This window comes from Agelaius phoeniceus, chromosome 11 (assembly GCF_051311805.1).
Source record: "Agelaius phoeniceus isolate bAgePho1 chromosome 11, bAgePho1.hap1, whole genome shotgun sequence".
Lineage (NCBI taxonomy): Eukaryota > Metazoa > Chordata > Aves > Passeriformes > Icteridae > Agelaius > Agelaius phoeniceus.
Genome location: NC_135275.1, coordinates 3,890,998 through 4,011,165, shown reverse-complemented (window position 1 = coordinate 4,011,165; position 120,168 = coordinate 3,890,998). Strand labels below are relative to the sequence as shown.

Here is a 120,168-nt window from a genome sequence, read left to right as displayed (position 1 = left end):
ACCTCTGGGCCTGAGGTCAGCACTGAGCACTGTTCCCACCAGGAAATGTGGGGAATTGGCTCATTCAGCTCCAGGTGTGGAGCCCAGGGGTGGAATTGCACTGAGATGAAGTCACTGCCAGGCTGCAGGGAGCAGCTCTGATCCTGCCAGGCTTGCAGTGAGGTCACCTCAGGTGCCTCAGGAAGGATGGCCCTGGAGCACACAGAGCACTGCAGCTCATGCAGCTCATGCAGCTCATGCAGCTCATGCTGTTCATTGCAGCTCATTGCAATTCATTGCAGCTCATGCAGTTCATGCAGCTCATGCAGTCATTGCAGTTCATGCAGTTCATTGCAGCTCATGCAGCTCATGCAGCTCATGCAGTCCATGCAGCTCATGCAGTTCATTGCAGCTCATGCAGCTCATGCAGCTCATGCAGCTCATTGCAGTTCATGCAGCTCATGCAGCTCATTGCTGTTCATGCAGTTCATTGCAGCTATTGCAGCTCATGCAGTTCATTGCAGCTCATTGCAGCTCATGCAGTTCATGCAGCTCATTGCAGTTCATTGCAGTTCATTACAGCTCATGCAGTTCATTGCAGCTCATGCAGTTCATTGCAGCTCATGCAGCTCATTGCAGCTCATGCAGCTCATGCAGTTCATTGCAGCTCATGCAGTTCATTGCAGCTCATTGCAGTTCATTGCAGCTCATGCAGCTCATGCAGTTCATTGCAGCTCATGCAGCTCATTGCAGCTCATGCAGCTCATGCAGTTCATTGCAGCTCATGCAGCTCATGCAGCTCATTGCAGCTCATGCAGCTCATGCAGTTCATTGCAGTTCATGCTGTTCATTGCAGCTCATTGCAGCTCATGCAGCTCATGCAGTTCATTGCAGCTCATGCAGTTCATGCAGTTCATTGCAGCTCATGCAGTTCATTGCAGCTCATGCTTTTCATGCAGTTCATTGCAGTTCATTGCAGTTCATTGCAGTTCATTGCAGCTCATGCTTTTCATGCAGTTCATTGCAGCTCATGCAGTTCATTGCAGCTCATGCAGCTCATGCTGTTCATTGCAGTTCATTGCAGCTCATGCAGTTCATGCAGTTCATTGCAGCTCATGCAGTTCATTGCAGCTCATGCAGCTCATTGCAGCTCATGCAGCTCATGCTCAGCCCTGCGGCCTTGCTGCACATCTCAGGTGGTTCCAGCTGAGCGTGGCCCTGCAGGAATTGCATCCACACTTCCATGGCGGTTGCAGTGCACAGGGAATGTTCTCTCTCTGGAATGTTCTCTCTCTGGAATGTTCTCCCTCTGGCTGAAGTCGTCTGTTCCCCGCTGTTCATTTGAAGTGTGGCCTTCCCTCCCTCGGTGGGAGAATTCCCAGAGCTGCCCCTCCCGTGGAGGGCTCAGAGAGGGGCTGGCACTGGGATGGAGCCCAGCTCCAGCTCTGAATTTCTGTCACAGCAGCACCCAGCAAGAGCCATGACTGTGAGCCTGCATGTCTTAAACAACCCCATTTCCCACTGGCTTCCCTTGAAATGGAAGTCCAGAAGTAGCTTCAAACAAAAAGGAATTTTAGGGCATGTCCTTACAGAAGTAATATTCAAAATGATTGGAAAATCAGTGGCAGAGATGCTCTGGCAGGGAAATTGAGTTCAGTACTTTGTTAAAGCACTGAAAAAAAATCTGTGTAACCCAGCAGCACATTAACCAAAGAGCTTCATCCCACTCCTGCAGGGGGTGATATTTCTGAAACTGCCCATTCAGCAGAGACAGTGCCTAAGCCACTCAGTCCAAAAATCCCCACATTCTGAGAGTGGTGATGGAGTCAGAATCAGAAGAGTTTTGCAGGAATGGGCGTTATCCTTTATGAGGATGAAGGCACTGAGTGCCCAAAAGCCTCAACTTTTCTTTCAACTGTATCAGCTGCTCTAATAAAATCTGTTGTTCTCCCCACACCCTGTCTGCTCTCACATATTGATATTATTCCCCATGTTTTCCTCAAGCCATGCAAAGTGTTAATATTTTCTGTGAGTTACTAATCACTGACATGTTCTGATTCTGAGTGGTTACATCATGGTTAAGAAGTTTTTGCCTGAAATACTTTTCTACAAGAATAGGTCTTAAGGGAAAAATGTTCATTTAATGGACAATTGCTATGTACTAATTTAGAACAAATGACTGTTATGAGGATATGAAAACATCTTCTCAAAAAATAGCATTTTCTCTTGTGAATTATATTCAGAATTTTGATCTAATTGTAAATACTTTCTGTTTCTATGGGACTTTATTTATTAAAAACACAAACTTGCTAATGGGAGTTCAGCAGTAGGTTGTAATACTTTCAGACTCTCTGGAGTTTTGGGTAGAATGGGCTACACCATAAATGAACAATTTGGTTTTTGATCTTCAGTGCTACTAAAAACATTTAACAACTCAAAAATAGAAGCAGTCAGCTGGTACAGGCTGCCTTTGAAGAGCTTCATTTTGCTGGTGTTGTGCTGTCCCCCAGTCCTCTGTGCTCAGGGATGGTGTGGGACCATTCCCACAGGCTGGGAGACTGCTGGGCTGTCATTCTGCCTTGTAGTTCACCCTGATCTGCTTTTTCTGTGGAAAACCTGCAGGTAAATGGAGCCCAGGGAAAGTCCTTGGGTGTCCCTGTCACATCCAGCCCCTTCCCCTGGCCCTGTCAGGCAGCAGAACATTCCCTGCACGAGCTCAAAGGTCCCTGTTCAACAGGCAAAGTTTCCTTCTTCAGGCAACATTGGTGACCATTTCTCCAGCAAATGTTGCTGTGAGGGCCTGGAATGGAAATTGAGAGGACAAAAAGCATTTCCAGCATCCCCATTGCTGCAGCCCAGACCATTTCAGTCACAGTTTCCATAAAAGCATAGAAAACCTTTCTGTGCCCCTGGTGCAGCTGTCTCCCCTCCCTTTGGTCCTCCCTGGCAGAACCTTCTCCCAGCACTCCAAAACATGGGAAAATAGGAAATGGGAAATGGAAAAATGGGAAATGGGCTTGCCAAGAGCTGCTGAGCCCCCTCCCTCAGCTAACACAGCTCAGGTCCAGCCACTGTGGGCACAGACAAGCCCTGAGGGATCAGCATTTAGTGTTTGATTTGCAGCTGCAAACTCTGTCTTGATGTTGAATGCATTTCAATGGGACTTTTTTCCTTTTAAATAAGAGGTGATATCCCTTAAATGAATATAACACCAACTTTGCAAACACAAGCAATACAAAGCCGCAGCTAGAAATTTCTAGAAGAAGGGAAATCTGAGGGGGAACAAGCCCAGCAAACCCCCCCTGGCTCAGCAGCTCAGTCCCACCCCTGTCAGACAGCTCAGGTTCTCATTCAAGCACTGGATAAATCATGGGTCTCGTCATAAATCCCATTCCAAGTGGCTGGTCTGAAAACCAGGGGTTAAAAATCAGCTGCACAGGGCTGTATCCAACCCCATGGACACCAGGAATGTGGCTCCACTCTTCTCTGCCCTGGAAATGGTGGGCGCAGGAAAAACAATTCCTGAACTTCTGGATTTTCCTTTGGACACACAGGGGATGCAGAGGAAATTAGGCAGCACATCTTCAGTGGCCTGAGGTAAACACTCAGCAGGCAAAGACTGACCCAGCAAAGGAAGAAAGGAGGAAATGATTCCACAGCTTTGGATGCAATGGAGCGGGGTGAGATGTGTGTGTGTGCAGGATTTTACCTTTATTTTTTCCTAGGAGCCAAATGCCCCATGGACTTGGTGTCTGCAAGAAGTTTCAGTGCACCAAAGCCAGTAAACAGCACCTCTAAATTCACATGCTCCCAAAACAGGAAAGCTTTGCTCAATGCAGGCTCTTTCTCTGCATCTCTTTATTGCTTAATGTGGTGAATATTGAAGTATTGCAAGTCTGCAGCTTGGCTGGATCCTGTAGCAGGAATTCTCTGGGCAAGTCTTGCTCTGGGCAAGCATTAGTCAAGGCAGCAACTCTCAGATTTTGGGGGTTAAATGCTTCAGGACTCCTTTGAAATGTGCAATTAATTTGCTTTGAGAGCTCTTTGCGAGTGGCTGAGATCAGCTCCCAGCTCTCAAGCAGGACAAGTTTCCAGTTGGGATTTTGCAAACTGAACGTGGCTCTCAGCCCTGCTTCAGAAAAGGGTAAAGCCAAAAAAAGAGCTTTAGCTGCCAGTGCAAATAGCCCTTCTATTGGGACACAAACTGGTTAAGGGCTTTCTTTTTAATTATTAAACTCCCTCGTTGTGCTGGAAATGGGGAGCACTTTCAGCAGAGCGTTGGCCAGGAGGAATATCCATTGCTCATCCTGTTGTGTGCTGTTACCCAAGGAGGCTTTTTCAGCTCAGTGGAGCCAGGAGGGAGAGCTGGAGTCCCCAGAGGCAGGGAGGGAAGGAGGAGCACGCAGCACCATTGGTTCTCACACTGGGAAGAGCTGGCAGTGCAGGAGAGGATCCTGTCCTGCTGCTGCAGTGGTGATTAAAGCATTCTGTTGTGTCAGCATATCCTCAGCCTGTTAGTGCTAACTCTCAGCTGGCCATATCCTGCCAGATTTGCAAGCAAAGCCTGCCAAGCCATCTCAACAAAAATGTAGCTTTAAATATTATAAATGATGCTGCATTTTGCTGTGGAAATGTTTCCTGAAAAGGCTGTTCCAAAACATCCTTTATTGTTGGGGGAGGGGAGTAAAAGGGGCCTGGGAGAGGGAGGAGGGAGGAAAAAGAGCTACTTTTAATAGACTTTTTTTTTTTTCCTTTTGAGGCCACAGATTCATTTCACATCATTCTGTAAGACCAAATGGATTTTTTTTTTTTTTTCCCAGTGACTATAAAACATTACAGTAATAATTTTGTATGTAAGTTTTGGCAACTAAGCTGGAGTGGGAGGAAGGACAGAGGGCATCTGATTTTCTAAAGGATTGCAGTGAGGGATTTTGCAATTGATCCATTAGCAAAACCTTCTTGGTGAACATCTGCTTGCTGGCAAGGGAGATCTGTCTTCTGCTGCAAGAAATGAAAAATCTCAGCAGAGGGGAGGAGGTGGCTCCTGTAACAAGGGCAAGCTTTGGGCTCTAGACCCTAAAAAATGGATTTGGGTCTCCATTGGTAAGAGGATAATATCAGGGACTGATATTATCAATGATATCAATGAGATCCCCTTGAATCAGCTGCTCCTGGTGGATTTTGGCTGCTGGGTTTCCCTCCATGGCACAGAACCCAACCCTGAGCACAGAGCCACCAGCAGAACCCCGAAGGTTTGTGCAGGGACACAAATCCAAAGCTGTTCATGGTCACAGCTCCAGCTGGCTCCTTGTGTTCAGCGAGGTCTTTTTGGGAACAATGCAGACTCCCAGAAGTCCCTCCCAGCTCAGCCTCAAAGCAGAGTAAACGACAGGAGAGGAATGATCAGAGTCCTGCAGTCAGAAGCAAATTAAGATGTACAATCCAAAGGAATGGCTTTGTTGCTGTGTGCTGGAATCCAGATTATGTTAAACTTGCTGTCTCTTTGCTGAACTTTAATCAAAAGGTCCAGGAGCTCTTTAGCTGAATATTTCCCCAGCTGGATATTTCTTCTTTTATACTCCTTTTCTCTTCAGTTTTCACATTTTAATGTGGATTAATGTGATTCATTCTAGACTGGTAGGAAAGGCCCAGGGATGTGCAGGTTCCTCTGCATCTGGACTCTGCCTGAACAGCTTGAGTAAAATATTTGATATTTTCAGTCTATGGATGTTTACAGTAAAATACAAACAGGGGTAATGAAGCCAAATTCAAAGATGGGACTTCAACAGTGCTTTGACTTTGCAAGATCAATTTATGGAATAAAATTCCGTGAGTTCTCCTATTAAGCTTGGACTTGCAGTTCTGTGGGAAAAGACAATGAAAAATGACTACCAGAGACAGGTTTGTTCTAAATATTAAAAATAAAAATGATTAAATTCTTAGAAAATTAATGGCCAGGTTTTACTTTGCAGTTGCTATTGACAAAAATAAAAATAAATGAAGGTGGTGGAAATTTAACTGGGAGTTCTTCACCTTCTTTTCTGGGAGGACTCTGCACTAAGGACTCTGCATTTCCCATGCAATTCCAAGGTGCAGAGTCTGCTGCAAGTGTCCTTCTAGTGCTCAAATGGCCCTGGAGACAGTGGCATCACACCAAGGTGAGGTGACAGGGATGAAGTTGTGCTAAGAAATGGATTTTGCAAACATGACAGGGTTGCAAAGGTGTTTTGTAGGAGTTACCTGGGGAGCTGGGTGCTGAGGAGGGCACTGGCAGCACACAGCAGTGAAAGTTCTGTGTCACAAAGAGGGGAATTTCTGATGGCAGCTATTGCTGTTCCCAAAGGCCTCACTCTTCATTTGCTCCTTGGATTGTGAGGGGCTCATGAGAGGTACCACAAGAAATTGTCAGGAGTGGAAATGATGCAACTTAACCCAGATATTGTCACAGGAAGGGCTGGGTTGGGTGGGAAGGGACCTTTGGGAACATCTAACTGCCATGGGCAGGGATGCATTGTGAGGGAGGAACCAGTGAGCTGTAAAGCACCCAGCTATGAATTTTATATCTAATGTCTCCTCCCTGTTTGCTCTGCACTTCCTTTGGTACACAATGAAGCTGTGCTGAACCTGCACCAAGGCTGGCACGCAGAGTTTCACTGGAAACTGCCCAGTGCAGGGCAGAGCCTCAAACCTGGCATCCATCAAGAATATTGATTGACAAAAAATAAATATATTGAGGGGAGCTGCTCTCATTTGGAGAAAAATCCCATTTGTGCTCCAAGTGGCACCACTCAGGGGTTTGTGGTCTGTCCACTCTCATCCAGGAGAGAAGGTTCCCAGGAGAAGTCCTTGAGCCAGGATTTGTAGGATTGGCCCCCATGGGTTGATGAACAAGGAGGGGTTTGGGTGCTAAAGGCAGCAGGATTTGATCCTGAATGGAACACTGGGCATACCTACCCCAAAACCACAGAAGGGATGTGTGAAGAACAGTAAAGGCAAAGTGATTTGAAGAATAAATCAGGCATTAAAACAGTGAAAAGGGATTGCCATGAGCACAGTGTGAATCCTGCACTGGTCCTGGGCTGGGCTCGAGCCTCACTCAGTTCCAGTGGCTGAGAAATTTCATTCTGTAGAGGCAGAACCCTCAGAGCTCCCCTTGCAGGGCACTGTCCTCAGCTGTGGGCACTGCTAAACAAGAGGGGACAGGAGCTGCTGTGGCCCCAGGGCGTGTCTGCCTGCTTGGTGGCTCAGGTCACTGCCCAAGGAGCAGGGCCAGGCCCCTCTGCAGCCCAGACTGTCCCCAGCTCCTGTCCCTGTGTCCTGCTGTCCCTTGCTGGCTGTCACTGCCTGTGCTGCTCACAGCTCTGTGTGCAGCCAGGGGCTGAGGGCACAAATGAGAGCAGATTTCCTTCCCAGCCCATGGTGCCAGGCCAGGAGCTGCTCCTGCCCTCCCCAGGCAGCCTGGGCAGCTCCAGCAGGGCAGAACCTTCTCCAGAGCTCTGGGTGGGAGGGAGGGAGGGAGCTGAGAGCCCCCAGGCTCCTTCCCTGCCAAGGGTGGAACAGCAGAACCCTCCTGCACAGGGGATCCCAACACAGCACAGGGAGGCTTCAGGCTGCACTGGGGCACAAAGGAGGCTCCAAACTCCCAAGGCTGCTCCTGGTGGAGCTCAGGCAGGCTCTGATTTTGAGCCCCAGCACTGAAGCTATTTCCTCTTCTATCCAAGAACCTCAAGAACACCCCCAATACAATTCCAAACACAAAACTTCCTTCCTAATCAGCCTAATCCCAATAGCAATCTCCATCCACTCTGGAACACAAAGCCTCACCTCCTTCTGAGAATGAAAATTCATGATAAACTTCCAAATCCCCATCAGCCTAAAATCAGACTCCTACTCCCTCACCTCCTTCCCCATTGCACTGCTCATATCATGATCTATCCAACAATTTCCAACATGAGATATGGCCTCAGACCCCTGCACTACAGCACTGCTCACCCTGTTGTGCTCATTGCAGGCAATTCCTGCTCCTGTCTCTCCTGAGGGAGTTCTGGCACAGAGGAGCAGCCACAAGAGGTGCCAGGGCAGGGATGGAGCCCTGTGCCCATCCCTGTCCCCATCCCTGGCCCTGTCCCTTCACTCCCTGCCTCTCTGGCTGTGCCATGCCCCAGCTCTGGCTCCAGAAGGGCTCCCAAAGAGCAGCAGGGCTGGGCTGTGCAGCCTGAAATGCACATTTCAGGCCCTGCCATGGTGGGGATGCTGTTGAAACCCTTGTGCAATGGTGACAGCAGGCAGTGCAGGGACAGCAGTGTCCAGGAGACACAACAAACATTCTCCTGCACACCCAGAGCAGCCTTCCAGGAGCAGGGCATGGAGCTCTTACCCAATCTGTCATGTTGTTTGTTGCTTGGGTTTGGGTTTTTTTTTTTAAATTTTTTTTAAAAGACATTCCAAAGTGCCCTCCAGAATTTTGGAGAAACTTCTTGTGCACTTTTTTTTTTTTTCCCTTTTCATTAAAAAATGACAACAACCAAACAAACGAGTCCCATGCTGCAGATCAGACAATGTTTCTTAACAGGGTTTGAAAGCTGTTTGTTACACAAACACAATTCCTGCTGCCAGCAGTGAGCTGACACATCCTTGGCATGCCTGGGGAGCCTTAAATCAGTGGGTACATCCTGCCTGACAGCAGAGGAGAAATATCTCCTTGCATGGGTGCAGGGGAGAGCTTTTTGTGGAAAATCTCCTTGCATGGGTGCAGGGGAAGAGGTTGTTTTAAATCTCCTTTGGATAGGTGCAAGGGAAGAGGTTTTTGTTGAAAATCTCCTTGGATAGGTGCAGGGCAAGAGTTTTTTGTTGAAAAAGATTTTTTTGTGGAAAATCTCCCCTGGATAAGTGCAGGGAAGAGCTTTTTGTGGAAAATTTCCCTAGATAGGTGCAGGGGAAGAGGTTGTTTTAAATCTCCTTTGGATAGGTGCAAGGGAAGAGATTTTTGTTGAAAATCTCCTTGGATAGGTGCAGGGAAGAGCTTTTTGTGGAAAATCTCCCTTAGAAAGGTGCAGGGGAAGAGTTTTTTGGTGAATTCTCCCTTGGATAGGTGCAGGGGAAGAGCTTTTTGTGGAAAAGGATTTTTTGTTGAAAATCTCCTTTGGATAAGGGCAGGGAAGAGCTTTCTGTGGAAAATCTCCCTTAGAAAGGTGCAGGGGAAGAGGTTGTTTTAAATCTCCTTTGGATAGGTGCAAGGGAAGAGATTTTTGTTGAATTCTCCATTGGATACGTACAGGGTAGAGCTTTTTATGAAAAATTTCCCTTGGATAGGTGCAGGAGAAGATCTTTATTGAAAATCTCCCTTAGAAAGGTGCAGGGGAAGAATTTTTTTTTTTTAAATCTCCATTGGATAGGTGCAGGGGAAGAGCTTTTTGTGGAAAAGGATTTTTTTGTTGAAAATCTCCTTTGGATAAGTGCAGGGAAGAGCTTTTTGTGGAAAATCTCCCTAGATAGGTGCAGGGGAAGAGGTTGTTTTAAATCTCCTTTGGATAGGTGCAAGGGAAGAGATTTTTGTTGAAAATCTCCTTGGATAGGTGCAGGGAAGAGTTTTTTGTGGAAAATCTCCCTTAGAAAGGTGCAGGGGAAGAGGTTTTTTTTAAATCTCCCTTGGATAGGGACAGGGAAGAGCCTTTTATGAAAAATTTCCCTTGGATAGGTGCAGGAGAAGAGCTTTGTTGAAAATCTCCCTTGGAAAGGTGCAGGGGAAGAGTTTGTGTGGAAATTTTCCCTTGGACAGGTGCAGGACAAGAGTTTTTTGTTAAATTCTCCCTTGGATAAGTGCAGGGAAGAGTTTTTTGTGGAAAATCTCCCTTAGAAAGGTGCAGGGGAAGAGCTTTTTGTGGCAAAAGGGTTTTTGTTGAAAATCTCCTTGGATAGGTGCAGGGAGGAGCTTTTTGTGGAAAATCTCCCTTAGAAAGGTGCAGGGGAAGAGTTTGTGTGGAAATTTTCCCTTGGACAGGTGCAGGGCAAGAGTTTTTTGGTGAATTCTCCCTTGGATAGGTGCAGGGAAGAGCTTTTTGTGGAAAAGGATTTTTTGTTGAAAATCTCCTTTGGATAAGGGCAGGGAAGAGCTTTCTGTGGAAAATCTCCCTTAGAAAGGTGCAGGGGAAGAGGTTGTTTTAAATCTCCTTTGGATAGGTGCAAGGGAAGAGCTTTTTGTGGAAAATCTCCTTGGATGGGTGCAGGGAAGAGCTTTTTGTGGAAAATCTCCCTAGATAGGTGCAGGGGAAGAGGTTGTTTTAAATCTCCTTTGGATAGGTGCAAGGGAAGAGCTTTTTGTGGAAAATCTCCTTGGATGGGTGCAGGGAAGAGCTTTTTGTGGAAAATCTCCCTTAGAAAGGTGCAAGGGAAGAGGTTTTCTTTAAATCTCCCTTGGATAGGGACAGGGAAGAGCTTTTTATGAAAAATTTCCCTTGGATAGGTGCAGGGGAAGAGTTTGTGTGGAAATTTTCCCTTGGACAGGTGCACGGCAAGAGTTTTTTGTTAAATTCTCCCTTGGACAGGTGCAGGGAAGAGCTTTTTGTGGAAAATCTCCTTGGACAGGTGCAGGGGAAGAGCTTTTTCTTGAAAAAGATTTTTTTGTGGAAAATCTCCCTAGATAGGTGCAGGGCAAGAGGTTGTTTTAAATCTCCTTTGGATAGGTGCAAGGGAAGAGATTTTTGTTGAAAATCTCCTTGGATGGGTGCAGGGAAGAGTTTTTTGTTGAAAATCTCCCTTAGAAAGGTGCAGGAGAAGAGCTTTGTTGAAAATCTCCCTTGGAAACGTGCAGGGGAAGAGTTTGTGTGGAAATTTTCCCTTGAATAGGTGCAGGGGAAGAGCTTTTTGTTAAATTTTCCCTTGGACAGGTGCAGGGAAGAGATTTTTGTTGAATTCTCCCTTGGATGGGTGCAGGGAAGAGCTTTTTGTGGAAAATCTCCCTTAGAAAGGTGCAGGGGAAGAGGTTTTGTTTCTTTAAATCTCCCTTTGATAGGGACAGGGAAGAGCTTTTTATGAAAAATTTCCCTTTAAGGGATCACCTCAGGTCATCCAAAGATTGCAAACCAAACCCCATCCTCAGTTCCCTTACAGGATCTTCTCCAGGACACCAGAAAATTCCCCTTTTTCTCCAAGGAAAAATCCATTATAAAGCACCACTAGAAATAATTTTATTTACAAACAAGACAGCAAAACTGGGATTTTTCCTTTAAAATTTTATTTCCCCAGCTGTGTGTTCACTTGGAGGTGAGCAACTCTTTGGGGTTCGAGGTTTTGGGATTTTTTCCTCTTTTTTTTTCCCCTCCTGGTGGTTTTGGTGACACTTTCTCAGGTCCTGAGTGTTATCCAGGGTGCCTAAATCAGGTACCCTACCTCACCTCAGGTCCTTGGAGCTGTTAATAATTAAAATTAATCTCTCTGTAAATTAAATTTAACTCAATTTAAATTAATCTCTCTGGTGATATGCCCTGTAAGCAATGCCATGCCCCTGTTTCTGGGCTGGGGAGCATCACTGCAGTTTTGTGGGGCAGCTTTTCCCACCCTGGCTCTCAAATGGAACATTTCCCTTCTGCTTGTGCAAGCCCAGGGTGGGAAATGTCCAGGGGTGTTCCAACATTAAAGCAGAAAATGACAGCTTGGAGGAGGCCTTAAAGGAGAGGAGAGAAGATTCTGTGCTTTGAGACAAAGAAAAAGATAAAAATCCCAGCACTGCCAAGGGAAGACCAGGAAATAACAGAAGAATAAAGATTAATTGTTCAACAGTTTCTTTGCTTAAGCCCCCACAGCAGGAGGTTAACTCCCACCAGATGCTGAGAATAATTCAAATCAGCAATGAGTGCAGGGAGAGGAAGGGAAGAGGTTAAATGTGTTCAGCTGGCTTGGATTCACTCAAGTGAGGGAAATTCACCCCGGAGTCCTGGAGGAAATGCTGAACCAGTCTGAGCCATTCCATGGTTATCTCAGCATCACGGAGAAGGGAGCCCTCAGAGGACCCAGGAAGGAAAATTTCTTCCATTTTTGTCGTTCTTAAGAAAGGACCAAGAGAGTTACAGGTTATTCCAGCTTCAAAGAGCTGATTAATCACTGATTTAACTGTGCATCTTAGGGGGTCCAGCCAATAGCAACAGAACAAGTATTTCTTGTCAGGACTGAAACTGTGCCATGTAAATTTAATTTAATTTCCTTTTTTGACAGAATCATTGACCTTGTGAGTGCAGGGGAAGCTGTGCAATGTAACATTCCTATGAACAAGCTGAAGCACTGAAAGCTGAAACTATTGCAGGTGTGAAAATGGATTTAAAATTATTTTGGAATAGATTTTTTTGAATAGTTTGCTGTCAAACCGGGAGATCATCCCAGCTGGGGTGCATGAGGGGTTTTCTGGGTGCCATTTGCTTCATGATAACAAAATACACAGTGCACCTAGAAATTCCAAATCCCATCAGAGACCTGAGCATTGTGGTTTTCAATCCCTGAGCTGCTGGGATCAGTAAATGCCTGGCCCCACCTGCAAGGCCCAGCAGGCAGAATGTGAATGTGAAAATGTCAATTGTGACCTGTGCAAGGCAGCCCTGCCCCAGCCACCCCAGCCATGGATTAAAGGCAGAGACAGGAGGGGTGCAGGGAGCACATCCAGGGCTGCTGGGGCTAAAGGGGGTGCCCTGGTGGCCAAAAGCTCGGATTGGTGGCCAAAACATCGGATTGGTGGCCAAAACATTGGCTTGGTGGCCAAAACATCTGTTTGGTGGCCAAAACGTCTGATTGGTGGCCAAAATATCTGATTGGTGGCCAAAATATCTGATTGGTGCCAAAATATCTGCTGGGTGGCCAAAACATCTTCTTGGTGGCCAAAATATCTGATTGGTGGCCAAAAGGTCTATTTGGTGGCCAAACATTGGTTTGGTGGCCAAAATATCTTATTGGTGGCAAAAATATCTTACTGGTGGCCAAAACACCTGCTTGGTGGTCAAAACATTGGCTTCGTGGCCAAAGCATCTTCTTGGTGGCCAAAAGCTCTGCTAGGTGGCCAAAACCTGAGCTTGGTGGCCAAAATATCTTCTTGGTGGCCATAATATCTGCTTGGTGGCCAAAACATTGGCTTGGTAGCCAAAACACCTGCTTGCTGGTCAAAACATTGGCTTCGTGGCCGAAGCATCTCATTGGTGGCCAAAATATCTGCTTGGTGGCCAAAAGCTCTGCTTGGTGGCCAAAACATCTTCTTGGTGGCCATAATAACTGCTGGGTGGCCAAAAGCACTGCTTGGTGGCCAGAGCCTTGCTTGGCTAGCAGCAGCCCTGCCCATGCTGGTTCGTGCTGGTTCAGGGCACTGCCTGAGAAGGAGAATTGGGAATCCCCCAAGCCCAGCCCTGGTGCCTCAGCCAGGATGGGAATTCCTGAGGGAAGCCTCCCACCCCCCCAACCCTGCCAGGAACCAGCCCCTGCCCCATCCAGCCTGGCTTTTCCTGCTGCCATTCCCAATCCCTGGCTGCCAGGGCTGCCCAAAATCCAGGCTGTTCCTTTTGGAGCCCTTTTGGAGGCCAGGGATGGCCCAGATCTGGCTGTGCCTCTCCAGGGCTGAGCCACTGTTCCCACGAATTGCTGCACAGGGAGGACTTGATGTTCCCCAGCTCAAGAAAAAGCCTCAGGAAATTGCAAAAAGTCCTAAAAAGCCACAGTTTGTTTTCATAACATTCTTTTCCTTTTAGAGAAGTCTTCTTTTTTTTTTTTTTTTTTTTCCTTAATATTGTCTCTGATATTTCAGGAGTTAATGGACATCAGTGATCTAAAAACTGCAAAAAAAAAAGATGGGACAAGTCACTGGAAAGGGGTCCTGGCTAATTAGCAGGGCTTCATTTTTGAAGGAAAAAAGGATGTTTAAGTTACACCAAAGAGACTCAGCTTGATTTTTTTTCTGCCATCATCTGGTTCTGAATGAATGTCTAGGCTCCCTCCAGATCCTCTCCTCTCTTTCACTATTTACAAAGCAAAAATGTGCATTTGTGTCATGCCCTGAGCTCCTAATCCTTAATTTAAGTCTGTCCAAAAGCCAAGCATCCAATCAGACTCATTCTGGGATGGGGGAGCTCAGCCTGGCATTGATCTCCTGCAGGGATTGATGGCTCAGGCTGGGCTTTGCCTCATTCTCTGGAGGTGCTGCTCCTTCTGCAGGCTCTGGATGGAAATTTTACATGACTGAATAAAGATGAGACAAATCCCAGCCTCCACAGCCTTGTGCCACCCCAAATCTGCTTTCCAGTCATGTGCAGAAGCTTCTTTCTCTCATTTAATGGATGACATTTTAAAGAAACCTGCTACTATAACTAAATGATATAATTTATGCATGAAACCTAGCAAAGCTCATGTCATTATTTCATTCTTCTCTCCTTTCCTTCTCACCTTTTGTAAAATAACCTTGTGTTAGGCAAAAAAAAAAAAAACCCAAACCTGAGGCATGAGAAATTTTGGGTCTGGCTGAAAAAAATCTCAAATTTGACTCTAATTTCCAAAACCTCCACTTGATGTGGCTGTATTTGCTTCTCCCCTGCTGCAATGGGGTTGCCAAGGCTGCTCCTGAGCCTTCAGGGTGCCTGAGAGCTGCAAAGACTTGGTGGCACTGCAGGCATCTGTCACTGGCTTTTCCTGAGAGCTGGACCAAGCCTTGCTGGAAAAGCTGAGATTTGCTCAGCCCCAGGCAGCAGGAGATCCTCGGGGGGGATCTTTGCCATCCCTGGCTCTGGGCTCACGGGAAGATGGCAAAAGAGCTTCCAGAATTGTCAGGAAACAAAAGAAATCCTAAGATCAGGATTCAGGGCTCTGGGTGTGGATCCCTCACAGATCACAGGGAGTTTGTGGCACAGGTGGGATCTGTGGCAATATTTATAATTACAATCAATAAAAACTGTTCAAATCTGCCCTCCCAAAAGCCTGAGCACGTTCCTGGCCCTGTCCCAGAGCCCTGGGTGCTGGAACTGCCTGTTCCAGGTGACAGTTCCCCTCTTGTCCCCAGCTCTTGCATTTGTTATCAGAGCACAAGCAACAATACATTAAATTCTTTCTTAATGTTTGTTTCTCTTAGGCAACGGCAGCTGCCATGGGGATACCATGCAATCAGGGCTGGAAGGAGCAGCAGAGTTTGCAAATCAGGGGTGGCTGAGCTGGAAATCTTCCCTGGGGGCAGCCAGGAGCAGAAGGGGAAGGGTCTGCAAGGCAGAATTGGCACCCACGTGTGGGGGAATATTCAGTGTGGGGAGCTGCTCCTTTAGCAGGACATGCACAAAGCCATTCACAGGTGGAACTGGGCAGCACATGCCACACCTTCAGCTGCTGCTGCTCCCCAGGAGTGAGCTGGAGTTTTATTGCTTTCAAAGAGAGAAATCTTTGTTTATATATGTGTATATTTATTATATGATATGTTTCTTTATTATAGATTTATTATATATTCATATCTATTTTATATGTAAATATTTATATATTCTATTTATATTTATGTAATATAATTATATTTCTTTTCTATTTATATATTTATATTTAAAATATTTTAATATATATTAATATATTATTATTTTCTATTTCTATATTTCTATATTCTATTTATATTTATGTAATATATCTATATTTATTTATAATATATATTTTGTATATGTTTCTATATTTTATTTAATGTATATGTCTATAATTATTATTATTATATAATAATAATATAGTAATTGTAATATTATTTTACAATTATTGTATATTATATATTTATATAATATACTTTTATATTTATATGTGGGGTTTTATATAATTGTTTATTATACTTAAAATAAAATATAATTTTATATATTTTTATTATTTATTATATATTATATACAATAAATTATATATAATATATAATAATATTTTTTATTATTTATTATACTTAAAAATGTTTATGTTATAATAATATAATAATTTTGTAATTATTATTATATAATTATTATGATGATTATATTTAATAATAATTGAATTAAATATTTAATTATATTAAATTGTATTTAATAATTAATAAATAATTATATTTGATCGTTGTTATTATTATACTTATAATGTATTCTAATTATTATATTTCTAATGTTATAGTTCTGCAATTATTTCTAGTATTTATTTAATATATACTTCCATATTTTATTTAATAGAATGTTGATATATTTATATGTGTTTTTATATGTATTTATGTCCATACTGGTCTCACTAGCAAAGGTCCAAGCACTGAAACAAACAGTTCCAGCATAAATGTCCTCCCTTGATAGCAGGAGCTGCAGACCAGGGGGTTTAATCCAGATGTGCCCTTAATTTACCTTCAGTGTCTTGGGTTTTTTCCATCTCCCAGGTACCACCATGTCCAGCCCCAGAGCTGCAGAGCAATCCCCACCTGTGAGAGAGCAAAAGGTGAATTTCTGTGCAGCTGTGTGGGCAGGTGCAGCTCCCAGCGCTGCTCATGAGGAGCAGGACAAGGTGCAGCAGCAGAGGCTCCACCTGGCCCTGCCAGGGTGGCACTCACAGCTTTGTGCCTGTGCCCCCAGGGAAGGGGGAAACTGCACAAAATGCTCTTCTCCTTCAGATTCTCTGCCCCAGCTTCTGCTTTTCCCTCTCAGCCCACCAGGAACAGCTCAAGACTCTCAGCTGCTTGGGGCAGGAGAATGGATCACATCTCTGGTCCCTTTCTGGCACTTTGCTCCTCATTCTCTGCTCTAAGTGTGGGATGGGGGTCCTTCACCATCCTGCTTTTCTCAAATCCCTCCTGACACCCCAAGTGTTCTCTGACACTTCTGGATTCTCCACTGGACCTGGAGTAACAGTGGGCACCTTCTTAAATTCAGCCTTGCTTCAAATCCTGGATTTTACTGACTTTTCCACATCGTTTCTCTCTTCAAGTAACAGAAAATAAAAACCCACACAGGACTGGGTCAGCAGAGGCTGAGGGCTGCAGCCTAATAATCACCACAGATTTCCTTTGATTTAGTAATTGATTTCAACAAAAGAAAATAGAAGCATAAGAAATAAATCATTCTCCTGACTCAGTGCTCCTGGAAATCTGTTCCTGAAGTGAACCAAGGAAATCAGTGTTTATCTCCTTTTCAGCACAGCTCTTTTCCCTGGAACCAGCTGCCTGAAAAATGTGTGCAATAACCTACAGCTAAAGGGAGCCTACAACCTCCCAGAAAATCAAATGTCATTTCATTATTGCTCCCACACTGCCTGGGCTCTGTTCTGGAATGCTCTGAGCCTCACACACCACTGGCCACAGTGTAAGAGAGGCAAGCAGGTGGAAAAGTAAAATATGATTTTAGTTTCCTGCCATCCACTGGCCTCTTACTACACGCAGAGAAGCAGAGAGGGATTATAAATAAGATCTTGCTTTTTGTTTGTCACTTGATTGATGAGGTGTTTAAGAAACCCTTACAGAATGTATTTAAAGCATATTTCTCCCTGCCATGGCATGCTCTGGGGCTTCTTCTCTGGGAGTTTGTGTTTACAGAGCTCTGCAAAGCTTCAAGAGCTGGAGCTGAGTGAGCAGAATCCCTTGGCTGGATGGGGCAGGACAAGGCACAGAGACAAAATAGAGGAGAGACAATCTGTGAGAGACAATCTGTGAGAGACAATGTGTGAGCAGGGTGCCCCTGCCACACTGATAGCAGCTCTCCCTGCCTGCTGATAACGAGGGCAGAGCTCCCAGCCAGGGAATTTTGTGCCCTGCAGGCTCTGCTGGCCCTGCTGTGCCTGGGGAGCCCAGGGTGGGAATGTGTGACCACAGCAGAGAAAACCCAGCCCAGAGGGGGAGACTGATTAACTGGGGTAAGAGCCTAAATGAGGGATGTGGGACTCCAGGGGCCCTCCAAAATGCAGTTTATTGTATCCAAAATGCAGTTTATTGTATCCAAAATGCAGTTTATTGTACCCAAAATGCAGTTTATGGTATCCAAAATGCAGTTTATTCCATCCAAGAGGTTCCAGCAGCCCAGGGTGGTGGGTGACAGAGCTGTGCCCACAGCTGTCAGCTCCAGCTGCAGGCAGGCCTGGAGTCCCTTTGGTTTTGGTTCCAGTGCATTATAGACTTTTCTTTGCTGAGCATCTTCATACAGTAGAACCAATCCATACCTTAACTGTTATCTATAGCCCATCATAACTACTATAATTACCATATTCATGTCACTGTTCTCCAGTCACTAACAGTCAGTACATTACAGTTTAAGCTGGAAGTTGTTTTTCAGTTTTCTTGCAGTGGAAAATTCTGAGACCTTTTTCTACTTGCCACATTGGCAGGCTTGTTTGCCTGTGCTCTCTTCCTGCTTGGTACAAACATCTTCTTGTTTGAGGTGGGTTTGAGCCATACAAACCCCTTCTAACTCACTCACCCTTTGCCTCCTTGGTTATCCAGTCAGACTGGCTCAGCAATTCTTTTCTTCAATATCAAAACTTGCTTCCATCTCTATTCCTTCATCAGACTCTACATGCAAAAATCTTTCTGCCAAGCACACAGATCTGTGAGACTTTCTTGTCAAACTTTCCTCCTTCCCAACAAACTGGGGAGCAGAAGCTCTGCTGGAGCAGGATGAGAGGCTCAGGCTCCATGAGCAGCTCTGTGCTTGCTCAGCTCCTGCTCCTGTTCTGAGAAAGGCAGTGCAGAAAATGGGCACCATCAAAAACCAAAAGAAAATCAACAAAAAACTCCAGCAAATCCCCAAAACTCAAAAGCACCCTTCAGTCTGGTGTTTGTTAGCAGTGTGTTGTCCCTCTCCTGTGTGACATGGCACACAGCCCTGGTCCCTCAGGGTTCCTGTGGAGAGCAGGGTGAGCACCCAGAGCAGAGCCCAGCCTGCACCTTGTGTCCCCACAAGAGCTTTCCATCCCTGCCTGGCTGACAATCAGCCCCAAGGAGATGATCTCCCTACCAAACCCAGCTTGGGCACTCCCAGACTTTAATTCCAGACAGCAAACATGGAAACTTTGCTCCTTGTTCTGGCCCTGTTTGGCAGGAGAGTCTCTGTCCCAAATGCACAGAAAATCCAAATTCCTTTTTCACTCTGCTCAGAAGTGCAAGGTGCAGGCAGCTTCTCACAGGCAGGACATTCCCTCTTCCCAGGCTGAGAAAAAACATACATTGTGTTGCTTCACTAAGCCAAAAACTCACGAGGGAGAATTGCTCTTAGGGTCAGAAAAAATGGAGTGAAACAGAAGCACTTTTAATAAAAATAAATGCTGTTTTGATTCCCCACTAGAAAATTTCCCTCTCCTTGAAGGACAGAGTATTCTGTGACAAATGTTCTCATTCCTCTTTTATTTTTAATCCAAATTCCCAGCTGTGATTGGCCTGGGGTCACATGCCATTTGTTCTGCCTGAACATCCTCAGATGGTGGCAGGAGTGTTGTGAGTCATGTTCTGGAGAGGCTCTGCCCAAACCAGAGCAGAATCCAGGGAGCTCCTGAGTGTGCACAGAGGGGATTTGGGCTCATTGTCCCCCCCAGACAGCAGCCAGGGCAGGGGATGGAGCCCTGGCCCTGCCTTCTTGCAGACACATTTTATGGAAAATCCTTTCCTTAGGATTTTTCTCCTGAGAAGCTGAGAGGCCTCAGGAACAAAAAGTAACCAATGGTTATCTGCTGCTGTGGAATGCAACAGGTGCATCTGGGATTGGGCTCATGGGGTTGTTTCTAATTAATGGCCAATCACAGCCCAGCTGGCTCAGACTCTCTGAGACACAAACCTTTGTTGTCATTCTTTCTGTTGCTATTCTTAGCCAGCCTTCTGATGAAATCCTTTCTTCTATTCTTTTAGTATAGTTTTAATGTAATATATATCATAAAATAATAAATCAGCCTTCTGAAACATGGAGTCAGATCCTCATCCTCAGACCCCTGTGAACACGGTCACACTGCCTGGCTGCTCACAGGGCAGAAAATCTGTCCTGGCACAGAGGGGACAGCAGAGGGGACGTGCCAGCTCTCAGGGACCCCTCCTGCCCAGGTGCTGCTCTGTAAACACAGAGTCCCCCTGGATGAATTCCTGCCCCCCTCTGAAACCTCAGCAGGACTGGGACAAACAGCTGGGGAAATGCTGAGCAGAGGAGCTGGGATCCCTGCCCCCAGCAGCTCCTGCAGCTCCTCTCCTGCCTCCTGACTGTGCATTTCCAGCAGCTGCTGACATCTAAACATCCTCAGTGGCCTAAGCTGCTCTGATCCCTGCGTTTCTCCTCTGCTTCCTCAGCCTGTGAATTTTTGGGGGCTGATCACTCCGTGTCACTTTGTTTTATGGACAGGAAAAGCCTCTCCAGACACTGAGCACCACTGAATTTATGGCTGGATGCCACACTCTGCTCGTGCAGATGAGAACTGCAGCATTTGCTCCATGAAATATTTGCTATTTTTTTTTTCCTAATTCAACGAAAGGACAACTCATTTTAAACTTCTGGTGCCATCCCCATGGCCTCTGAGGCATTTTCTGCAATCAGGGCTCTGATGCAGGAGAGCACAGGGTGCCTCATAAGAAAGGATTTCTTGGGACCATGGTGTGGCCAGCAGGGTTTCCAAAGGGTCCCAGGAGTTATGGGGAATCTTTTCAGCCTGGTCTAGGATGTGGTTCCACATGGGCCACCCCAGCAGGACACAGAGCTCTCCTGGGGGTTTTGGGGACATCCTTACAGGGACATTCTAGATATCCAGTCCTTCAGATTTAATAGCCTGGCTCCACCTCACAACCACCCAGGAGCTGGGGAGACTTGGTAGGAAGAATTTTTATTGTATTTTCCCAAGGAGCAGCTCTAAGAAATGCCATCAGTGGGGCCAGCAGATTATTTCAGCTGCTTCTGCCACATTCCTCCAAGGATTTGAGGAGAATGGCTGAAGAGTTTTGAGGAGATTCCATAAATCCTACTCAGGTTATATCTAACCCATTTGTATCCTCCTCTTTTTATACAGGTGAGATGGATTCAATCCCTGGAGAATGAAGCCTGCAGAACAGTGGGATCCAGCAGCAAGGCTGGATCAGAGAAGTCCCTCTCTGCAGAAACCAGCCTGGAAAGTCACTTTTAGGGCCCAGGTTAATCCAGAATTTGTAACCATTCCCTCCTGGCCCTGCTGAGCCTACTGACAACACTGCTCACTAATTTTCTGGTCCTTTGCTGTAAGAACAGGGCTACAACCAGGCTGTTTTCTGTAAATTTGGCTATGCCCATATTTCATCCCCTGGGCAATAATCAGTAATTTTGCTGCTGTGGAAGATCTCTTGGTTCATGTCCAATACGTGGGGTTTTTTTCAAGGAACATTTGTAAGAATTTTTTTCACATATTTTTCCCCTTTTTTGTAGCATTTGTATGAAGCAGAACTAACAGCTGCCTCCTGAAGCAAGGCCAGCATCAGCCTATTTTCCAGGTCTGGAATCATTGTAGTTGAACTCAGAGCAGTTTCTGAAATCCTTTTGCAATGAGCACAGCCCCTGCTGCATCTCCCAGCTCAGGCTCCCGTGGCAGCCACAGACCCTTGCACTGAACTGGGACCCTGAAGTTTTGTGTACCAGAAGCTGCAGATAACAGCAGAGCTGAGCTGCTGCTGATTGGAGAGAATTACAGATGGGCCAGCTGATTCCAGAGCTGTTTTTAAGCTGTCACAGAAGGAGGAATGGAATAATTGGAATCATTTCTTGTCTCAGCAAATGGCAGCTGTTTGTTTGCAATGGTGTTAAGGAGAGCTTTGCATCCAAAGTGGTGACTGGAACAGAGCCAGAACTCAGAGGCAATCAGTGGGGATGGCAGGATGCTGGCTGAGGGCACAAGTGACAAATTTCTCCTCTTCCCATTTCACCCAGCAGTTTAAATACAGAAAATTGAAGCTGCCTTGCTCTTCCAAGGCCCAGAAATTGCTGTGCCCTGACTCAGCAGAGGAGGGAAATTGCCTTTTGCAACTGCCCCACGCCAAGCACTGAGCCTGGAGAGCAAAACTAATCTTATACAGGCAGTTCTGGAAGTGAAACCTGTTGACCAAGAGGGTGCAGGGCCTTGTCACAACAGGGGTGACTCAGCAGGGGACAGAGTGGCAGAAAGGAAGTGATGGAGCAGCAGTGACAGCACTGTCAGGTGACACTTGTGCTGGTCACACGACATTGATGGCACAAGGGGCTCCTGGGGGCTGATTTTAGTGGCCTGGTTTATTCTGGAATTGGATACAGAGCCCTTGTTAATGAAGAATCATCATGGGAGAAGCTAAAGGGTTCACACAGAAAAATGTTTAATGATCCAATATTGCTTTAAAAGATGTTTAAGTTCTAAAAGAGGCTGTGCATGAAATAATAACCAGGTTATACTTTATCTGCTTGTGCCAAAGTGGAAAATAAGTTGTGGCAGGATGGTCCATGCCTTGCTTTTGGTGCTTCTTTGGGACAAGGGGACAAACCCTTCCTGTGGGGAGGAGAGAGGTGGGCAGGGCATCCTCTGCCCCTGCTCCCTCCATTGTCAGACCTGGGAGCCTCAGTATAGCAAGCTGAGATGTGGTGGTGCTCACAGGGGTCTCAGGATGAGGGGAGAGATGAGGATCTGACTCCATGTTCAGAAGGCTGATTTATTATTTTATGATATATATTACATTAAAACTATACTAAAAGAATAGGAGAAAGGATTTCATCAGAAGGCTGGCTAAGAATAGCAAAAGAAAGAATGATAACAAAGGCTTGTGGCTCAGAGAGTCTGAGCCAGCTGACTGTGATTGGCCATTAATTAGAAACAACCACATGAGCCCAATCCCAGATGCACCTGTGAGAGGGTCTGCTCCTCTCCATCCTCCTGTGATCCCATGGAGAGGATCTGCTCCTCCTTACCAACCTCCTGTGATGCCATGGAGAGGATCTGCTCCTCCTTACCAACCTCCTGTGATGCCATGGAGAGGATCTGCTCCTCCTTACCAACCTCCTGTGATGCCATGGAGAGGATCTGCTCCTCTCCTCCCTTCTGTGAGGCCAAGGAGAGGATCTGCTCCTCCTTACCACCCTCCTGTGAGGCCATGGAGAGGGCCTGCTCCTCTCCATCCTCCTCTCCACCCTCCTGTGAGGCCAAGGAGAGGATCTGCTCCTCTCCACCCTCCTGTGATGCCAAGGAGAGGATCTGCTCCTCTCCACCCTCCTGTGAGGCCATGGAGAAGGCCTGGTCCTCTCCACCCTCCTGTGATGCCAAGGAGAGGATCTGCTCCTCTCCACCCTCCTGTGATGCCAAGGAGAGGATCTGCTCCTCTCCATCCTCCCGTGAGGCCATGGAGAGGGCCTGCTCCTCTCCATCCTCCTCTCCACCCTCCCATGAGGCCAAGGAGAGGATCTGCTCCTCTCCACCCTCCTGTGATGCCATGAAGAGGATCTGCTCCTCTCCACCCTCCTCTCCACCCTCATTTGAGGCCAAGGAGAGGATCTGCTCCTCTCCATCCTCCTGTGAGGCCATGGAGAGGATCTGCTCCTCTCCACCCTCCTCTCCACCCTCCTGTGATGCCAAGGAGAGGATCTGCTCCTCTCCACCCTCCTGTGATGCCGAGGATCTGCTCCTCTCCACCCTCCTGTGAGGCCATGGAGAGGGCCTGCTCAGGCCTTACTCCTGGGGAAGGAGAAAGAAAGCTACAACAGCAATGAGAAATAACCAAAACAAAACCAAGCAAGAAAAAAAAGAGTCATTGGGACCATAGGACATAAATAGAGACAGAAATAAAATCCATTGTAACTTCTGGCCTTTGAATCATGGTAACCATAATACAGGCAATGCAGCAGGAAGTTCTTGTGGATATCAATGAGTTCTTCTCAACTGAACAGCACCAAATCCCAGTCCTTTTACTTTCTGTCAAATATTCAGCCTGTTGTTTAACTATTTTTGATGTTATTATTTATTTTTGTTGTTATCATTTGTTTTTTCCCCTGCTCCTTACAAAAAAATCTGATAACTGTTTTCAAAACCTACTTCAAACCTACTTAAAGTCCTTGGCTGCCCCTGGATCCCTGGCAGTGCCCAAGGCCAGGTTGGACATTGGGGCTGGGAGCACCTGGGACAGTGGGAGGTGTCCCTGCCATGGCTGGGGTGGCACTGGATGGGCTTTGAGGTCCCTTTCAACCCAGACCTGTGGGAATTCTGTGATTCCCATCACTCTGCAGCCCTGGAAGGCCACCAAGGGCAGTGTACCACCAGCAGGTCCTCCCAGCTTGGATTTGCACCAAAGCCCTGCTGTTGACAGAAGCAATGAGGTTTTTGTCTACTCCTGAGGTGAAACTTTCACTGCCTGTTTCAAGCAGCCCTATTGCAAGGCCCTGTTGCATCAATGTGAGGTTTCAAAATAGAGTAAAAACCAACTTGGCTTTGGATTATTTATTTATTTGGGACTAATGTCTAAAAGAGCAGCAGCATTCCTGACAGCCAGAGGACTCCAGGCATCTGTCCTTAGCTTCCCAGTGACCCTGGGGAAGCAACCCATAATCCACATATTTGAATTGCCACAGGGCTTTGTGGGCTGTGCAGGGGTGGGAATGTGGGCAGGAATATTTCTGGCTCTGTAATTAATCCTATTTGCTGTACAAGTGTGATTTATGGGGCAGCCTGGGTGCTGGGGGAAGGAAGGAAGGAGCTGCTCCATGGACATGGACAGGGCTGGGATTTGGAGGAAGGAGAATCCAGAGCAGTTTCTCTGTTTAATAAAGCAGAAGTGTTGGAAGGGCTCTCATTAAGTACAGTCCTGCCAAGAATTATCCCTTGGTTTTCTGCAGCACCAGGATTATTCCAAAAGTGTCCCCAGAGGGTTTTTTTTGGCTATGGAGTTCAGGATTCACCAAGAATTTCAATTCAAGACTGAAGCAGGAGTCTCAGTGTCACAGACATCTTTTGTGGAAAATCCTTTCCTTAGGATTTTTCCTCCTGAGAAGCTGAGAGGCCTCAGGAACAAAATGTAACCCATGGTTATCTGCTGCTGTGGAATGCAACAGGTGCATCTGGGATTGGGCTCATGTGGTTGTTTCTAATTAATGGCCAATCACAGTCAGCTGGCTCGGACTCTCTGAGCCACAAGCCATTGTTATCATTCATTCTTTTTCTATCCTTAGCCAGCCTTCTGATGAAATCCTTTCTTCTATTCTTTGAGTATAGATTTAATGTCATATATATCATAAAATAATAAATCAGCCTTCTGAACCATGGAGTCAGATCCTCATCTCTTCCTCATCCTGGGACCCCTGTGAACACCACCACTCCTCTCCATCTCTCCTGGAGCCCCTTCAGGCTCTGACCTCTCCCTGGAGCCTCCTCCTCCCCAGGTGAACATTCCCAGCTCTCCCAGGCTGTGGGTGAAGCTCAGTGACCAAATGTTCCCTGCTGAGAGGTCAGGGGACATTCCCATGGGGAATGACACCAGGGGCTGGGTTTGCAAACACAACTGGAAATAATGGAACACAGTGAAGACAAAAAACCTGGGTCAAAAAATCAGGGAACTCTGCAAGACCATAAATCAGAGGATATTTTTTCCATGAACTTCTGTTTCTTGGGATCTTAAAAGCAAATGTACCCTGGATTTTAGGGGACATTAAAGTTCCTGAGGTGCCTCTTTCTTACACAGGAGTTCCTCACAACTGGAGAAGGCCCTAAAGAGGAGTCAGGGGTTTGTCCATTGCATGGAATTCCTGACATTTCTCTCCCTGTTTTCTCTCCAGTCATTTCTCTTCCCTCAGATTATTCCCTCCTCCCTGGCAGCCATGTGAGGAGCACATCAATGGTTCAGAGCCAGGAAGGGTAAAGGGCCCAAGGGTGGGATTGTGCTGGCACTGCCTGTGTCACACTGCCTCAGGGAACAAGGGGACAAACTCTAGAAAGCTTCAGAAACACTGATTTTTTTCCTTCTGGCAAGGAGCACTTCTAGGATTTATCATTCTATTTATGTTCAGGTCGAAGAAATACACAGTGGCAGATTTTGGAGCCTTGAAAGAAGCTTAAAAACATTTCATAAAGGCAGAGCAGGAGATGATCCAGGTCAGGTTTGCTTTTAAAATCCTCTGTGATTTTCTCAATTTTAGCAGAAGGGAGGAATTCACTTCAGCACCAACAGAAAATTTATTTTGAGGACATATTGATATTAATTATCAGTAGAGACCTAAAGAGACCCAGCAATTTTACTGTAGAAAACTGCCCTGTGTGGGCTAAAAATCCTTTTTATCCCTTTCACCTCTTTTCTGCTTGTAAACATTGCAGCACTAGTTCCATAAAATGAACATTCTGGCCCCTTGTCTGGAAAAACATCTCCTAGAATTAATGCCATTAACGTTGTTCCTGTGTTTTAAAGCATTCATTTGCTGTGACTCTTTGGATTTTTGAGAGCAGCTGATGCACCAGCATTCCCCTGAGGACTGGCTTTACTCCAGTTTCCAGAGCTGACTGGAAACCCTGCCAGCAGGTAGGAAATCCCAGGTCCTGGCAATGCCAGCAGGGATTTTGCTGTCCCTGTGTGTCCATGGCACTGCCCAGGTCAGCCCTGGCTGTGTCTGAGGGAGCTCCTGCTCTGGCACCTCCTCTTTGTTTTGGCTGTGCAAGGATAAGATCCAGCACACTCCTGGTTTGCTTGGCATAACTGGGCACCCACTGCCTGCTGTCTTCACTGATAATTAGAATTTAACTGGGAAAAAATGGTGTTTCACAGAGCATCCTGCACAGCCACCCCTGAACTCCAATTTAGCAGCCTGGACTTGGCTATCCTGTGGTGCAAACAGATGCTGGTGTTGTATTTTAAGTAGGAAAGTCCATATACTGCAGTTATTTCTGTGCATTGGCAAGATTGCACATTGCAGCAGCATGGCAGAGACTAAACAGTGGGGTTTGCCTTGAGCTGCTGATATGGGGAAGAGCCAGGGGTGAGATTAGGCTGAACGGTCCAAATTCCAGTGAGGGGCTGCAGATCTTCCCTGGCCCCAAATCTCCTGGCTGGAAAAGGAGAGGCAGAGCTGAGCTGAGTGCCAGGCACCTTCCAGGGCTGCCTGGTGCTGCTGTACCCCTGAGTGAGCAGCTGGCCCTGCAGGGAGGCCCCAGCTCCCAAATCCAGCTGGGTTTGTGGGCACAGCTGGAAGGGGAGAGCTTCTCCTGCTGCATCCATCCCGAGCTGGCAGCCAGGGGAGGGATTGTCCTCTCTGAAATGCTCTGTAACCTGACTGTTGTTGGGGGAGAAGGAGCTCAAACCCAGGCACTTCAGGTCTAATTGGCAAATTTCACTCATTGCTCCCACAGCCAAGGCTCCCATTCCAGCAGACAGAAATTTCTGCAGAAATACAACATTTGACATTCATTTTTCACACCTTCCTTTGAAGCAGGAGGAGAGCTCACACTGCAGGTTAGGTGAAGGTCAGGGAAGGTGCAGAAGCATCACCTGTGCCTGCACCTAAAAAGGCACAAAACACTCAAAAACCACCTTTAAACTGCACATCTCAGACACTCAAACCAGTGCTACAAGGTTACAACTACCTGGGCTCTGGTACAGTTTAGTAATTCCTAAAATTAGGAATTAGCAGGTTAGAACTACCTGGGCTCTGGTACAGTTACTAATTCCTAAAATTAGGAATCAGCAGGTTAGAACTACCTGGGCTCTGGTACAGTTTAATAATTCCTAAAATTAGGAATCAGCAGGTTAGAACTACCTGGGCTCTGGTACAGTTTAATAATTCCTAAAATTAGGAATCAGCAGGTTAGAACTACCTGGGCTCTGGTACAGTTTAATAATTCCTAAAATTAGGAATTAGCAGGTTAGAACTACCTGGGCTCTGGTACAGTTTAATAATTCCTAAAATTAGGAATTAGCAGGTTAGAACTACCTGGGCTCTGGTACAGTTTAGTAATTCCTAAAATTCCTAATTTTCTTTTTTTTTTTTTTTTTTGGCACATTTAGATACTTCAATTTGTCATCCATAAAAATCTGGATTTCCAAGGGAAGACTTTGGGGTTAAGAACACTTTAGAGAGCCTTTTCAAATTCCTGCTGCTCACCTAGGAGAGAAGAGCATTCCTTATGGAGCAGGGAAGTTTATGGGGATTTTAAATGTGCCTTATAGATTTTAAATGTGCCTTATAGATTTTAAATGTGCATTATAGATTTTAAATGTGCATGATAGATTTTAAATGTGCCTTATTAGATACTTAACATGTTGAAGGAATAAATTTGCATTTAGTTAGATGCTACTGTTGCTGTGAGTACATAATCACTTGGAAACCAATTTTTGGCAATGAGTTGCTTTTAAAGGAGTCTTAAAAGGAATTATAAGAAATAATAGGTCTCAAATAACACTACTGTTCTCTGTTAATACCAAACTCAGTGGAATGGGAGTGAGTTCATTCCTTTTTGCAAATAGAGGAGTGAGTAACTGAGGTGTTCCTCATCCAGTGCCTGTCAGAACAGGCAACAGGACCCACAATTCAGATTTTTCATCTGCCTGGACCCTGGTGCCTCTAAAAGCCTGCTGGAAAGGTGTCAGAAATGTGGCATTTTTGTGAAAGTCTGTGAGGAAAGTGTACAGACCTTGCACAAGAGGCAGTTGCTGGTTTATTTATCCCAAGTACTGGAGTGCAGCCATGAGCCATGTTTCAATCAGACCCTGCTCTCCTGGGGGCTCAGGCACCCATTGCAGGAATTGATGCAATCCTGCTCCACTCTTGCAATGAGCTGTGGTCAGAGTTTGCAAGAGTTTCCCTAAATTCCCATTTCTGCCATCAGACTGTCACTGGGTAACCCTGCTGGTGACACAGATGGGATCCAGCACTCACATCCCAGATTTAGATCCAAGGATATTTCCTTTGTATGGTTCCTGTACACATTGACACTGTGATGGAGAACAATAATCACATATTTATGTTTATAAGAATTTACACTGACCCAGAATTCACATCCCAATTTTTTTGCCTGAATCCACGGATATTTCCTTTGTATGGTTCCTGTAGTGACTGACACATCACTGTGATGGAGGACAATAATCACATATTTATGTGTATAAGAAATTACACTGACCCAGCACTCACATCCCAGATTTTTGCCTGGATCCAAGGATATTTCCTTTGTATGGCTCTTGTACCCATTGACACATCACTGTGATGGAGGACAATAATCACATATTTATGTTTTTAAGAAATTACACTGATCCAGCATTCACATCCCAATTTTTTTGCCTGGATCCACAGATATTTCCTTTGTATGGTTCCTGTAGTGACTGACAATCACTGTGATGGTGCTGGAGAACAATAATCACATATTTATGTGTATAAGAATTTACACTGATCCAGCACTCACATCCCAAGATTTTTGCCTGAATCCAAGGATATTTTCTTTGTATGGCTCTTGTACACATTGACACATCACTGTGATGGAGGACAATAATCATATATTTATGTTTAGAAGAAATTACACTGACCCAGCACTCAAATCCCAGATTTTTGCCTGAATCCAAGGATATTTCCTTTGTATGGTTCCTGTAGTGACTGACACATCACTGTGATGGTGTTGGAGGACAATAATCACATATTTATGTTTATAAGAAATTACACTGACTACAGACATTGCAGAAACTTTCTGGTTGCCAAAGGCTGGCAAGTTTAGCTTGGGTTCTGGAGCACAGGATCAAAGCTTTCCATGCTCCTTCCATGTGCCCAAAATTAAAAGGTTCCAGAGGTCAGACTGGTCCTCAGATTGCTCCATGCAGTGCCCCATGCCAGCAAGGCCTGGTGACCCACCTGCCACAGGGACTTTGTGCAGGTGTGGGTGGCTGAAACTCAGCCAGCAGCTCTGTCTGCAGGCTCTGGGGTGAGCTGAGAGCAGCAGTTGTGTTAACTCTACACTATGAGGAAAAAAATGGACAAAAATCCCCTTTTTGAGCAGAGATGAGCAGGGGCCAGAGCTCTCCTGAGGCAGCAGCACTGAGAACACTCTCATTTCTGAGGGGAGCTGAACCAAGCAGCTCCAGGGTGGGTCTCAGGGGGGCTGGGGAGAGTTCCAGCCCTGCTGAGAGCCAGGTGACAGCAGAGAGGATGTTCTGTCCCCAGTGGTGTGACAAACACTCCAGGCTGACCACCCCAGCATCGCTGGAGTGTTGATTCAAGAGGATGGGGACAGGAGGGGAAAGCAGAGGCTGGGGCTGGGCAAACAGCGCTGCTGGGCACAAAAACCCTCCCCAGGAGAGGAAGCCATGCAGGGAAAAGCTGCATCCATGGATCTCTCCTTTTAAAATAAGGGGAAAACAGCCTGCTCAGAAAAACTGCACCAAGAGCCTAAAAAAATCTGTGTTTCCCACCTGGTTCCCAGGCTGCCATTGGTGGAGGTAAACTTTTGGTGACAGAGTTGTGAGCTGTTTCCTGTGTCCCAAACCCTCTGATATTGCAGCTCTGAAAGGGCAGAGTGGGAGCTGTGCCCACCCCCCCAGCCCCCAACTTCCACAGGGAATGAATAAATAAATAAATAAATAAATAAATAAATAAATAAATAAATAAATAAATAACAGCCTGTGCCAGGCACTTCTGCTGTCAGACCCCACTTCCACAGAGAATAATTAAATAAATAAATAGATAAATAGATAAATAAATAAATGAATAACAGCCTGTGCCACCTTCTGACAGTTCTGCTGTCAGACCCCACTTCCACAGGGAATAATTAATTAAATAATAAATAAATAAATAAATAAATAAATAAATAAATAAATAAATAAATAAATAACAGCCTGTGCCAGGCATTTCTGCTGTCAGACCCCACTTCCACAGAGAATAATTAAATAAATAAATAAATAAATAAATAAATAAATAACAGCCTGTGCCAGGCACTTCTGCTGTCAGACCCCACTTCCACAGGGAATAAATAAATAAATAAATAAATAAATAAATACATAAATAAATAAATAAATAAATAAATAAATAACAGCCTGTGCCAGGCACTTCTGCTGTCAGACCCCACTTCTACAGAGAATAATTAATTAATTAAATAAATAAATAAATAAATAAATAAATAACAGCCTGTGCCAGGCACTTCTGCTGTCAGACCTCTACCAGGCAGGAAAATGAAATTCCTGCTCACTCTGAGTCTCACAGCAGGAAATGAAAACCCTGGAGGCATTAAAATCCTGCTGCAGAAGTGGGAGATGCTTTCAGCAAGATGAGAGCAGCTCTGAGGAGCTTCAGATGGGACTGCAGAGCCTTTGGTGACAGAAAGGAGCTGAGCCACGGGAGATGGATGAGCTGACAGCCAGAGTTCAAGTGTGGGGAAGTTTATTTGGCCTGCACACGTCCTGATTTCCAGCCTGCTGTCTATACCCTTCTTGGGACTAAAAATAAACCTCCAGACACAGTGAAAAAGGCATTTGCTGGCACCTGGGCCTGACTTAAGAGTTAAAAAAGAAGGAAACATTAGTTGCATTTCTGGAAAAAGCACTTAATCAGCAAACCAGAGTTCCTTTAAAACCTCACTATGGTTAATTCTCCTTCCTTTTACGAAGCAGTCTTCCCCTTCAAGCTTCAATAATCATTTCTTTTCCCAACAAAAGACAGAAATAGTTTCAGAACAACTTTTACTCATGTTTACTGTGGCATATCGTGCTTATAAAATCTTTTTAATCTGTAACCATTTAACTTTCCTTGGCAAGATAAATCCAGAGCCATAGAGATATTTTGTAAATACCACTCCAGCTCAGCATCTGAGTCAGAGCAGATGATAAAAGAAAGTGGCATTTCAGACAAACTGGGGCTTGCAGGGCAGCAGGACACGTTGAGAAAGAATTTGGGGATGAGGCAGAGTTGAGAGTTCAGGATCTTGTGCCCTGTGCTGCCACGGGGGCACCTCTGAGCTCAGCAGCCCTCCCTGGGGAAGTGAGTCAGCAGCAGCCTCAGGGATTTCAACACCTTTGGTATAAATTCCATGGATCTGTAATAGGAACTTTACAAAACTCCTGCTGATTCGGGGCCTGTGAGGCTTTCCAGGGAGTAACTGTGAAAATGCCAAGCCCTGCCCCAAAATCTGCATGGCAGCAGCACTGAGGGCTCCTGCAGCACCAAGGGTTTGCTCTGCTGGGTTTGAAACAGCAAAGGGGGAGGCAAGAACAAAGTCTGGCTCTCTCTGAGCCTGATCCTCACCTCTGAAATTTTGCTGTGCCAGGAAATTGCTGTGTGGCTCAGGGAAGGTGCAGAAGCATCACCTGGGCCTGCACCTAAAAAGGCACAAAACACTGAAAAATCACCTTTAAACTGCACATCTCAGACACTCAAACCAGTCCTGTAAGGGCTGGCAGAATTTTCAGATCTTGATTATTGCCTCTCTTGCTTTATCTAATGTTTTTTCAAATTATTACATGTTTTGTATTGACTTGTAGGAGCAAACAGGAAAAGCTTTCCAGATTTTTAGTGGGTTTTTTAATCTTTTAAAATCCTCCCCAGCTCACAATCAGGGATGTGAGATGCTCCCAAAACCCACAAAAAGCCCCACAGCACTGCCCATTCTTCCCAGCCTGCCTGTCCTTTACACAGCTTGATAGATGGAAATGAGATTTTCCTGCTATTTGCACTTCCTTTTATGAGTTATTTACTTTTGGTTTTTTTTTTGAACCTGGAGCCTGGGTTTGAGACACTCCTGTGCCCACAGTTGTGCTCCTGAGGAATCCAGTCAGTGGCTGTTTGTGGTTTAGTCATTGTTTAAACAGCCCCACAGCACACAGAGCTGTGTGAAGAGAACTGGCCTGCTCTATTCAGTTTATAGGTCTGTCCTACAGAAATAAAATTGCCTTTTTTTGACATGATTAGGCCCAAATTAGCCACAGTTACTGCATTTGCCACAATAAAACAGGCAGGGCTAAAATAAGTTCGAACACTTCTGTGAGAAGCTTTGAAAGCTCTCTGTCATTATTTCTTCCAGAGTCCAGTCTCAGAATCAGGGAATTAAAAATCAGCCCTTCAGTTCCAGGTTTGTGACAATATTCAGAATATTGTCAGAATATTCTGAGCTGGAAAGGGCCCACAGGAATCACCAAATGTGGATCCAGCAGCAGATGGGTGATAAACCCTCAACCCAACATTCCCACACCAAGAGCAGCAGAGCCCAGCAGGTGATGGGGAAATGGAAAAAGGGATTTAAGGGAAAAAGGGATTTAAGGGAAAAAGGGATTTAGCCTGCCCTGGAATTCAGAAGGTGCAGAGCACAGGAAGGGCAGAGCCAAAGGAGTGCAAATGAGACAGCCAAGGCATCAGGAGCTGCTCCCTGGGTTTATGGCAGCAATTGTTTGACTTTGTGTGCTCATAAAGGCATTTCAAATAAACAGAACATTTCCTACTATAGGCCATGGCACTGTTTTCTTCCTGGTAAAAGTTTCAAGAATACCAGAGGAATATTAAGATGCTGACACATGAAACTCAACAAAAGAAGCAACAAGCCTTTTCCTGTTATTAAACAAACGGAAAGTAAATATTCCAGATTGGGATAGATTCCATAAGAGGATGTTCTGAGTGGGGTTTTTTTGTATTTAAAAACATATATATGTTGGCAACAAGTTGGTTTATTTATTGCAGTTCTTAGAATGTGATGATTTGGGGGTTTTCCTTGATTTGTTTGTTGTTTTGTCCTTCTGTCAGCCGTGACAGATGAACCTGGAGAGCATTTGGGACAAGCTCTGAGACTCGTTTCAGGTAAAATCTGAGCTCCACAGGATTGTTCTGGGCAGAGAAATCTTAAAGCACATTCCTGCATCGGGCACAGTCCAAATCACATGGAGTGACACCACATTTTGGTTTCATTCTCTAATAAAAGAACCTATTCTGCTTCCTTAGCATTGTAAATGAGGTAAAAGTTTTGGAGTCAAACTCAGTTTTAGATGTTGCACTCACAGCTGTGGGAATTATAAATCACCAGAGCCTCGTCTGCATGTGGTCCTGGAAGCTGCCTCAAAATGCTCTGGCACATAGCAGTCCCTAAAATTTTAAAATAATATTAAATATTATATCCCTTACATTTAACAAACTGAAAATGCCTGGGAAACCAGAAGAAAAACCACAAAGAAAAAGAAAAAGAAAAAGAAAAAGAAAAAGAAAAAGAAAAAGAAAAAGAAAAAGAAAAAGAAAAAGAAAAGAAAAAGAAAAAGGAAAAGAAAAAGAAAAAAAAAGAAAAAGAGGAAAGAAATTTTAAAACAAGAAAAATAAAAACATGAAAGAAAGAAAAAAAGAAGAAGAAAATCTGCTGGGTTATTCCTAGAAGGGAATCCAGTAATGTTAAATAAATCCCTCTTTTCAGCTCCTTGGAATTTCCTGGTATCTGAATGAAATCCCTGCTCTCTGGCCTCTTATTAATGAATGGGGTTGCAAATGACAAAAACAAGCAGTGAAAAACACCTTCAATAAATGAGCACTAAAGGCTGCTGCCTCCAGTTTGTTTGAAATTGGGAGCATGAAAAAGTCCCTGTGCTCACAAAACTCTGCCTTCCAGCATCCATTAGACAGCCAGGAAAAGTAGGTAAATATTAGGCATCAATATTTGAAGAGAAATGTAATGAGCAAAGCAGTTATTTGACAATTAAGCAGGTGTTTCTAAAATTCTGAGTCACTGCTTTAGGGCTCTCTGCTCAGCTAAATGCAAAAAAGGCTGTGCAGAGAAAAACTGGAAGTCAAATAAGAAGAGACTTTACAAACCCACTAGAAATCTGGAAAGATTTTCTGTTTGTTCCTACAAGCTAGTACAAAGCACGTAATAATTTGGAAAACATGAGAAAAAGCAAGGGAGGCAATAATCAAGATCTGAAAAGTCTGCCAGCCCTTACAGGACTGGTTTGAGGGGCTGAGATGTGCAGTTTAAAGTTGCTTTTTGAGGGGTTTGTGCCTTTTTAGGTGCAGGCCCAGGTGCACCCTTGACTGGTATAAAATCTATCTCCCATTTCCATCTGGCAGTGGAGCAGAACAATCGCTGTGCATTCTGCAGGGGCTGAGTGAGCCCGTAATGAAAATTGCTGAAACATGGACACCTAGTGGAGACACCCAGCCCTTACTGTGCCCTTCCCAACTGGAGACACAACAACAAAATGAACTTTTTGCTGCTCATCTTGCTGGAACCTGGAGGGTTTTGTGCCCAGCACGGTGCTGAGCCACACGAGGTGAAGGTGAGGGAGTCAGGATTTGGGCAAAGAGAGGCTGTGCCTCATTGAGCAGCTCACCCAGGGACTGATGGAGCAGAAAAACTAATGAGGCACGCAGAAACAAATGGTTCTGCAGCAAAAGGTAAATAAATCTGGCACTGGGTGAAAACCAGCGGGTTTAAGTGCCCTTAATTCCCCTGGAGTGGCCAGCTCAGAGCTCTGGCTTTTGTTTCCAGGGGGAGAAGGGAAGCAGGGGCTTTGGGGAGGCTGGGGCTGAGAAAATGAATGTTCCCATCATTTCAGTTAATTAATGTTCACATCATTTTCAATTAATGTTCACGTCATTTTCAATTAATGTTCACATCATTTTCTAACACATCTGGAACAAAAGTTGAGGGCAGGGATTGACTGGGGTGCCCTCAGAGAGATGGGATGGGATGGGATGGGATGGGATAATGGGATGGGATGGGATAATGGGATGGGATAATGGGATGGGATAATGGGATGGGATAATGGGATGGGATAATGGGATGGGATGGGATGGGATCCATAGGATCCATGGAATGGGATGGGATCCATGGGATGGGATGGGATGGAATGGGATAATGGGATAATGGGATAATGGGAAAATGGGATAATGGGATAATGGGATAGGATGGGATGGATGGATGGATGGATGGATGGATGGATGGATGGATGGATGGGATGGATGGGATGGGATGGATGGGATGGGATGGGATAATGGGATGGGATGGGATGGGATCCATGGGATGGGATGGGATAATGGGATGGGATGGGATGGGATCCATGGGATCCATGGGATGGGATGGGATAATGGGATGGGATGGGATCCATGGGATGGGATGGATGGGATGGGATGGGATCCATGGGATCCATGGGATGGGATGGGATCCATAGGATCCATGGGATGGGATGGGATCCATGGGATGGGATGGGATCCATGGGATCCATAGGATCCATGGGATGGGATGGGATGGGATAATGGGATGGGATGGGATGGGATGGGATGGGATGGGATGGGATCCATGGGATCCATGGGATCCATGGGATCCATGGGATGGGATGGGATAATGGGATGGGATGGGATGGGATAATGGGATGGGATGGGATGGGATAATGGGATGGATGGATGGATGGATGGATGGATGGATGGATGGATGGATGGATGGATGGATGGATGGGATGGATGGGATGGGATCCATGGGATGGGATGGGATAATGGGATGGGATGGGATGGGATGGGATAATGGGATGGGATGGGATAATGGCATGGGATAATGGCATGGGATAATGGGATGGGATGGATCCTGCAAGAATTCCACATCCAAGGGTGTTTAATCTCCAAAAAGACACAATCACTGTCCATGTCTGAAGCAAACACACCCATGCCATTCTCATCTCTAAAATCCTCTTTTCTCATGCTGCTCCCTTCACTGCCATCCTCCTCGGGATTGCTGCTATTATGGGATTCCTCACTGGGTTGATGCTTGGCCAATATTTGGCTTCTCTTTTTTTGTCTCCTGTGAAAACCATCTGAAACTAAGCAGAAACTAACCTTGATTTATTTCTTTAATAAACAAAATTAAGATGCTGCATGTTAATAAAAATGAAAAGTATTCCCTAGCTGTTGGGGTTTTTTTTAAGTTTCCAAAAACAGTCCCATATCTCTGTCAAAGTTAATGTAACCAGAATTTCCATGGGAATTTCTGTCAGTCTGGGGAAACTGGAGCTGGCTAATGTAAATAACTACAGCCCATCCTCCCACTGCTGTCTGCATCACCTTGTGAGAAAGAAAATCCAGAAAGGAGAGTGTCATCATGGGGGCTTTGTGGATTACAACACGGATGGGATAACAAAATTTTACAGGAACATTCTGTCAAAGCCAGAATTATTACAATGACAAATCACGACTTGAATTTCATGGACTCCATGCAAAACCCTTTTATTTCTTGGCACGGATTCCAAAATTACCTAAAGACACTGTAAGAACAGATCATTCTTTTATGATTTTATGAGTGGCTTTCTACATGGGCAAATAGTTTTACAGGCTGACATTTCTGTTTCTTTTAATAAGCCTAAGCATGTAAAATATGTATTTAAGGAGTACCTGGCCTGTATGTTTTGGCTGAGGTAGGACTGAGAATTAACTCCCAACTGCCTCTAAAACCCCCAAACACTCAAAAAACCACCTTGGATAACAAAACCGCCCTGTACCTTCCTGCACATGGCAACTCCATTTTACTGGGGTAGAAACTTCACAGCACAGCAACTCGTCAATATTAGCTGTTAAATATTAGTTCATATAATATAAAATGAGCTCCTATTTTATAAGGGGAATATTTCTTCCAAATGATTCCAGATGGGCTTCCCAATGAAACAGTGCCTGTGGAAGGACACAAACCACAGGCAGGCTGAGAGCACAGCACTGCAAATGTTGTGCAGATTTTAGAGGAAATCACCACGTGTGTGGTCACAGGAGGAGTTCAATGAGCCTAGCAGGGACATCTTGTCCTGCCACTGGAACTGGTTTGCAGCTCTGTGCCTCCACCAGGGCCTGAGAAATCCTGGGACAGCACAGAGCAGGAGCATCCTCCCCCTGGAAAGGCTCTGGGAGTTCAGAGAGGCTCCTGTGGATCTGACACGGATGCCATAACACATCCATATTTATATCCATATTTCTGGGATTTATATCTGAACTTCTGGGGCTGGCAGGGCAGACAATGGGGCATTGAGAGTCAGGCAGCAAAGGCAACTGTGCCAGGGTTGAAGGGTTAAGCCACGGTGATTTAGGGGAGAGTCCTATCAGCCCTGGCAAGAAGCTGACATTGCCTTGGACCTTAATTTAATAATGCAATAAATCAGCCCAGTATCAAGAAATGCTGTGTGCAGTTCTGGGCCCTCAGTTTGGGAAGGATGTTGAGATGCTGGAGAACATCCAGAGGAGGCAACGAGGCTGGAGAGGGGCTGGGAACACAAACCCTGTGAGGAATGTTTGGAGGAGCTGGGGGTGCCTAGCCTGGAGAAAAGGAGGCTCAGGGGTGCCCTTCTTGCTCTCTACACCTTCCTGAAGGGAGGCTGCAGACAGCTGGGGTTGGTCTCTGACAGAACCAGAGGACACAGCCTCCAGCTACGTCAGGGATGGTACAGGTTGGATATTAGGGAAAAAAAGTTTCACCAAAAGAATAATAAAGTACTGGAATTCTCTTCCAGGGAGGTGGCAGAATCACCATCTCTGGATGTGTTTAAAAAAGACTGGACATGGCCCTTGGTGCCACAGTACAGCTGAGGTGTCAGGGCACAGGTTGGACTCGATGATCTTGGAGGTCTCTTCCAGCCTCGTTATTCTGGGATTCTGGGATTCTGTGCAATAGTGAGCAAGTGGATGCTGTGATTTCGATCCTGAACCAGCCGTGCAGCAGGGAATTCCGTGTTCCCGGTGCCATTCCCAGCCAGGGAGGGCAGAGCGGGGATAGCTGGGCAGGAGCTGCGCCCGGCGGGGCACAGGGAGCCCGGCTCTGCCGCACCCAGGCACGGCCGCAGCGCTCCGGGGAGCGAAAATCCACCCTGGAAACTGCCCGCAAAGCGATCTGCAGGGCTTTGAGCGCAGCCCCGTGTCTGCAGGAGGGATTGGCTGTATTTGTACTGCTCCTGAGTGTGTGCTCAGCCTGTGAAAAGTCTCGGTGATGGACACGTACAATCCTCGGTGCTGTCCTCACTCACAGGTACAACATTGTTTTGTTCCTCCCATATCTCAGTGGTCCTGCAGGACAATGCAGGTCTGTTCACATATTTACTAGGAACTAATATTTAAATCCCATTTTACACATTCTTTTTTTTTATCTTGACATATTTTTTTATTAAATAATTAAACCATATATCCCTACATTATCCAAATCATTTATCATCAGTTGTGACGGCATTCACAGGAGTTCTTGGATGAGGGAAGAGACGAGGATCTGACTCCATGTTTCAGAAGGCTTGATTTATTATTTTATTATATATATTACATTAAAACTATACTAAAAGAATAGAAGAAAGGATTTCATCAGAAGGCAAGCTAAGAACAGAATAGCAAAGAATGAATGATAACAAAGGTTTGTGGCTCGGCTCTCTGTCCGAGCCAGCTGGGCTGTGATTGGTCATTAATTACAAACATCTAAGATGGGCTAATTAAAGATCCACCTGTTGCATTCCACAGCAGCAGATAGCCATTGGTTACATTTTGTTCCTGAGGCCTCTCAGCTTCTCAGGAGGAAAAATCCTAAGGAAAGGATTTTTCATAAAAGATGTCTGCGACAATCAATACACTTTCAATTAACCTTCCTCTATATTTCCTAGTGTCAAAAACCATAACCAGCTGTCATCATCACTCCATAACCACCCCAAAACAAACATAGAATTAACCCCAGAACTAACACCCCCCCAAAAAAACAAACAAAAATACAAACAATGATCATAAATCATCAACCAATCACCCACCAAATTTTCCATTCTTGTGGCTTATAAAAAGCATGACACTGAAGGTGTCAAGATGGCTGCCACACACACCCAAGGACAAAAGACTAAGTCCTAACCTTACTGTTAGTTTTTGCTGGGTATATCCATGCAAGTATCTGTGCTCCTGTGTAGATGCCCTGGACACCTTAATTTCTGTGCCCTGTACAATTTCTAGACTGGGTGATTTCAGCCTTGTGCTGCTGTGTTGAGACACAGATTCTCACACTGTGCCTCTCCCTGTGGCTCCTGACAGCAGGTGACATTCCTGACTCCCTGGTGACCCCGAGGGCCCCAGCTCAGAGCCTGTCACCAGGGAGCTGCCTGCTCTGAGCTGCCTCAGCAGCAGCAGGGACATGCAGACACTGCCGAGAGTGTCTGCACAATTACTGATAGAAGAAATTGATAGATAAAAGAAACGAGGTGTGACTCATCCAAAGCTTGTCCTTCAGACAGCAAGTTCTGGCTGCAGCTCGATCTGGGCTTATCAGGGACGGGAGCAGATAATGGGTTGAAGACACAGGAGTGTGAGTGATTTAATTGGGGGCTGGCTGTGGGTTCTCTCCAAGGCTGCAGGCTGATAATGAAATGTGAGTGGCCTGTAGCTCCTCGTGTTTTGTCTGCTTCTCCCTGCAGGGAATGTCTCATAGTAAATGTGTCTGCACAAAGAGAAAATCCAGATATAGCTAGCAGAGATAAACTTGCTTTCATTCAAGTGAGACTTGGTTTGAGAGTGGCATCTTTGATGCTGGGCCACTTTCATTTTGTTGCCTGGAATATTTTAATTCGGGTATTTCTATGGCAGAGCTCTGAGAATGAACCTGAAGTTACCAGAGCATCTCTGTGCTTTGGTGACAGGATCACATCAGGCCCCTCTGAGGTTTGGCTTCAACACTTTTTATGCAAACCAACATCAAAAAGTCCTGAGCTGGTGTATCAAGCACACCTCTGCAGGCAATAACTGTAAGAACACAAGCTGAGTGTTCTTATGTTTTGTGCAATAATTCCTGTCTGGCCTTGTAATCACTATTGCCTGCCCTTTGGCTCACCATAAAAAAACAGGAATGAGATAAAATACCTCCTAAGAAGGACATATTATTACAGCTTTTCATCAGGGAATTCCCTGATCTCTGCTGGGAATCAGAATTCTCTGCTAAGAGTCTGCATCCCTGCAGCCAAATTGTCTCTCTTCTCTTTGTGTGACAGTGGCACCTCCCAGGTGCCTCAAATAGGAGCAGGTGAAGGTGTGACCATGGGTTGGACAAGCAGGGCTCAAGCTGTAGAAAAAGAGACACCAGGTCCTAATAGTGAAACCCCTTTGTATTTTATTCAGGTGCTTTTATTTTATAGCTGCACAAACCTGTCGTGCCCAGCTGGCTCTGAGCTGCGGGATCAGCCTCACCTGGCGGGACAGCGGTGCCTTGTCCCGGGTGCCACCGAGCCACGGGCTTTGTCTCGGAGCCAAATGAGCAGGACATTGTCCCTGCGCTGTCCCCAAATGAGCAGAACATTGTCCCTGTCTCTAATTAACCATCTCCGCGTGTGGCTCTGCCGCTGCTCATGGAGGAGCTCACCGCTCACTCCAAAAGCTTCTCTCACTTCGGTCGCGCTAAAGCCGCCAGTGCCGTGTGATTTGTCCCCGGGAGGGACATCACCGCAGCCCGGCAGCAGAGCCGGGAGCACATTCCCGGTCCTTCCCTGCCGGGAGCATCCCTCGCTAGGGGCCGGCAGCCGGGGCCGGGACACCGCGGCCTCACCTCTGCCGGGGCGGGACACCCGAGCGGAACCGGGCCCGCACGGCGGGGATGGAGCGGGACCGAAACCTGCCCTGGACCGGGGATGGAGCGGGACCGGGGTGAAGCAGGACCGGAACCCCCCGGCACGGAGCGATCTCCCTCTGGGCTTGGGACGAAGCGGGACCGAACCCCCTGGCGGGAACGGAGCGGGACCGATGCACGGGAATGGAGCGGGACGGAGATGGAGCACAGCCGGGGACGGAGCGGGACAGGGGATAGACCGTCACTGGGGACGGAGCGGGACCGGTACCAGGAGAGGAGCGGGGCGGGGCGGGACCCCCGGGCGGGGCCGGGGCGGGGCCGGGGCGGGCTCGGGGCGGGGCCGGGGCGGGGCCGTTCCCGCGCGGGCTCAGTGCGCAGGCGCGGTGGCGGCGCGGCGGTGACGGTGACAGTGACGGTGCGTGGTGCGCGCGGGCGGCGGGAACGGCCCGACTCGGTCTGCCCGAACCCCCCGGGACCGGGCACTGCCCCTCAAACCCACCGGGACACCCCGGGACCGGGCACTGCCCCTCAAACCCACCGGGACACCCCGGGACCGGACACTGCCCCTCAAACCCACCGGGATACCCCGGGACCGGACACTGCCCCTCAAACCCACCGGGATACTCCGGGACCGGACACTGCCCCTCAAACCCACCGCGACCGGACACTGCCCCGGAGTTCACCGGGACACCCCGGGCCGAGTGCGGGTCTTGCAGCAGGGCCCGGCTATCCCGGGGAGCTCCCCGGGGCAGCCGTGAGGGAATCCAGGACAGCCCTGAGGGGATCCCGGGACAGCCGTGAGGGGATCCCGGGGCAGCCGTGAGGGGATCCCGGGGCAGCCGTGAATGGATCCCGGGGCAGCCCTGAAGGATCCCTGAGGGGATCGCTGCCCGCCGTCCCTCGGCCCAGCGGATCTCGGTCCCTCGGCCCAGCGGATCCCGGTGTCAGGCGGAGAATCCTGCCGGGCCGCGGCTCTCCTGCAGTGCCAGAGCCCCAGGGTGTCGGAGCTGGAGGGAGCCCCGGGATGCCCCTGTGAGCCCCGGTCCCGCACACACGGCCCCGCAGTGCCGCCCTGCTCTGCGAGCGCTGCCCCAGCGCTGCTGGAGCTCACGCTGTTCACATCGCTTCATATTTAAGCACTTGTATGGTTTCTGCTTTTGTGCTCGTTGCTCTGCTTTGTTCCTGGATGTATTTTACTCCTTTATTGCTGGAGTTTCCTTCATGAGCTCTGGCTGCTGTGCTGGGGATGCCCCAGAGGCAGATCCGAGATCTCCAGCACATCCCTGCCTGAGTTGCAGAATTAAACCTGTGTTACCCTGCAGGATCCACGGAGAATGTGCTGCTGTAGGAGGGGTCTTGCTGAAATACAAAAAAAATGGGTGAACCTTAATCCCCGGCTGTTAAATCTTTTCTTTCCACTCCTTAGGAGGATAAATTAAGACATGGCAGAAGCAGTTTTTCACCCCCCAAAAAGGAAAAGAAGAGTTTTCGAGACCTACAAGGCTCCCTTTCCTGTGGATGTGGGAGGGAAGGATTTCAGACTCTGCCAGGCTGAGATCATCAACAACAATGTGATCGTGAGGAACCCCGAGGATATTGAACAGCTCTACAACAAGGTGCTGCACCCTGTTTGCACAATGTTTGTAGTGTTTTAAATGCAGGTAAAACATAACACTGGTTCAAATCTGCTGCCTTTATCTTTCCCGCCACTTCAGCCTCCTGTGATTCTCCATATTTCCCTTCTCTCCTGAAATCAGTACAAAAAAAAATATATTCTGTATGAAATGTGAAAAATCTTTCTTATCCAAGCAAATAAATGTTGGAATGAAGTGACATTGTGAGCTAAGAAACAGCTGCAAAGCCTTCATGTTTATGTCTCCTTTCAGCATTTTGTGCAACTTTTCAAAGCATTTTCTTGTTTTTAAAGCTCAAGTGGTTGAAATATTAATGTTTTATAAGTGCTTGTATAATTCTTTGAACTTCAGAGTGATTTATTCCTCTGTAAAACAAGCTGTGTTCAGTTTTTTCTGTCTGAGTACCATTCTAATGCAGTGGTACCTCCTTGGTTTCAGGTGTTGTTTTCAAACATTTGCTGGGAGCTTTTGGCTGACAAATATTTAGAGTTCAGGGAAAAGGCCCAACACTCTCCAGGCTAAATGGGATTTAAACACTTGGTTAAATCAGGTGTTGAATACTGAACCAGCAGCTACACAAGCTTTAGGCAGGGCTGAAATGCTGCAGGAGTTGAGCTGTTTGCTCCAGCTGGTGGCACCATTGCACATTTTATAAGGGGGTAGAAGTTAATTTGTGTGCCATGAGATGATTTGGGCTTTTCTGTCCTTTGCAGGGCTATTTTGGCAAAGGGATCCTCTCCAGGAGCCGCCCAGTGTTCAGCATTTCAGATCCTCAGCTGCTGGCCAAGTGGAGAGGTAAATGGGGGCTCTGGGAGTTCTTCTCACCTTTCCTCACCCCCTGAAGGTATATTTTTATAAATTACATGCAGAACAGTCTGCTGGATTGGATCAGGTGAAGGATATCTGTCTCTCCCCATCTCTCATGCCTAGGAACAATCCAAGAGTTGAAATCCATGTGGATAATTCCTTAGTGCATTCACCCAAACCTTCACTGAGTTGTTGCTGGGGAAGACTGAAGTAAAGGGATCATCCTGGGGCTTTTTTCCCCCTTATTTTCCTTGGGTTTAATCTGCAGATTTTGGTGTCCCTGCAATGATGAGGGAGGGATTGGTGAAGGTTTCAGTCTGCCTGGAGCCAGTCACACCCATTCTGCTCTTGGCCATTTATGTAAAACCTCATTTTGTACTCACCTCTGCCATGACAGTGAAGTCCCAGTGCCATCACTGGAGTTTATCCTGTCCCTCCATAAGTGTCTGGAGAAAAAAGTGTATTTAATTCTCCTCTGTGCAGCCTGTTACATTTGTACCTTTCCTGGTTCTGCTGTGTCCCTGCTGGAAAAGTGGCACCAAAATGGCTTTGAGGACTGAAAATGGGGACAATTCCCAGGCTGCAGATCACCCAGTGACCAAAATCACACAAAACCACCCTTATATTGCTAAAACAATGGATCCTTTTTCTTTACACAGGTGTTAACACCAGCATGCCCATAATTACAGCTCAAAAGTAAGTGAATAATTTGCTTTTTTCTTGGTGTTTTTAGGAAACAGATTGTCCTGGTTTCTATTTCTCACACTGGGTTTCAGGTTGCTGGCTGTATAAATACTGAGGGTGACTTGCTTCCATTTATTTTCTCATTATTTCATTTCTAAATCACTTTAGAAGAAGCAGAAATAGGGTAGGGGATGATCCTCAGGGTGGTTTTTCATGCAGGTGTTGATTGCTGAATAGAAACCAAGGCTGAGTGCATGCATAGAATGGGTAATTAATTCATAACAATTACAAGCATAATAAACATTCTTCAAGTGAGGAGCAGGAAAAGAAGTTTCTGGGGCAGGCTATTTAAAATATCTCTTCCATTTCCATATTGGGTTTTTATGGTGTAGCTGAAGCAGCTCTTGAACTTTTACAATACTTTGATATTTTACCTTTTTTTTAAAGTCTCAGTTAACATTGGTAGTTTGTACATTTGGCAAAACAGTGTTGGGCTACTTTCTGTTTTTCTGTTTAAATAGTGTATAAACTATTAAGCATGTGCAGGTGAGTTACTCAATTCTATGATAACTTTAAAAATTCACTTGAATTTGAAAATTCTGCTCCTGCAGCCCTCAATTTTAGGTAAGGAAAACAGTAACCATATTATTACTAATGCTGCTGCAGTTACTGCTGCTTGCAGATGCTGAGCATCAATAAAAGTGGGATTTTATTGAAAATGCTCTGCCTCTGTAGAAACCTGCAAGTGCAAATTAAATGGTAATTAAATAATAGGACAGAGAGGAGTGTCCTCTATATACCAAAGAGCAGAGCCCTGAATTATCCAGCTTTATCAGGAGCCTGCAGGGGCACTTGTGTTTGTGTTGACACCTGGAATTTGCATTTAATGTCCTTGTTACCTGGGCTGAAGTTGCTGCCTGAGGATTTTGTTCAGGGAAATAAAAAATGCTGTGCAAGATTTTCACCTTCACAGAGTGAAAAGTCATGTTTCAACTGACTTCATGTTATTTTAATAACATTAAATGTTATTAACAATGAATTAATGTTATATTCCAAGAGAAAAGGCTCTAAAAACTCTGTCATGATTGAAGACTATGAGAAATAGTAGCTGAAAGTTGTAAATATCTCAGTGATGGGATTATTGTCATTCCTCAGGGATATAACTGAGGGGTTTGGTTCCAAAGGGTGATTCCCACTGGAGAATTTTCCACTGCTGTTCCTGCTGTGCCATTGCTGTTTCCAGGCAGTTACAGCAGAGTTTTGCAGCTCCTGCTCTCAGTCCTTGGCTGTATAGAAGCTGAAGCTCTTGTTCCATGTTTCAATCCCACAATTCCAACTCCAAATTTGTGGGGAACTCAGGCTTAGATTTCATGGGAGAAGGGACCTTGTGTCTGGTGAAGCTGCCCAGCCCTTGGCAGGGCTCAGCAATGCTGTTTGCTGCCAGGGAACTGGAAAGGCCAAGCAAAGGCACAGCAGGCAGCAGAATCCTGGTGTTCATGAGGCTCCCTAAAAACCTGGAGCCCCCTGCACTGATCCCATTTGTGCCCACAGCTGCTGGGGCTGTTTGTGCTGCACCTTCTGGGGTTTGCAGTTGAATGAAAGGATCAATCCCTGGAATTCCTCATTTCTGTGTTCAAACTTAGGGGTTTGGTTCCAAAGGGTGATTCCTGCTGGAGAATTTTCCACTGCTGTTCCTGCTGTGCCATTGCTGTTTCCAGGGCAGTTACAGCAGAGTTTTGCAGCTCCTGCTCTCAGTCCTTGGCTGTATAAAAGCTGAAGCTCTTGTTCCATGGTTCAGGCTCCCTAAAAACCTGGAGCCCCCAGCACTGATCCCATTTGTGCCCACAGCTGCTGGGGCTGTTTGTGCTGAACCCTCTGGGGTTTGCAGTGTGAATTAAAGGATCAATCCCTGGAATTCCTCATTTCTGTGTTCAAACTTAGAGGGTTGGTTCCAAAGGGTGATTCCCGCTGGAGAATTTTCCACTGCTGTTCCTGCTGTGCCATTGCTGTTTCCAGGCAGTTACAGCAGAATTTTGCAGCTCCTGCTCCCAGTCCTTGTGTAAAAGCTGAAGTGGGAGGGCTCTTGTTCCATGTTTCAATCCCACAATTCCAATTCCAAATTTGTGGGGAATTCAGGCTTAGATTTCATGGGAGAAGGGACTTTGTGCCTGAGGAAGCTGCCCAGCCCTTGGCAGGGCTCAGCAATGCTGTTTGCTGCCAGGGAACTGGAAAGGCCAAGCAAAGGCACAGCAGGCAGCAGAATCCTGGTGTTCATGAGGCTCCCTAAAAACCTGGAGCCCCTGCACTGATCCCATTTGTGCCCACAGCTGCTGGGGCTGTTTGTGCTGCACCTTCTGGGGTTTGCAGTTGAATGAAAGGATCAATCCCTGGAATTCCTCATTTCTGTGTTCAAACTTAGGGGTTTAGTTCCAAAGGGTGATTCCTGCTGGAGAATTTTCCACTGCTGTTCCTGCTGTGCCATTGCTGTTTCCAGGGCAGTTACAGCAGAGTTTTGCAGCTCCTGCTCTCAGTCCTTGGCTGTATAGAAGCTGAAGCTCTTGTTCCATGGTTCAGGCTCCCTAAAAACCTGGAGCCCCTGCACTGATCCCATTTGTGCCCACAGCTGCTGGGGCTGTTTGTGCTGCACCCTCTGGGGTTTGCAGTTGAATTAAAGGATCAATCCCTGCAGTTCCTCCTTTCTGTGTTCAGACTTAAGGGGTTGGTTCCAAAGGGTGATTCCCACTGGAGAATGATCCACTGCTGTTCCTGCTGTGCCATTGCTGTTTCCAGGCAGTTACAGCAGAGTTTTGCAGCTCCTGCTCTCAGTCCTTGGCTGTATAAAAGCTGAAGCTCTTGTTCCATGTTTCAATCCCACAATTCCAATTCCAAATTTGTGGGGAACTCAGGCTTAGATTTCATGGGAGAAGGGACCTTGTGCCTGGTGAACCTGCCCAGCCCTTGGCAGGGCTCAGCAATGCTGTTTGCTGCCAGGGAACTGGAAAGGCCAAGCAAAGGCACAGCAGGCAGCAGAATCCTGGTGTTCATGAGGCTCCCTAAAAACCTGGAGCCCCAGCACTGATCCCATTTATGCCCACAGCTGCTGGGGGTGTTTGTGCTGCACCCTGTGGGGTTTGCAGTGTGAATTAAAGGATCAATCCCTGCAGTTCCTCCTTTCTGTGTTCCCCAGGTACCAGCGCCGCGTGCAGTGGGCTCAGAGCGTGCTGCAGGAGCAGGGCCTGGACAGCTGCTCCATCAGCAGAATCCTGGAGAGTTACACCCAGCCCCTGGGGCTGCCCTTCTGCACAGGGGATGGGGATGGACAGACTGAGCACAGCTGCACCACAGGGAGCCCAGGAAATGCAGAAGTGTGCAGGAAATCTGCTGGCAGGGAGGGAGCCCAAAGCCCTGAGGGTCAGAAGCAGCACTCCAAGGAGGGAGGAGATGCAGCCCTGGATCCTGGGAGTGCCTCCAGGGACCAGGAACAGGGGGATCCCAGGGAAATGGCTGAAGGGTCCTGCCACAGGCACCCTCCTGTGCTCTGGGGCCTCGAGGGGAAGCAGAGCCCTGAGCAGAGGGCTTGGGAGGGGATGGACTCCAGGGAATGTGCTCCAGAATATGTGCTGGTGCAAGAGGAGGAAGAAGGAAGCTCCTGTCCTGAGGATGACTCCACTCATGCACATGAGAATGTAAGAAAAATGATCTAATCTTTTAGACAAAACTACTTTCAGAATTCATTATTTTTTCCAGTTCAACATTTTAATAATAGTCAATTTTTCTTGTAGCTTGTCAAGAAGGAAGTATTAGTATGCAGAAAAAACCCATTTAGGATTTTTGAGTACTTACAACTCAGCTTGGAAGAGGTATGTGTCAAGCACAGTGCAAGTTAGTTTGCTTTTCATCTGAAAAAGTAAACTTTAATCTATGTTACACTGTCATTGAAAATATGGTTCTAAAATACTGGGTCCTGTGTCTCTAAGGACCTGGATTGTCTTAGTCATCAACTTAGCTTTAATGTGCTGTGATAATTGCCTGAGATGGTTAAAACCAGAGTCCAATCCTGTTTGCTTTAGGTGAGTAATCCCACTGACACAGAGACCTGTGACAGCACTTAAATACAGAAATACCAGGAATACAACATTGATATGAATCCTGTTTCAATTCTGGTGCTTCTCATGGTATTTACATGTCAGTTTTAACAGCATGCCTCCAGCAGGGATGACATGGTAGGAAATTAATGAATGGAGCCTTTGTTCTTGCCAGGCTTTGTGTATAAACTACAGGAGGAATGCAGCTGTCAGTAAAACTGCCTCTGTTTGTTTTTTCAGGCTTTTTTCTTGGTGTATGCTCTGGGATGTTTAAGTATTTATTATGGTGAGGTAAGAGATTGGATTAATTTTGGATTACTGGGGATGCTTTTTCTCTGGATATGGTTTGGTCTGAATCTTCACCTGTATGGCAGTGATTTGTGCTGTTAATTCTGGAGGAGGAAATATCAAACACAGGAACTGGGAAGGTTTTCTTACAAGCAATGATATTTCTGTTTAGGAAATGCAGCTCTGAAAGCTTTAAGTTTACCAAGACCAATATAATTAAGCACTGTCTGTCTGCAGAAAAAAGATTTTTGTTTTAACTTAAGCAGGAATTATAGGAGAAACAATATGGTAAATAATCACACCTGAGATGGCAAAACTCCTTGGAGTTTTAAGCATTAATTCATGTAATGCCATAATAATTCAAACCTGTGCTTTTAGTTGAAGATTTATCAGCCTTTCCTTTAACAGGGGTATTGTGGGTCTGGTTGTGAACTGCCTAAAAGAGCCACTAAGTGGAGCAGCAGGTTCCTGCCTTGAATCCAGGGGTTCTGCTTTGCTGGCTGCAGTTCCTGCTCTGTGCAGCAGCCTGCGCTGTTTATTTGGGATTTGCTGCTGTGGTGTTTGGGATTTGGTGCTGTGGTGTTTGGGATTTGCTGCTGTGGTATTTAGTATTTTTCATGCTGTGCAGCAGAGCATGGCTGGTTTATCTCAGTGCTGTGTGCTTTGCAGGAGCCCCTGAGCATCGTGAAGCTGTGGCAAGTGTTCAGTGAGGTGAAGCCTGATTTCAAAACCACCTACATGGCCTACCACTACTTCAGGGGCAAGGGCTGGGTGCCCAAGGTGGGGCTGAAGTATGGCACGGATCTCTGTGAGTACCTCCCCAAAAATGGGGTCATTTCCTGCCCAGCCCTCCTCCAGGCAAGGCAGAACTCCAGAGGGGAACTCAGTGAGGAGCTGCTGGACTGGAGCAGCCTTTGCTGATTGCAGTTGGCAGAGGACGTTTGGGGTTAGCAGTGAAGTTGGGATGGGAGAGGAAAGGAACATCCCATATCCAGGAGGTGAAGACACAGCTTGGAAGGTCTGGTTTGCTTCATGAGGTTCATAATTCCTACAGGATTGCACTGAAATTCCCTTCCCAACTTTCTCTGTCCTCTCCTAAGCTCATCTCCTGCAGTGTTAACAGTCTCTAGAATAACAGGTTTGATTTCAGATCCCAATCCACAATAAAGTTCATGCACCTCATTCATCCCAGTTAAGAGAAGCTGGACTTCTGCTGAGCTCACTGCCAGCACTGTTTCTTTGTGTGGGTTTTGGGGGAGCCAGAGAATGGACTTGGCTCTTTTTATTCTTGGTTGGAGGTTTAATATCACAGAATTAATGAGTGGTGTCCTTGCTAAGGAGCTCAAGAGCTCAGTTTGGCTCATGTCAACACAAGCAGTGCAGTTATTACAGAATGTGCACTGAGTCAGGTGCTTTTGGATGTGTGCAGCCCAACAGGTGTTTTAATGCTGCTGAAGTGGTGGCACATTTTGGGGGGTGTGCTGAGCAAATCCTTTAGGTCAGGGTGTAGCTCTGGCTGAATTCATCATCCCTGCCAAAAAATGCCATCCTAAACTCATTCCTACAATTGCTAATTCCTAAAGTTCTTCTGCCTTGCCTTTGACCTGCCCTGCCCTGAGTCACTCTGCTGCTCTTCCCTCTCTCCACTTGCTGGGACAGCCTAATTCTGAGCAGAATTCAGAAGAGTTGAGGTTTTTTTTCTTGTGTAATTAAAATTTACAGAACATTTGACAATATTGACGAGCCCTGCTATTGAACCCTTTTAACTCTGATCTGACTGAGGTGTTTCTCTTTTGTTTCAGTGCTGTATAGGAAAGGGCCCCCGTTCTACCATGCCAGGTTTGACACTCCTGTTTCTGCTCATTTCTTTCAGTTCAATTGCACTCACACCAGTTTAGCATCTTCACTGGTTCAGCACATACTCATCACTCAAAATACATTGTGTTCACACTGGGAATGTGAAAATCCCTTCAGCAGAGGAGCTGAATGACACCATTTCTTTAAATATAAATAACAGGCATTCAAAATCACAAGCTGCAGTGGATTTATACTCAGATGATGATGGACTCAGGAAAATAATTGGATTTTGTAATACTAATTTAGAAAATGACACCATTTCTTTAAATATAAATAACAGGCATTCAAAATCACAAGCTGCAGTGGATTTATACTCAGATGATGATGGACTCAGGAAAATAATTGGATTTTGTAATACTAATTTAGAAAAATAGGTGATCTGGGTAATTTATGTAATTTGGGAGAGCTTTTAAGGGATGATAATTGTCTTTATTTGTTGGCTAGTCAGGTTAAACTCCTAGATAATAAATTGGTTATAAATGTCAGCTTGGCATGAACAAAGAGAATGCTACAAACATCAGAAGGGTGGGGAGGGAAGGCACCACTGGGCACATGCACAACTTCAGTATTTCTCCTCTTTTCCTCATAGAAAGACTCAATGTCACAGTTTGCAAGCTGGCAGATTGTTTAATGCCAGTTTTTAGCCCCTGGTTCTTGAGTTGTCCTCAGAAAATGCCAATTTCCTTTCTGTGACCTGTCCTGCCTGCTGTGTTTCCCAGTTACTCTGTCATTGCTGAGTTGGTGGATGATAATTTTGAAGGTTCCCTTCGCAGACCCCTCAGCTGGATGTCCCTGTCTGGGCTGAACAGAACAAATGCAAATGCTTCTAAGGTACAAGCTCTGGGGAAAAACCACCTTTGGGATGATAAAGTTTGGCTCCAAAGGGCAGGGACTTGGACTGAGGCTGGGAAGAGAATCCTCCTGCTGAACTTTGATCTGCCAGTGGCAGAGAAGTTTCCTTTATCAATATCCAGGTGAATCCTGGGAGAATTATTGTTAAATAATAATAATTATGAAAGTTCTGCCACTTGGAGGAATGTTAGAAGTTGTGTGAGGAACAGCAAGACCTGAGGGACCCTTGTTTCCTGATTGCCACTGCAGTTTTTAAAGCCCTTTCCATGTCCCAGGATTTTCCTTTGAGCAGTGAGATGGAATTTCCCTGAGGCTGTCAGTGTGAGCTCCACGGTGCTTCCCTAACCCACTGAGATTCCTGTGTTTGCTGCTGCCCACAGGAGCTCATGCTGTGCTACCTGATCAGACCTTCTGACATGACTGCAGAGGAGATGGCAAGCCCAGAGTGCATGAAGAGAATCAAGGTTCAGGTGAGTTCCTGCTTTTTCACACTCCCTGGGACAACTCTGCCTTCTTTGCCTTGATTTGGGTTTTGCACATGTGGCTGCAATACAATCCAATTCCTTCATGCAAAGTGCATTGTGGGATCTCTGTAAGCTTTACACCTCCTGTGGGAATGGGAATGTTGCTGATACTGGGCCTGGCAGCATTTAGGGCTTCCTAAAACCCTGTAGAGATGGCAGGGCTGAGGTAAGGTCAGAAATAAAAGGGGGAAAGTGTGAGAGCTCAGCTCTCTTCAGGAGCAAACAGAGTCACCTGCCAGAACACCTCAGTGGCCACATCATACACATAATCAGTTGTACAGACCCAGTCCCCATCCCTCACTGACTTCCTGTGCCTTTTGGGATTTTCCTTCCTCACTGCTGGCTTTTACTCCAGGAGCTGATCGTGTCCCGTTGGGTTTCCTCCCGCGAGCGCAGCGAGCCCGATGAGCTTTAACTGACTGCACAGGAAAACCTCACTTGTTAAAAACCACTCCTTGTTGGTTTTCACCTGATCTCATGATGAACTGCTGCCTCAGAACATTTCCTAGCAACATAAAATGCTGTGTATAAATGCTGTTTAAAATGAGCTGTATCCTGTTTACTGGAGAGAATGTTTTACTGAAAAATGTACGTGAGCAGATGAAAAGCTGTGTCCCAACTCAAAATAGAAAAGATAAAAAGGTGCATGTTTGAGTGGTGGTTACACTGCAGTCATTAGGAACAGTATTTCTGATATTATGGCAGCACAAACCTGACTTCACAGTCTTGGTGAATTCGAATTTGGATTTGGGGAGAGGTTTGGTTGTTGCAGTTGGGACCCTGGAACTTCTACAATCACAGCTCAGAACTGAGGAACTCTTCCCAGAATTTAAATTTATTCTGGGGCCTGGGCACCTCTCCCACTCTGGGTGAGAAGTGTTTCTTCCCTTGGGATTTGCAGCTTCACATTCAGGTATCTGAACTCCACCTCACCTTTACCCTGCAGTTCAGAATGGGAAAAGAAATCTGACAGGCAAGAGGCTGGATTTATTTGTTGGTACATTTATTAGTAATTAACAGACAGGAAAGGAAATCATCAGACAAGGATGGGATTTAGCAGCACACAAACATATGTTCCCTTTTTCACTCATCAAACAAATATGACAGAAAAGGCCACTTTGGTCTGCTACAGCTGAAGTTCCCACAGTTCATCTGTAAATCCCTGAATTCCACAGCTGTTCTGATTTCTGGTGTGAAGTGTCTTTGCAGAACAGAGCACACAGTGAATGTTAAATCACAAATCATTTTTCCACAGGAATAGTTCCCATGGAAATTCTCTGTAGTGTGTACATTGTGTGTGTGTAACTTCCCTGAAATGCAGAAATGCTCAGTATCCTGATCCTCCCTGAGCTGCAGGGTTTAGTTAATGGTGTTTTAACCACACTGAACCTTAACCCCTGAGGTGGAGCCATCCCCTCGTTTCCCATCGCTACTCCAGCGGGCTGTGGCTCCCAGGCAGGCTCTCCTGCTCCTGCTCGTGCTCAGCCAAGGGCACGACGTAGACATCGCTGTGAGCCAGCTGCTGCTGCAGCCGCAGGTAACGGGCGGCGTCCCGGCTGCGGGCCAGCAGGAAGCGCTCCGTGAACTCCGCCTTGCTCAGGGCCGGCCCGCCCCGGCCCTGCCGCACGCGGTTGATGAACGCCAAGGCCAAGGTGAAACAGTTGTGCTGCTGCTCCTCGTACCTGGGGAAACACCTCCTCACTGAGCGGGGCGGTGTCAGTGACCAAAGAGCCCTCAGCAGGGCGGTGTCACTGACCAAACACCTCCTCACTGAGCGGGGCGGTGTCAGTGACCAAAGAACCCTCACTGAGCGGGGCGGTGTCATTGTCAAACACCCCTCACTGAGCGGGGCGGTGTCACTGACCAAACCCCCCTCACTGAGCAGTGTCAGTGACCAAACACCCCTCAGCAGGGCACTGCCATCACCAAACCCCCCTCAGCAGGGCACTGCCATTGTCAAACCCTCCTCAGCAGGGCAATGCCATCACCAGACACCCCTCAGCAGGGCACTGCCATCACCAGACACCCCTCAGCAGGGCACTGCCATTGTCAAACCCCCCTCAGCAGGGCACTGCCAGTGTCAAACCCCCCTCAGCAGGGCAATGCCATCACCAGACACCCCTCAGCAGGGCACTGCCATCACCAAACGCCCCTCAGCAGGGCACTGCCATCACCAGACACCCCTCAGCAGGGCACTGCCAGTGTCAAACCCCTCTCAGTGGGGCACTGGCAGTGTCAAACCCCCCTCAGCAGGGCACTGCCATCACCAGACACCCCTCAGCAGGGCACTGCCAGTGTCAAACCCCCCTCAGCAGGGCAATGCCATCACCAGACACCCCTCAGCAGGGCACTGCCAGTGTCAAACCCCCCTCAGCAGGGCACTGCCATCACCAAACACCCCTCAGCAGGGCACTGCCATCACCAGACACCCCTCAGCAGGGCACTGCCATCACCAAACCCCCCTCAGCAGGGCACTGCCAGTGTCAAACCCCCCTCAGCAGGGCAATGCCATCACCAAACCCCCCTCAGCAGGGCACTGGCACCCACCACCACTCCTGGGCAGTGTTTACTCCAGGAATACTCTCCAGTTACTCGCCCTCCCTGCCAGTGCTTCCATATATTCCTCACAAGTGGCACCTCCCAGCCTGAACTCTGTAAAAATGAGAGCTGCAAGGCTTGACAAAAAGCAGTTCTTATTTTTTATATTTCTTTGTCTTTTACCTTGTTAGCCTTTGCTCTTCCAGCTATTGTGAGCAGCCCTTTCCTGCAGCCCCAGAGTTAATTGTGTGTGTGCCACCACGGGGGAGTGGGAGCTCGTTTCAAATACTATCTGTGATTTCTCTACCACCCTGCAGTAAGTGAAAAGCTCTCAAGAAAACCAGATTAGGTTTGGCCTGAACCCAAAGGAGTTACAGGATTAGCTCAGTGCAGTTCCTGTCCACTGAAAAAATAAGCAGAGGATTTCATTAAAATTGTTTTCAGTTCAGTGGTCACTGGTGTGGCTGTGGAAAAAGGTCACTGTGTCAGAAAAACCAGGGAAAGCCAGGAGAAGGGATGCACACATCTCTGCCCTTCTGCCAGTGATCTTTGGATGTCAAGGCACTTTTAATATTACTGGGAACTGTAAAAGTGACAAGTTCTGTTGGTTTTACCAGCTCTGTAAATATTAGAAAATTTGATTTCAAATAGAAATTTTATCTTCTTTAGGGGGGTAATGTTTGATCCCCAAAATTATATAGTCAGCACATAGAAACTTGCTAAAAAATGCTTTTGATTTGATGGGGTTTTTTTCTTTTATGGTTGCATTCATTCAGTGGCACCCAGACAGGCTGTGAGTGTCACAGCTGCTGTCACTGAGGGACAGTTCCAGGAGTGCTGCTTTCCTGGAGAGCTGCTCTGTCACCAGCAGAGCAGGAATCAGCCTGCTTTCCATTTCTCACCACTTACTTACAGCAAAAACAACAACAGGGCAAGAATCCCATCGCTGTGCTCAGCCTTTAAATGCAAATACACCTCAAACTGCTAGAAAAAGAATTATGGACTTGTGCCTGGACTTTTGTACTCAGCAGCATGCAGGTAATGGTGCATTGAACTGGGGCTTTAATGCAAAATTCCCTAAAGCCACCTCTTGCTTTAGGGCTTTTATGTTCCAGCAGCTGAGCTTTACTTAAAATTCAGAACGTTCTGTGCAGCCAGGCCAGGCCAGGCTGCCAGGAATGGTGTCCTGAGTGACCCCAGGCCCATCCCAAACTCACCCCAGCTGTTACACACACCTGTGAGGGAGCCAGGCCTGTTCCAGGGAGAATTCCTCCAGGAGGCTGTCCCAGTGCTGCAGGAGCTCCCACATGTCTGGCTGCACCAGGGGGATGCTGATGCACTGCTCCCAGCCCCTGCCATCCCTGTGCACGCCCTCCTGGTCGTAGTTGTACACCACACCTGCAAACACACACACAGAGCCCTTCTGGGCCTTTCTTCTGACCCAGCTTCCCACCAGCTGAGCAGGAAATGCAGTCCTGGCTTCTAGCAAAAACCTGCTCTCATTCTCACAGCCTGGTTGGAAAAAAGGGTTGGCTTGTTTAATAATCAGAGCAACAACCAGGCTTCATTTTTGACCCCCAAAGGAGACTGGCTTTGTATGAAATACACATCTGAAATGATGGGTGGGCCTACTCTAGGTAGAACCCAATAGGATTTCTAATGGGGCTTTTAAAAATGATTTTTAATTACGGGTGTTTTAGAATTAGCAAGAACTGTGTTCAACTCAATTGAACTGTAACTCCTTTAAAGCAAGCCCAGCCTTTCATCCCTGGGGTGGAAGGCACCTGTCTATTCCATTCAGGGCCTGTTTCATCCATTCAGGGGAATGGATCTGCTCTGGAGCTGTGCTGCAAGGTGAGGCCATTCCCAGTGAGTGCATCCCGGCCATTCCGAGCAGGAACGCCCAGAACAGACGGGGTGGCAGCTGGGGTGGCTCCTGAGGGGGCACAGCGGGCGCTGCTCACCCTGGGAGCTGCTGATGCCCACGTGCAGGTCGCAGTGCCCGTCGTAGCCGCTGCGGGAGGAGCAGAGCGGCTCTGAGGGACAGCGGGGGCCGCTACAGCCCGGCAGAGCTGCCCGACACCTGCCGGGGGACAGCCGGCCTTCCCCGGGCCCTGAGCCCCGGCCCGTCTGCTCCCTTCCTTCCCTTTCCTTTCCTTTCCCTTCCCTTCCCTCTTCCCTTCCTTACCCCTCCCCTTGTCTTCCCATTTCATTTCCTTCCCCCTTCGTTTTCCATTCCCTTTTCCCTTCCCTTTCCCCACCCATTCCCTTTCCCAGCCCTTTTCCCTCCCCGTTCCCTCAGTGCCCGCCCCTTTCCCATCCCCTTTCCTTCCCCATTTCTCTCAGTGCCCGCCCTATTCCCCGTTCCCACTCCCACGTCCTGCCCCATTCCCTCCCCATTCCCACTCCCCTGTCCCGCCCCGTTCCCTCTCCATTCCCATTCCCCATGTCCCTCCCCGTTCCTTCCCCATTCCCTATTCCCATTCCCCATCCCTATTCCCATTCCCCTGCCCCGCCCCGTTCTCTCCCCATTTCCCTCTCTCCCACTCCCCCGTCCCGTCCCGTTCCCTCCCCATTCCCGTCCCCTCCCCATTCCCATTCCTCTGTCCTGCCCCATTCCCTCCCCATTCCCGTCCCCTCCCCATTCCCATTCCTCTGTCCTGCCCCATTCCCTCCCCATTCTCGTTCCCCATTCCCATTCCCATTCCCTGTCCTGCCCCGTTCCCCTCCCCTGTCCCTCCCCGTTCCCGTTCCCACTCCCCTGTCCCGCCCCATTCTCCATTCCCCATTCCCCGTTCCCCATTCCCATTCCCGGTCCCGCCCCATTCTCCATTCCCCATTCCCCGTTCCCCATTCCCCATTCCCCATTCCCATTCCCGGTCCCGCCCCGTTCCCGCCCTTTCCCCTCCCCGTCCCGCCGCGCTCCCGCAGCGCCCCCTGGCGGTTACTCCAGGAAGGTGCCGCGGGTGGGCCTGACGAGGAAGGCGCGGGGCTGCCGGTGGCCGTGCCGGAAGGGGCTGTCCAGGCGCACAGGCGCGGAGGCCAGCCCGGCTCCGCGCAGGTCCCCTCCGCACGCGGGGCAGCGCGGCGGCGCGCGCCGGCAGTACAGGAGCGCGCGGCAATGGCGCACGCGCAGCACCGCCATGGCCCGGCGCGCCGGCCAAAACCGTCCGGCCGGAAACGCGGCCGCGGGGCGGGGCGGGGCCGCGGCCACGCCTCCCGTGCCGCGGAACCTCCGTGCGCGGCGTGAGGAGCCGGGCGGGTCGGACAGTGCGGTGGCACGATGAGCACGAAGCAGGTGACGTGCAGGTGAGCGCGGCCCGGCCGGGCCAGAGCCCCCAGAGCCCTCACGGCCCTCAGAGCTCTCACAGCCCGCACGGCCCCCACAGCCCTCAGGGCCCGCACAGCTCTGACGGCCCTGAGAGCCCGCGCAGCCCTCACGGCCCTCGGGCTCCCCGCCTCCGTCCCTGCCCCGCGCCTTCCCAGCGCCTCGTTCCGCTCTCACGCCCCCCACGCTCCGCCCGGGCCCGGAGCCCTCACACCCCTCAAACACTGCCCCGGCCCCTGCCCCGCTCCTCACAGCCCTTCGCTCCGCTCTCCCCCGTCGAAGCCGGCCCGTGCCGAGCTGGGGGTCGTGGCTGCCCCCTTGTCCCCTCCTTGTCCCCAGCCCTGCGCTGTCCCTGAGGCTGCCCGGGGTCCCGGCCCGCGGGGTGCCCGGGGAACAGGCGGGGTCAGCAGGGAAGGCTCCTCCAGGGCGCCTCGGGGAGTTTTGTTCATGAAGCGGCTCTGGGGTCCCGAGGGGCCGCCGGGCAGTGCCCATCCCTGGCGGTGGCCGTGGGGCGCTCTGCTCGGGGGCGCGCTGGGCACAGACCGGGCACAGCTCGGGCTCGAGGGCTGGAGGGCTTTGCCAGCCCCGCTGCTTCTGTACAAACAAACAAACCACAGCAAAGCCAAGCGTGGCGGCAGCGCCCGCCCTGAGTGAGCCGCGTCTCTCTCTCCGCAGGTATTTCTTGCAGGGCGTGTGTCGGGAGGGCAGCAAGTGCCTGTTCTCCCATGACCTGGCCACCAGCAAATCCTCCACCATCTGCAAGTACTACCAGAAGGGGCAGTGTGCCTACGGCTCCCGCTGCAGGTGAGCACCGTGCCTGGGCACCGCGGGGGCTCCTGGGCAGGCACAGAGCACCTGGGCAAGGAAATCATTTCTTAAATGTGAGTTTTGCCCGAGCCTAAAGCAGCTTTCACCTGCAGTGATGCAGTTCTGCTCCGGCTCAGCGTCAGGGGTTGTTTTGCTCTGTAGGAATGGAGCTTTGGGATTCAGGTGTGTTTCCCACCCTGTTCTTCAGTCAGAGCTGCAGGTGGAAGCTCCTGGTGCAGCTCCCTCCTACTCATCCCAGAGCTCAGTTTTAGTGCTGGGGACTTTCAGCTCTGCCTCGGGGCAGTGCCCTGCTCGTGTCCCCTGGGCTGGGGCAGGGCTGAGCAGTTCCACAGCTCTCCCTGCAGTCTGCAGGTTAAACCTCTCAGGGGAATGGCCTGGGGAGAACCAGGCATGGATTGATTCCCTGCCAGCTGAGGCTCCTGCAGCTCCCCTCAGCTCCCTGCCTTGCCTGGTCCATGTGCCAGGCTCCATCAGTGCTGCCCTGGAGCTGCTGTGGCTGCCTGGGCTCCTGCAGGGCTCAGGGAGGGCCTGGCTGTGCTTCTCCTGCCACTGGGACACGTGTCCAGCTCCAGACACAGCTGGGGAATGTTTCTGTTCCCTGAAAATATTGGAGATTTGGCTGTGTCCATGGAGCAGCCCCTTCAGTCCCCTGGCTGCTGCTGCAGTGTGTCCCCAGTTCTGCTGGAATATGTCCCCAGTTTCCCTGGAGTCCCCCCCGGTTTCCCCCCGGGCTGTGTCCCCCCGGTTTCCCCCCGGGCTGTGTCCCCCCGGTTTCCCCCCGGGCTGTGTCCCCCCGGTTTCCCCCCGGGCTGTGTCCCCCCGGTTTCCCCCCGGGCTGTGTCCCCCCGGTTTCTCCCGGGCTGTGTCCCCCCGGTTTCTCCCGGGCTGTGTCCCCCCGGTTTCCCCCCGGGCTGTGTCCCCCCGGTTCCCCCGGGCTGTGTCCCCTCGGTCTGTCCGGGATCCCGTCCCCCCGGGTCAGCTGTGGGTTGGGTGTCCCGGTGCCGGTTCCCGGTGCCGGTTCCCGATGCCGTTTCCGTGCCGCAGGTATGACCACGTGAGGCTCCCTCCGGGCGGAGCCGCGGCCCCGCCGCCCCCCGTGGCCCCGGGCAGCCCCCGGGCGCCCCCCGAGCCCGGCCCCGGTGCCCCGCGCAGCAGGAGGGAGAAGAGGACGCTGGTGCTGCGGGACAGGAGTGAGTGGGAGCTGCTCTGCCGGGCAGGGAGGGAGGGGAGGGAGGGAGAGAGGGAAGGAGATGCTGTCCCCGGTGCTTATCGGAGTTCCAAGGCCAGCCTGAGCTGTCCCTGGAGCCTCCCTCCGTGAGGTGACAGCTCAGGGGCAGGGAGGGCAGTGTTCTGTGTGGGGGATGTCAGGCTCTGCTCCTGGAGCTGTGTGAGCCCTCAGGCCTGGGAGCTCCAGGCTGGACATTGGAAAGAGTTTTTTCATGGAGGGGGTGGTCAGGGATTGGGAGGGAATCCTCATTCCTGGAGGTGTCCAGGTGTCCACTTCAGTCAGAGGGCTTCAGTAAGAACTGATGGATCCTTTCTCGAGAGTTTAGTATAGCATTTCTTTTAATATAATATCATAAAATAACAAATCAGCCTTCTGAGAACATGGAGTCACATTCTCATCTCCCACCCCATCCTGGGAGACCTCAGACACGCCCAGGGCTGGGCTGGGAGAGCTGCCTGCAGGAGCAGCAGGGTGCCCTGGCTGTCCCTTGCTGCACTTCCCTCATCCCACAGCCCTGCATGGCAGCTCTGGCCACTCAGCCCTCTCTGCTCCTGTGCTCAGTGGGCACAGTGGGCTCTGGAGCAGCTGGCACCTGGCAGAGCTCTGCCCCTTGTGGAAATGCTTCATTTCCTGCTGACACTGGAGTGCTCCCATTGCCAGTGTCCTGGTGTCCCCAGTGTCCTGGTGTCCCCAGTGTCCTGGTGTCCCAGTGCTGAGCAGCAGACACAGAACCTTTACAGCAGGCATGGCATGAGCTGATGGAGCAGCTGTTATCCCTGCAGTGCCCACTGCAGTGAGGGGCTTCTGCAAGAACTGCCATGTTTTCCTATGGATGTGCTCAATGCTGGGATTTCTCCCTCAGTTCCAGCTTGCTCCAGGTCATTGTCCCACTAACCACACTTTACCTGCCTCAGTGAATGCCTTTATCTTCTAGCTCCACAAAACATGGGTTCCAAACATGTTTCCCCTGAGAGAGAATTTAAAACATCAGGGAAGTTTCCTTCTTTGAGCATCTCCCAAGTTACAAACAGGCTGAAGGAAAGGTGGGGAATATTTTCAGGCTCTACCAAAACAGACTTTTCTGCACAACTTTCACTGCAAATGTCATTGAAGGGATCATCAGCTCCTTGCATTTCAAAGGGCTGAGACATCTTAATTTGTGTTTTTGGCTTCCTGCTGCACTCCCAGAACAGAGTTTGTCTCTGCCCATGGGAGGAATGTGCAAACTTTTGCTCAAGTGCAGAAACCAACACGAGCCCTGGGTGTCCTGAACTGAGTAATTGCAAGTGGAGCTGCCCCAAAGCTCAGTGAGGTGTCTGTGGCTGCCTGAGGTGACAGATGCCCTTCTCTGGGGAGGATCCTCACTGCTGGGGCTCACTGAGGAGGGTCCCAGTGTGGGCAGGGCTGTGTCCAGGGCTGTCCCGGGCTGCTTGGTCACACCTGATGCTCCCGGAGGTTTTGTGCAGCGCTGGTGTTCCTGTGGTTTCCAGCGGGTTTGTGCAGAGCACAGCTGCACAGACCCTGCCCTGCTCAGCAGGCACCCTGGGAACCCCACCATGCACGAGCAGAGGGGGCTCAGGGATGGGCCCGCCCGGGGAGGGAGCGTTAACCCTGCGCTCGCTGTGCTTGTCCCGCAGAGCTGTGCGGCTCCAGCCGGGAGCAGGCGGCGCCCGGGGCCGTGCCGGGCTGCCCCGAGCCCGCCGATGCCGATGCCGAGGAGGCCAAGCCGCACTCGTACCTCGAGGCCATCTGCAGCGGCCTGGAGGAGGCGGCGCCCGCCGGCTCCCCCTGCAGCCCGGCCCAGCAGCTGTGTCCCTACGCCGCCGCCGGCGCCTGCCACTTCGGGGAGCGCTGCCTCTACCTGCACGGGCAGCTCTGCGAGATCTGCGGCCTCCAGGTGCTGCACCCCTTCGACCAGGAGCAGAGGAAAGCCCACGAGATGGTAAAGGGGGAGCTGGGGCAGCTCAGGGCAGGGCTGGGGCTGGCTGCTCTCAGCCTTGGAGTGGGATGAGTAGGAATTAGGAAGAACAGCAGGGAGGTGGAAAGTGTTGTAATGTAGGGGTCTAGGCCATATCTCATGTTGGAAATTGTAGGAGTGCCTTGGTTTGGAAAGACAGGAGTCTGCTAAGGAAGGGAGGAGCCTCCCCTGAAATGGAGAATGTAAACCCTCCCCACCCCAAATTGCTATAAATTTTAAATTAAGGGGCTGTCAGGCAAAAATATGGGAGCAGGAAATAACAGTTCTTTAATAGGGAAGAAAATAAAATAAAAGGATAAAATAAACAATGCAGTGCACTAGAACAACAGTGCCAGAGTCAGAACCCAGCCTGACACCCTGTGGGTCAGGCTGTTGGTGGCAGTCCCATTGGAATTGTGGCTGCAGCCCTCCTGCAGTGTCAGGGGTGGTTCTGTTGGAGCAAGGGGGTCCTGTAGAGAAGGATGGATTCTGCCTCTGAAGATCCAGGGGAAGGAGAGGCAGCTGCTGTTCCTCTGGGGAATCCCGTGCAGAAGCCGTGCTGGTGTCTCCAAACCTCAGGATTCTATCTGGGTAGGAATGCTTGGCTCCTCCCTCTGGGCTCACATCTCCCAATGGGATGTTACAGTTCTTATCAGGCATGCAGGGACATTCAGTAGCTGTTATCAGCAATGTCCCCTCCCAGGCAGGTGTGAATGTGGTCACTCCAAGAGAGAGATAAGGCAAACTGCCCACTTGGCAAAGGTAACCAGCCACAGAGATGGGAATGGAAAACATCCTGCATTGCAATCTTCAGCAGGGATAGATCATGACATGAACAGTGCATTGGGGAAGGAGGTGAGGGAATAGGAGTCTCTTTTTAGGCTGATGGGGATTTGGAAGTTTATAATGAATTTTCATTCTCAGAAGGAGGTGAGGCTTTCTGTTCCAGAGTGGATGGAGATTGCTATTGGGATTAGGCTGATTAGGAAGGAGGTTTTGACTGTGTTTGTAATTGTGTTGGGGGTGTTGTTGAGGTTCTTGGATAGAAGAGGAAATGGGATCCAGAAGCCATTCCCACAGCCACAGCACTGCAGGCTGAGCTGGTGCCTCATGCAGAGCCTCCCACAGCCCTTCTCCTGGGAGGGCTGCTGGGGTGAAGAGTATGAATGTGTTTAGGACTAGTGAGAGGTCCAGCTCAACGTGGAGCTTCTCCCACAGAGCTCCTCCTGTACTGCTGCTCTGGAGAATGGTGCTGGGCCAGCTCAAGCCTCTGGAGCTGAGCTGGCTGCAGGCAGCAGCTTGTGGGTTTTGCCTGGGACTGCCCTGCTGCCTTCTCCCACTGCAGCTCTCCCAAGGGAAGGGCTGTGGGAGGCTCTGCCTGAGGCACCAGCTCACCCTGCAGTGCTGTGGCGGTGGGAATGGCTTCTGCATTGTCACTGCTGGGCTGAGAAATGCTGGAGGAAAGCTGAAATAAGAGACTAATTCCTCACCTGGGTAAAAATTAGCATCTGGTGAATGAATGTGGCCTTAATTATAGTCAGAGCAGCACCTTGAGTGTGGCACCTATTCTGTGAGATGCTTTTTGGGGGGTGTTTGAAGCACCAAATAATTCAGTACCTGTTCTCTGACAGAGATGCAGAAAGGGGTGAGTGAAGCACCCTGGCATCTTTATCTGTGACAGCTGGGAGAGCACTGAAGGCTGAAATACATGATTGAATTTAATGTTCTTTAAATTAAACTGTGCCAGGGACAGGTAGGAGTGGTGCCCTCAGTGAGTGCCCCATGCTGTCCCAGACGGAGCTGGGTGTGCCAGGCTGGCAGTGGTGCCCTCAGTGAGTGCTCTCTGCTCTCCAGAGGGGCTGGGTGTGCCAGGCTGGCAGTGATGCCCTCAGTGAGTGCTCCCTGCTCTCCAGAGGGGCTGGGTGTGCCAGGCTGGCAGTGGTGCCCTCAGTGAGTGCTCTCTGCTCTCCAGAGGGGCTGGGTGTGCCAGGCTGGCAGTGATGCCCTCAGTGAGTGCTCTCTGCTCTCCAGAGGAGCTGGGTGTGCCAGGCTGGCAGTGGTGCCCTCAGTGAGTGCTCCCTGCTCTCCAGAGGGGCTGGGTGTGCCAGGCTGGCACTTGGTGCCCTCAGTGAGTGCCCCATGCTGTCCCAGAGGGAGCTGGGTGTGCCAGGCTGGTACTTGGTGCCCTCAGTGAGTGCCCCATGCTGTCCAGAGGAGCTGGGTGTGCCAGGCTGGCAGTGGTGCCCTCAGTGAGTGCCCTCTGCTCTCCAGAGGGGCTGGGTGTGCCAGGCTGGCAGTGGTGCCCTCAGTGAGTGCCCCCTGCTGTCCCAGAGGGGCTGGGTGTGCCAGGCTGGCAGTGGTGCCCTCAGTGAGTGCCCCATGCTCTCCAGAGGGGCTGGGTGTGCCCTCTGTCCCTCACAGTGCCCTGTCCCCTGGCAGATGTGCATGGCAACCTTTGAGCACGACATGGAGAGGGCCTTTGCCATCCAGGCCAGCCAGGACAAGGTGTGCAGCATCTGCATGGAGGTGGTCTATGAGAAGGCCTCGGCCTCGGAGAGGAGGTTTGGGATCCTGTCCAACTGCACCCACACCTACTGCCTGTCCTGCATCCGCCAGTGGAGGTGTGCCAAGCAGTTTGAGAACCCCATCATCAAGTGAGTGCTGCACCTGCCTGGGGACTGAGCTGCTCACACACGGGGGCTGGAGCTGCAGAGCTCAGCAGAGCCTGCCCCAGCTCTGCCAGGCCCAGGGCTGTCACCGTGGTGTTGGCTGCAAAGTCCCTTCACCAGGGATTCTTCTCCTGGCAAGCTGAGAGGCCTCAGAAAAGAATGCAAACTATAATTATCTGATTGTTTGGGAATGTGGTCTGGGGATCATTTCCCAACAGGTGCATCTTTGATGGGTTCCATGTGGATTGGTTTTAATTAATGACCAATCACAGCCAGCTGTGTGGGACTCTCTGAGGCAGGAGCTTTCATTATCATTCTTTTCCAGCCTTCTGAGGTATCCTTTCTCTAGAGTTTAGTATGGTTTTATAATATAATGTAATATCAGCCTTCTGAGAGCATGGACTCACATTCTCACCTCAGACACGCCCAGGGCTGGGCTGGGAGAGCTGCCTGCAGGAGCAGCAGGGTGCCCTGGCTGTCCCTTGCTGCACTTCCCTCATCCCACAGCCCTGCATGGCAGCTCTGGCCACTCAGCCCTCTCTGCTCCTGTGCTCAGTGGGCACAGTGGGCTCTGGAGCAGCTGGCACCTGGCAGAGCTCTGCCCCTTGTGGAAATGCTTCATTTCCTGCTGACACTGGAGTGCTCCCATTGCCAGTGTCCTGGTGTCCCCAGTGTCCTGGTGTCCCCAGTGTCCTGGTGTCCCAGTGCTGAGCAGCAGACACAGAATCTTTACAGCAGCCCTGGCATGAGCTGATGGAGCAGCTGTTATCCCTGCAGTGCCCACTGCAGTGAGGGGCTTCTGCAAGAACTGCCTTGTTTTCCTATGGATGTGCTCAATGATGGGATTTCTCCCTCAGTTCCAGCTTGCTCCAGGTCATTGTCCCACTAACCACACTTTACCTGCCTCAGTGAGTGCCTTTATCTTCTAGCTCCACAAAACATGGGTTCCAAACATGTTTCCCCTCAGAGAGAATTTAAAACATCCAATCAGGGAAGTTTCCTTCTTTGAGCATCTCCCAAGTTACAAACAGACTCAAGGAAAGGTGGGGAATATTTTCAGTCCTCTACCAAAACAGACTTTTCTGCACAACTTTCACTGCAAATGTCATTGAAGGGATCATCAGCTCCTTGCATTTCAAAGGGCTGAGACATCTTAATTTGTGTTTTTGGCTTCCTGCTGCACTCCCAGGACAGAGTTTGTCTCTGCCCATGGGAGGAATGTGCAAACTTTTGCTCAAGTGCAGAAACCAACACGAGCCCTGGGTGTCCTGAACTGAGTAATTGCAAGTGGAACTGCCCCAAAGCTCAGTGAGGTGTCTGTGGCTGCCTGAGGTGACAGATGCCCTTCTCTGGGGAGGATCCTCTCTGCTGGGGCTCACTGAGGAGGGTCCCAGTGTGGGAGGCAGCAGAGCATCTCTGTTTGTGCTGTTCCTCCAGGTCCTGCCCCGAGTGCCGCGTCATCTCCGAGTTTGTCATCCCCAGCGTGTACTGGGTGGAAGAGCAGGAGAAGAAGAATGAGCTGATTGAAGCTTTCAAGCAGGGAGTGGGGTAAGTTCAGCAGCCACCCACACCCCTCACGTTGTTCTTTAGCTGCTCTAAGACTCAGTCAATTGCTGAGCCTTTCTTTTTAAACTGAATGGAATTACAGCCCCCTCTGCAGAGAGCTCCTCATCTCTGCTCACACTTTGCTTCACTCTGTGCCTGTGCAATTGTAGGTCAGACACTCACAATGTTGAAAATGCTCAGAAATGTTGAAGCTCCTTCAGCTCCCTTGCCAAAACTGCCTTTGTGTGGATCCCTCAGCCACCACTGCTGGTGCCTGAGGGAAGGAAAATGGAAGAACATCGCTGCTCTCAGCTCAGTGGCTGTGGGCACTGAGCTGCACCCCCTGCCCTTCCAGCTGAAGGCAATAACCTCTCTCTTGTGATTCCTCAGGAAAAAGCCCTGCAAGTACTTTGAGCAAGGCAAAGGGACGTGTCCCTTTGGGGGCAAGTGTCTGTACCTGCACGCCTACCCCGACGGCACCCGCGCCGAGCCCGAGAAACCCAGGAAGCAGCTGAGCTCCGAGGGCACTGTCAGGGTAAGGAGAGCCCTGCAGCCCCTGCTGCTCCTGCAGCCCCTCCTGCAGCCCCTGCTGCTCCTGCAGCCCCAGCTGTGCTGCTGCCAGTGCTTCCTGCCATGCAGGACAAGTACAAAAAGCCCCTCAGTGTTCTTGGGCAAGGGTTTGTCCTTGGAGACAGGGAGTGTCTCTCATTATGCCTGGATTTTACCAAATTTCTCCAGTTATGAGCCAAATGGATATTTCTGACCAGTATAAACTGGCTCACAGACTGACTGATGTGGAGACATGGTACTGTGTGAACTTTGGAGCAGAGTTTGTTAGTTGTGCATGATTCTTGCCTCAGGCAGAAGGGAGCTCACCCCTCAGGCTGTCTGAGGGGCTTTGTGCCATGCTGTCCAGTACTCTGGGGCTTGGCCAGAGGTACTGTCTTAGGCACAGCTGAAGTTGGGGAAGCTTTGGTTCATTTTCTTCTTAGTGTGCTGAAGACAGATAATAATCCTACTAAACTTGGGCTGCATCTGTAGAGAGCAAAAGAAGCGCTTCTGAATATGTTTGGTTTTGTGACCAGTCCAAAGCTTTCCTCACAGGGATTCTGCCCTTAAAGCTTTCACCCACAGTACTGACAGCTCCTCCTGTGCTGGCACTCAGGGCAGCTGAAAAGACAAAACCTCAGGAGGTGGTGCTGGCTGTGCCCCAGCTGTGTCCCCTCCCCTGGCTGTCACCAGAGCTCACAGCCACCTCTGAGGCTGGTCTGAATGGGGAGGTGCCAACACAGGCCAGGGCTGTGGGGGTGTTCACAGGGGTCTTAGAATGAGAGAAGAGATGAGGATCTTGACTCCATGTTTCAGAAGGCTGATTTATTATTTTATGATATATTTTATATTAAAAGAAAATTAAATACTAAAACTATACTAAAAGAAGAAAGGATTTTATCAGAAGGCTAGCAAGGAGAGGAATGGAATGATAATAAAATCTTGTGGCTGCTCACAGCCTCGACACAGCTGGGGCTGTCATTGGGCATCAAGTAAAAACAGTTTCACATGCTGGGTAAACAATTCTCCAGATCACATTCCAAAGCAGCAAAACATGGAGAAGCTGAAGCTTCCCAGTGTCTCAGGAGGAAAGATCCTGGCAGAAGGATTTTTCCTCAGATGTGTCCGTGCCCCAGGGGTGCTCAGGCTGCTCTGTCTCTCCTGCAGTTCTTCAATTCCGTGCGCCTGTGGGATTTCATCGAGGACAGGGAGAGCCGCAGCGCGCCCGACGCCGAGGTCACGGAGCTGGGGGAGCTCTTCATGCACCTCTCTGGGGCTGAGGAGGAGCCCAGCGAGCACCCAGAGCTCCTCTGAGCCCCCAGTGCTGCTGCCTCCCAGCCTTGCTTTTATCTCTCCAGCACAGGTAGAACAAAACGTGCCCTGCTGGTTACTTGTGCAGTCCTGGTCAAGTTTTCAGATAGTTTTTATATGGCAACAACAATAACAACAACAAAAACTAAAATATATTTAAAAGAAAAAAATAATTGGCTGCATGGAAAAAAATCCCTTAATCCCAGGAGGGTTTTCTCCCTCTCTGGCCTGACATCTGCTGTCTTGTGAGCTGAGTGGTAGTGTAAATACAGGTCCAGTGAAAGCTTCAGCTGGTAAAAACTGTTGCTAATTAGAGTTTGGGTGCTTTTGGGTTTTTTTCTCCACTAAATCAGCTAAATGTAAAACTACAAAACCCACTGGGAATAATGGGCAGTGTAGGGTTTTCTCCTTAAGAAGGAGCTGGTAATGATGCCTGAGGTAGTAGCTGGAGTTCAGAGTGGAGGCTGGTGGATTCTCTGGGCAGGCCTGGCTCCCCAGGTGCTCCCAGCCCTGTTTGACACTAATTACAGTGTAATGAGCCTGTTTCACAGCAATCCCAGTGTAATGAGCCTGTTTCACAGCAATCCCAGTGTAATGAGCCTGTTTCACAGCAATCCCAGTGTAATCAGCCTGTTTCACAGCAATCCCAGTGTAATCAGCCTGTTTCACAGCAATCCCAGTGCTCAGAGGCAGCAGTGGCTCCTGCTGCCCAGGCAATGCAGCTGCACAGATTCCTGCACTCCCTGGAGCTGCAGCACAGAGGAGTGAGGTGTTCTCAGAGCCTCCACTCCCCTTTGCCCCAGCAAGGCCCAGGAGGGCTGAGGGATTCATGCACATCTCTGCTGAGGTAACAGAACTGGTACTGAATTCTGGCTTTGTTACAAATGTGATTTCTGTTGGTGTGGCAGTTGGATTGTGAAATCTGGGAGCAGAAGTTAATTCTGCCAAGTCAACTGCTCTAACTTGGAATTTAAACCAACAATTCAGTGAGCACTGCAGTGGCTGCTGAGTAACAACAGCATGGACACAGCTGAGCAGGAGCTGTCACTGACTCAGCCCCTGGAACATCACTGGGCCCTGTTTGCAAACACCAACAGAGATGTGGGGTTTGTTTTACAGCACCTGGGCTGCAATGGAAGGCAGGTGTGTAACTGGGTTGGTTGTTATCTATAGCAACAGAAAAGCATAAAAATAATACTTAAAATGTGTGAGAAAGAAAGGCCAAGGGCAGAAAGGTTTGTAATCAGTGACTGATCACAGCCTTGATCCACCAGGGGTGGGAAATGATGAAGCAAAATGTGTTCAGAGAGACCTGGGCACACAGGGCCAGCCTGGGGGTGGCAGCAGGCTCTGGGTCCCTGCTGGGAGGGAGCAGCAGGAACCCCAGCCTGGGACTCCAACATCTCAGCTGGCACCAGAGCAGTGATCCAGGCTGATCCTTTCAGCTGCTGTTGGCATTGCTGGCCCAGCAGCTCCTCCCCTCTGCTCTCAGCTGGGAATTGAACCCCCCATCATTTCCCCCTGCAGGTGATTTTGGGCAGTGCTCACTGCACAGCCAGGTCTGCCCTTGCAGTGGCTGCAACAACATCAATTCCCTCTCTTGGTAAAACTGGCCCAGCAAGGGGCAATTGGGCAGCACTAATTACAAAGCAGAAGATGAATTATCCCTGAGAGGGGATGTCACACACCCACAGCAATGGGTCAAGGACACCCAAACACCCCTTGTACCCCAGAACACATCCCCAGCCCTCACCCTCCCACTCAAGCTCATTTCCATCTGCTCCTGCACATGTATTTTTTTTCCCCCAGAAAGAAATAGTCAGGAATACACAAAAAAAAAAAAAATCAATGGAGAGGATGTTCTTTACCCTAAACAGGACATTCCTGATTTACTTTGCCCCAAGAAGCCATGAGGGATAGTCTGAAATTAAAACCATGACTTGTTTTTCCAAGCTACCAGGACTTGCCATGTCTGAGTTTCTAAGTTCTTCACTCAGCACCTTTCATTGAACTGGACATCAGTGCTGGTTAAAATAAACCTATTTATCCAAAATCCTTCATTTTTTCAAGAGACACATGATCTGGTTTAAAAATCACAGCTTAATGGTTTCTTTTGGGAAATCAGAGTTAAAGTAAAAGCAGCTTACCTCTTGTGGGTGTTTTCCTTCCATGTTTTAAGCTCATTATAATGAAGTGACAATTAGAGAGAAATAATGTTTAGAGAGAGTTGCAGTCCAAATCCAATCATATTGTTAAAAACCATGCAGAACTATCTGGAGACTTCAAGTCTCAGTTTACTGTTCAGGAAGCAAAGCTCACAGGCACTCTCAGTTATCATCAGCCAGGGATTCACATCCTGCCCTTGGCCTGTTCCAGAACATTCTGAGGATGAGCTGGAGCTGGTGCCTGGCTCTGGCTCTCCCTCACAGGAGCTCTGTGGGTGCTGCTGCTGCAGAGCAGAGGCTGCAGGGGCTGCTGGGGCATTCCAGGGACTGTCCCAGTCCCCAGCAAAGGCAGCAGCTCTGCCCAGAGCTTTGGGGTGCAGAGGGCACAGCAGCCCTGACCCCACTCCTGACCCCCAGTAAGGCAAAATCCCAAATGGGCTCCCTAATAACCACATTTCACCAACTGCTCCTGGAAAAAATCCATTTTTAGATTCACCCACCTGTTGCTGTCCTCCATGGAGTTCAGCCCACACAAAAACCTCCCTTGCACCTCAGTAAAGAAGAGAAAATGGAGCCCAAGTGGGGCAGGGCAGGAGCCTGAGAGAACATCAGGGGGTGTCCAGAGCTGCTGCTGCTCAAAGATCACTACAGTACAGAAACTGCCTTGGCATGTGACTGGAAATGTAGAGGGTGTTTTATCAAGTGTGGTTTTACTTGCACTGCTGTTATTTATCAGTTACTTTTTAAAAACTATTCAGAATGTCATTTCTTGAGTTTTCCAAATGTCCCACTCAGAACTGTGGCTGACTACATTAAAATGATGACATTGAATCTTAAACCTAAAATTTAATTTATTTTATTAAAATAAGATAATCAGAGGAACCTTGGCTTACAATAAATGCATTTTCTCAGGAGCAATAAAAACAAAATTAAAACCCAAATCAACAAGAAAAACTGTATATGCTCAGTTTCCTCTTGCTAGTGCATCTCTTGGACAACAGCTCCTGCTGGATGCAGCCTCTGCAGGAGGGGGAACATCCTCAATCCTCATCCTCTGCAGGAGGGGGGACATCCCTAATCCTCAGCCTCTGCAGGAGGGGGGACACCCCCAATCCTCTGCAGGAGGGGGGACATCCTCAATCCTCTGCAGGAGGGGGAACATCCCCAATCCTCTGCAGGAGGGGGAACATCCTCAATCCTCTGCAGGAGGGGGAACATCCCCAATCCTCTGCAGGAGGGGGGACATCCTCAGTCCTCTGCAGGAGGGGGGACATCCCCAATCCTCAGCCTCTGCAGGAGGGGGACACCCCCAATCCTCTGCAGGAGGGGGAACATCCCCAATCCTCTGCAGGAGGGGGAACATCCCCAATCCTCTGCAGGAGGGGGACACCCCCAATCCTCTGCAGGAGGGGGAACATCCTCAATCCTCTGCAGGAGGGGGACACCCCCAGCCTCTGGCAGCCCAGCCCTCCTCACCCACCCTGCCTGGGCTGCAGCACAGCAGGTCCATAGTACCAAAGGCAGCTGGGAGGCTTCTCAAGATGACCAAAGCAGGACTGGCTCACCTCCTTCTCTGAGCAGGACAATTCACGACAGATTCCATCCTTTTGCAAGAGTTTTTCTTCTATGTGCAAAACTATTGCAAAACTATTTTGTGTTGAATTAGCATTTGAACTTATTTCATTGGCTTGGTGAAGCTCTTAGGCAGGAGCTGATTTCCAGAGTTATTTCCTCTTCCCACTCCAGGCACAACTCCCCAGGGTGAGGTGACACTTGGCACGGGGCAGGCAGAGCACCAGAACATCAGCTGTCCTCAGAGCCCCCTCACTCACTGAGCCCAGAGCAAACCCAGCCAGAGCCACTGCCAAACTAACAGCCATCGCTTCTGGGAAGGGGAAAATAAGGCTCAAGTGCATCTATTAAAAAAATAGTAATAGATCTCTTGATTTGTAGTCTGTTACCTCTCCCAGAACAAGAGATGGTAGCAAAGGCAATGAGGAGCTGTGTCCCTGCAGGCTGAGAACTGCACGAATCCAGAGCAGCTTCTTGGTGGGGTGGGACACAGAGGGTCCTGCTGGAGGAGCCTGGACACCAGGCAGGGAGGCAGAGCTCGAGTTCCCCCTGCAGCTCCAGCCAGGAGCAGGGCAGAGCACTCAGAACACGGGCATCCTGCTGGAGCCAGGGCAGAGTGCTCAGAAGAGCCTGCTGGAGCCAGGGCAGAGTGCTCAGAAGAGCCTGCTGGAGCCAGGGCAGAGCACTCAGAGCACTCAGAACACGGGCAGCCTGCTGGAGCCAGGGCAGAGCACTCAGAGCACTCAGAGCAGCCTGCTGGAGCCAGGGCAGAGCACTCAGAGCACTCAGAACACGGGCAGCCTGCTGGAGGTCAGCGTGCACGAGTTGATGTCCTCAGTGTGGGCGGCGCGGTGCAGGGACGGCTCCGAGGCGCTGCGGTTGATCTTGGGCAGAGAGTGCTGCAGCAGCTCGATGGAGGACAGGATCTGGGGAAAGAGCAGCTCTGAGAGGCTGTGGGGCCTGCAGCCCCCTCTGCTTCCATTCAAACCTTCATTCATCCATTCATTTATCCATTCCTTCACTCAGTCCTTACCCAGTTCAAGTTTTATGTTAATGCTCCGTGGGGCACCGAGATCAGAGCTGGAGGAAGCCAACTCTGCCCACTGTGCACTGTCAGTGCTGCGAGGGCCTCAGGGGGTGCCAGAGGCTGGAGGGTGCTTTTCATCAGTTCACAGATAATTAGGAGCAATTAATGAGCGTCTAAACCACCCTCCAGCAGAGTAACAGGGAAGGAACTGCATCTTCTGCCTGACAGTTCAAAAGAACTTCCTAAACAATGCTTGACTGCAACAGCAAGAAGTTGTTTTTCCAAAATTGCTGATGTTTAATTAATTAATTACTCATAATTAATGAGTATAAGAAAGTACCTTCTCCATCCCCATAGTGACAGGAAAAGGCAAAGCATCCCTTGTAGAAATACCAAAAATTGCTCCATGAGTTTACATCCCCCAGTGGATTTTGTTTCCTTGTTCAGAGTTGTGAGGAAGGAAAGGAGCAGTGGCCCCTCATTTCCCTCAACCCTAAAATGAAATGGATACCCAGAGACAGATTTCACTTTTCTGGAGTGAGAGGGGTTTGGTTTGTCTCTGGTGCTGACAGCCCAGCACAGCCTCAGGCTGTGTTCCATGGACTCCAGGAACTGTCAGTCCAACCACAGCACTGCCCAGAGCTGCATTACCAACACACACAGGACCAGGGCAAGGCTGCACTTGCTGCTAACCAGAATTTCCATCTGAGCAGGTCCTGTGTGCCCCAATGGCTGCTCACAAAGCCCTCAGGGCCCTGGCAGCACACCCCACTCACCTGTGGGAACAGAGGTCGTTCTTCCCTGACTTTCTTCAGACAATCTGCTACCAGCCTCTTCATGGCCTTGGGGCAGTTCTTGTACAGCTTGCTGAGGTCTGGGGAAGCATAGCCCCTGCCAACCATGAAAATGATCTGCAAAACAGCCACCCACACAAGCAGGTTACACAGGGGGCTCACTGCTGGGCAGCTGTGGTGCCCCCAAGGTGAGGAACCCCAGTCCCACCAACACTGCCCTGCAGGCTGGGCTGCCCAACAGCACACACCAAACACGAGGATTCAATACTCCAAGGTTGGACAATTGTCACTGGGGTTTTTCCCTTGGTAAAAAACACCAAATCCAATCTTCCTGATATAGCAGCAGCATATTGCACACCAAAATGGGAATTTCCCATAACTGCAAATGTATAAACCAGTATTTTACTGGGCAGCTGGGAATAAATTAACAGGGCATTTCAAATGTTTATAAACAAGTAACTTTTTCCTTTGAGTGCCTGCACTGTCAATATTGAGGGATCTCTCAGCTCCACATTCACTGCTGACACCAGGCAGGCTGGCAGCACCAGCTCAGCTGGGCTGCATTTGTATTTCCCCTGCATTCCCCAGGCCAGGGCATGTGCCATGGGCAGAATGAGCTGGGCTGCCCCAGAGGGCTCCTACCTGGTCTCTGTTGTTGATGTGGGAGTAGGGCAGCTCCCCTGTCATCAGCTCATACAGCACTATTCCATAGGAGTAGACATCTGACTGGAAGCTGAAGGGGTTGCTGTCCTGCATGCGGATCACCTCGGGGGCCTGCAGGAACAAAGCAGCCACAACAGCACCAAGGAAGAGAGGATTTGGGAGCACAGACAGTGAGCTCAGCTGGGAACCAGTCAGCAAAGGGCACCCCAAAGCTTGCATGGGTTTGCCTAAAGCTCTGGAGGAGTTCAGGCTACTCCTATCTTATTAAAAATATCAATACAGCACACAAAAAAAATCAATGCTTTACTTGAACAAGCATGTTGCCATTGGAAAAAATATTAATATTTGGATTTGCAACATTTACTGACTCCTGTTACACCTTACACAGAACTGAGCCTGAGTTTCACCAGCAGATCTTAAACTGCTATCAAGGTTAAAAGAGAAAATACAAAACTCTAATTTCTTGTAAATTGATAGCAAAACATGGTCAGGAAATGTGAAAGCCAAACAAACCAGCACATATTGAACAGATCAGGGAAGAAATGCAGGAACATTTGAACATTTTTCATATTTCCTGGTTTAACATACCCCCAAAGTTTGACGAGTTTACCTAAGGCTCTCCACATCTTATTAAAAATATCAGTACAGTTCAGAGCACACAAAAAAAATCAATGCTTTACTTGAACAAGCATGTTGCCATTGGAAAAAATATTAATATTTGGATTTGCAACATTTACTGACTCCTGTTACACCTTACACAGAACTGAGCCTGAGTTTCACCAGCAGATCTTAAACTGGTATCAAGGTTAAAAGAGAAAATACAAAATTCTTAATTTCTTGTAAACTGATACCAAAACATGGTCAGGAAATGTGAAAGCCAAACACAAACCAGCACATATTGAACAGATCAGGGAAGAAATGCAGGAACATTGTAACATTTTTCATATTTCCTGGTTTAACATACCCTCAAAGCTTGATGAGTTTACCTAAGGCTCTGGAGAAGTTCAGGCTACTCCTATCTTATTAAAAATATCAATACAGTTCAGAACACACAAAAAAAATCAATGCTTTACTTGGACAAGCATGTTGCCATTGGAAAAAATATTAATATTTGGATATTTGCAACATTTGGATATTTGCAACCTTGGTAGCAAGGTTAAAAGGGAAAATACAAAACTCTCATCTCCTGTAAATTGATACCAAAATTTGGTCAGGAAACGTGAAAGCCAAACACAAACCAGCACATATTGAACAGATCAGGGAAGAAATGCAGGAACATTTGAAGATATTTGCAAATTATGAAAAACAAACAGTGTCAGATGGCTGAGCACAACAAGGTGTGACCCATCAGAACTTCTCCATTGGCTGAGATCTTTTCTCCCTCCTGAAGAATTCCCTCACAATTATTAAGCAAAGCACTGAAGTGCAACAGCATAAAAAGCACAAAAAGGGACCACAGGAGCTTCCAAGGCAACAGAACCAACCTCCCCTCCTGTGACAGCTCAGCAAGGGTGGGCTACACATGACTAAAATAAATAAAATGGTTTTGAAAAGCCTGCAATGAGCAAATATGCAGGGGTTTTTTTTCCCAAGGTCTGTTTCATGTACACAAATACATTGCATGCCATTAGGTAAGTTAGTTTTAAACCCTTTTACGGAAAGTTTTTCAAAATGTGACTTTTTGTATCATTTTTTTACAGAAAAGAACATTTCTGCTTCTGGAACTCTGTTTCAGGTGATGTGTGTATTTTCCAGAGCACAAAGCAGCCTTAGCCAAGCATCCTGACATTTTTAATACCCATTCCCAGATTTACTGGCAGCCCTAAATATTTAAAATAACTCCCAAGCCCCAGTGGAGAGTCCATGGGTGCCTGGTGCCCATTTTGCACAATTCATGCCCAATTTTAACCTGTCCTAGAGCTGAACAAAAGCCCCAGAGGCCTGGCAGCAGTGGGTGAGTGCTGAGGGGGCAGTGCAGAGGGAGCTCTGCAAAGCAGGGATGCTGTGCTCACCATCCACAGGATGGAGCCCGTGGGCTGCTCCACCTGCTGGGATCCACTCCACCTGGACTTGACAGTTGCCAGCCCAAAGTCTCCTATTTTCACTGTCAGGCCTTCATGAAGAAATATATCTGTGGGTTTGTTAAAGAAACTGCACAAACTGAGTCAACAGTTCTGTATCTTCTGACCTGAGTGTCAAGTGCTGCCTGTTTTACTGAAACCTGTATGGGAAACAAAGGAAAAGGGGTTTGAAATTAACATTTAACACTAAACCAGAGCAGATGTTCAGCAGCATTTGTAGATTTATCTTTATGGTGAGCCAGGACAGAAATCAACAGTTCATTACCACCCATGGCTGCAGCTCCTTAAATAACTGAGAAAAGGAAAGAGCCCAGAGATCTCACAACTCAGAAAAGAAAATTAAGAAAAAAACAATTACAAGGAGAAGTAAATGTAAAAATAAAATCTATTTCCATGAAGTTCTCTGGCAGATTTAATTATGATTTTAACTGCAAATACATCCACACTATTTATAATTATCTCCTTCATGGATCTGTCACTGGTATCAGCACCTTCTTTGCTGGGTTATTTTAAGAAGTGATCATTTATTGATTTGACTTAGGAAATCAAATCTGCAATTTCAAGAAGATAATTCAGAAATAGAAATGAGAAAGAGTCAGTCATATTTATATGTCAGAAGCAGAGCTAACTTAATTCACAAAAATGATCATCATTACTAGGAATCACAAATTTCTGACCTCCTATACAATGAAATAATTGGTTTTATTTTTGTTTAACTGGAAAGAGAATCCACTGACGTTCTGGAACTACTGAACTTGGGAGATTTTTTATGATGGCATTTGCCAAAACATCCTGGTCACATGTGATGGAAGGAAGCCCCAGTTCCCATCTCCAAGGATGTTCTGGTAATTGCAAAATCAGGCATTTCAAAGGTGCAAGAAATCAGCTCCCACCATTTTCACTCCAGATGTGTTACTGAATCTATATTTTTGCACGACATAGAATAGTAAAAGGCTGCTTTTCCTTGAGTTTAAAGTAAGACTTTTGGCTTCCTTTCTGCCAGTTATGTGAGGAGTTCTAAATGTACTAAAAATACCCAAGAGACAGAAACAAACCCATGTGTGCACACACAGCTCCCAGCAAGAAGGAGAGCAGCATGTGGGTCCCAGAGCACTGAATAAACCTCATTTCAGTAAAATAAGAGACTCCTGGAGCACAACTGCTGCACATCTTTATCCCAAGTGTGGCAAACAAGCACAGATGCCCTGTGGAAATCCCTGCTAGCTCATCAACAGGGATTGCCCATTAGTAGTTATATATATCAATCTATTGTAAATAGGTGGTGCAAGCCCCACAGAAAGCAAGCTCCCCATGCCCAAGAAATCCCTCCCAGCAGAGGATGGAGCTCAGGAAGGATACTGTTGGATTTCATGTCTCTGTGGATGATGTTCTTGGCATGTAAATAGCTGTGAAGGGAAAAGCACAGCAGCCATTAGCAGGGCTGCTCACAACCAGCATTTTCATTCCCCCAGACACTTTATTCAGTTTATTACACACCCAACCCCTGCTGGCTTTCCACAAGTCCACTTTGGGAACAAAGAAATGGAGTTGTGCTCAGTGCAGGGAAGAAATGCCAGGAAGGAGTGGCACAAATTCCATTAACCCTTCACCAAAGGGAGGATGGATTTAGGGGTGCTGGGTGCTCATCCTTCACCAGAGGCACAGGGGGGATGGGTTTAGGGGTGCTGGGTGCTCATCCTTCACCAGAGGCACAGGGAGAATGGATTAACCCTGGAAACCTGGGGCTGTCCTCACAGCCATGAGCTCTGTGCCCTGTGCTGGGGCTGACTGCTCCAAATGGACATTTCACCCTGGCCAGCTCCTGGATTGTGGCTGTTCCAAATGGACATTTCACCCTGGCCAGCTCCTGGATCTGTTCCAAATGGACATTTCACCCTGGCCAGCTCCTGGATTGTGGCTGTTCCAAATGGACATTTCACCCTGGCCAGCTCCTGGATCTGTTCCAAATGGACATTTCACCCTGGCCAGCTCCTGGAGAGTGGCTGCAAACCTGGGCTCTGAGCTCCAAGGAAGGAGCTGTGGCAGCAGTAGCTGCTCCTGTGCTCCCAGCATCAGAACCAGGGCTGAGAGCAGGGAGCTGGAAATGCTTCCAGAACCATCTGGGTGAGTCCTGGGGAACAGAGCAGCCACCCCTGATCCCACAGAGCATCAATCAGTGTGTGTCAGACACTGCAGGGTTACACTGACACAGGGGAGGAAAAGCCCCCTCATCCTGAATTTACAACAGCATTGCATCTGCTGCACTACAGCAGAGCTCAGGCTGGAGAAGCTGATAAAATAGCTGATAAAATGGGGCAGGAAAGGGGCAGGAAAGGGGCAGGGAAAGGGGCAGGGAAAGGGGCAGGGAAAGGGGCAGGGAAAGGGGCAGGGAAAGGGGCAGGGAAAGGGGCAGGGAAAGGGGCAGGGAAAGGGGCAGGGAAAGGGGCAGGGAAAGGGGCAGGGAAAGGGGCAGGGAAAGGGGCAGGGAAAGGGGCAGGGAAAGGGGCAGGAAGAGGGGCAGGAAGAGGGGCAGGAAGAGGGGCAGGAAGAGGGGCAGGAAGAGGGGCAGGAAAGGGACAGGAAAGGGACAGGAAAGGGGCAGGGAAAGGGGCAGGGAAAGGGGCAGGGAAAGGGGCAGGGAAAGGGGCAGGGAAAGGGGCAGGGAAAGGGGCAGGGAAAGGGGCAGGAAAGGGGCAGGAAAGGGGCAGGAAAGGGGCAGGGAGAGGGGCAGGGAGAGGGGCAGGGAGAGGGGCAGGGAGAGGGGCAGGAGAGGGGCAGGAGAGGGGCAGGAGAGGGGCAGGAAAGGGCAGGAAAGGGAGGGCACTCACTCCATGCCCTGGGCGGTCTGGCGGGCGATGTCGATGAGCTGGAACATCTGGAACTTGGTCTCCTGCACGTGCAGGTGTTTGTAGAGGCTGCTGCCCTCACACCACTGGGTGACAATGGCCAGGTTGTCCTTGGTCATGTAGCCCATGAAGAGCAGGATGTTCACGTGCCGGGTCTTCCTGACAGAGGAGCACCAAGAGCAATCAGGGGCTGCACCCAAAGTGCTCCCCAGGACTGCTCCAAAGGCACTCCTGGCTGAATGCATCTCATCTCTGCAATCCCAGGCCAGTGTGGCAGTGAAATTTGGCCTCACACATCATTAAAATACACCACAGTTGCCATTTTCTGTTTTTCAGCTGCTCTTTTGCTCTTTAGTTACAATATTCCCTTTTAGTTATTTGAAATCAACATTTAAGAATTTGACATCAACAAGCAACAGTCACACTTGCAAGTGGGGTTAGAAGTTACTGGGATGGCAGAAAGCACCCTGGAAGCTGGGAAAAATCCCAGCTTTAGGTGGAAGGCTGAATGCCAAGGGAAACCAAAGATAGCTGCAAACCCTAAAGGAATTATCAGATGAGGAGATGGTTTGTTATGTATCTACTTGGTTCATTTTCAGGAGTAACATCACAGACACTAAAACACCTCAGGATCTGAAAGCAGAGAACCATTACACTGATCAGTGCAATGTGTTTAAGGAAAATAATGATTATGGTGCCATTTGAAGAGGAACAGTTCAAGTGTTGTCTGGTGGTGAGAATTAGGGCAGAATTCATTAATCCCCACCTTCACTGCCCAGTGTGGGCTGAGCAATGTTAAGAGACCACAAAAACACTCTGAACTAGGACTGTCTTTTTTATTCTTCTCTGGAAATCTGCTTTTGTGCCTATCACACACAGAACATGGGGCCAGAAGGCTGCAGGGAGGGAAATGCAGCAGCTGGAATATCAGAATTTAGCAGTGGAACTCCAACTCACCTCAGGACAGCCACTTCATTCCTGAAAGCCTGGAACTGTTCTGGGGTTGGGTCTACAACCTTTAGGATCTTCACTGCTACATCCCCTGGAAATAAAATAACCACAAAAGTTACTGAAGATGCAGCTTTCCTCTCCTCCTCAAAGTAACAAAAATAAACAATGCAATTCAAATTCCTCCTCTGAACCTCTACTGAAGGGTCAAGATTTCCCTGCAGACAAATTCCTGTGGTGTCAAGCAATTAATTGAGTTGAATTTCAGTCTAATGGAAAAAGCCATTAATTAATTATTCCCACACCTCCCTTCTATCTTTTAGGGCTATGTTGGGGTAGAATCCATTTTGCAGGACATATGTATACACACCTTTGTGGTTTGATTAGCAAATTTAAATATTGAAGTGTTTATATATAAACTTCATTTGAGCACATCAGAAAACCCAACAGCTCTCCTTCATGCAGAATTTCTTTACTTCTTTAATTCTTGGTACTTGAAGAGGTGTGAATGTTCTACTAAAATAAATTGTAATATGAATTTATTTTTTATTACAAAATCTGATTGAACTAATTTTCCTTTTGATTTCTGTGTCCCATTTCAGTTCCATAATGAAAATCAGAAACTGCTCATGACTTTTAGTGTAACAATACTGCTTCCCTTGCTGCTGACAGCATCTGAGCCTTGAGACATGCAAGTATTTACTCATTAAAAACAGAGGGCAGCAGGTGAGTTTCCAGATTTGTTTTGTTAGATTTTTTTCTGACAATAATGCCATTTAAATTAGAGCATGGAGGGGTTTTTGTGTGTTTCTGTTCAAAATCACAAGCCATGAATTTGGAAACAAATTCTGCAGCTTTACAGGGTGCCTGTTTTCAAAATATCCCCACTACTTACAGATCAAACTCTCACATCAATCATTTTTTCATTGAAAAAACTCCACAATTTATTTATGCTGATTTCCTTTCCATCCCACCTTGAAATGAAGCATGCTGATTAAACCACAAAGGTTTGAAGAGAAGCTAAATATAATTGAACAGCAGGCTGTGGAATTGCCCAGCTAACAGAAAACAAACCCTTTTAGAAAGCAAACTGGTGTGGGGCATGGGAGTGAAGAGATCAGAGCCCTGAGAATGGAGAGGCACCTGTGAGACTGAGGTTTGGGGTCTGTGCTTTGCTGGAACCCCAGGGCTGCTCTCACACAGCAGATCCTGATTCTGCCTGGGCCTTGGTGAAGGATGAGCACCCAGCACCCCTAAATTCATTGTGCCTCTGGTCAAGGATGAGCACCCAGCACCCCTAAATCCCTTTTCCCTTTGGTGAAGGATGAGCACCCAGCACCCCTAAATCCATTCTCCCTTTGGTGAAGGATGAGCACCCAGCACCCCTAAATCCATTCTCCCTTTGGTGAAGGATGAGCACCCAGCACTCCTAAATCCATTCTCCCTGTGCCTCTGGTGAAGGATGAGCACCCAGCAGGAGTAAATCCATTCTCCCTGTGCCTCTGGTGAAGGATGAGCACCCAGCAGGAGTAAATCCATTCTCCCTGTGCCTTTGGTGGCAGATGAGCATCCAGCACCCCTAAATCCATTTTCCCTGTGCCTCTGGTCAAGGATGAGCACCCAGCACCCCTAAATCCATTCTCCCTTGGGTGAAGGATGAGCACCCAGCACCCCTAAATCCATTGTGCCTTTGGTGAAGGATGAGCACCTAGCACCCCAAGATCTATTTCCCCTGTGCCTTTGGAGGCAGCTGAGCACCCAGCACCCCTAAATCCCTTTTCCCTTTGGTGAAGGATGAGCACCCAGCACCCCTAAATCCCTTTTCCCTTTGGAGGCAGCTGGGCACCCAGCACCCCAAGCTCCATGTTGCCCAGCTCCAGACTCACCGTGCCACTTGCCCTTGTAAACTGTGCCAAAAGAGCCTGAGCCTATCCTGGTGGACAGCATCACTTCACTGGCTTCTATTTCCCAGTAATAACTGGAGTCTCTCTGGCCACGAGGCCTCTGCAACAACAATTCACAGAAAGGTCATTTTTAATCACCTGTATCATACACACACAAATCAATTCAATAATTTCCCCCTGAAACCTCGAGGGGTTGGTCCTGCAGTTTGGATTTTTGTTTTTCTCCTCACTTTGGGAGGGTGGTGGGAGTTTTCAGCAAAAAACCCAAATAAAAAAAATCTCCCCATTTTTCTTGGATGCCTTGAACTGTTTATCATGAAGGTCTGCACTAGAAAATTAAACCCTAATCTGAGATCCTAAAAGGAACATATATTTTATGATCATTATTTAAAAACATCTGAAATATTTAAGAAAGTGCTTTCTTCAAAGGCACAATGCTAAAATTCTGGAACTCTTAAATGGAATAAGCCAAACAGATGAGAGCAAAATTCCCAAATGTCTAAGTGAGGAAAAACTGTGAATTCCATTGAGCAACTCTGTTTTCCTTGTGAAAGCTTAGAAGCCTTCAAAAATTTCAAGATATTATCAATTATAACTCTTCTTTCTTTCTTTCCCCCACCCCTAAGTTTAAATCAAGCCTTTGAGGGAAAAGCTGCATTTTGTAAAATCTGGTTTTCCCTGAGATATTTGACTGTCCAAGGGAAATGAAGGCATTGGCAATATCCCCTTTCTATGGAAACAATACAGTTCAAACAGTGCTAATGAAGCCAATTTGAAATAAATTAAAACTGGATCAAAAGGATGCAACCTCTAAAGATTTAAAAGGCAATCCTTGGGCCTGCCCTGACAATGTCACACCACTGGCTGAAATTCATTTGCAACCCAGAACACTTTGTACTGAGCATTTATAATCCAAGGCATCAGTGCCATCATTCCCCAATTAATGACAATAAATTGTTCCTGTACACACAGTGCAGAGCAAGCCAAGATCACCTGCACCTTTCAGTGCAGAAATTGATCCCAGCACAGTGCAAACTCATTTGTGAATTAAAGCAAACATCACCATACTCACAATTTTGTTTTTTTCTTGTGTGTTAGATGCAGGGGCTCTCTCTCTTTGGGCTGGGACTGGGGTTTTAGGCTGAGACCAGCCAGTTGGGCTCATATTGTTAGGACTTCCAGACAGAGCAGAGGGTGAGGCTTTAAGACAGAAATACAAGAAAACAGTTGATGAACAAGAGAACAAGCAAATCAAACCATATTAGAAAATGTTTCATTCTTGAAAGCATACCTGATTCACTATGGCTTCGAATTGCATCCTGCAACAGAGGAAATGGAGAATAAAGTTAATAAAGGAACAAGGAGCACACAAAGGAACAAGCAGGGCTGGTGTGGAAATTGCTGGGCCAGTTTTAGTGCACTAGAGCACTGGCCAGCAGCTCCAGGATTGGGGATCTGCTCATCACACCAATCCTGCAGGAAACCCATGCAACTGGTGAGTTCTGCCAACACAGGGAAGAGGCTCAGAGCATACTGAAAGGACTGCTACCAAAAAGGAAAGGGGCACAACACAAGACCCAGCAGCAGCAGCACCGTCTGCACTCCCCCTGCACTTCATGCTCGTGTTCCAGGTGTGGACAGAGCTCCTGGCATGGCCCCAGGGCACAGCTCCCAAACAGCTCCTGGGGTACAGCAGGACTTTGAACCCCCCAAATATTCCACCTCAACACCCAGTGTGAAATGGCTGCACACAGCACCTCAACCCCCAAAACAGGCTACACAAGTGCCCCTACACAAAGCCCTCTCCTTTTCCAAGCACATTCCCACAGGGAATCTGGCATTTGAGCAGTGTTCCCACAGGTCACCAGGACAGTGCCACAAGTGTCACCTCATGCCACGGGCACAACACAACTCTACAGCCATGCACAAGAGAGAACTAAGCTCTGACAAACAGCACTGCACAGCTTTTCTCACCTGCCTTTTGCATTATCCCAAAGTACAAACAGGAAAGGGAAAATATCCAGGGACTGTGTGAGTACAAAGCAAGAACATGCACTACAGAGAGATTAAACACTGTCAAAGTTAACAGAAGTCAATGCAAATTCTCTAACTAATTAGTAGAATAATAAATGTAAGACTTCATAGGAGGACAGAACAAGGCCACATTGCACTCCACAGTTTCAAATTAAGATTATCCTTAGCAAAGGTTCAGTAATAAAATACATTGTTTTAGCTAATTAGTTGCATTCACCCAGGCTGGACTAAGTACAGCATTCTTGCAGATTGCCACTGCTCCACACCTGAGTGGATTAAAATCTGCACGAACAACCAATGAAGAACTCCTCCATTTACTAATTTTGTTTAATTAAAGGATAATAAAACCTTTCAGAACCAAATCACAAGTGATTGGTTTTGTACATCAGCCTGAGAATGTAACTGCTTTCCAGGAAGCTGGCAAAGGATGACTAAAGAATTCAAGTTGTTTCTCATACTTATCTATGTGGAGTTCTTACTTTGAAAAAGTATTTTGGAGCTTCAATCCTGATGTGAATATTTGTTTATTTGCTTCTGATTTCAACAGCAAACAAACCAAACCCCTGTTCTTACAACACAAGTAACACCATCCCCAGTGCTGTAGTCTGTCAGCTTTCCTTTGATGGGAAATAAAAACAGTCCAAGCTGTTCTTCATCTCAGGGCTTTGGATGGGTACAGCCAATAAAAACCACTTCCAGAGGGAAAAGCCACACAATGCATGTGTTTTGAGAGGGTTTTGTTTAAAGGCTGTGAGACCCAATGCATTTTAATCCAAGCCTATTCCCATCCAGAGGAGGATGAATTCAGCCAGATCAACTGAACATGAAGCTCTTTATCAATTTGCCCCTTCCAATTAACAGCCCCAATATTTGAGTATAAACATGCTGGCAAGATTCTCATCAGATCAGGTCCAGATTCAACACCTCAGGTGGACACTGCCATGGCTTACAAGTTACAGCAATGCTGTTAATGACAAGAAAACAGAAGGCACCAAGGAAATACCTACTCTTCCCCTCAAACAAAAGCGTCTGCACCAGGAGCTGGGAGAAGCATTCAGGCTGTTATTCTAGGCCAACACAGTAAGAGATAAAAGAAAAGAACAGAGGAAGTATAAAAAAGTATTTCTAAAAATTCAATGTTAGGCTAAATGAAAGAAAAACCTAATTTGCTTGATAAATGCTAATTAAGTGCAATAAAATTTTTAAGTATTCCTGCTCAAACCCAGAGGTTCACTAGGATCTATCCTTGGGTAAAGCATTTTTTTATTATAGTTTTTCTCCTGGTTTACTAGAAAGTCTCTGCTACTTTCTTTCTGCATTGCTTTGGGGCCTTTGAAAAGCTTTTAGAATGTAACAACTATTTTTATGGTAATGTGAGGATCCAGAATAGAAAGTGTTTCTATCTTTACTGCTCTGCATAAAGAAAAAAAATGTCTCCTTAAAGACTCATCACTCTACCCAGATCAATAATTCAGATTTTCTTGAGTGCTCCATTGTGGTTTGTGCCACCAGAGATGGTCAGCCTGGCCTCTGAACCAGCAAAAAGGGCTGGGAGCCAAAGAAGCCAAAGAGAAAGGGAGGACACAAAGGCAGCTGACACAGAGCCTCTGACCAAAAATGCTTCCTGGGGCTGCAGGGCACTCCTGCTCTGCTCCAAGGGCCAGAGGAACTCTCTCAGTCCCTTCAGAGGATCTTCAGGTTTCACACAAGTCCATGAATCAGCAGCTGAAGATGCAGGTGAGCTCAGCAGTGAAAGGCTTTTGCTTGGCCTCCAGAGTTTTTAAACTATTCCAGAGGCAAAAGCAGCAAACAGTGCTTGCTCTCTCTCCCAAGTCCTGCAGTTCAGCATTTCCTGCACACCAGTTTGTTAAGGTTAGCACAAATCAAAATTAAAGAAACCCAACCACTTTAGGCCTGATTTCCCAGAGTTGTCCCTCACTGCCAGTCTAAGGTAGGAAAATACAAAAAAAAGGTGTTTGAAGGGAAGACCAGCAGGAATAGTCTCAGACAGACTGGCTTCAGCCCACAGGCCCAGAATTGTCATTAATTCCATTCAGGTGTAACACAAAACAGATCCCCAGGAAGCTCTGACCTGAGCATCCCCAGCCCAAGAACTACACCAGACTCAGGGCACCTTTAGTCTGACTGAAAATTAACACCAGCCCCCCTCACAAACCCAGACTTTTACATTTGGAAAAACATTTTTAGACACATCTAAAAAGCATTTCTTCACAAAACCGAGCTTAACTGTTAAACCTCTTGACACACCCCTAGAATTCCCCAATTCCTGCAGCAAAGTTGATAGACTGCAAGAATTAATAATGAACTTCCTATGCAAAGGTGTCTCCTGATCTCCTCCCCAGTGAGGCAGCTGAGGCAGGCAGTGAGCAGAGGGGAGGAAGGCAGGAAGGCAAGGCCACAGAGGCTGTGGCAGGGCAGTGCAGCCCCAGGGCAGCCCTGCTGTTACCTCGATGATCCTGCTGTCCACGGGCATGGTGGTGCTGACCATGTGCACGTTGGGGGTGGATGTGGAGCGCTGCCTTTGGGACAGAGAGCCCTCAGAGGAAGGGTTGGATGGGTTGAAAGTGAAGGCATGAGGTGTAGAATACCTGTGCTGGGAGCTGAGAAGGAAACAGAGACAAAGGGAGACTTGTGGTTATTTTTATTTCCCCCTCTGGCAAGTGAAAAACACCGTTCAATGTAACCTGTCCAAAAGCAATATACACACAATTCCAAGCAGAGAAAAAGCTGGGATTTACACATCAACTAAACTACTTGGTCAGCTGAATCAGTCCCAGTTCAATTTAAGAAATAAATTTGAAAAACTTGAAGATCTTGTCAGCTCACATATTTAATTAGTGTGTTTAGCTGAGGTCTGGTTTTGCTGTTAGGAACTTTGCCACAGTTCACCTCAATCCCCATCAAATCACATTTAATACACTGACAAAATACTGCCTCTGAGAGATGAATTCAGGACTGTGAAACTAAACAAACGGCTCATTTCAAGCCTGTTAAATGCACAGCTTAAGAGCTAAGCCCTGAATTTGTAAAGCTTTGCAAGACTGTTCAATGGTTTGCACAGAACAGCCAGCAAGGAAGTCATGAAACCCAACACCAGTTAAAAGGAGGCCAAGGCTAAAATCCAGCTCAACCAAGAGTTCTAAATCACAGCTAAGGCCACTCAGACCATTAGGATCCCAAAACACAAATGTATCTTAATTGAAATGGGCCAGCCTTCACAAAAGATCTATGAAGTTAGTAACTCACTGCTCAACAACACTGGAAATAAGAGTAAGATGGCAAAGATCAATTCCTGATGCAGTTCCCATTAAAACAAAGAAATAAAGACATAGAACCATTTACAAGTCAGCTACGTGCTCTGTGCCTCATTCCTGACCAGACTGTTCAAATGGGTGCAGAAAAAACAAAAGCTGGCCTGCTCTCTTCAGCCTCTAGAATTTCAAGGGAAAGAATACAGGCACGTGTTAGGGTCAGGGGAGAGGCCCCTTGGGAAGGGACACAAGTTTCATTTCAGCATGAATTAAAACTACAGGCATGTTCTCTTTAGGTATGAGAATTTTCTTTAAGAGGAGCATATTTTCAGTTCCCACTGTTCTCTCCTTAAACTCCTATCTGTCATCAGAATATCAGAGCATTATTTTAGTTACGATGTGAATCATCCACCACAAGACACAAACTCTTGATGCACACTACCTGATCAGATAAAATAAAATGAATTCACAGAAATACCAAAAGGGAGCCTTGGATTTTCTTAGGCAGGAAAACAAAGGTCTCCAAAAAGCCTTTAATACTCTAAAATTGAAAAGGCTAAAACTTGAAACTATGAAATCTGAAATCAATGCTTTGGTGGATCTAAGAACAAGAGTTGTCTGTGATGAAGTGGTGCTGCTGCCTTGCACATTCATCCCAACCCTGGATCAGATTGCTCTGCTTTGGAGGAGCTGGGGGTCTCTGGCTGCTTGGGATGGATTGCTCTGAGAGAAGTGTATTTCCCAAAAGAGAAATGACAGGAAATACAAGCTTACCTAACAGGTATCCGGGAGACAGACTCCCGCATCCGTCTCATTGTCAAGGGAGGTAGTGCAGGGACACCACTGTCACTGATATTTGAATTTGGGAACAATCTGAAATATCAACAAAAACAATTACAACTTCAACTGCTACACTACCTCCTGTACAATGCTCTTGAAAGCTGAAATTTTAAAGGGCTGTTTCTTTGCAGCATGATTAACTTCATGAACACATTCCTATCTTTACATCGTGTTTTTCCTCTGTGTACCGCTAAAATCTCTGCCTTCAGACTCCCAAAGAAAAGTTCCACGTGTTCTTTCCAAACTTGAGAGACAAAATCTTTTTATATCAGACTAGAGATTTTCCTGAAAGGGTACTTGACCCAGTGAAGTTCTATTCAAACCAGGTAGCACCAAGTGGCACAAGTCATCCTGCCCTCTCTTAGTATGGGAAAATGCAGAACCACATGACCAAGTTTAGTTATAAAAAATTACAACCACTAAGAAACATTAGAACAATTACAGGCTTTAACACTTTTGCATAAAAGGACTTCTAACATAATCATTTTCAACTTTTTGTAACTGGTATTAGGAAAGTATTACCCTCCATCTGTTTTCTCACCATTTTCACCAGTGTCAGAAGCTGATGTGTAGAACAGGTGAACACTAAACAGCTAAAATCAACTGAATCATGGCCTGGCTGATTCCTAACATGTGTTGTGTGGGAGGAATTGCTGTCCCCTGCTCAAACAGAGGGCACTGGAGGAACTGCCTGGCCAATCAAGGTGTTTGTTTGCTTGTCCCAGAGCATTAAAATCCAGAGCAAGAACAAACTGCAGCTGATGTGCACGGCCTTTCCCTGGGAACAGACACTCATTGCTGGCTGTTTCATGAGCTCAACCCACAGTTCTGCTCACAGGGACTGCCTTCCCTACAACCCAGAAGGATCTCTGTGATCAGAGACACAACACCAAGTGTCAGCCAGACTTGCTGCTGCCATAGAAAGGAGCAGTCCTTACAAGAGCTGCCTGATGTTGCTCCAGTCCACACACATGGTTGGCACCTTGGTGCTGCAGTGCTCGTGGAATTTGTAGCCGCACGTCTGACAGCGGAAGCCATTGAGCAGGAACTTCTGGCAGATGTCACAGAAGGCAAGCTTCAGAAATGTCTTCCTGGCCTGGAAAACACAGCCAGGGATTAATCCCAGCTAATTACCTCTTCATCAACTGACATTTGGACAGTCAGAGCCCAAAAGAAATAAATAACCATGGTAAAATGCTGTAAGAGCCCCCAGGTTGCTACTGAGCTTAAAACCACACTCAAATATTCTAGAGTGGATTTCCAGGTTGGTTGGACACCTGGGCAGTCCAGAAACACTGAAGGCTTTATTTACAGAACAAACAAAGAAAGAAAAAGAAAAGAATAAGTGTTCTTTCAAATGCAAAAATGATGTTTTTGCTCAGCAAGGTGACAGAGCTGTGTGAGCCAAGAGCTGAGGGTTGTGTTTGTTTCCAGTAGCACCAAAGAGGTGAAAGAGGATCAGACTGGAAGGCCCAGCTCATTTTTTTTTGTTAGCCAAAACTCTTGGTGGTTACAACTAACCAATATCCCTTGCATGAGAAATACATTTCTTAGTAATCAAAATAATAGAAGGAATTTGTACTTATTTAAATGGCAGCCTACTTTGGTTTTTTAAAAGCTTCTGGAGTATGAAAAGATTAAAATGAACCAAGGGGTTTCTTCCTCCATAACCTACTGGAGAGGAGGGTTCCAAATTTTAGCTTCTTCCAGACCTGGAGAAAAATATTCATTTTCTGCTGACCAACTGCAGATGACATTTTCTGTATTTTTTTTTAAATGTAATGCAGCAGTAAAGTGACTCTCAGGTTTTGCAAATCAATCCTAACCCTTCTAATGGATGTAAATGACAATCATTTAGGACTTAGGATTACCACAATGTATTTCTAGAACAAAACAAGAAAAAAGCTAAAATATGGGAAGAGAGTTCCTTCCCAAGGAGAAGACAATAATACAAGGTAAAACTGTTAGGAGTTGGGCATTATCTCTTCATAAAAAAAAAAAATAATTTTTAAAAATTCTTAAAAAACCTACAAAGCACAAAACCACCTTCTACTTATTTGTTTTGTGTGGAATAAATAATCCATTTTTGAGAAGGGACTACAAAGTAAAGCCTTTCATTCCCCCATAGAACACTCTATCAAATTACAAAGCAGCATTAGCTCACAAAATAATGTCATTACCTGCAGAATGAACAGCACAAATAAACATTGGACCATCAGTCCAGTAAAGCTGCTGAACTTATCCAGCCTTTTTTGACTGATGACACAGAGAAAATGCAAATTTTCTGCCTTTTCTAGACTTTAAAGACATGGGTATCTTACCACAACAGTTACAGACACAGGTATTTATGTAAAATAAAAATGGCACTCATCAGACCTGTGAAGAACATGCACAGTGTGAGCTTGGACAGTCTGTGACACCTGGGGATCCCCAGGGGAATCATCACAATTCTGGCATTTCACTGCAAATTGATATTTAGGGAATGGAATTGGTGGGGAACAGGGCTGAAGGAATCAACCCCAACTTCTGAAAATCCCTGTGTCCAGAAAGTCAAAAGCTTTCTAATGGCCAAAACATTCTTTGGCCAAATCTGTGGCTCAACTGATGAAATTCCCAGCAGAATAAAGAAAATCTTACAAAATTGTGAGTGGTGAGTGGGACATGGTCAAGGAAGTCCACTCGCAGCTCCTCTCCAATCAGGGAGGCAGCATCTGTGTTCCAATCCAAACGCACTTTCTTCCTGAAAGAGAAAATGGGGACAACAAAATCACCTTGGAGAGAGGTCTGGCCTCATCCACAACTATGTTTTGTGAGTTTTCTTGAGTAAACTGAGAACAAATAGCCAGAAAAGCATAGCTAACCTCTTACAGTGAGCTGGACAGATCTCAGTGTCTTCCACTCAAAAAATCAGAGGCAACTTGGAATATATTGCAAGTCACCTCTTTTTCTGCTCATTTTTAACATGGTATTTCTTTATAAAATATTTGACATAAAGCACCTGGAAGCTTTAATGGAGTCACAGAAATACCCTTATAAATGTAACAGAAATCATGAGTGACACAAAATCCATTCTTAGGAGCTTGGGCAGGGACTGGTAACCCCAGAATGGCCTCAGCAGCTCAGAGATGTAACCCCACAAATGCCTGAGGCTGCAGGGAGCTTTAATGCCAAGCCTGAGAGGTGTGAAGTGCATTAACTCCATGAGATACCTTCACTCCCTCAGCTTGGAGGACAATCATTTGGGATTTAATAGTAGCATCCCCTCAGTCCTACAAATAAATAAGGAATATCTGAAGTGAGACTGAAATCCAAATATTGGGAAGTTGTAGAGGAATGCAGAGCCTTAAAACTGAGCACATAAAACTGTTCAGGGAAGTGGGCTAAGAATCACTGGCACTGAATTTACCATCTATAAAGGCAGCACAGAAATGCACCTCAAACATGAAGGAAGGCATCACTTCATCTAGAGCATGGCAAAACCCTCACTAAGGGGCTGCAAGCACTTGAGGGAACCCCTCCACTTTAAATATTTTCAATATTTAGCTTTCAAACAAAAATGAAATTACCAATACACAGAAAGCTGACAGAGTTACCCTAGAAAAAGGCAAAGAAAGCAACACAAAGTGCTCACAACCCAACTGCTTTAAAAGAAATCAGCCAGAGGGGAAGAAAACCTTACTGCTGCTATTCCAAACCCAAGATTTTTACACTCCCTGGGAGGAAATCTCCCTCTTACCCCTTTGGTTCAGCAAGAAGTCGAAACACTGCACAGCACTCTGGCTGCAGCCCCCTGACCTTCAGAGCCTTCATCAGACAGTCATGCAGGGTCATCCCATTCCTCACGTTCACCTGGCAGCAAGGGGAGAAAACAAAGCATTTACACACTGCTGCAGCTCCTTTAGGCTTTTCCAAGAGCATTTTGTCATTTTAAGAAATTCCAGGAAAGCTGCACAAAGTGCACTCCTGCAAAGGACATTCTGAAGGCATTTTATGACTTCTGAGTTTCTATGAAACAGGATTTTACACAAGTAGGCAGCCTACAGAAGGAAGAGAAATGCAGGCAAATGGAGCTACCCCCAGTACAGAAAAAGGTTTAATTTAGATTTCAAGAAACTTTGAGTAAGGCTATTTATTATTAGGGACACTCAGCTCCAAGAAACTGAACAGAAGTGTTCCCTCAACAAGTTTCACTTCAGCTTTAACCCCCACATTTCAAGTGAGGAAAATGACAGAAGTGTCATGCAGGCACCATTGTTTAGGTCATCCAACAATGACCTTTCCATGTGCAATATGCTCATGTGCTTTAGAAAATTCACAGCATTGAGACAGAGCAGTAGAGCTTCTCAAAATACACATCCAAAAGAAACCACATCCTCTAAAACCAACCAACTGCTGAGCATCACTCAACCCCAGTGAGACCCTTCAGGAGGGCACATCTGGTGGCAGGAGCAGGGAGTGGGAGCAGGAGAGCAGTGCTGAGCTGCAGGCAGCCCCCACTCACCACGGTGCGCTGCTTGTTGGGCAGGAAGACGCGGATGGTGTTGCAGGTTTTGGACGTATCCGAGATTTTGCCGTCGTCGGACGCGCGGCGCTGGTACCCAAACTGCTGCACCAGGGTGGGGGAGATGCAGTTGGGGCCATCGAAGACAGAATCCTTCAGCCCAAAGCCATTGCTGATGGTCTTCCAAGCTCCCTGGATGTGCTCCATTGGTGCAGCCTAAGGAACATTGGGAGAGTCAGGGAAACAGCCACGTCCTTCCCTCTGGAGCGGGGCTGCCTCCTCCTCCTCACACAGCAAATCTCAGCCTTTTCTGGAAGCATCTGGAGCTGCCCTGCCTGGTGAGGTGATCAAGCTACACTGCAGGTCCAGCTCACCCACAGCTGCACAATCAGCCTGCTCCTGAAAGCATTTCACTTTATACACACAGACAAGCAGCAAGAGATGTGTAACACCTCAGGGACAGCACTTCACCAGCAGGGGAATCTACATCATCAGTGCCTGGGGGGCTTTCAGAGAGGTGCCCAGAATATGGAATCAGAATATCCTGAGCTGGAAGGGACCCACAGGATCACCCAGCCCAGCTCCTGGCCCTGCACAGCCACTCCAACAATCCCACCCTGGGATTTAATAGTATAATTAAATTCCACCCCTGGCAGCCTCGGGGCTGTGCCCATTCCCTGGGCAGTGCCCAGCACCCTCTGGGCCAGAACCTTTCCCTGATCTGCACCCTAACCCTCCCTGGTCACCAGAATAAAGAGCTCTGGAGGAGGCCAGCACAACAGTCCTGAAAACCAGATATGCCACACAGGCATTAGCCCAGACTGTTAAGAAAAGAGACTCAACAGGAATTACAATGAAAAGAATGAATTAAGGAATCTATTTTTATCACTGATTTTGAGGCTTTGGTTGTTTAGGTTTTTTTAAATACTATCACAATTTACATAGTGTGAAACACCAAAAAATTATTTCTCAACCTTCACACCCACTATGCTCAGTTGTGTTTCAGCACAAATAAACCTGGGACAACTGGGATTGTTCAGCCTGAGAAAGAAAAGGCTCCAGGGTGACCCAGCTGAAACCCTGCAGTACCTGAAGGGAGCCAACAAGAAAGATGGAGAGGGATTATTTACAATTAACAGGACACAAGGAATGGCTTCAAACTGACAGGGAGTAGGTTTAGATGGGATATTGGGCATTAGGAATTGTTCCCTGGGAGGGTGGGCAGCCCTGGCACAGGTGCCCAGAGCAGCTGGGGCTGCCCCTGGATCCCTGGCAGTGCCCAAGGCCAGGATGGACAGGGCTGGGAGCACCTGGGGACAGTGGGAGGTGTCCCTGCCATGGCAGGGGTGGCACTGGATGAGCTTTGAGGTCCCTTTCAACCTAAACCATTTTATGATTTTACAAACACCTCCCAGTGCAAGGACACCAACAACCCCCTCCCTCTGCACAGTTCCAAAGCAGCACTCATTTCTGCACATGCAGGGACAAAGGTAAAGGCATCACTGGATTTCTGCCCCAGATATCCCAACTGCAATGCAGCTTGAACTCCAAATTATACTCAAACATCTGATTCAAAATTAGGCAAAAGCAAAGCTGAAATCAAACAACCTGATTGAGAACACCCAACACTGACTGAGCACCTGGCAGCAGCTGCTCAAGTCTCATCTCATGTGTGGTCCTGCACCTCCTTTGCTGCAAATTATTTGAGCCCTCCAATACATTTCCTCATGTTTATGTCAGGGAAAAAGCAGCAGTGTTTGTTTCAGTTGAAGAGTTAAAACAATGGAAGTCTTGGATAAAAAAGATCTCCACTAATGTTAAGTGTCCATTCTGGGGTGCCCAGAAGGATAAGCTGAATTTCAGAGTGTTTTCCTTCACAGCACATTTGCAAGTACCTTTGGTGCAGACCTCAAGCCAGATCTGCCCAGCAGCCAGAAAGGAAATGTAACAACAACAACAAAGTTCCAGAGAAAGGTTTGGTTTAGGTGAAGTCATTACCACCACAGGCAAAGCCCAGAGCAGCAGAACCTCAGCCTCAAAGGGAACTTTCAGCCAGTTCCTGAATATCTCCTCCTGCCAACCCCTGCCACTCCTCAATCCATCAGCTCTGCAGGTCCAGTTGTCCAAAAGTTCCAAATGTTTAAATGTCAGTAAGATTTAAACTCCATGCCCAGTCATCTAACAGGATTGAGATACTTGGATTTTTTTTCTTTTTCAATCCATAGCACATAAATGACAAGAGTTTTATATTTGATGTAAAAAAAGGAATAAGGAATAGGAAGACACGGAGACATTCTGAAAAATGAGAGCTAAAACTGAGGAATACAACCAAGTTCACCACACATCTCACAATTCCTAGGCACCAGAAAGGTGAAAAACAAGTTATGTTCAGTTACAACACCCACATAATGCACATGGCAGCTGAAAGAGTAACTACTGAGATGGCAGCAATAAAAACTGAGATAAACTCTTAGATAAGAGGGGAAAGATGAAACCCAGAGAGCTTCTCTTAACTTAACCCCTATGGCAAACTCCTTTGTTTCACCCTTCCAGCTAACAGATGAAACTAAACAAAAAGAAGAGCCCAGCTTGATTTTTCTGCTGAGCTAAGGAATTGCAGGACAGCCACCAAAATCTCCTTGTCCCTGCTGACAGAAGTTGACAACACCCCAACACTCCAGCCCTTCTATTTAATATTTTGATATGCTGCCAACAGTTCCTGAAAAAATCCAGAGAAAGCAGGAAATGACAAAGAATTCAAACTTGCATTTTGACAAAAGATAAAAATAGCCAAAAAGTGACTTCCCTGCTCTCAGGGCATTGTCTCCCCCAAACCCTGCACACTGAGGCACAGCTACCAGGGAAGATCCCAGCAATGTATTTTAAGGGTGTTGCACACACAGGAAAACACAGACAGCAACTGCTCTCAGCCTCTGTAGACCCAAATGTCAGTTCTACCTTTAATTAGGCATTTGCATCCTTCTCTCCCAGGGTCTTTGCCTCACAAGTGCTGCACAGTGTCAGAACTGGCCATGCCTTGCACAGTCCCCCCTGCCCTGCTCTCTCCTGCCATCACTGGGGTTTGCCACCTCTTTTGGCTGAGGGTTCAGTGCCTGCCAGGCTGGGTTTGCTCCCAAACCATCCCCTTGGAAGTGCAGCAGCTCCCTGCAGGCACAGAGAGCATTCCCATGGCACCAAGTGACCAGCTTGGGGCTGACAGCAGTGACATTAAATGACAGCCCAACCCTGCACAGCCCCAGGTGCTGAGTTCTTTCCCTAGGAAATGGATGTACCACACACACCGTGCTCAGCTCTCCTCCTCCCCAACCTCAGGGTGCTGCTGGGGCACTCAGGAAGAGCCAGCAGCAGGATGAGAACAGAGGTCAGAGCTGGCCTGAAGCTGGCAAAAACCTGCCAAGAGGCCTGGGGGTGGAGGGCCAGGGGAGAGGAAGGGAAGTTTAACAGATCCTCACAGTCTCCTGGGGAGAGACAGGGAATCCCTGCTGGAAAGCTGCTAAACCTGCTCTGGCACCCACTGAACAAGGGCTGGCAGCTGGAAAGGTGGAGCTCCTTGCAGAAACCCAACCTGAGAAACCCAAACTATTCAGAGCCAGCCCCTGAGGGTGCCAGAGGTTCCAGGGCCCCCCAGACACCTCCTGAGCCAGGCCATGAACAGTCTGGTTGAGAACACTGCAACTCTGGCAGAGCATGGGCAGCCAGGTTCACTTCTCAGGCCTTGTTCCAGAGTATTCTCATGGAAGGACAGACAGACAGAAAGCTGCTGCTTAGGAGGTGACTCTGAATGACTTCCACCTTTCTGCTGCCCTCCAGTGCAAAGAAATGTATAAATATCTATACAAACCCATCCCCTTGGAAGTGCAGCAGCTCCTGCAGGCACAGAGAGCATTCCCATGGCACCAAGTGACCAGCTTGGGGCTGACAGCAGTGACATTAAATGACAGCCCAACCCTGCACATCCACACTCATCTGCCTCCCTCAGAACCCTGGATGGGCACAGGGAGAACAGCCCAGGCCACAGGTGTGAGCCCACCTGAGCAGGTAAGTGAAGCACAGCCCACCCTGCAGGGCCCTGGCAGCAGATTTACTCCCTTTGGGTAGTTTGCTCCAAGCAGTAAATTCATTAAAGGCATTTTTACTCACTACACTCAGCTCCCCCAGCATCCACACCAATTCACTCCAGCAGCTTTACTCCCTTTGGGTAGTTTGCTCCAAGCAGTAAATTCATTAAAGGCATTTTTACTCACCACACTCAGCTCCCCCAGCATCCACACCAATTCACTCCAGTGAAAAGATGTTTGAAACTCTGTTCTAAAGAGAAATTTAATTTAAAATAAAGGAGGAAAGATTTTACAATGATGCCTTCATAACTATGGTTCTTCTTAGGTTTGTCTCTTCCAGAAAAAAAATTGCTTTTCTCTCTCTTTCAATTAATTACAAGCATATTCCTGACACATAATCATTACCAGATACTGGATTTATGTTTATGCCATGCTCAAATAATCCACTGCCAGCTGGATGTTTTCATGTATATTTCTAAAAATTTTCTTTAAATCTTTTCTTCCTGCAGCTCATCACTTCCATGAAAATGACTTCAAACAGCCTTTCTCCAACTGACAAACTGCAACAGCAGCATTCAAAGAATATTTGAAGATATTAAAGAACATCAGTCTTGTGAGAACTCAGCACATCACTCCCGATGTCCAGAGATGCCAGGAGAACCCTTGGGGGTCTCAGAAATCCTGGAATGTTGCCAGGAGTGTTTGGTGGCTTGATTTTGATCCATCCACAGAAGTGACAGCAGTTTGAGGACGTGAGAATCACTTTGGAGTGAAGGGTGTAAAAGGGACACATTTATAGAGCGAAATATAAACTTTAAGGTTTTTGGTACAGGGGGGTTATGGAGACAAGATGGAGGGATCAGGGTGTGTCTCGTCCTTCTTTCTTCTTCTTGTCCTCCATCTCCTGTGGTGATGTTGGCACTTGGGGATTGGTTCATGGTGAAGGTGCACTTGCCAACATGGGTGAAAAGCATTGGGAAATAAAGGTAAATATCATGTACGTAGATTTTAGTATAAAAAGACAGGACCGCCCCGTGGGTGGGCAGAGTGCCCTTGGCTGCTTTGCAGGTCAGACCTCTGCTGGACAGACAGAAAATTCTGTAGATAAGAAACAATAAACAATCTGAAGATGGAAAAGCTGAAGGGTCCAGACTCGTCCTTTGAAACGCGTCCACCCAAGAACCGCCCTGCCCGTGTCGGGGCACAGACAGACAGACAGACCAGACACACTCTCCTTGTAGATCCAGGACTGCTGGGAAACTGATCCTGATGATTTTTCTGCTTAGGCTGAACATTTAATATGAAACCAATGTCATTTACTGCTGCAAGTCCCCCAGGACTTCTGCACACTGTGACCAAGAGTGCACTTTTCATCAGGGCTTTTTGCACACATTACAGATTCTGCTCATGAATCACTGGAACAAGTATTAACCCAAAAGCTCTGGAATGTGCACATCTGACAGCACCAGATTCCTGGAGATCAGTCACTCATACACAATCAATACATTCATGTCATTCACTCCAGCTCAGAAGGTATTGGAAGCTGCTCTGACTTTCCCATCAGCAGGACAAATTGCTGGTGTGAGCTGTTAAAAGTTTCACTCTCCCTCCCTAGGAAATGCCAGAACTGGCACTGGGTTAGGCTGAAAGTTCACAAGTTACCAAGCTGAGCTCTCACTCCAAAGTTTAGCTACTTTGTCCTTGCTTCTTTCTGGAACAAGCACCCAAAGTTGTTTTTGAAAACAAGTCAAAACAGTTCCCCCTGCCAGCACACAGGCACTGCCATTTTTATCCCCACAAATTCCTGGAATTTTGTGTTTCATGGAATACACCTACAAACACAGACCAGCACAGAACAAAGTCCAGAATCCACTTCAAACTGAACACTTTTATCAGTAAATAGAAGCTTGAAAAGCTGCTTAGAAACAAAGTTTGCATCTCTGGCACAAAAAGATCAATGATCCATTGAACTGTGGCTTTTTCTTCTCCCATACAGTAATTAATTGATCTAATATTGCTTGGGTGACCAATTATCTGGGAGAAAACCAGAAATTCAAACCAGACAAATCTCTGTTGTGATCTATAGCAGCATTTTTTAAAAGCAGCTTTTCAGAGCAGTAGAGGATAAATATGGACCCATTCCTATATGAATAAAAAAAGCTGTGATCTATGGAAATATGAATGCAGGGAATGAGCTGGGATCAGTGCAACAACCCAGGCCAGATCCCTCTCACATCTACAAGGTTGGTGCTTTTCCTTCATGTGCCCTTCATTTTAAGAGATCAATGCCAAAAAACAAATTCCTCCCTTAGACAACTGACAGAAATTAAAAATTAACAGAAGGAAATGTCAGTGTTCAGGGAAAAAAACCAAACAGAACAAAAACCAACAGAAACACATACAATTTCTGCCTCTGCTGTTCTGATCTTGGAAGTATCTTTTCAGCTCTTTATTTATCAGAAATATTCTGCTTTTAGTCACTACTTCAGCCTTCAGGAAAAAAAAAATAACACTGATTTTCCAACAAGGGGGCCCTAGAGTAAGGAGGACACAAGCAATACAACTCTCAACCTGCTTTCAGATTTATTCATTTATTATTCATTCGAGATCAGTATCTTTTTGGATTTAAAAGCTGCTGTCAGATAAAAACTCTGGCTAGTAAGCACAGCCCCAGTGAGACTGCCTGGCTGCAGCACCTGTACTTTGGGCTCTGCTGAGCAGGAGTTGCTCACCAGAACAATCTGCACCTTTGGCCATCCTCTGCCTGCTCTCTGTTGGCTCTAACAGCTCAGGGCCACTTTTCCCAGGCAGACCCCAGAAGATCTGTTTGGTTTGTCCTTTCCACACAGATCATTCCCATGTTAGTCACCCATTTTTTTCCCACATGATTATTTCTATGAAATTCAAATGTGGAGCTCTGATTTTTCCTACAAAACCACAATTTCTACGTTAGAGAAACAGGAGCACTGAAGACCCTGCATCTAAAAGAGGGATACAGAATCCAAAGCTTTGCCTTTCCCAAAGCAAAAAGGCAATCCCAGGTAAACAGTTAAATGCAGCAGGTGTTTCTAATCAGTCAGAGTGTTTTGAAATTGGATTTAAGTACAGCTGCAGAGTTTATATAGATTCACAAATGAGTTGATGGAATTGCTATTGAAACAGCAGGAAAGGAAAAAGCAAGCAAGCAAAGTGCTCATAGATTTTGTACAAGTTTTCCTTACAAAGCACCAGAACTCTGTCATCAAATAAAATTTCCACTTCTCTTTCTAGTATAATGTTCCATAATCTTTCATCTCATCTGCTTTATTACTATTAAAGCTGAAGTGATATTTAAGTCGTGCTCCTTTTTGAATTCAGTAAACTCAAACTCATTACCAGAAACAAAAAGCACTGAACACTGATTTTTATAGCTGCTGGTATCAGAATCACATTATGTGACAGTCCTGCCACTCACATTCTTCTTTCTGTGCCATAATGTTGAATTCTGTCAAATTCTCCAAAGGGAGATCCACAGAGAGATCTCTTCTGCAGACAGAAGTGGGACTCCAAGTGCTCTGTCTTTCTTTACATGGTCAAAACCCTGGAGGAGCCTTTTTTCTCCCCCAAATCTCTCAATCAAGTGCACATACCTTCCCAGCCATGTGCCCATTTGCATTCTGCACTTGCTCATGCCAATTGTTCCCAGTCTGAAAGGCCCAAACTGTGTTTGCAGTTGCCTGGAACTCATCCACTTTACAGCAAGGATGAAAAAAAGTTACTCAAATGTCAGCAATCCACCAAATGCCCTTCCCACACGAGTTCTCAAGGATTAAACAAAAAAGTGACTGAGAACCTCAGCACAAAGAATGCCTGGCTCTGTCCTCCCTCAGCCACATGGAGGAAATGCAGCAGCACTGAGAACAGCCCAGCCTGAGGATTATTAAAGAAGGTGCTGGGAGCTCACATCTCACTGCACAGAGACCTGCAAGGTGCTGTTCACCAGCCCTGCACAGCACAGGCAAGGCTGAATTCATGACATGAATTAAAATCTGTACATCCAGCCTGGCCAGGTGCTCCCTGCTTTCACTGCAGCCAGTAAATGGATGTGATGAAATGTGGGCTCTGTGCCAGCCCTGCAGTGCCACGTGGAGGTCAATAATGGCATTCCAAGAGCTTGGAAACATCACCCAGACGGGCACAGGGCAGGGCACAGGGACACAGCACCTGGAGAGATCCTCTGGAGATGAACAAAGGGCTCTCCCTCATATTTTAGAGCAAGAGGCAACTGGGAACAGCTGGACTTCTCCTTCTTTATTTTCATGGTTTGCATGCACCTGTACTTGCCAAGAAACCTGAATGAAATGGCAAATAACAACAGAATGTACTTTAAAATTTAAGACTGTATACAAGAAAAAATACTTAAGACTATGTCAAACATCTACTGTCCTGAGAGCCTCCAAAAGAAATTATACTCCATTTTAACATTATCTTATTAAATACACCCATGAAATTACAGTTCTGGTTTGGGTGGGTTTTTATTTACTTAACAAAGTGCCATAGCAGCCTTTTTGTTTCAGAGATAGAGTTTGAAGATAATGCCACAGACAGATTTACATTAGGGCTGGATTAGTCCCAACAGACCTGCACTTGTGTGGAAAGGCAAATGCTGTTTGGAAAAGACAGGCAAATATCAAGAGCTGAAGTTCTAAACTGAGGAAGGGCTTTTCCCCTGCAAAGTAAATATCCAGGGAGACTGACTCAAGCAAGAGCTAAGTTAAATACACACTTCTGATAAAGCAAATCCTGTAACAACTGCAGCTCCAGATGGATTCTGGGGCATTTTTCAAAAAACAAAAAGTGGATTTGAGCAGCAGTGCAAGAATCCCAGCACAGAGGGGCTGAGCTGAGTTTCCCCCCCTGAAGGGAAGGTTCAGGAATCTCCAAAGAAAGGAAGGGGCAGGAGAAGGAGGAAGGGAAAGATGACAAGAGAAAGTTATTTGTACCTTTAGTTTTCCTTTCAGCAAATGAAGTCCTATGACAAAAGGATGAAGCACATCATCTGTGGAAGACAAAAAACCAGAAGATATTTCCATTTTAACAGACAAACATATACATGCACTACATACCAAATAAATAACAAAAAAATGCCAGCAATGATAAATGATCATCCTTCTGCTTTCAGAGTTTTCAGGGTCTGCCAGCCTTTATTTCATGCAGCATTTCAGTGTAAGGAGACACAGAGTGCACAACCACCAAATGTTACCCAGCTCAAAAGCATTTCATTCTTCTTCCAGAACATCAGAAAAAAATCTTTTAGCTAAAAAATCTTCAGCTAAAAACTCGCTGAAGTAAAAATTAAACAGGATTGAACAGTCCCTTCTCAGACGTCAGCTCCTCACTCAGACAAACACCTTGCTGACTCACAGATGTTGACAAATCTTGGAGACAAAACAAACAAACAGTAATAAGCAGCCAAGCCTCTGAAGGCTCTCTGTATCTCGCATAAAGCAGCAACTGTAAAAGGGAGAATTCCTAGGGAAGCTGAAGAAATCTTGATGGGATCATCCCCACACCAAGGTTTCTCTTCTCCAGACCAAGACTCCTCATGTCTTTCTAAAAAAATGCAATAAAAAAATCAACAAGAGATTTTATATTGGCAGCTCACTTCTGGTTACAGGTATCCTCTCTTCTGGACAGAGCAGATGGGGAAAAAACTCAAATGGATAAATAAAAAGAAGCTGCAATGATTTTACCAAACCAGGAAACTCTCAAAGATTAACAAGAAACCAGATCAATGCTCTGGGACCTCCACCTTGAGCCATGTTCAGTCATTTTCAAAGTGGAATCTACTGACACCCTGAACTGTGGATTGACCCTGCTTCCACCTAGCACAGCTGTCTCCAACAAACATTAAGGAATGTGGCACATAAAATACTGTAAATATGCTTTCCATCATGGAAAAAGATAAGCAGGGAGACTGAGGACAAGGAAGGAATTCAGGTTTTCTCACACCAGAGGAAAAGATGAGATCTTTAGTTATAACCAAATACAAGAGATGGCAGTGAGTCACTAAAATGGAGAATGTTACATGAAAAAAAAAAGGAGAGAAAACTGATGGGGAAATTTCATTTACAGAATGAAAACCCAAAGCATTTTTACAGTAAAATCTGTAAGAAGAAAAAGAAATCTCATGCATAAATCAAGAAGATACAGCACAGCATAAAAGAAGTGTGATAGGCTGAAGAAGCAGGTGCAGTATTTCTATCTGCCACCACAGCAAGAAGACAGGAAAAATTACTTTTTTTTTCATGACAGATAAAGAGACACATGACAAAACAATCAGTAAGAACATCTGCTAGCAGAACTGGCAAACACGAGGGTTTAAGGAATGAGAGTTACCAAAAAGCCCAGTTTACTGCAGATGTGAGAGTCAATAGAACCTGGCTGGAATTGCTCAATGAGACAAAGGCAGAGCAGAGGGAGAGGACAACCCCTGTGTCCTGCAGGATTTCCACCTGAGCTGCTCTGAGGAGCAAGGCCAGCACACAAATTCATCACTCAAACCCTTGCCTTGGAAAGACTCTGCCCCAAACCTACTCCTAAAGGCACAAAGAGCCTCAAGCACAAAAGCTTGAGGTTTGGGTTTCAGTGGTGTCAGTCACTCCTGAACTATGGATTGATGGTTTTAGAAAATACACCTTGTATTTGGGGTAAGGAAATCCCAAATGTCAGACATTTCAGCAAGCACACATCTCCACTGGATACCTGTGCCACTGGACCCCCCTGGCTCACTGTCAGGGCATTCTTGCTGTTTGCTCCTCTTTCCACCACAATATTACAGCATTTTGTCACTGGAAGTGCTGGTAATTTACTCCCAGAAAAAAAAGAAATGTTAATTTCCTATAGTGTGCAAGAATACAGAATAAAATTTAGTCAACATCAGCCTGGCCTTTTAGAAATTAAGACAAAAACCTCATACTCCACTGATTCCTGGGCTACACTGTTAATCCCCATCTTTAAAACTCACACTGCCTGTTCAAAGTCTCCACATGAGAAATTGAGAAAGAGAAAATAATCAATATACAAAGGAACCCAAAATTTAAAGAAAAACTCTGCCAGACATAAAATATGCAAAAAACCCTGAAAGAATCTCTTGTAGTCACAGTTTTGTGCTGAGAAAAGAAAAATATTTTTCAGTGTAAGACAGTTTTTATGTCAGTCTGCCCAATTTTACTGAACATTTTCTTCACTTTGTAACAGAAAACGATTCCAGGTAGTGTCCTGTAATTCAACATCACAAGGGCAGATCTTACTGGAATAGGTAAAAATAGCAGCAGGGAGCATGCCAAAGGACAGTCTTTCCACTACAGGGGCAGTGCTTACATTGCAACATCAGCTGGCTCTCTTTTTATAACCTCACCATTGCAGTGAGCCGGTCCCACAGGCAACCCAAAAGGCTGCAGAAATCCCAGAGGAAGCTGGGGCTGTTTCTGGGCTGCAATCAATGCCCTGCACCACTGGGAGCCCACGGCTCTGCTGCAGCACTGCTCCTGCCTGTGGCAGCTTTCCACCTGCTCCAAAGCACCCAGCACACACCTGGGGCTGATGTCACTCACACTTCAGTGTATTCCTTGTCAAATGTCAGCATCAAATTAGAGCCTGGCACACTCTGGTGCTCCTTTAGGCTGCAGCACACTGGAAGCTCCCTAATTTACTGCATTCTCTGGCAGCCCCAGACCCACCCCCTGCAGAACTCCTGTTATCCCATTTCTGCAGCCTGGCACAAGCCCTCCCCAGCCCTGAACCCTCCGTGGGTTTTTGCCACGTTTCCACACAGAGATAGCAAGCAGCCCAAGCTGAGCACTGCAGCTGTGAGGCCAGGGATCAAACAAAGGCAGAAATGCTGTTTTACCAGCACAGACTCTGCTCCACAGCCAGCAGCTTGGCTTGCAGGTGACCAAAAGTGCTTAGCTTTCTAATTAGGCACCAGGGAGAGCTGCACCCTCCCATCTCAGCACCACAAACAGGTTCCTGCCTGCTCCTCCTCCACAGCAGGATTGATTGGACACAGCTCCCCAGAGCCACTGGAGGCACAGTGAGAGCAAAGCCTGGGAAAAGCAGGGAGTCACTGAGCTGGCACAGGTGCTCTCACACTTTTCTGCCTCAATTAAAGAAAAACTGACTGATCATCAGTAAATTCACCTCTCCTGAAACCTGCAAGCCCTGGAATAATCAGAGATGTTTGTTGTTTGCATACAGTAGCCCCAGCACTGTGTCCTTGTTTTAAAAACTAAGCATCAGCCTCGTGCAAAATCAAGAGTAAAGAGAGTTTAGACATTTCTGCCATACTTTGAATGCATGAATTTTATAGTGCAAGTTTCACCAAAAAAAAAAAAAAACCAAACACATCAAATTACAACACAAATACACAAGAAATGAAAAATATTTTAATGGGGTTATGCAATAGATCGGACCTGAAGGAATTCAATTGCTATCAGAAATCATCAAAATAAGGAAAATATTAACCCAACAGCAGCCTTAGAATTAACAATTACCAGGTAAATTCTGAACTTCAAGAATTGAAAGAAAATGTCTTCTTGCCTGTGAAGGTGGAGTCACATCCTGTGCCAACTTTCAGAGAAACTTTAGAACAAAGTTTCTAAGTAAAGTTTAAACAACCCTAAGTTCCCATGTATCAAAATTCACCTTTCCAAGTGAAAGCTGCACAGGCAATTACAGGCACTCTTACCTCCACATTAAGCGGAATTAAAATCCACTTTACTTTCTCTTTTACAAGAAACTTTTAATAGTGTACTTTCTATGGTAATGATTTGGAAACAATATAAATAGCATTTTTTGGGTAGCAATAAATTAGGAATTTTAAAAAAAATTAAAGTATGATTAACCAGTATTTTTTCTTCCCAGCAACACTTCCAGTCTAATGGTCTTCCCTACAACTGCTCTGCTTTGCAGGATTCTCTCTCTGTGCTCCATTTCTGCAACAATTCCACACAAACAAAAGGGAGTACACACATCTGCACCTCCCCACCACACTCCTTCAGTTTCACCAAAAAATTCTTACATAAAATCTCAAGTTTATTATACACAAATAACATCTGAATAAAAAAAAACCAATGATCATTTAGTCATCTCTGCCACAGGTAGCAAGTGAGTAAAGAGAGCAGTGCTAATATTAGTGGTGTGCTAATAGACTGAAAAACCACTATAAAATACTGAAAGTATGACCAGACTTTGAGCAAACACACTTAAATGGCTGAGAACAAGAAAAAGGAATATGCAAAAACCAGCAGAAATTACTGCTAGAGCTGACAGGGACATACACTGGAAGCAGACTAAAAGACATTAGAGAAAAAGGAAAATTGGCCATATTTAAAATATGAGCTATTTCAATAAATTATAATATTTAAAATATTAAAAGAATAATGGTTAAATTATTTCAATAGAATATCTTAAATGTTTTCCCTTATGAAAGCATTGGAGACATCTTTCTTCTAGTTCTGCACTATCCTGCACCCCCCTCTTCGTAATCTGTCAACTCAGGGTTCCAAAAATCCCCACTTTCAGAACTCCAGCTGGTTCTACGGCGACATTTATGTAACAGAAAACTCTGCTGGGGGCCCAGAGCCATTTCTTAGCGCCTGAACCTCTGAGGCAGCTTTAATTAGTGCAGTTAACCCACGGCACACCCAGGGGCGAGCTGGGGAAGCAAGCTCCTGTCTCTGAACTAAAAATACCCAATGGCTCATTGGCACAGCGATCCTGGCTGCCCCTGGGAACGGCCCGGCCTCCAAAACCCCCGTGGCAGCTGCTCCACAACCGAGGGAAAGCACAAGCACCGAGGCAGGTACAAACCGAGCTGAACCTGAGGGAAAACTGTGACCCAGGGACAGGCACAGCACAGGGGGAAAGGCTGAGAGCCACAACTGCAAGGGGGGAACCCACGGCAGGTACAAACCGAGCTGAACCTGAGGGAAAATTGTGACCCAGGGACAGGCACAGCACAGGGGGAGAGGCTGAGAGCCACAACTGCAAGGGGGGAACCCACGGCAGGTACAAACCGAGCTGAACCTGAGGGAAAACTGCAGCGCCCGCTGATCCAGGCACAGCACAGAGGGAGAGGCTGAGAGCCACAACTGCAAGGGGAAACCATGGCAGGTACAAACTGAGCTAACCCTGAGAGGGAAAACTGCAGCACCCGCTGATCCAGGCACAGGCACAGCACAGAGGGAGAGGCTGAGAGCCACAACTGCAAGGGGAAACCATGGCAGGTACAAACCGAGCTGAACCTGAGGGAAAACTGCAGTGCCCGGTGATCCAGGCACAGCACAGAGGGAGAGGCTGAGAGCCACAACTGCAAGGGGAAACCATGGCAGGTACAAACGGAGCTGAACCTGAGGGAAAACTGCAGCACCCGGTGACCCAGGGAGAGGCACAACACAGGGGGAGAGCCTGAGAGCCACACGGGAGGGGAAACCACGGCAGGTACAAACTGAGGAGGACCCGGTGATCAAGCACCAGGGAAAACAGTATTATGCTCTTTAAACATAGTAGGGCTGAGATGAGGTGGGTTTGGTGGAAGGCTAGGCCTAGGCTGCTTAGGGTGAAGGCCGAGTAGAAGCTTAGGTGGAGGTAGGACATAAAGAAAGTTATAGGGTGGGAGCTATAATTTGTTGAGTTGAAATCAACCGTCTTAGTTCGACTAACTTCCTGTTAATCTGCTCATTCTAATCCGCCTTCAATTCATTCGTATACTAGTCCTAGGGTAAGGAGGAGGATAAGTGAGGAGGTTCAGGTTACTGCAGCACCCAGTGATGCAGGCACAGGCACAACACGGGCTGAGAGCCCACAGCTGTGAGGGAAATCATGGCAGGTACAAACCGAGCTGAACCTGAGAGGGAAAACTGCACCGCCCGGTGACCCAGGCACAGCACAGAGGGAGAGGCTGAGAGCCCACAGCCGTGAGGGAAATCATGGCAGGTACAAACTGAACTAAACCTAAAAGGGAAAACTGCACCGCCCGGTGACCCAGGCACAGCACAGAGGGAGAGGCTGAGAGCCCACAGCTGTGAGGGAAAGCACAGCAGGTACAAACTGAGCTAACCCTAAAAGGGAAAACTGCAGCGCACAGGCTGAGAGCCCACAGCTGTGAGGGGAAACCACGGCAGGTACAAACTGAGCTAAACCTAAAAGGGAAAAAACTGCAGTGCCCGATGATCCAGGCACAGAGGGAGAGGCTGAGAGCCCACAGCTGTGAGGGAAACCACGGCAGGTACAAACCGAGCTGAACTGAGAGGGAAAACTGCAGTGCCCGGTGATCCAGGCACAGCACAGCACAGAGGGAGAGGCTGAGAGCCACACAGGAGGGGAAAGCACGGCAGGTACAAACTGAGCTAAACGTAAAGGGAAAAAACTGCAGTGCCCGGTGATCCAGGCACAGAGGGAGAGGCTGAGAGCCACACAGGAGGGGAAAGCACGGCAGGTACAAACTGAGCCGAACCTGAGATGAATCAAAAACTGCAGCGCCCGCTGATCCAGGCACAGCACACACAGAGGGAGAGGCTCAGAGGGCGGAGCTGGAGACAAGGTCCCACTGCACAGCTCCTGAGGCAAACACGGCACGGGTGTCACGCTCACCACCTGCACTCGGGATTTGAAGGCGATTCTGCCTCAAGTGAAGAGCTCTGATTTAACCGTGCTCTGCTCCCTTGCTGCCTCCAGGAGCAGCACAGAGAAATGACACCTGCACACAAACCCCGCAATGGCCACCCTGCTGTGCCACACAAACCCAGGGCTCTGCTGCTAAAATCTCTCATTTCAATCACATGGACTACATCACTTCAAAGCCTGACAATAGGATACTTATAAACATGCTATTTATTAATGATCAGCTCTAATTCCTAGCTCTGAAAATGCCTTTCTCATTTACAAATGACTCCAGACCAGCACTTTGTTTACCCTCATCTGCTGTGTGCACTGCAGCATTTCAGTACACAAATGACCATATTCTATTAAACTGTAAAAGGTCAGTACACAGTGCTGCAATAAAATCAACTTTGTGTAAAACAGATGACATTTATAGTACAAACACAATATTCAAGTCACTAAAGGAATAAACGTGAGCCAGCTGCTTTTCAAAGCAAAAGCGTTGTTTACAAAAAAACAGCACACACAGCAAGAGCCAGCAGAGCTCGGAGAATTTTTCACAGAACTTGGGCCAAAAGAGACTTTCTCTTCAGAAAAAAATAAGAACATCACTAAACATGGGTTACCCATACAGAATAAATTGCATCTGCTTCATGCTGTCTCAAAAGCCATGAGCTAATGCATGCTCATGGCTAAAATACCTTGGTAATTTGTCATAAATTCAGAATTCTTAGCCAAGTCTCTACTGTTACATCAACTCCTCTTTCAATTAATTTGTAAAGCTGAACAAATGTTTCCACAACCTTATTCAATATAGTGGATATATTTCATACCAGAAAACACCAAAGGGTTTTGCAAAGCAATTACACAAAATCAATCAGAACCGGTACAATGCAGATGTAAACATGTCTGCTTACAAATTAAACTTATGTGAAACTTACTGAAATCATGCTTCAATCACAGTGCTTGGTAAATCTCAAGTTTTCATCTTGTTTTGATGACTTTTGTTGCTTCCCCAAATAAAGATCACTAACTTATGCAATTTAATGATTTTATTATAAACAGAACTCTAAATACTATTTTTCATTGCACACTCTTTAGATTTCTGTGTTTCTAATTTAGAAGATTTTTTACAGCACAATCATCCTGCTCAACCACCCATTTGCACACAGAGGCCAAACACTCATTTGTTTCCTGAACTGCCATGAAAGTTTTGGAAATGCAGCTGCACAAATCCCATTAACTGGTGGCACCAATTGTCCTGCCTCTCCTGCAGCAATTCCTGGGTATTTCCCATTTTTAAAGTTAGGCAGAGGCACAAAGAACAGGACATTCCTACAGGATATAGAAATAGGAAGCCGAGGCGTGGGGGAATTCCCTGATCTCCATCAGCCAGGGCATCCCAGCAGGAGCACATCCCCAGGAGGAGCCCAAAGCCACGGAAATCCCTCCCTCCCTCCCTCCGTGTGTCCGTCTGTCCCTCCGGCCAGGGGCAGCCCCGGGAGGCAGGAGCAGAGCCAGCACGGGAAGGGGAGGAGCAGAAGCTCGGGGTGTTGAAGGAGAGCACAGCAGAGGGGAGCTGCAGGTGTGACAAAGGCGTGGCAAAGGGACCCACTCTGGCAGCACAAATGAACTGGGCTGTGAGCAGAGACCCAAACACCAGCCTGCACTCAACTGCCCGAGTTCACTGCTCTACCAACTTAATGAGCAAAATAAAAACCATTTAAACATCAATTCAACTCCTGCACTGAATCTTGACTGAAGGCTCTTTGATAGAAAATAATTCCACCTAACAGCTTTTGCTTCCCATCTCCTACAGGAGCTTGGAAACCAACAGCTCTGAATTTAATGTTTTTCCAACAAGGAAAACGTGATTTTCTTCTCAACTCCTGCTTTTCCAACAGCACAAAAAGGCACATAAATAATCTGGAGGGAGGAGGGGAGGAGATGTCCCAGAAGAAATTACTGCTGATGTAGCGTACCAAGAAGTGCTGAGCAATGATTTCCGTGGGTCATGGTTGTGGTTCAGAAAATGAGCTCTTTTAATAAGATAGAGTAAGGCCAGCCCTGAGACAGCAGTGACTTCATACGTCATTTGAACAGAATGCACTGTTGGTTAAGAATAAAAAATGGAAAAGGAATTAAACTGAAAAAAATAAGGTTTAGATCTTCTTCGGAAAAAAAAAAAATAGGCTTTTTTCCTGCCATTTTCAGCTTTTCCTTCAAAGCAGGTTAATCTACAATGTTGCACAATGTTGTCCAGTCCTGAAAATATTAAGAATAGCAACAAACCATATGAAAAACATATTCCAGGACTCTGAAAGCATCACTGCCCCAACCCAACAATGCTACTTCACTTCTGATTTAATAATCTAAGATTAAATTGCTTACTACATTAATCAGTCACCATATTCATTTCATGAGCACACACAGAGATCCCTACATCTTTCATGATTAATTGCAGCCTCAAGGTTTGCCTGCAGAAAATTCTCATTAAGACAAACCAAACTAAAGCCACTTCCATTCTGAGTGGGTGTCCCCAGAAGAGATTTAAGAGAATTGCCTGGAATTAACTCTCACATTCATCAACTCAATCTCTGCTTCTGCACCAACACTGCAGACACATCCTGAAGAATAAGCATGCTCATTCCAGTTTGGCACAATGCAGTGATCCTTCAGGCAATAGCTGCAGCTGAGCTTTTCTGAAGGATTAAGACGAAAAACATCTCCAGGTATTTTAAGCTGGCTTCAGTTTAGGAAATACGCTGAGTTTTACACCACTGCAGATCCTTCTGCTTCTGCACACCTACAAGCTGCAGCTGGAACACAAACCGTGCTGCAGAATCCCACTGCAACTGGTTCTGCAGTCCCTGCACCTCTGCATGTCACTCCAAGGCTAAGAAGGAAAGCAATTCTGCACGAGTCATTTGGGCTGTCACAGGTGAGTGGGACAGGCAGGCTGCAGAGAAAGAGAGGCAGAAACAGGACAGGGCTGGGGCTGCTCCTGCAGAGCACCACTGCTACAGGCAGGGCTAAACAGCTGATAAGGACTCAATCTTACCCCTGACTGCAAATGTCCAAGGGATTTTAACTTGCAAAAAATAATCAAGCGAGCAATTCAGACCAAAGACTGCCCAAGTAGAAAGAATTCAGTTGTGCTGATACACCTAAAGGCGTTTTCTACTCCCAGTTCAGCAGACTATGGATGAACTAACAGGAGGGTCAGGCAGCCTCGCTGGAAGCGCAGGAGGGACAAAGCCACAGCATCACAGCGGGGACCCGGGGAGAGCGGGACAGCCCAGCCCCGGCTGTGGGCAGGGCACGGCTCCAGCTGTGCGGGATGCTCATCCTCATCCTCCTCATCCTCCCTGCACAGGGCATGGCTCCAGCTGTGCGGGATGCTCATCCTCCTCATCCTCCCTGCACAGGGCACGGCTCCAGCTGTGCGAGATGCTCATCCCACTGCTCATCCTATGCGGGATGCTCACTCGCACTCTCCTGCACAGGACACGGCCCCAGCAATGCGGGATGCCCGCTGTTCACCCTCCTGCACAGGGCACGGCCCCAGCAATGCGGGATGCCCGCTGTTCACCCTCCTGCACAGGGCACGGCCCCAGCAATGCGGGATGCCCGCTGTTCACTGTCCCTGCACAGGGCACGGCCCCAGCAATGCGGGATGCCCGCTGTTCACTGTCCCTGCACAGGGCACGGCCCCAGCAATGCGGGATGCCCGCTGTTCGGTGTCCCTGCACAGGGCACGGCCCCAGCAATGCGGGATGCCCGCTGTTCACCCTCCTGCACAGGGCACGGCCCCAGCAATGCGGGATGCCCGCTGTTCACTGTCCCCGCACAGGGCACGGCCCCAGCAATGCGGGATGCCCGCTGTTCACTGTCCCTGCACAGGGCACGGCCCCAGCAATGCGGGATGCTCCCCCGGGCGCTGCAGGCCCACCCTCGCGGCTCCGGGCTGGCGCTGACAGGCGGCGGCCACGACCCAGCCCCGCTCCCCCCGACCCTCGGGCACCCTTGCCCCGCCCCGGCTCTCTCGGCACCGATCCCCTCGGCCGGGCCCGAGCAATCCGGCCGCGAAGCTCGCGGGCCCGAAGCCGCCCAGTTCTCCTCCTCCTCCCCAGTGTCCGCCGGGGCCGAGCGGCCGAGGCGGCGGCCGGGTCAGCGCGCCCGGGGCCGAGCCCGGAGCGGCGCCAGCGCGGAACGCAGCGCCGCAAAGAGAGGAAATACGGGGAACAGTTCTCCCGCTCGCCCTTGGCGCTCCCCGGCCACCCGTACCTGTGTCCCGGGCCCCCGGCGGGTCCCCCGCGCCCCGGTGCCGCCCGGCGCCTCTCGTTCCGCGCCTCAGAGAAAATGGCGGCCCCGCGCCCAGGCAGACATTTATCCCCGCCCATCGCCCGCTCGGCGCTCGACGCCGTCCCTGCGCCCGCCTGCCCGGCCGCTCCCGCCTCCCCGCCTGGCGCGGGAGCGCCGAGCCCTGGATCGGCCGCTCCGCCCCGCCGCCATTTGGGAGCGGCTGAGGCGCCGCGGGTTTGGCGGCGGGAGGAGGGAGGGAAAGAAGGAATGAAGGAAGGAGGCGATCCCGAGGGGATCCCGCCGCCGCCGCGCCTTCAGCCCTGCCCGGTACCCGGCCTGGGAGAGCGGCATGAGCGCTGCCGCCGCGCCGGTGGGCGGCAGAGCCGGCTCCCCTCAGGGCAGCGCAGCGCTGACCGCCTTACAGGCACCCCCGCCCTCAGCTGCCGAGCCCACCCGCACTAGCCCTGCCTCGGCCGAGCCCTCGGTAGTTTGACAATTAATTTGTAATTTGACAATGAATTAGTCAATGAAGCAGCCCCGGTGTGCGGGTCCGGTGCAGCAGAGCGGGGTCCCGAGCTGTGGCCGGGCAGCGCTCCCTTACCTGGGCTCAGCCAGCCCGCTCCTACCTGCGCTCAGCAGAGCCCGGCTCTGCACGGAGCAGGCAGCGATTCCCATGGGGCGGTACGTGCTCAGGGGTGGGGTGTGAGCTGCTGGGAAAGGTATCTGGGGAGAAATAAAAAAATAAATAAAAAGAACTAGCGTGCAAGCTCTGTTCCTGGAGGAGACAGGGACCAGCTGTCAGGCAGCAGTCCCTGTGTGACTCCGCACAGCCTCCATGGAAAAGCGGGGATACCAAAGGGCTCTGCTCGCTCTTAACTCACTTAGCTTTGAAAACATACAGAAAGGTACATCAAAATAGTAAACAAATTACCACCCCAAAATCCAGCTTCTAAGGGTAGCCGTTGCAAAGGAAAACATTTCTCCTAGAAGGGTTTTCAAAGAGCATTTCACGTTTGCATTTACAGTCATGTAAGTTACATTAATTGTTAATTAAATAAGCGTTACTCTAAAAAAGAGCCTCCAGCAAAATTCTCTTGTCTTATTTTGGATTTCTCTACGGAAGAAAGTTCTGATAGAAACCAAAACCTGAGTTCAGCTAAAGTCAATTAACCTCAGAGAGGCATAGCAAGGACAAGGAAAAAGCAGCACTGTTGGGTTTGCCTCTCCTGAGCACTAAATACGAAAAAATCCCAAAATTCAAGAGAGTTCTTAGGTCCTGGTGCCCCCTAGGAAGAGGTGTGGTTGCCAAGGAATAGGGGATTGGAATGGGGATGGCAACCAGGAGCTCTGGAGGGCTGAAACAGAAGTTTCCATGTCTCCAAAATTCTGTGATTCCCACCTGTTCTGAAAGTTACCTTGATTCCAGTGTAACAACGCCTTCAATTTAGAGGATATTGCTAAAGGAAATATTTAAGCTTTTATAGCACCTTCTACAAGACAAACCACACTGAGATTCTAGCTGTTAAGAATAGGCCTTACTATCTAATTGTCCTCTTTCCTATTGCCATGGGCTCAGACCTACCAGAAAACCAAATCCAGACTGAGGTGGTATCCACTGAGGGCAAAATTTAAAATCTAAATCATTCTTTTCAAATTCTTACAGAGTAACTTCTCAATGTCACATTTCAACTGAAGAAGTGCCATGATGCACAGATCCAGTGTATTTATACAACTTGAACAGGAGTCATATCCATGTATCTGACTGCAAAACTTAGCCCAGGAGGAAAAAAATCCAAAAATACACTCAAAGCTGTGTGTACAATAAATATTCACATGACTTTAGACTCAGCATGTCCATGTAATATGGTAGGGTAGTACAGATTTTAGCAGAATATGCAAAAGGATCTTTAAATACTGTAATATAAACACAATGAGGAGCTTGAAAAAGCAGGAAAGGAGGGAAAACCACCTCATGAAGAGGAGGTTTTGCCAAAGGCCTTTCAGAAAGTTTTAAACTCCTTTTAAAAGAGCAGAACAGTGAAGGAGTGTAGTCATAGAGCAAATAAACACAGATCTGGAGGAAAGCAAGGCAGATTTCAGAGTTAAACAATGCAGCACATGCAAAGGAAGACAATAACTGCAAGAAAGAAACAGAAAAGCAACCAGGGAAACTGAAACATTACAGCACTGGAGCAGAAGGGAAACAAAAACTGAGCAGACTTTCCAAACTAAACTGCAAATTATCAGCATTCTTTGCCAGGCTGATGTGGTTTGTGTTTGGGGTGAGGTGTTTGAAGTGTGCATGTCCTGGTGTTGGACTCGCATTTGTCCAGGCACACAATCAGCTCTTGCACTTTCCCCATCTGGAGGGTTCCTGCCTATCCAAAAAGCAGTGATCAGAGGAGAATGAAAGCCCCTGGGCTTCAGGCAGCACCTTTATCCTGCCTGGGGATGGCTTCATTCCCTTTCCCCTGTGGGTCTGTCACACAGGCAAAGCCCCCTCAGCTCCCTCAGGGCAGGGATGCTCCATGCCCATCTTTGAGAGGAGTTTGCACCCTGCCTGCTGGAAAGGAGCATGGAAAACCTTTCCTTATTTGTGGTGATTCCATTTGCTGTGTGCAATATTCCTGTGCTCCCAGGCTTCACTTGGGGATTCTCCAAAAATATCAAATGTTTGAATGCCACCACATCACCTCAATTGTGTCCTTAATGCCTCTAAGCCTCAGAAGAATGAGCAGCAAGAATTAGGAGTGGCATGCTGGCTGGGAAAAAGAAGAAATGCATATACACATTTTATTATTATAGAATTTTGTGTATCAAATCTTCCTCCCTCCCTCCTCAAGCCAAGGATTGCTGTAAACAAACTTTGCCATTTTATCCAGCCACAGTCCAAGCATTGTCCTTCTGCAAGGTTTGATTATGCTACAAATTATCCTCTTACTCCTCCATAAGTTTTGTTGTTGTTGTTGTTGTTTTTGTTTTTGTTGTTTGTTTGTTTGTTTTAATAAGAGAACATTGCTTAGGAAAAAGTTTAAGTCAAGTTAGATACTAAAGCAGTCCAGCATACAGAGCCCATGAAGAAAGTGCCTGAACAAATCAAGCATGAGCAACCTAAAAGAGAAGCCAAATAAGGCATCTCTTATGTGTATGATGATGCATAAACTATTTATATTTTATCATCCAGCTGAAAGGCTTTATTATTTCCCTGTGCCACTAAAGTGTTCAGAGGAGTGGAAATATAATGTTTAGTTTGGGTTTTTCATGCATTGAGAATTTAAATTGCATAAATTACCTTACAACAACAGGACACCTTATATATGAAGCTCTTAACAGTGCAGTGAACTTGTTTTGCTGAAATGAAAACTATAATTTTTGTTGCTTTGTCCTGAACAAATCATCAATTTTCTACTTTATTCATATCCAGCCAAAGGTGGTTGCTGTTGGGCTGGTTACAGTGCTGCCTTTTCTCACCCTTTCTCCAGCAGCTTTTCAGCCAAATCTTGGGAGCCAAATCTCTCTCTTCCATATGAAAATAGAAAAACACCCAAGAACCATATAAGTAGGAACATCTAATAGATTATAGTAAGGAGATTATAGTTCTATAATCTATTAGATGTTCCTACTTATATGGTTCTTGGGTGTCTTTCTATAAAATTAACAATAAATACGTTGGATGAAAATATCAATTATGTAGATTTTCAATACCAGTTTGTGTGGGAGCACTTCAGAGTATAAATTGAAACAGCTTTTCATTAAGCCTTGCAGTAATTAAATTATTCTGAGAGTGCAGCTCTACAAACAGTAAACAACAATCTCCTACTGAAAAAACAGAGTGAAACCAGCCCTTCGTCACTGATCATTTCACACGAAGAGCCAGGATCCTCAGGGAAGCGTGCAGCAGTTGATTTGCTGCATGCAGAGTGAGGATTGCCAGGCAGTTGGTGACCCCAGCTCTGCAGTGCCTGGCTCAGCGCAGCCGAGCTCTGCTGCCTCTCCCATTGCATGCAGTGCGATTTGCTCCTGGAACATGCCAGGCTCTGCAGTGCCTGGCTCAGCACAGCCGGGCTCTGCTGCCTCTCCCATTGCATGCAGTGCGATTTGCTCCTGGAACATGCCAGGCTCTGCAGTGCCTGGCTCAGTGCAGCCGAGCTCTGCTGCCTCTCCCATTGCATGCAGTGCGATTTGCTCCTGGAACATGCCAGGCTCTGCAGTGCCTGGCTCAGCACAGCCGAGCTCTGCTGCCTCTCCCATTGCGATTTGCTCCTGGAACATGCCAGGCTCTGCAGTGCCTGGCTCAGTGCAGCCGGGCTCTGCTGCCTCTCCCATTGCATGCAGTGCGATTTGCTCCTAGGAGATGCCAGGCTCTGCAGTGCCTGGCTCAGCGCAGCCGGGCTCTGCTGCCTCTCCCATTGCATGCAGTGCGATTTGCTCCTAGGAGATGCCAGGCTCTGCAGTGCCTGGCTCAGCGCAGCCGGGCTCTGCTGCCTCTCCCATTGCATGCAGTGCGATTTGCTCCTGGAACATGCCAGGCTCTGCAGTGCCTGGCTCAGTGCAGCCGGGCTCTGCTGCCTCTCCCATTGCATGCAGTGCGATTTGCTCCTAGGAGATGCCAGGCTCTGCAGTGCCTGGCTCAGCACAGCCGGGCTCTGCTGCCTCTCCCATTGCATGCAGTGCGATTTGCTCCTGGAAGATGCCAGGCTCTGCAGTGCCTGGCTCAGCACAGCCGGGCTCTGCTGCCTCTCCCATTGCATGCAGTGCGATTTGCTCCTGGAACATGCCAGGCTAGGCAGTGCCTGGCTCAGCACAGCCGAGCTCTGCTGCCTCTCCCATTGCATGCAGTGCGATTTGCTCCTGGAACATGCCAGGCTCTGCAGTGCCTGGCTCAGGGCAGCCGGGCTCTGCTGCCTCTCCCATTGCTGTGCTATTTGCTCCTAGGAGATGCCAGGCTCTGCAGTGCCTGGCTCAGTGCAGCCGGGCTCTGCTGCCTCTCCCATTGCATGCAGTGCGATTTGCTCCTGGAACATGCCAGGCTCTGCAGTGCCTGGCTCAGCGCAGCCGGGCTCTGCTGCCTCTCCCATTGCATGCAGTGCGATTTGCTCCTGGAAGATGCCAGGCTCTGCACTGCCCCAGGCACTTCTCTCGCTCTCCCCCACACAGACCGAGCTCGCTGCCTTCCCTGGGTTTTGGATGCTCATTTGCAGCACTTCTGCCCAAGATTTCACTTTCTCCTGGTGTGACTTTGAAACCCGAGCTGCCCAGTGCAGGTGCTGCTCCCAGACAATTCTGCCACCACCCAGCCAATCCTCTGGGTCCTCTGCTGTTCCACACCTCCGTGCCCATTTGTTTGCACAGATAACTGAGAAAAAGCAAATAGAAAATATCCCTAAAGGCACGTGGCTCCAAAGTGCTCCCTCCCTGTTGTGTCTGACAGGTACAAATTTCTGTAACTGGTTTTTCCCCGTAGCTGGAAATGTGTTGGAGGAATAGCAGTTAAATTCCAGATAATTTTGGAAAGGCCTGAGAGCCTGGGTAAATCTCCTTTCAGAACATAGGAAGTTTCAAAGAGCACAAGACAAATGCACCAGGTCAGCTGGGGTAGCACTGGATACTGAGAATATCAAAGCATGAAAATAATTCTAGAATAATATTTTATAAATTTAATGTGGAGATGCTGAACTGATGAGTACCACCTGCACAGGGAATAAAAACTCAGCCTGAATAAGCATTATTTGGGCTCCAAAAAGAGGACACATTTTTTAAAAACTAAAAATCTAGGCTATAATTTGTGTCTATTTGAACAGCCATTCCTACTGCAGAGACAATAAATACAGCACTTTGATTTACACGTGTATTCTATTTTTGAAACCTAACCAAACTGGTTTATTTGGTTTATTTTGACTTTCTGAAAAAGTCTAACCACAACAAAATCTCTTCAGAGCTAGGTATACTACAGTTTAAAAATAACAAAGCATAAATAGCTCTTTCCTGACAAACATTTTTAGAACCCAGCCTGAACATATAATGAAAACTCTTCTTCAGCAGAGCAGTTACACCTGATAGAGAGCTCCATAAAAGGATTTATCACCTGATTCAGTGTGGCATTCAGCTGTGCATTGACAATTTCTCATGGCCACTGAACTCCACTCAATACTCAGGTTCTCCTCAAGCAGAAGAATTGCAGCTGTTCATTGTAGTAAGGTAGAAGGTGACAGCAACATTTCATTTTCCTGCAAGGAATTCTGAGTAAGGAATGAGTAGTGACAGAGTAGGATAGGAGGCTTCTCTCAGACTGTAGCTGAAAAATACACAAACCTTCCTCTATCTCTTCACAGATCATTTCTGTTCTGTTTCTTCATCAAAAAAAAACCATAAAGTGGTTTTTATAGTTGTGGTGAGAAGGCTGCTCTCACTGGGATGTGTTTGTGCAGAAAGCCTCACTCCTGCCCTGCTCCCGTCACTCTGAGCTCGCATCAAAGGCAGATTGCAGAGACAAGGAGCCCAGAGCAGGCAGTGGATCCATCCTAGTGCTCTGAGCTCTGCCATTCCCAGATAACACAGCTAATTACCATGTGCCTATAAGGCCATAAATACCTGCACCACTCAAAGGTTCATGCAGGCAGCACAAAGACAAAAGTCCATTTTAGCCATGGGCCTGCATTCCTGCACTAAGAGAATGCAACTCTCCTTAGCTGGATTCTGGTACAAAAAGCAGTCCAAAATAAGAAAAAAAAACCTGTCTGGCTTTCAGCTCCAGCCTATTTATCCATTGTCTTTCAAGTTCATCTCAACCATTGGGATAAACAGAGATAGGTGATCAAAGGGCTGTGTTACTTTTGGCAACACGCCCCTGCTGTAGCCAGCCTTTGATTCCTGTCCTCCACGTCCCACAGAGCAATTTGTGCTTCCAGGGCCAGCACAATTCAAAATCGTGTTGCAAGCACCTCCCTTCAGAGCAGGGCACTCCTGAAGATGTGCAGCAGGGCAGGATTGTGGCCATGCAGCTGCTGAGGGTTGGTGGCTGTACAAGGGGAAGCTCTTACCAGCCCTGCCCAGAGCACAGAGCATTCCAGGGCTGCACAGGGAAATTCTCTCTGGGCTGATGGACCCATCCTGTACAGGGGACATTGACTCTGGGCTGATGGACCCATCCTGTACAGGGCTCAGTATTCCAGGGCTGCACAGGGAAATTCACTCTGGGCTGATGGACCCATCCTGTACAGGGCTCAGCATTCCAGGGCTGCACAGGGAAATTCACTCTGGGCTGATGGAGACACCCTGCACAGGGCTCAGCATTCCAGGGCTGCACAGGGAAATTCACTCTCGGCTGATGGAGACACCCTGCACAGGGCTCAGCATTCCAGGGCTGCACAGGGAAATTCACTCTGGGCTGATGGAGTCATCCTGCACAGGGAAATTCACTCTGGGCTGATGGACCCA

At 47.6% G+C, this 120,168-nt stretch overlaps 4 protein-coding genes across 12 annotated transcripts; 2 read left to right on the top strand and 2 right to left on the bottom strand.

Annotated features, from left to right (window-relative positions):
• Positions 1–41,738: 41,738 nt before the first annotated feature.
• TSEN2 (tRNA splicing endonuclease subunit 2) lies at positions 41,739–53,369 on the top strand. Its single transcript, XM_054640212.2, has 12 exons — positions 41,739–41,788; positions 42,800–42,989; positions 43,721–43,802; positions 44,474–44,510; positions 47,686–48,184; positions 48,281–48,358; positions 48,824–48,874; positions 49,541–49,679; positions 50,674–50,710; positions 51,448–51,559; positions 51,961–52,050; positions 52,460–53,369. Exons 2-12 carry the CDS (start codon positions 42,816–42,818, stop codon positions 52,517–52,519), a joined length of 1,359 nt encoding a protein of 452 aa, XP_054496187.2. The 5' UTR covers positions 41,739–41,788; positions 42,800–42,815; the 3' UTR covers positions 52,520–53,369.
• Positions 53,087–57,822, bottom strand: MKRN2OS (MKRN2 opposite strand). 2 transcript variants are annotated; one of them, XM_077184688.1, is made up of 4 exons: positions 57,591–57,822; positions 56,607–56,656; positions 55,878–56,040; positions 53,087–53,805 (listed from the first exon to the last, which is right to left on the bottom strand). In XM_077184688.1, the coding sequence occupies exons 1-4, from the start codon at positions 57,785–57,787 to the stop codon at positions 53,586–53,588; spliced, it is 630 nt and encodes a 209-aa protein (XP_077040803.1). In that variant the 5' UTR covers positions 57,788–57,822; the 3' UTR covers positions 53,087–53,585. The 2 variants fall into 2 exon arrangements, with proteins under 2 accessions (XP_077040803.1, XP_054496035.2); XM_054640060.2 differs by having other exon boundaries at positions 53,087–53,786; positions 57,591–57,814.
• Positions 57,809–68,372, top strand: MKRN2 (makorin ring finger protein 2). Its single transcript, XM_054640432.2, has 8 exons — positions 57,809–57,951; positions 58,646–58,774; positions 59,843–59,988; positions 61,664–61,968; positions 64,423–64,637; positions 66,090–66,200; positions 66,588–66,732; positions 67,914–68,372. The coding sequence occupies exons 1-8, from the start codon at positions 57,926–57,928 to the stop codon at positions 68,058–68,060; spliced, it is 1,224 nt and encodes a 407-aa protein (XP_054496407.2). The 5' UTR covers positions 57,809–57,925; the 3' UTR covers positions 68,061–68,372.
• A 2,690-nt stretch (positions 68,373–71,062) lies between these two features.
• Positions 71,063–112,867, bottom strand: RAF1 (Raf-1 proto-oncogene, serine/threonine kinase). 8 transcript variants are annotated; one of them, XM_077184680.1, is made up of 21 exons: positions 112,714–112,863; positions 101,766–101,821; positions 92,705–92,920; positions 91,940–92,052; positions 90,841–90,943; positions 89,142–89,299; positions 88,138–88,236; positions 86,559–86,712; positions 85,099–85,158; positions 83,349–83,376; positions 83,130–83,257; positions 82,040–82,157; positions 80,163–80,247; positions 79,188–79,364; positions 77,719–77,765; positions 76,291–76,409; positions 74,258–74,389; positions 73,598–73,732; positions 72,506–72,720; positions 71,309–72,457; positions 71,063–71,268 (listed from the first exon to the last, which is right to left on the bottom strand). In XM_077184680.1, exons 3-19 carry the CDS (start codon positions 92,909–92,911, stop codon positions 72,580–72,582), a joined length of 2,004 nt encoding a protein of 667 aa, XP_077040795.1. In that variant the 5' UTR covers positions 92,912–92,920; positions 101,766–101,821; positions 112,714–112,863; the 3' UTR covers positions 71,063–71,268; positions 71,309–72,457; positions 72,506–72,579. The 8 variants fall into 8 exon arrangements, with proteins under 8 accessions (XP_077040795.1, XP_077040796.1, XP_077040797.1 ...); XM_077184681.1 differs by having other exon boundaries at positions 71,063–72,383; positions 72,423–72,457; XM_077184682.1 differs by having other exon boundaries at positions 71,063–72,380; positions 72,501–72,720.
• Positions 112,868–120,168: the final 7,301 nt, after the last annotated feature.

Excerpts from the sequence above, each read along its gene's own strand:
- MKRN2 (XM_054640432.2), top strand. The coding sequence starts at position 57,926 with ATGAGCACGAAGCAGGTGACGTGCAG. Across the intron at positions 57,952-58,645 it reads ACGAAGCAGGTGACGTGCAG|GTATTTCTTGCAGGGCGTGT; the intron begins GTGAGCGCGGCC and ends CTCTCTCCGCAG. Across the intron at positions 66,201-66,587 it reads GCTTTCAAGCAGGGAGTGGG|GAAAAAGCCCTGCAAGTACT; the intron begins GTAAGTTCAGCA and ends GTGATTCCTCAG.
- MKRN2OS (XM_054640060.2), bottom strand. The coding sequence starts at position 57,787 with ATGGCGGTGCTGCGCGTGCGCCATTGCCGCGCGCTCCTGTACTGCCGG. Across the intron at positions 56,041-56,606 it reads GGGCATCAGCAGCTCCCAGG|GTGTGGTGTACAACTACGAC; the intron begins GTGAGCAGCGCC and ends GTGTGTTTGCAG. Across the intron at positions 53,787-55,877 it reads CAGGCCTGGCTCCCTCACAG|GTACGAGGAGCAGCAGCACA; the intron begins GTGTGTGTAACA and ends GTGTTTCCCCAG.
- RAF1 (XM_077184683.1), bottom strand. The coding sequence starts at position 92,911 with ATGGAGCACATCCAGGGAGCTTGGAAGACCATCAGCAATGGCTTTGGG. Across the intron at positions 90,944-91,939 it reads CTTCTTGCTGAACCAAAGGG|GAAGAAAGTGCGTTTGGATT; the intron begins GTAAGAGGGAGA and ends TTTCTCTTTCAG. Across the intron at positions 82,158-83,129 it reads CACAAGAAAAAAACAAAATT|AGGCCTCGTGGCCAGAGAGA; the intron begins GTGAGTATGGTG and ends TTGTTGTTGCAG.
- TSEN2 (XM_054640212.2), top strand. The coding sequence starts at position 42,816 with ATGGCAGAAGCAGTTTTTCACCCCCCAAAAAGGAAAAGAAGAGTTTTC. Across the intron at positions 42,990-43,720 it reads TTGAACAGCTCTACAACAAG|GGCTATTTTGGCAAAGGGAT; the intron begins GTGCTGCACCCT and ends TGTCCTTTGCAG. Across the intron at positions 49,680-50,673 it reads GAAGTATGGCACGGATCTCT|TGCTGTATAGGAAAGGGCCC; the intron begins GTGAGTACCTCC and ends CTTTTGTTTCAG.